The sequence below is a fragment of the Gobio gobio genome (assembly GCF_949357685.1).
Source record: "Gobio gobio genome assembly, chromosome: 12".
NCBI lineage: Eukaryota > Metazoa > Chordata > Actinopteri > Cypriniformes > Gobionidae > Gobio > Gobio gobio.
Window position 1 is genome coordinate 32612555 of NC_137105.1, and position 144179 is coordinate 32756733.

The 144179-nt window shown below is 39.9% G+C and overlaps 1 protein-coding gene across 1 annotated transcript; it reads right to left on the reverse strand.

The window, feature by feature from the left end:
* Positions 1-13161: 13161 nt before the first annotated feature.
* Positions 13162-89859, reverse strand: dlgap2b (discs, large homolog-associated protein 2b; the record flags this gene model as incomplete). The annotated part of the gene is made up of 5 exons (XM_079830458.1): positions 13162-13997; positions 20944-21163; positions 22614-22770; positions 46062-46276; positions 88783-89859. The coding sequence occupies 5 exons, from the start codon at positions 89857-89859 to the stop codon at positions 13162-13164; spliced, it is 2505 nt and encodes an 834-aa protein (XP_079686584.1).
* Between the last annotated feature and the right edge of the window lie 54320 nt (positions 89860-144179).

The window sequence follows — 144179 nt, forward strand, 5'->3', positions numbered from 1 at the left end:
GACAAAGACAATGAAATGTTATCATAACTTCCATTCTCAAAGTAATTGGAAGCATAGTTCCCTTTCAAGGGAACTCGTGCTGCGTCCAATGATGACACAATAGGGAATGCCTCTGCATGACTGCATCTGAAGGACGTGTGCAACTAGTCCAAACTTGACTGGTGCAGCATCACCACATGATGTGTTATGGTGTACCACAGAAGCTACAATGGGAAGCTGGCAACACAGCACCGTCAGCTTCTGCTCTTCAACAAGCGCTCTGAGTGAATTGTTTGTCTTATTTGGTGTTGTTTGTCCAATTAAGAACACGTTACGTTACGGAAGATGACACACACAGGGCCCTATCTTGCACCCAGCGCAATTGACTTTGTACACCGACGCATGTGTCATTCCTATTTTGCACCCGCGCAAAGCACGCTTTTCCCTCCACAGAAGCACGTCGCTAAACTAGTGAATGAACTTGCGCTACCTGGGCGGTTCAGCGCAAAAAAGGAGGCGTGTTCCGGCGCAAACAATCCCTGGTGCTATTTTGCTGTTCCATTAAACAATTGCGCCACTGACCAGAAAAAACCTAGTCTAAAGTCAGTGGCGCGTTGCGCGTTGTTCATTATGCTATTTTAAGGGCGCATGCTTGACCATAATGTATAGCGTGCACAACGCGCATACACTTTGCTCATGTAATCTACACAGATGCAACAGTTATTTTTGCAAATCATAAATTGTTACACTAAAAAAATATTAACACATGAGATGACGGAAATCATTGTGGTGTGCCACGAAGATGTGAAAAAAATAGGCATAAATCTAGCTTACAAATGATTCAGGCTAATTGTAATAATTAAGGATAAGACCTGTTTGCCCAATAGTGGCAAGACATATATGTATATAAGGACATCTGACAAATTGGTTTGTCTGTCAAGAACCAGGAAAAAAAATCGACTGAAAAACTGAAAAAACTGAAAGACTGAAAAAAAAAAGACTGTGAAATCACCTTTACCATAATGTACAACATTACAACTTCACTTCTCTGTCTTTCACTGCTCTTACAAGAACATCAGTCTCCTCGGCTGTGAACCGCTCCTGGCGTGCGCCTGGTAAATACGCCATAATAATAGCAATCCATAATGGAACTTGCGCACCTGCTTTTAAAGGGAATGTTGGATGACGCTCGGATTGGTTTATTCACGTTACGCCCAAACCACACCTATGAATAATGAAGCTACTTCAGACCAACCCATTTTAGATTTGCGCCGGGCGCAAGAGCCATTTATCCCGCCGGGAAAATAGCAACAGCGCCGAGACCCGCCCACAAAGTTACTTGCGCTTCGCGTTTTGACACTTGCGTTTCAGATCGTTAAAATAGGGCCCACAATCTGTGTGTGGTTTGCTTAGAAGCGTATCACACACAGTCAGCTCTTGAGGGAGCTGTGTTCATTCATGAATTCCTGACATGCATGCACTATCGGGAGTTCAACGTTCAGAATAGGGGTATATATTGTTCTTTGGCTGCATTCAATTTTGAGGGATTTAATAGTGAAATAGTCAACTGGCTTAGTGACGTTATATGTTGTTGTTAATATAATATATTCAGCCTTTCATCCAGAACATGTTCACTATTCTGGTTGTTCTTTGGCTGCATATAATTTTGAGGAATTAAAGGGTGAATAGGAAGTTCTTAAGATTCTTTTTTGGGGCGAAGAGTTCCAGTATCAGGTTTTTCTGTTCGGCCTAGCATCGTCCCCTCGCATTTTTATGAAGTGCGTGGATGCAGCTCTGGCTCTTCTCAGACTCCAGGGCATCTGTGCACTCCATTACATCGACGACTGGCAGATTCTAGCTCAGTAATCAGGAAAGGGCGGTTCGGCTTTGAGATGTCGTTCGTGCCTGCATAAAGTTACATGCAGATGCCTTCGTACCCCTTTCATATGGAATAAATTGTGGTTCCTGTCTCAGGGGAGCAGACATCCTGTCAAGGCAGGGGCTGAGGCCCAGGGGATGGTGACTCCATCCTGAGATGGTGGAGTTAATTTAGAGGAGTTAGCTAGGCGGAAGTGGATCTGTTTGTGTCGCAAGAGACGACCCACTGCCCGCTCTGGTTCTCCTTCACACATCCAGCTACTCTGGAACTGGATGCCATGTGCCGATGTGGCCGAGGCTATATCTGTACGATTCCCCTGATCGTTTTGCTTCTAGTTCTAGAGAAAGTTCACTGGACGGCCTACTCCTTGTATCCCCGTCCTGGCTGGCCCAAGTGTGGAAACTTTGGGTCCGGCCCCTGGGGGGAATCAGCTCCAGAATACTGGTCTATCAACCGAGGTTGTTGAGATCATCCTCAACTCTAGAACTCCCTACATGTGGAAACTATATACCCTAAAGTGGAGAGTCTTCACTTTATAGTGCAGAGAACGTCAGTTGGACCCAGTTAACTGCCCAGTGACTGGAGTGCTGAAGTTCCTTGAGGACTGCTTTTTTCCTTCCCCATCCATGTTTTAGGTTCCATGGAGGCATTTCCTACCTCCTACGCACCAATGAGCAAGGGATTTTGAGGAGACACCACTTATATTGTTTCCTTCATGGCGCTTTTCATCCTACTCATGTGTCGACAGACCAGTAGAAGCTACATTATTTTGCCCTGTTAGGGTTCTTGAGATGTATGTCCATAGGACTACTCAATGGTGGAAGCTATCTCCATGGCTTCAAGGTGCAAAGTATGCCTTCACCTCTGCAAATGAGAGCTCATTCCACCAGATGTATGGCAACTTCAAAAGCCTTGTTGTCAGGAGTCTCCTTCCAAGACGTTTGTGTTGCAGCAGGTTGGTCGTATCTGCACACATTTTTAAGGTTTTTCAGCCTGGACCTGTGGGGTCTCAGGTGCTTTCGTCCTGAGTTGTGCCTAAACAGTTTCACACCAGACCAGGCACTTGTCAGTATGGCACAGTGGGTATTTCGCACCCCATAGTGTCATCATCGGACGCAGGATGAGTTCCTGTGAAAGGAAACGTCTCAAGTTACAAATGTAATCTTTGTTCCCTGAGAGGGGAACGAGACGCATACTTCCTGCACACGTGCTTCAGACGCAGTCATCTAGAGCTATTCCCCATAGCGTTATCAGTGGATACAGCAACTCGTTCCCCTCTCAGGGAACAATGATTACATTCGTAATCGGAGACATTTTGTTGCAAAAGCCTGTCCCCTCATAAACTTCCCAAATTAGTTGTATTATCCAGGAAGCTATGTAGCTTAACTTAATTGACAGTTCTGAAATAAGCAAAAATAAATTGTACAGTCAGCATTCACAATTAAACCTACCTAAGCCAAGATGGATTTGATGTCTATATGAATTTAGCTCTTGCTGAACAAACAGCATGCAAGATCAGACACATTTCTCTGGTTACTTATGTAACCTGGTTCCCTTTGAGGGGAAAGAGACACTGGGTCAGATGTTGACGCTATGGGATCGTTCCAGCATGAGCCGATGTCTGAAGCACATGTGGAAATGTGTATATTTGCATATTGGCCAACAGCGTGGTAAGATGCAGGTCATCAGCATCACCAATACCATAACTAGACACCTGAAATGCACATCACCAGATTCAAATGACGCAGCATCTCGTTTCCCTCTCAGGGAACATTAATTCCCACATCACCATACCGAAAAACGCCTGAACAACCAGGTTGTGAAGTATGCGCAAGCACAAATCATTTGGTCTAAGAAATGGATTAAGCCAAAGGAGTCAACCCAAGGAGCCTGGGGTCAATCCAATTCAACAATAAATACCTATACATGTGTGTGGAAAGGGCAACCTGCCACAACACAATAATAAAAGGGTTTATTAACACGTAAGCTCCAAAGAGACGTACACTTCAGATGGAGTGGCCTCCATTAACCAAGGACAAAGACTTTCATGCATCCCACAGGTAAACTGAAATTGTAAAGACTGACAGGGCACAATCATCTCCAAGAACATAGTCCCCCCTAGTGCCTAGAGGTGAAGCATACTGCGCACTGCATATGCCTGAAAAAGAACTCAATTTGCAACTGATAAGGCCAGCAAATCTCTGATTCTTTTAAGTGAAGTTAACACAGAGCCACCTTGAGAGTCAGAATCTTTTCCGAGGCTGACTCCAAGAGCTCAAAAGGAGGCTCTGATAAGCCTTCCAGGACTCTGGAAAGATCCCGGGAAGGAACTCACAACCTATAGATAGGCCTCTGCTGTCTGACACCATGAAGAAAGTGAGATATTAGGGGACTTTGCTCCTCCCAGAATTCTACTAATTGCTTCTTTATCGCCTGAAACCTATCGATGACAGTCTTAACTGCATCGTAGAATAGGCCAGACGACAAAACCGGGGCATCCAGCAGAAAGCCTTTGTTTTCTCCTTGATGCCAGAGCGGTTGAGCCACAGATGTCTCTCAAAAGCAGCCATCAAACAGGCGATGGAGCATGCCGTCTGCTTTATGGCAAGGAGTGCAAGATCTGTGGCCTGGCTGTGTTCACTCACTCCAAGAGTCCAGATCTTTTAGCAGGTCAACCTAGTACATGCAGTGACGCACCAGCCTGACCTGCTGCCTCATAAGCCTTGTAATTATGTAATTTTACGGGGTATAGAGGGTAAAGTGGGCTTCTTTTGCAATGATGCTGAATCAGGGGAGAGATAGCTAGCGTCTCTTCAACCACATACCCATAATCCTTAAACCCGATGATGGTTTAATAATTCGACATTGCAGGGTTATAAATAGGAGCCAAATACAGGCTGCCCCAGTGTGATGATCTGGGAAGAATAGCAATGTCTCAGACTTACTTTTTACTTCTTTTTTCCCATCTGACCCTTCTTCTTTCCCATCATTCAAGATTGAGCTTATCCACCACATAGGTAACCACCTCAAACAGTTCCTTGAAAGCACAAGACTGCAATGGCTGACGAGGGATATCTTGGCCAGAGGCTGGTGATAGTAGGTCCTCATCTGGATCCAAAGAAATCGCCAGGCAACTTCTAAATCCAGAACAAGGTCCTAGAGTTTGATGAAGGTAAGGACAGTGCCTGTCAAGCTCATCAACCAGTTCCATCTGTGACACCCATTATTTGAGCCCCTGTGCCGCCTCAGCAGACGTGAGACCCAAACCACGAGAGACAGGTGCCTGACTCTCATTGCTGGAAAGGAGAGACAGGCATGAATGGAGCTTCCACATTGTGAAACTTTCCCAAAGAGGGCAATTGCTTCATCGAGAGCTGACCTGGCATCCTCTGCTCCCAAGCAGATTACAAATCATGTTTGCCATCCCTCATTAGGAAGTGAGGGTGTGGTGGAACACACTGCTTGTAATTCTTGGATGCCAATATGTTGGTTCATAACAAAGAAGCTGGTGACATATAGCGTCACCATAGTGTCCCATAGCATCAATGTCATAATGTAGTGTTGAGTTCCACTTGAAAGGGGACTATAGGTTAATGGCATAGAAGGTCAGGATATTAGCAAGTGACTTTAATGTATGTGGTTAAATAATTATTTCAATTAAAGGGTCAGAGAGGTGTATGCATTTGTAATAATCTTTTTTATTTGTTTTTTTAATTCTGCCTATTATGTTAATATGTTTACTTATAAAAGAAACATACTTTCAAAATGTTTTTCAACACATCTTTAAGCACAGCAGTGTAGCTATGATCCCACATGAAATTCTGATGTCAAATGACTGAAAACACCTGCACAATCCATGTCATGTCTGTTAATCATTTCCAATTTTATGTTTATCACTGAAAAAAAAAAAAAAAAAAAACACATAAGGCATGTATACATTGAGAAAAATCAAAAACAAATCAATATCACAGTTAGTTTGGAAAGAGAAGCACATATAACATATTTTGGAGCATTACATGACTATTTCATCTAAAAAATTAAATGTATGTCATTTACTCACCCCTAAATCATTCCAAAACCTTTGGTTTTCTTTCTTTCGTAGATCATGTAAGTCATACAGGTTATGAACGACATGAGGGTAAATAATGACATCATTTTAATTTTGGGCTGAAAATGAAGTCCCCCTGATCTCAATAATCATAGTTATTTTATTATTAGAATTCCAGTCCTATAAATAACAACGAAGTTTGAACAAATATGACATCTGTTAATAGAGGTCATTGTAGTTTTGGCAATAAATTATAAGCAAGCTACATTTAAACAAATCCTTTTTGGTTTTTGGTGATACCATTAAATCCCATTGTCCCAATAAATCATCATCATGGCATCTAAAGGCCTTTTTCCTTTATAACCGTACTGTACATAATTGTTCTTTACTTTCTGTATTGACAATGATAAAAATGTAGCTGCTACATTGAAACAGTATGAATTAGCATAAAAAAATGCAAATACTTATAACAACATTATCAACAGCAACAAAATAAGCAAAGGGTTACAATAAATGCCTGAGATTCATGCAAAGGTTTGACAAAAAAATATCTAAGGGCTTCATCTTCATGCCCTTTAAGTGCTGTTTAAAATGAAATAGACACATGCCAGTGACTCGTACAGAAAAACACAGGACTTGCATAGAATGAATGAAGGTCGTAAGATTGAGAGAACATCTGCAATATCATCAGCACCTTTAAACAAAAATCTTTTCGTTCCCTGAACACGTCTCTTAGTAAATCAAAAACAAAAATTAAAACTGGAACAATTCATCAGTCTATTGCACCTCATAGTTATAAACAGTATGGTACCTATTGTGGTTCAATTGTTTTATAGAACAAAGTATAAATATAACCAGTGCAATATAAACCAACAAATTATATCTGAATGTTGAATAACAGTTCATAGGTCCTTCTTACACCACAATAAATAAATAATGCATCATACAATTTCTTTTATAATTCAGTTGGCCCTTTTAGCTGTTCATTTGTTTCTTATGGCTAAACCATCGTTGGGTAAAGCTCATGTTGATATACAGCATATCATGGATTCCCACACCATGGACATTTGCAAAGTAATATAACGTTCTATTATGCTTCTAAAATCCATACATTTTTACATACATTCTCTGTGTCACTGTTTCAAATTGATTCTCTTATCTGAAAGAATAGGCAAAAAACTGACCCTCACATAGACTGCAACGTAATTACCACTTCACCCTATAAACAGTGCAGCACTTATGGGTTCTATTTAAGAATGCCGGCTTCTGCATTAGCACCACATGCATGCATCATGGTGTCCACGTGAACAGTGTCAGAGACTGATATGGAAGATAAATTGTTGAATAAAGTCGTTATTTTTTGCACACAAAAAGTATTCTCGTCGATTCATAACATTAAGTTTAAAGTCACATGGACTATTTTAACGATCTCTTTACTACCTTTCTGGACCTTGAAAGTGGTGATTGCGTTGCTGTCTATGGAGGGGTCAGAGAGCGCATATTTCATCAAAAATATCTTAATTTGTGTTCCGAAGATGTTCCGAAGATGAACGAAGGTCTTACGGGTTTTGAACGACATGAGGGTGAGTAATTAATGATAGAATTTTCACTTTTGGGCAAACTAACCCTTTAAGCCAATTAGAGCGGTTAAACTGTCACCTACCACAATAAATCAATATCTCCCTTGTGCAACAGGACACACATCAGCAAGACCCCATTAATAGATTAATGAGCTAAAAAAAAGCCTAGAAATTACATCACTAGTGATGACGGTGTCAGTACATTCAAACCATGCCACTCTGTGCTTTGCAAAGGAGCAAGGACATTGGACAGTGTCTTCAATGCCAAATAATTGGCTAGCTCAATGAGCAAAAAAATGAATAAAAATTGTGGCATAGAGCTAGTGGATTTAAGATGGTTTCATTGGATAGTTTTTTCATGATTTCTGGCTGTGGAAAAAAAAACCCTACATTTGTCATTTGAAAAGTTATAAATGCTAATGCGCAGACAAAATCGATTTTTAAAGTACTGTATAATTATTGTAATGTATGATAATTAGTGAATTTAATTATTTACTCAAGGTAAATGGAGATATCTATAGCAAATTATGCTGTGATTAATTTCTTGAATATTTCTGGAATTCTTATTTAAGAATGGCAACTTCTGTTACCACTCAAGGTAACATTAAACACTGGAAAATCGCAATTTTGTTGTAATATTTCAAATTAAGTATAAATATACTTTAAATATACTTAATTTTCAAAAGACAAATATTGCCTTAAACTTTGGCATGAAGATAGTTATTTTATAGTAAACAAAATAGTTTCATATAGCCTCTGTTATAAATAAAATACTTAAACCTAGTACATAAAAATATATTATATTAAGGAATGTTTATCTTATATTTTATTATATTTTATCTTAAACTTTTCTATGCTATAACTATATTTATAAATGGAGAATACATTTATAATTTTACAAATTTTGTCATGATTTTCACAAAAGTGTCACAGTGTCTTATTTACTTTATTATAGTGGCACATGGAGATTGAATGTCCTGCAAGTAAACCCCTAAATAAATAAATCTTATGTTATTTAAATCATTATTTTGCAAATACATAACTTTTTTGTGCATGTACATTTTGTGCATATAGAACTGGTTTTGCATGCTGTGTGTCCTGTGGAGAAAAATTCAGATGGTCCCTTGAACGGTAACTTAAATTGAAAAATCTTTAAAGGAGAATCACTATCCAGGGAAATGGACTATATGATTATGAGAGAAAAAACAGGAAGGGGAAATCTTTTTTTTCTTTTTTTCGCATTTTGTATTCTTGATTTAAGAAATAAATGAATTAAAATATAAATAAAGGTTTGAGTGAGCAAGGGAGTCAAGGTCACAGTTGCTGCATATTTATGAGAAAGACTGTATGAGAATTACAGAAGCAATCATCTTTTGAAGCTACATAGAAAGTACAAAACTACAGTAGTGCTGAGCGATAGTCAGTTTTCATTTCTATTATTCAGTGTAAGTTGTTGAACATAATTATATATTTTTCAGAAGATAGCAATTGTTGAATAAATACCTTAATTAAATAAAAAAAAACACTATGCCATGGGAAATTAAATATACTATGTTTAAGTAATTTAATACATTTTATCTTTATTATATTACATATGTATATTATATATTTTATTAAAAGAGTGCAGAGGACCAGCAGAATTAGTCTACAAGAATGATGTCCATTTAATAATAAAAAATATGCTGAAGTGTATTAATTATCAACCATTGTAAAATAATATAAATGGAATATATTTAAGAAAAGCACCTAACAAAGTGATTCTCGAAATGCCATTGCCTGATTTGATATTCAAATCTACACTAAATTTAGTGATTTTAAATGTGTACCTTGAATGCAATGTAAGTTGCTTTGGATAAAAGCGTCTGCCAAATGCATAAATGTAAATGTAAACAACTGTCAATAAAATCATATAAAATTAGTTAATAATTTTAGTTAGGACTTTTTAAAAGTGTATTCAGGAAACAAAATGTGTAAGAGCACATTTACAAGGCACAATAAAAGTGATTCTACAGTAATTGACACAGTTACATATACATTCTAAACATATCCTATAACAGGTTGAAATAATACCATGTTTTAGTGTTTGGAAAAATGTATGTTTTGAAACTACTGATACTTTGCACAGTTGTCACTATACATTTAGGACTGAGAGTAGAAGTCAAAAAGCAGCCATAGACAAATATGACATTTAGGGGGATAAACATCCTTGTATAGTTTCAATTAAATAAACTGCATCTCTTTTCATCCTTGATTAAAGCAACCTGATCTCACAGAATTCCGTGAAATGAACACGGGTCCCTTAACTCAAAATCCGTGACAGTTTCACGGAATCGCCGAAAATTCCGTGATGGGTCCACGGAAGTGATTCCAATGCAAGTCAATGACAGTAAAAAGCAGACATGATTTTATGAATATTTATAGGCTACTTTCATATTTTGGAGCAACTAACTCCACTCCTACCCTAAACCTACCCACTCTCAACAATATAAAAACACATAACAGGCAAATACAAGTACAGTCACAGGTATTTATTGCAAAAACTGACCAAAAACAGTATAAAAGTATTAACTCATGTTGCATTCCAAGTCTTTTGAAGTCACACGATGTCTTCATGTAAAGAACAGAGTTGATCTTAATGTTTAAATCGCTAAAATGATGATCCCGCCGCTCCGTGAACACACTCATTCATATCTGATTCAAATAATACACACGCGTCTTCAGCGTGACGCATTCTGTCACGAGACACACGAGAGCCAATGGCATTTTACAATCGAAGCCAACGTAATGACGCTATTGGTCACGAGACATACGACAGCCAATGCTGTCAAAGCTGACGTAACGTTTCTCCCGGCGGCAAATTTGAAATGTATTTTTGATCTTTGGCGGATGGACTCGACGCTGCTGATCGCTTTTGGGGATTTTCTTCACACAAATTAATCGTTTGGCCTCGGAACACTTGGAATATTTGTACTTTTGGAATAAATTGTGCCTGCAGACGTATCTGCCTGTTATATCCTGTTTTTTTATAATACACATATGGTTAGGTTTAGGGAAGGGATTGGGTTACGAGTTCGAAACGTGTCTAAATACTGTAAAAAAAAAATATTAAATAAATAAAATTATGCTGGCTGATTAAATCGAGAATCACACTCCATGTCATTATGGCAAAAATCATAGTTTCATGATGATAACCATGCCCAACGCGTCTGTATACTGTCATTGACTTATATAGGCATCACTTCCGTGGACCCATCACGGAATTTTCGGCGATTCCGTGAAACTGCCACGGATTTTGAGTTAAGGGACCCGTGTTCATTTCACGGAATTCTGTGAGATCAGGTTGGATTAAAGTATTGTAATAATAAAATACTTTAATAAAAAGATACCACTCAGCACTACTTTGCAAATAGCCCATAAATGCTTACTATATGTATTGGCTAGTAATTACACACTGTAGATGTAGAGTTACAATATGTTAAGGGCTTATGCTTAAATTAAAATACAATTTGAATTGTGACTTCTAATCCATCTATACATGAATTTCCTGGGAAATTGAGAACAAAGTAGATTTGCAAAATTAACTGAATGCCAATCCGTTAATACTAATGTTATTTAATGGTATATCTGTTATGTTTTTTTTTTGGTCTTCCTACATAATTTATTGTTGGAATGTATAGTTGTAATATGTGTTATTTTTTTTTATATTTGTTATAAGTGTTATATTTGTTTTTGTCCCCTTGGGGATAAAAAAAGTTTTATCATCATCATCATCATCATCATCATCATCATCTTTTCCATGTTTCAATGTTCCATTACGTACAGCTCAACATGATTGCTGTACATGGTTCGTCATTTTCCCTTGAAATGAAAAGCAAAGGGCTGTGTGACCTGGCACAAGAATATTGCAAGAATGGTTCACTTTGGAGTCCAATATAATGGGCTTCCAAGTTTTTTAGAATATAGAATGTTGATGTCAAATAAGTTAAAATATGTTGTTCTGCAGCAAAAATGACACAAAGTCATGGTTCAAACGTGAAGTTTGAAACGAAAAAATAATGCTAATAAGTTGTTACATACGAATATAAATGGCAATCCAATTTTTCAAGCGGTCCTGCTTTATAATCGGTGTCTTTAAGTACTATGCACTCTCTTCAATAGATCTATTGGTACAATGTACTTGTGTTTATGTTGCAAAACAATTTTGCGGCTATTGAGGTGTAATACATGTAAGGTTAGAGACAGGTTTACCCGTGTGGTTAGGTTAACAGTGGGTTAAGGGATAGGGGTAGTGTAGTTACAATGTAAATATGAATGTAATTACATGTAGGTATTTTGTTTAAATATAAGTACAACATAGAAACATGTATATACACATTAAGTCCATTGTATTGTGCATTGATTAATTTAAATTAGGGCTCTCACTAATGATTATTTTGTTAATCAAATAATCGGTCGATTATTTTGACGAGTAAATGTTACATTTTACGGCAGATCAAATCCTTGTTTAATTTAACATTTAATTCAAATGTTTACTTAATCTTTAATATTTGGCCACTGTAATTTCTTAACCAAAAATATGTAGACATCAAAACATGCAAACTCGTGAGGGTTTAAACTTTTATTTTGAAATCGCAATGAACAGTTGAAACATCTTGATATATTCTCCTGTGTTGCCGTGGGTTTATAAATAAAAAATCTGATAAAATGGCACCCATTGCATTCACAGATGAACGTTATAAGCAACTCAAACTCACATCATATGAAGAGATGGAGTTTGTATGCATATAAATGATAACAGTTCATGTGGAGCAGCATTTACTGTGAATGGAACTGCTCTGAGACTCACGTAAGTAATCTACACGCATGTAAATAAAGCAATATTAAACCCGTGAGGCATATATTCCTTTATGAAAATCACAATTCGCACTATGCTATGGTTTTTAAATGGTTTTAATACATCGTGCAGCATTCGTTGAATGCATCACTTCCGGTATTTTGCCGGTTACTCAACACAGGTATGTTGCAATCAAGGATTTTTTTAAATTGAGTACTCAAATTTAATCGAGGAATGGTGATATCGAGGATAGGTTCCATCATGCATACTGTAGTTTTTCTGTAACAACTTGTTAGCAACCATGCAGTGGTTTCAAAGTTCACATTAGAGGTATGACTGTGTGTAATTTATGTTGTAGAACAAAATGGACTTTTAGAATGGCAGTTTTCAATTTCTGAGTATAATAACATCTGTTATTATACTTACAAATTGAACACTAACCATTAACCAATTTGCAAGTATAATAACAGTTATTATACTCAGAAATTAAAAACTGCCATTCTAAAAGTCCGTCTGCATCCTTCAACTATATTCATAACCTCTTTTGGTCAGATTGAGTGGTGAGATCATTCACCACTGTCACACAAGAACTGTTTAGCCATGGACAAAACACTGACGGTGACAGTCAGACAAATCGAGACATTCTCTACAATGCAAATGACATTCATGAATCATTTCCGTTGTGATGTAAACAGATTTTATGATCTGGCACAGCAAATGGTTCCGTCTAGAATAGCTACACTATCCCTGTTTTGCCAAAACGGCACCTTCTCCTATCGGCATCTTTGCAAAGAGAAAAGCGTCAAGCTCTTCTCAATGCTTGGTCCAGTGATGAAAATGATTAGAATGATAGAGATAAGTAGGACATTGGTCCACTAGTGTATTTTCTGCACCAGAGTTCAAGGCTGGCACTTCTTTGACCGTCCGCTCGACTGCAGTTCTTCTTCTTCCTGCCAGTGTCTAATTTGGATCTTCCCAGCGGCTTGGTCAACGGTGGGCCGGTGGTGGGTCTATCAGGACTGGCAGGGCTGGTTGGGCTGTTGGTGGCCGTGGTTCCTTCAGGAGTTCCCTCAGTGATCTCAATGCGTGGAGGCTCCATTAGGTCAAAAATATTAAAGGCAGCCGGTTCGGGCTGACACATTACTGAAGCGTCTGCAGTGTTTTGTCTCACCAGACCATTAACACCAGTCTGGACGCCAACGGACACCCTCTCGCTCGACTGAGTGGAACTGGTGCCGGTGGCAGCCTCCCGGCACATCGTCCACATATTATAGCACTGGGTGAAATTAAAGAAGTTGCTGTTGAAAGTCTTGAGCTCTCCGCAGACATCCCTGCGCAGCTCCGCTAGCTCGTAGCGCATTGCCGATATCTCCTCTTTCCACTGCATGTTGAAGGCAGCCACCATGTTTGCAGACTCCTTGAAAGCCTGAATAGCCTGCGGGACGGGAGGATCTGGTGGGGGCTGGGATGGGGGCGGACATGGGACTCTGTAGGCATGCGAGGAGGTTGGAGGAACAGAGATAGCTGTGACCGTGGAACTGGTGCTGTGTTGACTACGTGTAGCATTTTCTCTTTCAAACCTCTCGATTTCTTGATAAGCTGAGGAGCTGGCGCCATCATCGTCCTCAATCAAATCCTCATTTAGCAATGAGGTGCCCTCCATTGCATCATACCCCTCTGGAAGACAAATTTGAATATAGAGATAGGAAAATTCAAAGGGATGAACAGCTGAGGAATTCGGCAAAGCCTCTCACTTTATCTAACGTCAACACTTGTTTGTGTCTCGTATTAGCAGTATGTGAGTAAAGGCCCTGTAGACACCATTCTCAACTGCATACTACATTGGTTCCTGGGAGTAAATTCAGGAACTTTTGCATGTATCAAATATGGAGAAAGACTGAAGAAAAACAACATTAGATTTTTATTTCATGCAAAAAATGTGTTTGTTTTCACAGGAAGCAAGTAAATATATCTGTTTGTGACTAGGTTTAATGCAGGGCTGTTGCAAGACCTTTTTTACTGGGAGTGATGTATACAGGGCCGTCCCAAGCATTTTGTAACGATTGCGTTCGGGGTGAGGGGGAATCTCCTCTGTCCATTCACCGCGGGGCATGGGGTTCAGTGCGGTTGCACCAACCTAAGGATGGCCCTCAATGTATATCAATATTGGAATCATTTTCTCTGATAATATTTCAGCAATCATTTCATGTGCTTTCTATCAGCTGTTTAGAATCAGAACTAGCGATGCCAGATTTGCAAATGCATTAACTTTTTGATCTAATCGGACAAACAGATTTGCAAAAAGGTCTGAAATGGTTCACAATTCAGTTTGATTAATTCGGAAAATTCACTCAAACACTGAAATGTTTGCAGTGGCTCCTCACACTGAAATAGAAATAGGACACGTGTCAAACTCCAATCCTGGAGGGCCACTGTCCTGCAGAGTGTAGCTCCAATAAGCTCCAAAACACTTGTATGGAAGTTTCTAGTAACCCGGATTCAGATTTTTCACTTGATTAGATGGTTCAGGTGTGTTTAACTAAAATTTTAATGTCCCCCAGAATATTTTGTTGTATGAATATCATACAAAAAGAAAAAAAAAACAGACCAATTTTTTTTTGTTCTAGCATTATGCATTCCTTTTTTATCAACACTTGAATATTGGTACGTTTCATTAAAAAAGCAGCATTTTGAGCAAAATGTTTTTGTCCAATACTACATCCAGATTGGATTCAGAACGATGATCAAAACATAGATGGAGTACATAGAGTCCATCAACTACCCCAAAGCTTGTACAGTACTATAGCTTGTCCTGAGTCGACATTTCATTCAGTAACATTAGGCAGTCTTGATTTATACGCAGTTTAATATTGGTGATTGTATTATTTTACATATGCATCTACTAATATATGATATCACATGTTTCTGCTTCTTATTTTCCTGTGTTTTGATCAGGCGATTCGAGGGCTGCTCCCTAATAGTCGGCTGTTGAAAATGTATTAGTCGGTTAGTGGGAGAAAAAAATCCCACAGGAAGTGGCGAATTCACGCAGGTTGTGACGGACAGATTGTTAACGGCAGGAAATCCAAACATTCGCCTATTGTTCATCTGCAAATATGGATTATCATTTGAAACATGTAAGTAGTAGCAACACAAATCTGCTCGTACTAATGTTAACCTAGGCCCAGATAAATGTGTGTTATTAGGCGCATATATGTGTTTGTGTGGAGAGCACGCTTACAGCATGATATACAGGCGACCACTCGCATTTAATTTAAAATACTCAGTCCTTTTTGGTCATACAGATAAGAGTAATGCAAACTTTAGAGGGTCTACTTTTATTTCTGTAAACTTACAATAACAACAAAACGTTGTGCTCTTGTAAAGTAATGAAAACCATCAGGATGCGCTTTCTGCCGTCTCTGTCTCAGTGAACTTGAGCATCACAAAAATGAACCTAACCGTGTATGAATCTTGTATGCTTGCCTCACAGACATGGGAAATATATCTATAGAAAGCTAGAACTTTAACTAGAAACTAGTACTTAAGTGGAAAACAAATATTCTCAGTGTAATCCTTATGAAACATGCATATAGGCGCATCCAATACTGGGGAGATGACGAATCAGCATTGTCGACTTAATGACACACTCATAATCATTACGTTTGCCGGTGTGCTGTGGCAAGCTTTATGCGTACGTTTGAGCGCTAATTAGGCTATGTATTATATAGACGCAATTAATTATGATTTATGGCTTCATAATAATAATATATAATAATATATTGCTTAAATGAACAACTACTTGTTGACTAGAATCCCCCCCCACGGCATAACAGTGAAAATACAGAAAGCCGTGAATTTCCGTCAATAGCAGGGAAGTGTTTTGTCACAAATGACAGAATTTTTTGTCAATGGTGGGGAAACAGTTAATTAGAGTTGGAGCTAAACTCAGCAGGAAAATTTGACACCCCTGGGATATTTTATTAGACTGGATGAGGTTGAAACATTGTAGGAAGCAAAACATCTATCTTTCAAATGTCGCCTATTGTTTGTCACCAACAAAGCAGGGTGGCTGTGCCCCAGTACTGATGAAAGGCAAGAAATGCCTGTGGTTTAATTTAAGTGTTCATTTGAAAAAAGAATTGAATGTAATTTATTGCAGTCAAGCACATTGTGTTGTCAGGGTCTTTTTTACTCACATACATTTAGCCTTCAGATGTGTGTTTACACTGCCTTCTCACTAGCATCATAGAACATCTCATCTGTTCAGCCTTTCCATCTCTTCACAGCATAACCATTAAAAAACAATCTTTCAATGCTATTAACCAGCTTTTATCCACTTAACAAATCACAGAGCATTGTGGCAAATGTGGGGGATTTTAGTGTTTTGTTTTGTGCAACAGAAAAGATGAAAAGGCAATAAAATGTCACGCAATCATTCAGGCAAGGAGATATGAACCCTATTGAATATGTTAAAAGCCCATCTATTGAGCTGATTGGACCATGTGGAGATTATAGGGGCGGGATTAAACAGAAACACAATGCAATAGTCGTTAGGTCTTTGTGAGGGCTGCACCAGGCAGAGGCTGCAATCCCACTGTCCATCACAGCTGAAATCTTCCACACCAGCTCTTAATTCCAACCGCATTTTGCTGGCCACGTTTGTTCTTCAAGGATGCCATGGTTGGTATAAACATGGAGAAAAATGTTAAAAGTGACCCAACCATTTAATAAACATTCTAAGAAAACCTTTCCTTCTATTGTCATTTAAAGCAGCAAAATGTAAATGTTAAAATAATTGCTTTTCCCATTCAGTCATTTACAGCAATTCAAGTTTTAGTTACAGCATCTGTGATATGATGTCGATTACCACAGAATTTCAACCCATCCCTCAGTTTGTAAAAACAAACAAAACATGCATTTGCAATTACAGTAATACACTTACAATGACTTTCTGAGGCAAAGCATTGCACCAGTACAAAAATATGACCACAAGATTTACTGTAAACATTATACATGCCAACATGAGACTACTGTGATAATTTTGTTAAAAAATATAATATTCACAGTCATGTTTTTTTTTTTTTTTTTTTTAAACCTTTTATAATGTCTTGCCCCACAGACTTTTATTGTAAGTGCATGTCTTACTGTAAAAACATATTTTGTTATAGTCAAAACAATTATGTGGTAATCAACAGCATAAAAAATAATAAAATAAATTATGATAAAATAATATAAATAAATAAATAAAAGTAAAATAAAATAGGTGTGAAATGCCTTTCATGGAAAAGCATTGCTACTTTGGCAACTGAACACTGGTTGTCCCTAATCTGACCTTTAGTTATGTGTATTTCAAAGGACTAGTCCTGATTTAGTTGAGAAGGCAGTGCAAAAACACACATATCCATTGAAAGATGTATGCGTGTTGACATTATAATACCTGTGACAGGCATACCTCCAGCTGCTCTTTTCCCCTGGATCTCCTTCCTGTGATTGCCAATGAGGGGCCATGCCACCCTCCCTCCCTTTCCACCATCACAGAACACCCAACACCTTACTCAATATTTCCCATTGATTTTAGCGGCAACTAAATTTAGCTTCATCTACTTGGTGAATCTATGGGGTATGCTTGATAACAATAATCTGATAGGTCAGTGCTTTTGAAGTGCTTTTTCTATTAACTATATAACCAGAGAGCATCAATACCAGAGCTTAAGCAATTATTTAAGCTTTTAAAAGTTTTTAAAAGGTAAGAAAGCATCTAATTTAGCTTCTAACACATACACAAAGTATGGTTCTTTTTGTAAAACCAAAGTAGCACAGGACTGCTGAAACAAGAAGTCCTCCAGAGTGAAACAGGCTGGATGAAATCCTTTTGAGAAAATGGTTTTGTCCTACTGCCGGTTGACGTGAGCTGACAGGGATTGCGTACAGAGCCATATGTGGTGAAAGCACTTCAGCAGAGTGAGACGGTGGGATTGGAGAGCTCTCCTTTCTCCTTAAGAGTCTTCGCTGTGTTGTTAGTATTTTTTGACAGAGTTTTTGACAGTATGAGGGTCCAATCAAATCAAACTCCAGTTTGAATAAACACAAAGAACCCCACATTAAATGAAAAAAAAAACAAAAACAACAAAGTTTCACTGGAGTGACCAAACAAATAAAAAAAAAAAATTAGCATTTGGGTTTTGAAATGTAATCAACCGAAAAAAAGGTATTTTAGAGTCACAATATTTGACATCAGTTTGTGGTATTTCAATAGGGTTCATAGCTTTACTCCATGTGCACACCAAACACAGCAGGGGTGTTGGGGAGGGTGTAGAGACAGGCATTCTGCTCGCACAAAGAAACTGTGACACATGATGCACACTTTCTGATGAGTATGTGTTGCACAAAACCTCCACACCTGCTCTGTCAGGACTTCTTGAACTCATTTAGGATGGGGAAAATTACTCATTAGTTATAGGATTAATGGTAAAACTGGATTAGGATAAAAGGATTTGTTTTCAGCTCCAGTTTTTGAATTCATAGAGAGATTATTAAAATATAATACTCTAGCTAATTCAATTAGCACATTAACAAACCACTAAAATTTCACCTCTGCGAAATATTACAATGAAACCTGTAATCCTTAAAAAAGTTTAATGAAACCTTAAATAGTTATAAGACATCTTTAATAATTAGATTTATTTTACAATAAATCAATATTTTCTATAAAATAAAGGATTTACTGCATGCTTAGTTTAGTATACAGAAATAATTATACCTAAATATAGCTGCAAACAACAACTAAGGGGCCAAGCACAAAAAATGCACGATAAGTCATGCCAGCATGGCTGGGAGCATCAGAACAACTGCAACAATGAGCAATTATTAAGTTAATGTTAGGTAAAATGGCTGAAAATTCATAAATACAGTCACTATAATATGATTTAATGGTTTATCACTTTTGACCTATATTGACACGAAATCCATAACATTTTGCCGGCGTGGTCTGAAGATGATACGATAATTTTTTTTGTGAAAATCGGACCAATAGTCTAGGAGGAGTTCGAAAAAATAAATTTTTAAAGAAAATCAAAATGGCGGACAGGAAGTTTGGCTGACTAAATTGGTATCTACTGTATATTCTCAGCATGACCAACGGAATCTATTAATACCAGTTTCATTACAATAGACTAATGTAATGAGAAGTTATTAACATTTTTGGAAATGTCATTATAACTTTTGCCCCAAAATTGACCGTCAGCATATCGGAACAATATGAAAATGTGTAAACAAATTATAAGCAAAAAGAGCAATTTTTTATAACTCCTGACCACTAGGTGGCACTGCGGCAAAACTGTTGTCATAACAGAAAGTCAGGGAAAAATTGCCTCACATACATTTTGGTGTGCTCTTTGTCGAATTTTTTTGCACGTTATTAGAGAGCGGCTCAAAGAATCAACTTGAACTCCATATATTTTTGTCGGCATGGCCTGAAGATGGTCTGGTTCAAATTTCGTGAAAATCTAGGTCTAGGAGGATTTTGAAAAAGTATGTTTTTCTGAAAATTCTAAATGGTGGAAAAAGTTTCATGATGTAATAGGGTGCAAAATGTCGTAAATGTTTCTAGCCCTTACAGTTCAAAAGCTATTAGCATAAATATGACTGCAACTTTGGACAGTTGGTGCAGCTAAAGCGATTGAGTTAGAGACTTCAAATATGCTGTGGTTAAAGTCTACACTGTCCTCTATCTGTGTGCTAAATTTCATAACTTTCCTGCAAGCAGTTCAACGGGATGCCATAGACTTTCAGAAGAAGAAGAAGAAGAACACCAACAATTACATTAGGTGACAGGCACCTTCTGTGCTTGGCCCCTAATAAACCGATTCAGTTTCATCTAAATATTATGTCTTTGAACACTAATTAGCATTTAGTTTATGAAAGAATGTGATATTTCTTTCTGGGAGAACCTTGACCCCTGCTTCTGAAGCATTGTGAATTTCTTTCCACTCACTAATGTAGATGTTTTATGCAACACATAATATCGCATGAAATTGTAGTTCACAGTCATTGCTTTGTGCGTTGAAGTTAACTAAACTGAACTGAAACATTTTTTTTTCAACTACTAATCCATTTGCAGAATACAGAAGACAGAAAATACAACCATTTGTAAAAATATATATATAAAGACTGTGAACATGTCTAAAGCCTGCCAGCCTCAACCTGGTGTGTTGCATGCTCTGGATAGCTGTGCTAGTTAAAAGCATGCAGAGTTGTGTCTTCAGGAGTGTGCAATGTCACATATTCAGCTGCCTAAGTCCCTCTGACCCCCCATCTAGCCTCTCAATATCACCGCACCCAACCAATCAGAAACCCAGAAAAGGACGCATGACTCGTGCAAAGGGAATTGCAGGCAACCGTCTTTCAACACTTGGGGAGTACAGACGCAGAAAAGCAAACATACACAACAGACAGGAGCCGACGGAAACAACATTCAAGTCAGTCATCTCTCAAGCACAAGGGAATCCCACTGTACATATGTAGGTATGCCAAAGTATGTAGTTCAGCATGTGCTGAATGTATGACGAGTATGTGCTCTAAGCCTTTTCTCTCTCAGGTGGGATTTGAGGCATACGGTTACCTGTTGTGGATCTGAGAGTTGAAGTGACAGTAGAAGATGTCATTGAAGGCAAGCAGTCATCATCTTGGGAATACCCAGCCTGAATTGCACGCAGGTAACTGTGGCTTCGAGTGCGGAAAGAGCCGGGCAGGTCCAAGGCCTCCACGGCCTGGGATTCTACTTCGCTAAAAACGGACTCGCAAACTGACTCAAACTGGCCATTGACCTCAGTCTCACTCACCTGAGAGACAAAAACAGGAATAGCAGTCCTTAATTTTTCCTCTTCCTTTCTCTTTCTCACTTTGATTCTTCCCCTTTGCACAGTAAATATGAAGGAGTGTTAGCAGGAGGAATATACCACTGGCAATTTCCGACCTTGAACGTCTCAGTAGAATTATGTCAGAAAGCAACAAGATAAGAGAAAACATTTCAGGCTGGAATATCATCTCATAATAGGTAAATAAAGAAAATCAGATTGTTTGATGAACTTTCAGTGGGAAAATGACACAAACAGGCAACAGCAGCAGACAGCAAGAAAGCTTAATGTGCAAATATTTTCATAAACCGAGCAAGAAGAAAAGAGGGCTAACTTTCCTAAATCAAACCAAATCAACATTAAGCTAAATTATATAAAGATTGTAAACGTCTATGTAACTGTTAAATTACTGCATGTAATTTGCCTTAGCACTACAACAGAAGTTTGAACACTTACTTTACACTGATTAAAAACATTTTTCTAAATATTTGAGAGTTAGCATGTTTCATAAAACATCTAAATTGTAACCTACTCCTTCGATAAAAGCCCATAAACAGCTACCTACCTAAAGCCCACATACACTAACACCACCACAGCTCAACAGACCTTGACTTCAGCTTTCTGGTAACCTGCTTTAACAATTGCTTATATTAATAGAATTTAGCACAGCTAAAATCACAATTTAAAACTTGCCTTATTGCCTCTCTAGCCAAACATTATAAAAATTATGTTCTAAAATAAATATCTCCAAAACCCTGTTAGGAAAATCAGGTCATATACACGATCTAAATCAAGCTGGGTATTGGAACATAGTTCCTCAGCTCAACCTATTCCCCACTAGATTAGTCAAGATGGTCCCCCATCTATAACCAGGGAGACCAAATACTGGGTCTATTGGCCCTGTCAAATGGTAATTTAGGGGGGCCAACCACCTAAGCCATTTAAATCCACTTGAGTTTTGTAACATAATTAATCAACTAAACACATTCCCAAATCACTTAGCAAAGGAAACCTACCAATTCTAATCAGGTTGACCAAGATTACGTACTAGATCATTCTCTGCAGGTGGTCTACCAACCCAACCAGGTAGACCACAGCTGAGTTCACAACTTCCAGTTCAGATGTTTAACCACCTAAACCACCTTGGACTTAATTTAGATCAGCTAATGACTAGTCAACCAGTCAACATCTTAAGCTGGTTTTAAGTGGAAAGTACTTAATCAATCATAGATAATATGACTTAAGATAATATAAAGTCTACAGGAAGTCTACTCTTCAGCTCGTCAGCTCAAGACACAATCTGAGAAAAGAGCAGGATATCTCAGACAAGAAGTACAGTTAAAGACCTCTGCTTGAAACCACTTACTGTAAGTAGATTGTCCTTGCTTGTACCTGTGTGTCAGTGCCGTGTGGTGTTGCAAGTGGTTGGACTCACCTGGCTGACACAGCTTGCCTGACTGAAGGTACTGACTGCACGCATGTAGCTCTGGTTTCTGGAGCGAAACTGTGGAGGGTTGAAGTTGGTTGCTGGGTCCAGAGACACACTGGGGTGAGGACGCATATCTCTCGCTGTTTGCAAGTGGTAGCCCGAGCTAAATGGAGGGAACAACCAAAAACTAATGTAGCCAAAGAGTAGCCTACTCAAAATTAGATTTAAGGGTCACTCTGGAATGGTGAACTTTCTGCAAATGTATCTTGATTTAAGATATCTTAAATGACTTAGTTAACAGTTGTACTCTTTACTGTCATGAACCCGAATGTGAGAAATTTAAAGTGTGCAAACTTGTAGGCTACAAATAAAAGAAGATAAACACAAAACTTAAGATGCAAGCAAATTATTTCACAAAAGGTGCTATAGAAATACAGTATAGTTTGGATTAGTGTTTGGATTCATCTTGATACATCAAAAATAACTCACTGATGTAATCAACCATCTAGTTTTTACTATTTTTATGAAACAATACAAATAGGTTATTGCTTGGACTTGAAATGATATGATGGCCTAACCCAGAAAACCTGTAATGAAAAAAGACTTGTAAGACAAGATACATTGAGGCCTCAGAACACATATTTTCGGTGCTTCTCCGTTCAGAACCACAGACAGCAACTATCTGTCAGTAGAAAATGCCAGACAACCATATGGACAGGAGAGAAAGTGTGGAGAGAGTGAAAGAGAAATCGGATGACACTTTTGAAGCTTCTAACACTTCCTCACTGCCAAGGCATCTCAAACATCAATAGCATTCCCTAGCATCCTCAATTCTCTAATCAGCAGCTAATGTGTGAATTCTCAACTACTTTCATAAGAACATGAAAAGAAAAATAAGCTTCATCTGAAATCCTTTATCCTTAAAAGTGAAATATGTAATTTCTGGGGCACTAGAATCACCAAACATGATTGTAAAAATAATGACTGTTTTCAAAAAAAGTTTTTACTTACTGCTATTGGTTGGACAAACAGATCCCGCTCCCAAATGAACCTCATTGATTGAGCCAGTCTTGCTATGTTGGCTGTTTAGGATGCTAGAACTAACTTTTCAGGGAAATCAGCTTTTAAATGGTTAACAAATGGTCAATGCAAATTAAAGGGTTAGTTCAGCCAAAAATGAAAAAGGAAAAATTTTGTCATTACTCACTCCTCACTACATTACTCATTACTCATGTTGTTCCAAACCCGAATGACTTGCGTCTTTTCATCTTCGGAATACAAATAAAGATATTTTTAAGGAAATCTGAGACCCTTCTGTCCCTCCATTAACAGTAACTATCACTTTCGATGCACGTTATTTGTACAAAATATTAATTTCCAATGCACTTCTCTTTAACTCTTAAAGTGGTAAATTATGTTTTCACGTAATTTTTTTTGTGGGCAAACGAACCCTTTAAACTAAAGCATAGGAGAAAGTGTTTTGGCATTCAAAAAAATTCTCACTTCACCTTTAAACATAATCCAAAAGACAATCGTATAATCTCCTCCTACCCTATATCGTGTCACCACACATCCCAGCCAAGACTTTTTACCTCTAATAATTTTTTTTTTAAAAACCTTCCAGGTAATGTATGCCTCTTTAATGAATTAACTCCTCCCAGCCAACATAATGCAACCCAATTATACTAAATTAACCAAAAATCAGCTTGCCACACAAGTTATCTCACATGAGATATTAGACAGAGAATTACTAAGAACTCATGAAGGAAATGGTCAGAAATTAAAACTCTGCTGCACGTGTATGAAAAGCACAACAATACATAATAAGCAGAGGTTTCGAAAATTACTTGTGCATTTAATAATCAAAATAACCTTTTAAATGTAGGCAAAACCATCAGAAATGCAGTCAATTAAATCCTGTGGGCGTATGTGTATTTTAATAACATTTATGGAAAGGAATGGAGATCATGGTACAGTGCGAGAATGTAATAAAACAGAAGCTGTAATAATCTGTAATAATAGACATTACTTCCCTAGTTGTTAGCAGTGGCGTAACTTTGCTTTGAAAAGTGGTGGGGACACCGGGACACCGCACAACTCGTTGTGCTATGTGTTTATTTAATACAGAGACGCATTTCTGCCACATAGGCCTATATTATTTTTTCACTCAATTAGCCTATGTAGTAATAACGAGATCTTATGTCATAAAAACGACATCATTTTCTCGTAATAACGAGATTGTATGTTGTTAAAACGACATTTTTTTTTTCCTAATAAGGACATGTGTTGTATAGTGATGTGTGTAGGCTATATATATGTCTGTATCCATATTGGAGAATTTATTTAGCCCATGCCTTTGTCACACTTGTCTGAAAAGCTCAGCGTAAAATATCTCATCCGCTGCCTGTATCGGTGGCAATGCCCATAGCACGAAATTGTTGTAGCCTAATTTATTGATTAATTTATTTATCAGAGCAGGTGGCCATGGACCGCTCATGTGGCGTAACTTTAACCTTGTAATGACGGACCCCGGTGCAGCCACAAATATCATAACTATCTATAAGTCCTACTGTAATTAAGACATTCTAGAAATGTATTAAAAAGAAAGACGCTTTCAGCCTTACTCAACGGCCGCGGAAACAGTGGGTTCAATGCATTCCCGGCGTTCTTATTTTGCTTCCGATGTATTAAATATAGGCTACAGGCAATTAGTTTATGAAACCTTGATAAAAATTAAAATACAATTCACTTTTCATCATCAACATTAAAACAATAATATAATAGGCTAATATTTAAACATAACTGTGAATCTAAATAGGCTACGTTTTGCATGTAGCCTACTCCACTCCAAACGCTTAAAAAAAGATTTTGTTTATTAAACAAAAAGTTTTTCATTTCAAATGTAATTTATAAATTCAGTTCATATTTCCAGCAAACGAAATTCCGAGCCAAAATAACAAAGTGGTAAAAAAAACTGCAACAATGAAAAATATTAAAGAATTCGCGGGTGCTTTCGTCGGCATGGAGTGGGGTCAGACATGATTTCTATTGAGTGTTGTTTTGCAGAAATCATTTCTTTAAAGTGAATTTCGTTTTCTATAAATTGTAGTTTTAATTTTGATCAAGGTTTCATAAATGAATGGCCTGTATATTTAATACATAAGAACCAAAATAAGAACTGGATTGACGTGCGTAACGAACCCACCGGCCTGTTTCTGCGACCTTTGAGTAAGGCTGAAAGCGTCTTTCTTTTTAATACATTTCTAGAATATATGTAGCTATTACAATATAGCATACAATATATTACTGTAGGCCTATTATAGAGTTATGATATTTGTGCACCGGTTATGCCACTGATGCTAACATGAGCGGTCCATGGCACCTGTTACCCGTAACGAAGTGGTAAAACTTTGAGTTACCATGCAATTTCAAACATTTTGCTCATCTCTGTAGCCTATGTGGCAGCTGGCAAAAGTTGATCATTCTTTACAGATGGCGCGGTATGTTTGGAAAGAAGACGAGTTCTTTATTAAACTCATAAAAAAAAACAATAGAATATAAAATGCCACAATTTATCAAGACCTTGAAGCAGATAAGAGAGAGAAACACCTCGTATGTGCCGCTCAAGTAAGGGGCTTTCCTTGCCATCAGTGCTTGAATAACACGCGCGTCTCCTTCCAGTAAAAATAATGGCGTGCGGTGGCTGGGATATACATAAACCTAAAAACATACGCGGCATAATTTTTGGAATGGCTTATCACGTGAGGAAAAAAAATGTTTTAGTCGCATAACATCAGTTAATGGAAACGCTGTCATTTCGCAATATTTTTTTATCGACTATTAAATATGGCAAAAGTTTTGCAAAAATCTGTAATGGAAAAAAAAGCTTCTGACCGTCGGAAAAATTTGTTAAATGAATGTATTACGATTTGTAGATCGTGCTTTTGCTTTAATACACACCTTCCGTAATCTATTTTTCAATTACTTTTAAAAAGTGGTGGGGACAATATCGAGCCTGGCAAAAAGTGGTGGGGACATGTCCCACCCGTAAATTACGCCTATGGTTGTTAGCTGATTAATTAGGCTGAATTTACTGAAATAGAGAAAGTAACATTATATTGTTGCTTTACTTTGATGAACCTAAACCATAAAAGAAAGAGCTACAACCAACAGACCTGGGTCTATTAAAGGTCAGTGGTTAATCATAGGGTTAGTATTGCCTGTGAACTATAAAGTTATTGAGATCTCTGTAACTGTTGCCTTTTAGCAAGATACCAGGGACCTCATTAATAAAGGCCTTCTGAAGCGAAGCGATGCGTTTGTGTACGAAAAATATCTATATTTAAAACTTTATAAAGTAAAATATCTAACTTCCGCAAGATCGGAAAAAAACTTAATTAGTCTGCAATTTCGTCAGACGTAAAACGTAAACATTTTGAACTGCGAGAGGCACTAAATTTTTTCCGTCATTTGAATACGGAAGGCAATCTGGTGGAAGCTAAATTGATTTACTTTATAAAGTTTTAAATATTGATATTTTTCTTACACAAACTCATCGCTTCGCTTCAGGAGGCCTTTATTAACCACCTGGAGCCGTGTGGAGCAGTTATATGATGGATGGATGCACTTTTATGGACTTTACACTTGGGATGACTTGAGGGTGAGTAAATCATGGGCTAATTTTCATTTTTTGGGTGAACTAACCCTTTACCTCCATTAATGAGAGTGGCATATTTGATCTAAATGTGTATATCATTACATGTAAAACAGAGTTTAAATCATTCTGTTTTCATCATTGCTTCACTCACTCCAGTAAAAGAGTGTGTACGCACGGTCAGACTGTCTGTACGTTGCATACATATGGCTATTTTTTTTTATAAATCCCGATATGTGCGTGAAAAATTGTGTACGCATATTTCTATGTTCATTTTGTGCGTACACAACTATTATACATCAGGCCCCAGGTTATTCTAGGACTGCCATTCCTCAACTATAGTACTATAGATATAAAAATGTGCTAAATGACACATAACTAATCTAATATACCCAAGCGTGGTGACAGTCAGATAATGGTGATTTAAGAGACCTTCTCTAATGAGCTTTCACATTAATATCAAGGTCAGGAGTAAACCAAAAGAAACAATCCCAATACATGGGGCTTTTTGTCTTTTTTTTTTTAGCTTGACATACTGATTCCCCTTAGTTGTATCAAATAAATAGACCAACAATTTATTTAAAACTAAAGAACGTTATATATGTTTTGAAAGACATGAGAGAGAATAAATGGGTGAAATATAAATTTTGGGTGAAATATTTGTTTAAAATAACCTGTTAACCAGCAAAACAGGACATTTTAGTTTATTCTAAAACTAATCAATTAAATATTGATTTTTTAAATATTTTTTTTTTATTAATGATACAATTGTGGGTAATGGGTAACTGAGAGCAACTATTTTGGGAAATACAGTGTTTGTTGGTGTCTCCGGATCTTGTGCCTCATGTTGTTTTAGTTTTTTTTCAGCGATGTCGCCTGGCACCTAAAAAGGTGCCCTTCTTATCATCAGAGTGACAGCAAATGAAAACGCCTGTCTCGACATTGTCTCACACAATCCTAATATCGCACAGAGCTGTAGGCTAGCATTGAGGAAGTTACCCCAAGAAGTAGCCAATTGCCAATAACTTCACTTTATTTACTTTTTATAAATAGTTCCCAATTTTACACATTTGTTTTCTGCCCATGTTGCTCTATCAAATGCTTTAACAAACTGGGCTGGGTAATGGGTAATGGCCTGGGCTGTTCAATGAGATTGAGAGATTTGTTTTTTTCAGCCAGGGCAAAACTTACAGTGCATAGTTCTATTCTTATATGTAAGTGTTAAATGAAGTCCAAGTAAAAGTAAAGACATTATTTTCATTATCCCAAAATACTGTCTGTCCATACAGCAAAGCAAACAAACCATAGCTAAGTAAATTAAGTAAATCAAAGAACAAATGAACAATTTTGATCAAAACAATTGGTCTCATTCACTAATAATTGCTTGATTATTCATATTAAATTAAAGGTCCCATGGCATTAAATGAGGTTTTTCAACATTAATATGAGTTCCCCTAGCCTGAATATTGTCCCCAAGTGGCTAGAAATTTAGATTGGTGTAAACCGAGTTCTGGCTGTCTTTCTCTGCCTTTGAGAAAATGACAGCCCAGACGTGCTGATCTTGAATTTTCCTGTTATGACGTCATAACAGGAACGGTTACGTCCCTTTCCTCCGCCCAGAGAATTTGGCACGCCCATGCGAGCGCCATATTTGTTTGTCCTCGAGAGATCATGGCTTGTGAACGAGTGAATGCTGGCAGTTTCTCAGTGTTTGGATGTACAAATGAAAACAGAAGTCTTTTTTCAGTTCCTTCTGATCTGTGATCAGTGATTTCTGATTTGTAGCTAATTATTCAAGTTCACACAGAACTTTATTATTTGTGCACACGCTGCGGCTTCTCTCTCTCCCGACAGAACAGTGTTTTCGTGTTTTCAATCTTGTGAGTCAGTGTTTTTGTACGTCCTCATCGCATCTATCTGTTCTAAAATGTGCATACAGTCGTGAGTTTCTGCTCAACATCTGCAGAGCCTCACCTTTAGAGATAAACTTCACGCACGCCGAGGCTCGGGCTGCACTGGCCGGTCAGCCTTCAACATCACCGACCTCCAGTACTGCATCTGGCCCACAGCAGAGGCACCAAATGTGGCGCGAGATTAAGCAGACGGTGGGGTAAGCGTGAGCGTATCCGGGCTAGCCAGCTATCCCCACAATAAACTGGATTACATTCGATTACTCCCCTGTTGTGTCTTTTTTTGCGCTGTGTACTCAATGCGCGTCACTGATGCTTTTCATATGATAGGAAAATATCTAAAAATAATGCTATAATCAACACTTACTCATAACTCGTTCATCTCCTGTATCTCCATACATTACATGTGTTACAAAGTTGGTAATAAGGAGGAAGGCGGGCTTGGCGTGACTGGGACTCGTGTTTATTCAGAACTCTCAGATACAAACAAAATAAACTCACACTGACAGCGCTCTCATAACTCAGTACAATATCACTATAGTTAGCAATCTCTCCGTCTCTGGTCCATTGATGTCCGGTTCGCGAACGAATCGTTCTGTTGAACAGGTTTTTTAGTGAACCGGTTCTTTTTAGTGAACCGAACCAGTTCACCAAATCGGACTGAATCGTTCTAAAGGTTCGCGTCTCGAGTCAGCACTGATCCATAATTTACTAAAGTTACTAACTTTCTGACATGAGTGACAGTAATAAACTAAGAAATAAACTAATAACCTAAAGTTAGCTAGTAACTACAACAGTTCACTGAACTGAGACGTGCTGAGAGAACTGATGAGAAGTGACATCCGTCTCTCTGGCAGGAGGCTTGTGCCTCGGCTCGTAGACCTTGTTAAACCACGCCCCCTCCGCTCATTTCAAATGCAAAGATGTCAGCCAATCACAACAGTGGGGGTTTTTACTGAAGCCTCACAGCAGACACGCCCCTTGAAACAGGGCAATCAGCCACATGGCAAACATCAGTATAGAAAAAAGGCCTTTTATTTCTAAATTATGGCATTTTATGATGTAAAAATCATACTAACAATATAAGTACACCTCAGAATACATTATAAAATAAAATAAAAAATCCATGCCATGGGACCTTTAATGAGAACTTTCAGGAAAAAAATCATCTAATTCACATGTAAGTACAGACATAAATATAGAGGTCAGTCAGGAAGCTCTAGATGGAACAGGCTAATGGGTTCTTAATGCAGTCTGCAAACAATGACATCATCAAACATGGCTCCAGTTGATTGGACTGATTCTGTAGCCAATGAGCTTGTTGCTTAACTTTTAAATAGTTAGGTTCTGTGTTTGCTGTAAGCTGTTATCGTGACAGTGGTTCAACTTTGCTTTTTTAACCGGACGAAAGAAAAAGCCCTGAAAAAAAACCCCAAAATAAACACCTTTCCCTTTATAATAAACACAATGAGTGCTATTGTTGTATTCTTTGATGTGCAACCTATACATATCTGTTAACATCTCAAAAAAATTTGTTTTAGGGTTTCATGGCCCTTTCAGACAAAAGAGTTGATGACACCTGTAATTCAGGCACCCTTTGGGCACTCCCCATGCGATGCCGTCTGCGAGTAATTATTGCCATTTGTTTACACATGCTTCAGACACCAGTCTGATGGTGTTCCCCATAGCATCAACTCCATGACGCAGTCTCTTATTCCCCTTCTCAGGGAACCGGGTTGCCAACACATTCTCACACCCAACTCGTCACATATTGACGCTTGGTCAGTACCCTTCGGCATCACTTTTTAACGCACATGTTACCACTCTACCGTCATTTTTCGATCCGCAAAGGTACTCCATTGATTGCAATGAGAAACCATTGGCGTCATACACAGACGCGTTGGGCATGGGAATGTTATCGTTATGATGAAATTATATACTGGGTTATGATTTTGCCATTATGACATTTTGGAGTGTGATTCTCAGTTTAATAAGCCAGCATAATTTCATTTACATTTATTTTAATTTGTATTTACACTATTTAGACACACGTTTGAACACTTAACCCAACCCCACCCCATCCCATCCCTAAACCTACCCATTTCTGTATTATGATATAAAACACAGGATATAACAGGCAGATATGACTGCAGGCACAATTTATTCAAAAAATAAATATTCCAAGTTTTCCAAGGCCAAATTATTGATTTGTGTGAAGAAAATCCCCAAATGCGATCAGCGTCTCCATCCACCGAAGATCATGCACACATTCAAAAATTGCCGCCCGCAGAAACATTACATCAGCTGTAATAGTGACCAATTGCATCATTACGTCAGCTTTTATTGTAAAATGTCATTGGCTTTGCCATGCTAAAGAGTCGGGTGCATCTTTTGAATGAGAAAGTGCGTACGTGCATTCACAGAGCGGCGGGATCCTTATTTCAGAGATTAAAACATTAAGGTCAACTCTGTTCTTTACATAAAGACATCGTATGACTTCAGAAGACATGGAATGCAACATGAGTTAATACTTTTATACGGTTTTTGGTCAGTTTTTTAAATAAATACCTGTGACTGTACTTGTATTTGCCAGTTACGTGTTTTATATTGTTGATAAGTGGGTAGGAGTGGGGTTAGGTGCCCCAAAATATAAAAGTAGCCTATAAATATTCATAAAATCATGTCTACTTTTACAAATGCAAAGAATTAAATGCGTCTTGATCAATGGAGTACCCTGCGCTTCAGAAAATGACGCTAAAGGGGTACCCTGTGCGTTAAAAAGTGATGCTGATGGGTCAATATGTCAAGCGTCAATATGGGGGTTGTGAGTTGGGAGTGAGAACGTGTTGAGGTTGCATATGCAACCTGAGACGCTTTGCACCATGGTGTAGCATAAATATACTTATATTTAACTTATATTTATATATTTTCGTCAGGTTTGAATATGCAAAAAAATAAAGAGTAGTCATTTACTTTGCCTCATTACAATAAAATCATAATCATCTGATTACAGTAAAGCATTATTTCATAACACATTAAACCAAACACTGCAGGCCTGTTTATTGTCACTGTTTATTAAACCAGGGAGACAATAGTGCTATTAGATTCCCTAAAATACAATCAACAAACTCTGATCATGATCATGTTGTCCTTGATATTCTTATGTGAATGACAACTTTTTTAGTTCTGTAATATTTTAGATGTTTTTAGCATGAAAATTCTATATTCTTTTGCAGACTACATAGAATTTTATACCAGCAATTTGCATTATAAGACATGGCCAGCCCCACACGGAATCTGCACGCACAGAAACTCCGCAGATTGTAGTGCCCATCATTTGAGAAGCATGCACAATCACGTGCGTGATTGTGAGGGGTAGTAGGCTGCGCTTATTGATGTAACATGTATTTTTGTGAAGAGGGTGATATTTGAAAATGTCTAAAATAAAATTGACCACGGAAGAGTTAAGGAAACGTCACTTGTCTGCAAAAATAACTTATTTATAGCTATTAAAAATAGTTAATTTATTTACTTCGGTAGATATTTATTTATTTTGCTCTATTGTTGAATGATATGAAATTGTTGTTTAATGATTTGTACAATACAATTGATAAAGTAATATTTTCTCTGTCTTTTACATTTACATTTATGCATTTAGCAGACGCTTTTATCCAAAGCGACTTACAAATGAGGAGTACAGGAAGCGATCCATCATGAGGAGGCAGCGAAACACAGAAAGTGCCTGAAGTACTAAGTTTTGGACATCGCACAGAGCATCACACACTAGGGCAGGGAAGAAGTAGAGGAAAATAGAAGGAAAATAAGGTATTTTAGTGGATGTACTATAATAAAGATCTAGCTAAGTTGTTCTATTTGGATTTGTATTGTAAACCTTGGCAAAAAAAAGTTAAGAAGTGAATATTTTATATTTTATTTTCAATGTTCTCAGTTCCAATATACTTAGATCTTTTTAACACATTTAAAACCACTCTGCATAATTCCGCAGATTTTTCAAAAAATTCAGTGCAGAAATCACAAAAAAAGTCCACAGATTCCATCCTGGACATGGCTCTTAGTGTCATGTCTGAGATTAATGTCAATAATGTCATGTCTGAGATAATTAATCACTGAGCTGTCTTAATTAAATGTACCTCTTGTTGTTTAGTGACATATTTTGCCCATAACATTTCATAGTGCACTATATAAATGCAGTCTCCCTGTGGCAATGGGGGTTAAGTGTCTTGCAGGAAGGGCACTATAGTGATAAATTATGATATAAGAAACTCTCTAGTTCCTGAAACACACCTGCATGGAGCAGAATCTACAATCCCAATACAAACATCCGCATCACTGCTCTTCCAGCAGTCATGCCTTTTCCATTTTTTTCTGTTTTGATTCCCAAAGAATGCTGTCGCTCTTGAATAATGAGATGGCATGAGTGAGTACTATCACTTTTCTAGTTTTAATGTGCACAGAATAGTGACTGATGTATATTTGAAAAGCAAGCTGTGAATGACAGCTGCTCAGGCTCAGTGAATCTCTCTGGAAAACCCAGACAAGATGTTGTTTGATGTTGGTTTTTCTTTTGGGTGGTTGCCAGGGAGTTGCTATGCAGTTGTTAAAGTATTCTGGTTTGCTAGAGTGCTCTGGCTGGTCCAGCCCCATTTTGAAAATCTCTGGCTACAGCTTTTGTATACACTATACAATCAAAAGTTTAGAATAATTAAGAATAATTAAAATGCTTTATTTATTTAATGTTAAAATGTTTTCCATGTTTAAAGTCTCTTATGCTCACCAAAACTGCATTTATTAAATTAAAAATACTGCAAAAACAGTAGTATTGTGAAATGTCATTGCAATTTAAAATAACTATTTTCCATCTGTCTATCGTTTGCCTGTGATGGCAAAGCTGAAGTCTTTTGTTATTTTATTTGGCACATGGAGGAAAAACATTTTGTCTCCCAGGCCTTCTTCAGTGTGTGAGGTAATCTAATATCTCCACCCACTATTTGTACAATTAATTCTTTATTGACATCACAATCATAATTATACACCAAACATAACAATGAAGAGTCCACCAATTCCAGCAGGACCTGACCAATTAAGACTAGCACATAATCTATTCCTAACTAATCTATTCCTTTTTCTGTTAGATTTATATATATATATATATATATATATATATATATATATATATATATATATATATATATATATATATATATATATATATATATATATATATATATATATATATATATATATATATATATATATGTGTATTAGGGCTGGGTATTGACACCAATTTCACAATTCGATTTGATTTCGATTCACAAGCTTTCGATCCGATTCGATTTTTGATTCTTTTTGATTCAATTCAATATCGATTATTTTGGATATGTATCAGGTATAATACATGGAAAATTTTCTCAAGGAAAACAAATTTCTGAACTAATGTTGTAAACTATGGGAGTCAGTTGATACTACATTAGCCTACTATAATATTGAAGGTAAAAATTAACAGATTTGTATACAAACACTTAAATGACACTATGTTTTTTTATATACAGTGAGGAAAATAAGTATTTGAACACCCTGCTATTTTGCAAGTTCTCCCACTTAGAAATCATGGAGGGGTCTGAAATTGTCATCGTAGGTGCATGTCCACTGTGAGAGACATAATCAAAAAAAATAAAATCCAGAAATCACAATGTATGATTTTTTAACTATTTATTTGTATGATACAGCTGCAAGTATTTGAACACCTGTCTATCAGCTAGAATTCTGACCCTCAAAGACCTGTTAGTCTGCCTTTAAAATGTCCACCTCCACTCCATTTATTATCCTAAATTAGATGCACCTGTTTGAGGTCGTTAGCTGCATAAAGACACCTGTCCACCCAATTCAATCAGTAAGAATCCAACTACTAACATGGCCAAGACCAAAGAGCTGTCCAAAGACACTAGAGACAAAATTGTACACCTCCACAAGCAGCTTGGTGAAAAAAGGTCCACTGTTGGAGCAATAATTAGAAAATGGAAGAAGCTAAAAATGACTGTCAATCTCCCTCGGACTGGGGCTCCATGCAAGATCTCACCTCGTGGGGTCTCAATGATCCTAAGAAAGGTGAGAAATCAGCCCAGAACTACACGGGAGGAGCTGGTCAATGACCTGAAAAGAGCTGGGACCACTGTTTCCAAGGTTACTGTTGGTAATACACTAAGACGTCATGGTTTGAAATCATGCATGGCACGGAAGGTTCCCCTGCTTAAACCAGCACATGTCCAGGCCCGTCTTAAGTTTGCCAATGACCATTTGGATGATCCAGAGGAGTCATGGGAGAAAGTCATGTGGTCAGATGAGACCAAAATAGAACTTTTTGGTCATAATTCCACTAAACGTGTTTGGAGGAAGAAGAATGATGAGTACCATCCCAAGAACACCATCCCTACTGTGAAGCATGGGGGTGGTAGCATCATGCTTTGGTGGTGTTTTTCTGCACATGGGACAGGGCGACTGCACTGTATTAAGGAGAGGATGACCGGGTCCATGTATTGCGAGATTTTGGGGAACAACCTCCTTCCCTCAGTTAGAGCATTGAAGATGGGTCGAGGCTGGGTCTTCCAACATGACAATGACCCGAACCACACAGCCAGGATAACCAAGGAGTGGCTCTGTAAGAAGCATATCAAGGTTCTGGCGTGGCCTAGCCTGTCTCCAGACCTAAACCCAATAGAGAATCTTTGGAGGGAGCTCAAACTCTGTGTTTCTCAGCGACAAGCCAGAAACCTGACTGATCTAGAGAAGATCTGTGTGGAGGAGTGGGCCAAAATCCCTCCTGCAGTGTGTGCAAACCTGGTGAAAAACTACAGGAAACATTTGACCTCTGTAATTGCAAACGAAGGCTACTGTACCAAATATTTTCTCAGGTGTTCAAATACTTATTTGCAGCTGTATCATACAAATAAATAGTAAAAAAATCATACATTGTGATTTCTGGATTTTTTTTTTTAGATTATGTCTCTCACAGTGGAGATGCAACTACGATGACAAAAGTGGGAGAACTTGCAAAATAGCAGGGTGTTCAAATACTTATTTTCCTTACTGTATATAATAATACAGTTAAAATATTAACTTTACAATTACATAATCATAATTCTACTCCAATTAGGTTTTTGAAATATAAACATTTAAATGGTGGCTGCATAAAAACTTGCCAGATTTATTCATACATACATGCATTAAATATTGAAGAACATTGACAATAAATATCCTATGTAATGTGGTACATATAATTAGCAAAATGCTCCTCTCTAGAGTTGGACACTGGATATGGTTTTTCTGAGGAAAATGTTACATGACATTGTTGACAAGCCGTTTTACTTAGGCTAAGTTACGTCTTTCTGCGGTTGAAACACTGATTGAGCGATTCTATGTGACAAGATACGGATTTGGGTAAGTTGTCCTGTATCTTTTAACACACTTTCAGAAGCTCATTCATGTTTATTTCACGCTGTTACTGGTATAAGGCGGAAGAGAAGATCCGTTTGCTCCGCACTGCCGGTTCTCTTGAGCTGAGCTGCGGCAGAGCGATCTCACTCCACAGCGCCAGAACGGTATATGTTTTTGAATTTCGTAAAAAAAAAAATAGACGTAATTTGAAATCTGAGACTTTGTTTCATATCAATAGTAATAAAGCACAAAGATTATAGATTATTGCGATTTATTGGATGGGAGGCAGGCGTGCTACAATGTTTATTTCATTCATAACTGAAAACAGGATGACTAATCGATTCTTGGGATTTAAGAATCGATGTTGTTTTGTAAAAGTGAGATTCGATTAACATCGAGAAATCTATATTTTTTACCCAGCCCTAATATATATATGCATATATATATATATATATATATATATATATATATATATATATATATATATATATATATATATATATATATATATATATATATATATATAACAGAAAAATGAATAGAATAGTTAAGAGCTAGTCTTAATTGGTCAGGTAAATATACCAATTATAAGGGTAAGATCCCTCTTTCAGACTTGCGGCAGCATGGCAACTTCTGCCCCTGTCTCTCCGTGGGTTATGAATACTGTAACAAGTGGTTACAGAATTCAGTTTGCTTCCTGTCCACCTCATTTCCAGAGTATTGTAGAAATGAAAGTGCACCTGAAGGAGACAAGTTATTTTTAGAACAAGAGCGGCGCTCTCTATTGTTGAAAGGGGCTATAGAGAATGTATCCCTCCCAGAAAGAGGTAGGGTTCTACAGTCTATTTTATAGTACCCAAAAAGGATAGGAGCTGTGTCCAAGTTTAGATCTACTAGGCCTGAACCACACTCTTAGGACATACAGGTTAAGCATGCTAACCGTCAAATTTCAAGGATTGGTTTGTGACTATAGATCTGAAAGACGCATATTTCCCATTTAAATTTTGCCAGAATTTTCTCAGGTTTGCTTTTGGGGGTTGAAGCATGCCAATATTAAGTACTCTTTGTCCGAGCTCTGTTCCCATGCATATTTACCAAGTGCATGGATGTTCCTCTGGCTCCTCTGCAATTCTGTGCATTTAACTATATTGACAGGTTAATAGTAGCCTAGTCGAAGGATCGAGATGTTGTGCTCACTGACACAACGTTTTTGGAATGGTTAAAGCCAGCATTACTCCACTGGGCCTACTGCACGGGACCATTCCAGTTCTGTCTCAAGAGCAGAGGTTTCCACCCTCTGTATCATTCTGCCAGAGTCGTAAAGGGCCACTGGCTACATGCTCTTCTGCTTTGGAAGACGCCAGTGTTCCTCAGCAGAGGCCTGACACTAAGGGTGTGTTGTCGTTGCAAGTCTCTCATTATGGATGCTTCTCTCATAGGTCGGGTGCAGTTCTTGATGGCCGACCAGTCCGTGACTTTTGGGGGGACCATCATTCCTCATGGAACATAAATTGTCTTGAGATGAGAGCAGTGTTTCTAGAGTTGAAACACTTCCATCCATTATTGAAGGGCTACCATGTGTTGGTCAACATGGACAACAGTACAGTAGTATCTTACATCAATCACCAGGGCAGACATTTCATGCATCCTTTTCAGGCAGGCACAGCAGACCCTGCTCTGGGCAGAAAACAAATCTCAGTTTACATTCCAAGGGCAAGCAAACTTGGGATTTTGTCAAAGCAGGGGCTGTGGCCCAGGGAATGGTGACTCCATTCAATGGAGTCCATCTGGCGGAGGTACAGCCAAGAGGAAGTGGACTGAGATGACCCACTGTGCCCTCTGGTTCGACCGCACACCTCCAGCTCCTCTGGGGCTGGATGCCATGGTACAGACATGGCAGAAGCAGTGTCTGCACACCTTTCCTCCAATAGCTTTGCTCCCAGAGGTTCTAGCTAGGGTTTGCCAGGACTGAGTCCACCTTCTCCTAGTGGATCCGTTATGGCCGGCCCTCCTCTCCTAGACAGAGAGATCTTCTTTCTCAACTGCAAGGAACAGACTACCACTTCAAGCAAGAAATCTGAAAACTTTGGGTCTGGCCCCTGAGGAGTACCAGCTCATTGATTCTGGACTCACAACCAAGGTTGTTGAGAAAATTTTGCGTTCTTCCACCAGAAAGCTGTATGCCTGGCGACTCTTTGCATCATGGTGAGAGCAGCACCACCTGAACCCAGTCAACTGCCCTGTTGGTTCAGTGCTGGAGTTCCTTCAAGAACATATTAAACGGGTTTGACCCCAGCTTTAGATAGCTTTTGTTGGGAGTCATCCTGAGGCCTATCTGCTGGTTGTGAGTTCCTTCCTGGGACCTAGCATTAGTCCTGGGAGCATTAGCAGAAGCCCAATTTGAGCTCTTGGAATCGGATTTTGGCAGGATGGTCCTCTCCACACACATTCATCAGCTTTTATAGTCTGGATACAGATTCAACCCCAAGGTCTCAAGTCCTTCAGGGTTGATCCTTCTCAGTCGGTGCTCAACAGCTGTCTGTGCAGTAACACAGCCTTGTGAGGCAGACATTGTCCAGTGGCATGGCGACATTGGTGTTAAAGTTCCCATAGCATCATGCCATGATGCGGTATTGAATTCTACTGTGTACTGCCAAACTACTTGTCTGGCATGCATATACAGTGTTTTTAGTCGTTTCGAGATAATAAACCTAGAGATGCAACAATGTATCAGCCGTTGATATTTATTGGCTGATTTTTGATCAAATTAAAACCATCTGCATATCCGCTATAGCATGAAAAAGGCTTATATAACAAACTGATGGTTTATTTATTAACTGCGTGAAGGCACTGAGTTGTATAATGTCTGTTGCATAATCCAACATTTTTCTCTGGGTAAAATAATTCAATACTTGCTAAAACTAAATTAAATCTGGGTGCCAAAATGAAAATACAGCAGGGCTCAACAATACGGACTGCCCGTTGCCAGCGTGAACAATGCTCAGGAAATCCTTTGCATGTGTGTTTAAGCCTTGCCAATTTAAATATTCAAGAAATAAATGCTTGTATAGCAGTATATTGGATCGGTGCAGATCTTAAAGTGACAACAGCCTAATATTCAGGTTGTGCTGTTGCCTGTGTTTTAATGTTAATCAAACAACAAAAGACAAGAAAATTGTTCACAGCTCTTGACAAAACTTTTGTTAAATGGATCCAATCCATGTTCAATAGAAATTATTTTATGATGCAGCAATAAATTAGCTAGCATACCTTAATGCATGCAACTTTGCTGATTTAAAACATGATCAAAGCAATAATCTATTTTAATGACAAAAGTTCAAATACGAAAGCAAGGGACAAAATAGCGGTATAGGAATCGTCCAATAGTTGTTTGATAAAAATGCTATCTGAGCATCCCTGAATAAACTACTTATCTTAGTCACCTCAACATCCAAAATATTTATTTTGTTTTGTAAAAATGTATGTATATTTTATTTTTTGTCCATTGTAAATCAAATCGAAGGAATTCTAGAGTTTATAACCGTCAGATGTATGTAGATCTCTTTCAGAACCTGACTAGAGTTTAGATTCTCTGCCCGAGCCTGATTTCTCCGCCACTATCCTCGGGCCGGGCCCTTGATCAAGCATTTGTGTTTTTTTTTTTATCATTACTTTATTAGCCTAATTGGGTGGGCAGAAAGCTATGACATAATCAGAAATAATATATATATATATATATATATATATATATATATATATATATATATATATATATATATATATATATATATATATATATATATATATATATATATATATATATATATATATATTTTTTTTTTTTTTTTTTTTTTTTTTTAGCAAAGTAAGAACTAATATCCTACTACAACTAAGAAACAAATGTGTACAAAGTTGCACAAGTCAGGATTAGTCTAAAAATGCATGTTAAACTCACAGTACATGCAGTGATGAAGCACAGCATTCTGAACAGAAACCCTCTGAGAAGCCAGTCATGAGCTGCTCGCATGAACAGTGCAATTTGCTTAACTATTTATTTTTGTTTTGAATTGTTTCGTTTAAAAGTAGACATTTCAATCTTTCTATACATATATTTCTCATGTCTCTGAGGCAAGTAGCCTGCTGAGTTTCGGTTTATTTATGAGAGCAATGCAAGTGATCGCTTCGGCGCCTCCATGTCACGGTTATTGTCTGCTATAGCCTATTTGCTTCTTATTCATTAAATCCAGGCAATTGGCTGATGAAACATTGATTAAAATTAAGTAAAAAAATTATAAAATTTATACAAAACAAAATTCACTTTAAAGGTCCCATGGCATGAAATTTTCGTTTTTTGATGTTTTTCAACATTAATATAAGTTCCCCTAGCCTGAATATTGTCCCCAAGTGGCTAGAAATTTTGATCGCTGTAAACAGAGTTCTGTCTTTCTCTGCCTTTGAGAAAATGACAGCCCAGATGAGCTGATCTTGAATTTTCCTGTTATGACGTCATAATAGCAACGGCTACCTCCCTTTCCTCCGCCCAGAGAATTTGGCACACCCATGCGAGCGCCATATTTGTTTGTCCTCGAGAGATCATGGCTTGTGAATGAATGAATGCTGGCAGTTTCTCAGTGTTTGGATGTACAGATGAAAACAGAAGTCTTTTTTCAGTTCCTTCTGATCTGTGATCAATGATTTCTGATGTGTAGCTAATTATTCAAGTTAACACAGAACTTTATTATTCGTGCACACGCTGTGGCTTCTCTCTCTCCCACAGCGGAGGCGCCATACACGGCACGAGATTAAGCAGAAGGGGGGTAAGCGTCAGCGTATCCGGGCTAGGCTACCCAGCTATCCCCACAATAAACTGGATTACATTCGATTACAGAGCTGTTGTGTCTTTGTTTGCGCTGTGTACTCAATGCGCAATACACTGCCACTTTTCATATGATAGGAAAACATCTAAAAATAATGCTATAATCAACACTTACTCATAATTGGTTCATCTTGACAGCTGTAATGGTACATTACATGTGTTACGAAGTTGGTAGAATAAGGAGGAAGACGGGCTCGGCGTGACTGGGACTCGTGTTTATTCAGAACTCTCAGATACAAACACAATAAACTCGCACTGACAGCGCTCTCACAACTCAGTAGTTACAACATAACTTTGTTAGCAATCACTCAGTCTCTGGTCCGTGATGTCCGGTTCGCGAACGAATCATTCTTTTGAACCAGTTCTTTTTAGTGAACCGGTCGAACCAGTTCACCAAATCGGACTGAATTGTTCTAAATGGTTCGCGTCTCGAGTCAGCGCTGATCAATAATTTACTAAAGTTACTAACTTTCTGACATGAGTGACAGTCCCTCCGACTAGAAATAAACTAATAACCTGAAGTATATGCTAGTAACTACAACAGTTCACTGAACTGAGACGAGCTGAAGAGAACTGATGAGAAGTGAACTCCGGTCCATCCGTCTCTCTGGCAGGCTCGTACCTCGTAGACATTGTTAAACCACGCCCCCTTCGCTACAAGATCTGATACTCATTTCAAATGCAAAGATGTCAGCCAATCACAATAGTGGGTGTTTTTACTGAAGTCTCACAGCAGACAAGCCCCTTGAAACATGGCATTCAGCCAGAGGGCAAACATCAGTATAGAATAAATGCTATTTCTAAATTATGACATTTTATGATGTAAAAATTATACTAACAATATAAGTACACCTCAGAATACATTATAAAATAAAATAAAAAATCCATGCCATGGGACCTTTAAAGAAAGGCTTTCTAAAAAACAACTTAATGAAGTGGTTAAAATCATTTCTGACCCACTCACATCTTTGCACTTTTCATAATCAATATAGCTTAGATGAAATTAAAAAATAACATTATAATATTTAAACATAAATATGAAACAAAATACATTGTTTAAAGGTCCCATGGCATGGCATTTTTCTATTATTTTATAATGTTTCCTGAGGTGTACTTACTACTACTATACTATTAGTATGATTTTTACAAAAAAAAATGTCATAATTTAGAAAACAAAGGCATTTTTTTCTATACTGTTATTACCCCTCTGGCTTGAATGCTCTGTTTCAAGGGGCATATCGGCTGTGAGACTTCAGTGAAAACGCCCACTGTTGTGATTGGCTGACATCTTTTCATTTGAAATGAGTGTTAGATTATGTTGCAGAGGGGGCGTGGTTTATCGAGGCACTGCACGCATTGCATGCATGAGCATGAGAGAGAGACACTGACGGCACTCGTGAACCACGGAGAGCTGGAGGAGTTGTTGAGAGCGCTGTGCTGTTCGCGCGAGCTTATTTGTATCTTAGAGTTCTGGATAAACAGTCCCAGTCACGTCGACTCTGTCTTCTTCCACTTTATTCTACAAACTTTGTAAAACATGTAATGTACCATTACAGCCGTCGAGATGAACGAATCGTCAAAGTGGGGATTATAGCATTATTTTATGATCTATTCCTATCACATGAAAGGGTGCAGTGATGTAGACAGACAGTATGTTGATCGCGTGAATGCAGTGATCTCCTCATTGCAACGCATTTTCTCTCACAAAATGCTTTCACCACAACTAACAGCAAAGACGACATCGACAGGAATACAGTAAGAGCTTTGTGCAGCATAACAGTGTCATTCCTTATAACGGCAGTTTGGACAAGTGTGCAGATACACTCGTGACATGTGATTGACAGATCCGAACATCATAAAGAGTGTTCTTTGATCGCTCTCTGTAGTTTAATCACTTAAAAAAATGAACACTTAACTAACAGAAACAATCGTTTTAGTCACTGGCTTGATTCACTGATGCATTACGCTTAGGGCATCAAGACGGCGATCATTAAACTATCTAGATAGAAAGTCTGAGTGAACTTGAATGACTAGCTACACATCAGAAATCACTGATCACAGATCAGGCATTAATGAACACTGTTACTCACTGTTTGTCGCGGTGCTGTCGAATCCATATCGACTGATAAACTGAATCCATTTTCTCCGAATGCTCTGGGCGGGCAAAGCAGAGGAAGGGGAGGTAACCTTTCCTGGCATGACCTCATAACAGGAAAATTCCAGATCAGCTCATCTGAGCTCTCATTTTCTCAAAGGCAGAGAAAGACAGCCAGAACTCGGTTTACACCCATCAAAATTTCTAGCCACTTGGGGACCATATACAGGCTAAGGGAAATCATATTAATGTTAAAAAACCTCATAAAATGAAATTTTCATGCCATGGGACCTTTAATGCAAACAAAAATAGTGGGCTACAGTACAAATAAATGTCATGTCTGAGCGGGATTTGAGCAAACGTCATTTTACCGTTGAGTGGTTCATGAGTGGAGCGTGCTGGCATAGAGCGGATAATTAAGATGAGCGTAACACCGGTCCAATTTGCTCATTACAGGCTCGTTCTCGTCAGAACACCCACGTATTAAAAAATGGTCAGGTTTAAATCAGGCTCGGGCTCATAATTACAGTTAATGTGTTGGGCCGGGCCGGGCTCGGACACAACGTGCACAGGCTTGGGTAGGGTCAGGCTTGATTTTTTTGGGCCCGATCTAAGCTCTGAACCTGACCATACCATAAAACAACCATCAATATATTGTGCCCTAAACGTAATATGTGAACAAAAAACAGGGGGAGATACTCCCCTTTCACATCTTGAAAAAGACGTGCCACGTATAGCTCTTTTAGAGAGGAGTTTTTACTCTGCAGAACTGCAGAAGCGCCCAGGGAGAACACACACGCTGTGCTGGATCACTGCACAGATCAAACAGGAATGCGGAACGCGCCATAACACCAATAGTCTGGAGAGACGCTCGTCTTGAAGAGGAGGAAAGCTCAGGAAAGCAAGTGAACACTCGGCTCCGAAGCAGAAACATAATGTGAGATTGCACGCACAGTTCCTTATATACCCACGAGGTGGGGTGGAGTTGCGCTATTCCGCAGACCCATGGAATTGTCATGCCATTGGCTCGTTTTGTAGATCTCAAAGGCGTTTGGCTTCCAAGGCGAAACCCCCATTCCGTCAGAAACTGACGTAACTCATAGTGTACTGACTGAAAGGAAACTGTTTATGTTCATACAATGAAAGTCAATGGGGTATAAAAAAAATGTCATTGTATGGACAAAAAAGAAACCCAGACATTTTTCAAAATAATTTTTTTTTTTTTTCATAAAAGAAAGTCATACAGGGTTGGGACAACACGAGATTGGGTAAATGATGACAAAATATGACTTAAAGGGGTGATGAACTGAGAAATCAACTTTCCCTTGAGTTTTTGATATATAAAAGGTCATGGTAATATAAGAATATCCTGTAAGTTTCAGAGCTGAAAACTTCCTTGTTAGTCTAAGAAAAGCTTTTATTGACACCAGGCCCAGAAAAGCTCTCAGAATATGCGGATTTCTTACGTAATAGGACCTAGACGCCGCATCTACAGATAAATATGCTTCTGTAGCCCCGCCCACCAACTCGTGAGCTAAGGATTGTCCCTGCATAAGCTTCCTTCTGAATACACACTTAGGTGAGTAGGCTAAAACATGTTTTTTTATATGTGCTAGTTTTGCATAACATTACAGATCGTTTGAAATCTATTGATTACATACCTTAGCACGCTGTCACAGGGTGGAGAAGGTGTTATTGAATTGGTTCACTCGCGATCAGACTTGTAACGTCTGGCTCTTATGGGCCAGGCGTGAGTGTGTGTGTGTGTGTGTGTGTGATTTAATCATTGTGTTTGTTTGATTTTTTGCGAGTCCTCCGAGGATTTCCCCCACATGATTCCTGGGACTGACGGTAGCTGAAGCTCATTAAATATATAAATATTATCCAATCCTAGCCATGGGCGTTTACTTCCAAGTGTTCAGTGCGGCACGCCCATCAAATCCGAGTGTTTTTCAAAGAGGCTCAAAACCAGGGTAGGAAATAGCCTATTACTTATTCATTATGATGTTTTTGAACGTAAAAACCAGACAAACGTCATAAGTTGACCTCAGACAACAGTATAAAAAAATTTAAAAAGCCAGTTCATGACACCTTCAAAACTATAATTTCTCTTGTACGCTCTAAAATATAATTTTATACACCCCTATAGCCAGGCCACATAAGCTATGTTGACTACACTGAATTTGGTCTAATGCAAATAAGACAATAAGAACATACAGTACACAGTTCCTCTGCACATTAATAATGTTCTGTACTGAACCCATCAGACATCACAATATTTACACTTAAAAACTATAGAAAACCAGCTAATTCTAGTGCTTCTGCAAACACACCTTGGAGAGATCAAGCTTCTAAAACCGAGAAGAAGAAAAAAGATAGATAAGGCAGGAGGATACACAGGCAGGCAGGCAGTCTGTGGACAACGCAACGTTGAAAATGAAAACAATAAAGGTCTAATCAGACTTACCTTTGGGTGTCTATGTGTGGCCTCTGCAAGGCTGATTTGAGGACAAGGGCATCGGACCGCACAGTCTTCTGAGGTGACGTCTTGGGGCTGGTATCAGACTCACCACTATCATCATCACCCATGGCTTTGACGTAACTACTGCTCCGCATCCGGCGACATGGAATCTCCTCCTCCTTCTCAATCCCTGGATAACCCCCCCACTCATCCTGAGGCACCTGCAGATAAACAAACACACACCATCAAAGCCTATACTCGCACACAGAGCGAGAGGATACCGCACCTTTCATCACACATCATGTCAAGCTGTTTGTTAATCCCACCAGCTGCAGGTAACTTTCAGCCAGTACATCCATCATAATTAATTCCAGGAACTCCCAGTTTATTATTGGCAAGTATACAAATGCAAATAAATAAATAAATCACCTTTTTATAATGTATGCATTTGAAATGAATGAATTTATTTTAAAATGTTTGTTAAATATAACAATAAACTGATTTTAAAATTGTAAGTAATTGGCAAATTGATTAAGAAAAAAAGTTTAAAAGTTGCTTTTAAAACAAACTAATGTTACATTTTATTGTTACATTTAATACATTTTTAAACATGAATAAAAAAAAGATGTTTAAAATGTGTCTATACTCTGATTAGCTAAAACATGACCAGTCACAGGTGAAGCGAATATCCTAACATCTCCTAACAAGGCCACATGCACTTCTTTTCACAAGGGTATTTAAATACAGCATTCATAAACAAAACTTTGCCAGTGTTTAGTTTATGTCACTTATGTGTGAAATTCAAATGGCTATTTTTCAATTAAAGGCAGGGTAGGCAACTTCAGAGAGGCTAGCAATAGCAAACTAGCTTTGAAAAGCATGAGATCATCCTCCTTCAGAGTGTCTTCAAAGCCACACCTCCTCCAAAACACATGAACGCACACTAGAGCAGAGTCTGCAAAGCGTCATGAGAGATGGAGTTAAATTACTTCTGTCTCAAAGCACATAACATTACAATAATGAACGTAAACAACTCTTACTTGAACCATCAGTCTGCTGCCACAGAAACGCATCGATACAGGTTGACAGGCAAGTAAAACATCCTATTATTGTTATTCAGACTGAAGGCAATGAGACAGAAGATATGTAGCTGTCAAGCTGGGTTGTAGGAAGAGCAGGAGGATGAAGATCGAAACTAGGGCTGCAGCTATCGATTATTTTAGTAATCGAGTATTCTACCAATTATTCCATCGAGTAATCGGATAAGAAGTATTTTTTCTTTATTAAAGAGCAATACTTAATATACAAGAGATAATAAGACAGGAATCTTAAAATGAACAACTAACTTTCATTTTTAGAAAAATTGTTTAGAAAAAAGTGTCATTGCTGAAATTGCATACATTAATATCTGTGAAAACTACACCAGTTTAGTGCATTCAATTGCCATATTATATTCAAAATACAAATATATAAATAAAAAAATCATACATAAAAATATAAAATCAATTTCAAAATAATAGTAATATAAATAATAATAATGTCTAAACATTGCATTTATGTTGTGCAACTTAACTTTCAAGTGTCAGCTTCAGCTCAGGCATGACATAAGCCTTTCCTGTCTTCTGAAGGATTTGTGGCTTTTGTAAGAAGCAAAAAATATTGGACAGGAAGGAAACTTGGAATAAGAACAAGAGTAGACATGGGCATACTAGAGATGCGTGGATCAGCTCTAACATCACCGAATCCGCTGTTAAAAACAAACCATCCACCCGCAACCTATGATTTTCTCTGATTTAGATATCCTCACCTGATCGTCACATACAGTTTTTCAAATTCTCACTGTTAAGAGCGATGCTATCGTAACATATTAGCTACACGAAATTATATTAAATAACTTAAACCTGGGTCGACAACCTATACAGCACATGAAGGAGTAACCGCTGGAACGTGAGCAAAAGCGTGAGATGTGTTTGTATTTAATTCAGATAAAGTAGCTACATCACACATACAGGTCTACATTTTGAGCTACTCATTCATCATAGTAACACAGCTTGTTTTATTAAGTTAGGAGCTATAAATAATTAAAGTGTGAGATTTAAATTACGTAAATCAAATGAAAGCACGCAGCTCTGAGAGCAGGAGCGCTAAGCATCACGCGCACACAACAGTTACAGCTTATTACTATTTGTTGCGCTTAGCTTTGAGAAAATTTTAATGGTGTATTTCGGAGGTATCAAGTATATATAAATTCTCATTAAACATTTCACATACACATCACAATGACGGTTATGCATGTGCAAACTCCATTCATGCTGTTCATGTGTTAAAAGTATCTCTTCAGCTGTAACGCGAACTGCCGCAAATGAAGCTTAAATGTTCAGCGTCGCATCCTTAAGCTGCTCAACACACAGTTGTCTTGCGAGACTAAATTATATTAGCAGTGCAGATGCTGCTCTTTCTCGCATTGCGGTCTCTGATCTTGAAATGAGCAGAAAACGAAAGTTAAAGACTGACACATTCATTACGTTTTACAGTGAAATAAGAGTTCTGTCTTTATTCAAATCAACACATTAATGATTTATCTCTCATCCGCCATTACTTTACCCACCTGACCTGTGGATATAACCGCAATCCGCGCATACTCCGAGTCCTTACATAAAAAATGTCTTACTGCAACATGACCGTGTTAAATGGACTACCTGATGCTTTTTTGAATTTTTGAAAGTTACTCGAGGAATCGTTTCAGCCCTAATCGAAACATTTCCTGATCCTGTTCCCACTCTCTCTCACACTGTTATTTACTGTGTTTAAATACTGTGTTTTTCTCTTACCTTTTCTCTAAATAAAAGTGTCTAAAGGTAAAAAACGCAAACAGCCACTGTAGCTCACGGCTCTTCCCTAACATAAAATTTGTTACATTTCCCTAACATAAAATGTGATATAAAGCAGAAAACCTGTAGGCTATAGCAAAATGACTGTAGTCAAGCTTATTGGCAGTAAATCTGCAGTGAGAAAAAATGGGTCAGCTAGCCTAAAGACCTCTTAACCTTAAAAAAAAATATTGCATCTGAACACTGCATTTGTTAACACCTCCACTTTTGTTTTCAAGGGATTGTGTTAGAAATTTGTGTAGGATGTAGCCATAGTAACCACACATGAATAAACATTAACACAGAACGCTATGTTACAGTGCAGCTAAGACTTCAGATAAGAAATAGAGATTGTTTATACCGAAGGCAATCAGAGCATTTTTTCAAGGAAAACAACAGCGAGAACTCCATAAAATGCCATTCAATAAGGAATATACGGAGGAAAGAATATGTTTATGAAACCTTTGAGAATAACTGATTTTCTCCATTGATTTCTCATAAAATCTGATCTTCATCTACAGTTATAGACCAACATAATCTACCTAAACTAATAACACACAAACAGTTGTACATAAATCCTGGTTTCCAACAAATCTGGTCTTCTCAAGAAAGAGACGTTAGTGTGAATCATGCCTCAATCCCAATAGTTTAAAAACTCATTAACCCTTAAATGCATGACTGTTTCGCCAAACATTCTTACATATTCGGGTCTTTAGCGACCCGGATCTATATCTAACATGGATAGATCTATACCTGTCACGATAATATATAACACTCCTGATATTAGAGCAACAATTACAGAAGAATAAAATAAAACATATTTTGTTACCTTTTGGAGCTTGTAAGGGTTCAGTTTGAGCAGATGTTTTATACCATCACCACTGTCCTTGTCAGAGCTCATTTCCCAGTACATTCTGCATCTGGATCATATTCGCGATCTCACGCATATTCTCAAAACTCATTTTCAACGTCTTGAAAATAAATATTTTTATCACTGACAGCTTCGTTCACCGGATCCATCAAGTAACAGTGACACTAATATTTGATTGTGAGCCATTTCAAGTTTTGCAGATTATAATTATTATGGTTTCGTTTTCAATCTGCAGTAAGTATGAGTGAAACGTCACTTCATCATTGTGTATCAGACAATGATGCACAATGCATCCCCATTTGCTCCCATTGGCAGACATTTGAGTTTAAAATCTCAGAACACAAATAAAGAATTAGTTCAGACAAAAGACAAGACGCCAGAGACGTAAGATGGCGATATGACGAGATAGACGACCAGAAGATCGTGGCAGATCGAAATCAGAGAAATGGGTTAATATTTTCATTCAAGCCATCTCAATACTCTCATCTCACTTTCCTTTCTTTTACTAAGTTCTAAGTTAAGTTTTGCCACTTCAGCTTCAAAAACCTTGATCTTCCACGAGACTTTCCTTCCATCCGCCAACACGCCACGTCGATCAAAGACACAAATCAAAGAACCTGGGAAACCCCTCCAGCCAGGACCGAAAAGGGAATCCCCATTCAAAGATGATAGGAGACACAAACGCAAGTAACCTCCAGATTCTAACTGAACTGGTGCATTGATATCAAATTTAATAACCCCGCCTAAGAAACGATAGGAGGGTTAAATTAATGATTGATTAATTGTTCAGGTCATGTGTTATAAATGCATATATTTTGCTAGAAACTTGGGATTTCATAATTTCACTCTCTTAAAACTCATTCTTTCCTCACTTTCCTTCTTTCTGCAACTCGTGTGAATTTGTGTGTGCATGTGAGTGTGTTAGATATTAGCTTTAACCCCCTCGAGTCGACCGACGCGATCAACTCGCTTTTTTTCTTATAAGTGCCAAAGAGTCTCAAATAACTCTGTCGTTTTTTATCATTCAGGTAAGTGTTATACATCACTATAATCTGTTAAGTTAAACATTTTTGTGTACAGTCACAATAAAAACCTATTTTTTATGCTTTTTTCAAAATAAAGAAAACGAACATGATGCGTGATTTGCAGCCTCTCTGTCAAAGACGTTCATTTAGATAGTCTTCAGAAAAAGAACTCTAGCTTAGTGAATACTTGTCTCACAAACATGAGACATACTGTATGTCTAAAGAAACGTTGAAATGTCAGGTTTTAAATAATGTAAATCAAATCGAAAACAAATTTTCTGTGTTTATGTAATCTGTTTGAAAATCTGTTCGAGTGTCTCATTATCCGCTAATGTGACCACGCCCACAGAGCGCGCATTCTTTAGAGATTCAAATACTACAAGATCCATGCGTCAACGCCCACACATCAACTCAAATAAACACATCAAGTGTAGTGCTATACTTCAGCTACATCGTTTTGAGACGCGTTGAGGAATAATCCTGGAATTATTTACCTCATGAAAAGCTGTTAATTTCTAAGAGCAACGGATTCAGCCGCTGATTGTCAGGTAGGCTAAGTTTATTCTGTTAGCATCTGTGAATATTAAACACAAAAAGACTGTTTAAATATGAATCCTGCTGTAACATAAAATGTCATAGACACAAGACTGTTTAGACAAGATTTATTTGGCCTGTTTTGGACAGATTATGAAGTATTTATTGATTGTGAAAAGTGAACAGCACAAATAATAAAGGATGCATAATTTGATGCGCAATACATCAGAAGATATGGAGTTTGTCAGAAATTATTCAAAAATGCAAAAATGCTCTTCTTAGTATTTTTGTCTTGTTTCTAGTTTAATATCTAAAAATTCTTAAATCAAGATGTATTTACTAGATAAGTAAAATGACATAAGATATTTTTTTTTGTATTGTTGAAAATCAAATCAAAAGAAGTGAGTTTTTGCTTAAAACAAGCAAAATTATATGCCAATGGGGTAAGAAAAATAATCTTGTTTCTGATTGAAATCTTGTTTCTCGTTTCTGTCCCAAACAGAAATAAGATTATTTTTCTTACCCCATTGGCAGATAATTTAGCTTGTTTTAAGCAAAAACTCACTTCATTTAGATTTTTTCCCCCAGAAAATTGTACTTATCAAATTAATCTTGATTTAAGAATTTTTTTATATTTGGACTGGAAACAAGAAAAAATACCAAATAAGAAGAGCATTTTTTTTGCAGTGAAGTCAAATCTTTGTAACATTTAAAATATAATAGGCCTTTGTTGACTACATTCTAAATAAACTACAATAAAATGTATTTCCTTTGTCCTGTTGCTCTCTCAGTCACATACCTGAAGCTCATTCATTATGCAGCTCATTATGTGGCTCATTATGGGTTCTTTGTTCTCTCAGGTGTGATACTTTATTATTCATGATCATTCACATCTACGCTCTACATATTCACATATGGCCTTTGTAAAGAAAAAGTGTCTTACAAAATGTAAATCAATATATTGTGTTATGTGAATAAGTAGGCTCAATGATTCTCCAGAGGGTTAAGTGTTAGAGTAATCAATAAAGTTTTGTTTGTATTTAAAGATAAGGGTTCTTGTATTAAATAGACTCTCACTATTGTTTGGATATTTACATCCGCTGCAGAGTTGATAGTTACTGGACGCTGGACGAGTCATTTGCTCGGTCGTGAAATAAGTGACTCTTTCAAAATTACTTATTAATTAATTAATTAATTAATTAATTAGTTAATTAATTAATTAATTAATTTGAGCTAAATAGACCTGTTTCCCTTACACAGAGTCCTACATTGCGGACTTGTGAAACATCATCAGTCGCTGTCCAAATTTGACTGAATTGTTGTAACATATCCTATGCCTGCCGTTTCCATCTACCCACCACCAGAGGTCACCATTAAGACTTTTTCACTGCACACAGTTACATGTTACCCTGGACTACATTTCCCAGGTTTCATTGCTCCTAATTAGTTCCACACCTGTATTCAATCACAAGGACTATAAAACACTGATGCACAAGCTCACTGGTTGCAGAGTATTGTTAGCACATGTTGCTGTTTAGCTGATAGCTTCTTTACGGAGCCAACCGTGTTCTTAGTCTGTTCTAGTCTTACTCTGTGTTTTGATCCTAGCCTGGTTTCCTGTGTTCTGCCTGCTCTCTGCCTGCCCTGGACTCTTGCTCGCCTTTGATTATCTCTATTTGTCTTGCCCTGTTTGGATACTGTTTGCCTCTCGCCTGGACCTTAGCCTGGAAGTCAGATTATCCTCTTGCCTTGTCCCCTGGATGAAGTTATCTGGTTGATGACCCTTGCCTGTCCCTGGAATGCTCTTTGTCTTGTCCATATCATGCCTGTTTGCCTTGGTTTGAGCCCTGTCTGTTATTGACACATCTTTAATAAAAGCTTTGCATATGGATCCGCACGCCTCTCATCTCAGTCCCTCCGTAACAGAATACTCTGCCACCCGAGGATCCAGCGACTTCTCTAAAGAACACTGGTCAGGTATGAACCTTGCAAGACAGTTATTGGCCCTAGAACAGGGTATGCGACCGCTAGAGGTATATATTCAGGAGTATTTGGATTTAGCATATTTTTCTGATCTGCCTGATTGTGTTCTCATTGACTTCTTCTGTGAAGGCATAAATCCACCCTTAAAGTCTCGATTAATCCATGAGGGTCCTCGTACATCGCTCAGTCATTTTCTGGATTATGCTCTACTGATAACTGGCTCTTTTTTCACTGTGGGGGTCGCAGAGTCTCGTGTCGTCTCAGCAGACCTTCCAGAGTCTCGTGTCGTCTCAGCAGACCTTCCAGAGTCTCGTGTCGTCTCAGCAGACCTTCCAGAGTCTCGTGTCGTCTCAGCAGACCTTCCAGAGTCTCGTGTCGTCTCAGCAGACCTTCCAGAGTCTCGTGTCGTCTCAGCAGACCTTCCAGAGTCTCGTGTCGTCTCAGCAGACCTTCCAGAGTCTCGTGTCGTCTCAGCAGACCTTCCAGAGTCTCGTGTCGTCTCAGCAGACCTTCCAGAGTCTCGTGTCGTCTCAGCAGACCTTCCAGAGTCTCGTGTCGTCTCAGCAGACCTTCCAGAGTCTCGTGTCGTCTCAGCAGACCTTCCAGAGTCTCGTGTCGTCTCAGCAGACCTTCCAGAGTCTCGTGTCGTCTCAGCAGACCTTCCAGAGTCTCGTGTCGTCTCAGCAGACCTTCCAGAGTCTCGTGTCGTCTCAGCAGACCTTCCAGAGTCTCGTGTCGTCTCAGCAGACCTTCCAGAGTCTCGTGTCGTCTCAGCAGACCTTCCAGAGTCTCGTGTCGTCTCAGCAGACCTTCCAGAGTCTCGTGTCGTCTCAGCAGACCTTCCAGAGTCTCGTGTCGTCTCCGCAGACCTTCCAGAGCCTCCTCACGGCAGGTCTGCCACCTCAGAACCCTCATCTGATCTGTCAGGGGAAACCGTTATGCGTCAAAGGTTGGCATCCAGCGTGGAGGATCCACCGCTGGCATCAGTACGCACCGCTGGGATCCCCGAACCGATTCATTCTAGCCCTCCTGCTCCTGAACTTATTCCCCTGTCGGCAGCGCTCCCCATGATTGGGATCGCTTTATGGTGTATCTGGGCTTCGTATACCACTGCTGAATATCCAGAGGTGGCGGCAGATGCTGCAGAATCTTATGAGATGGTATTCGCTTCAGCTCCTGGCGCAGTGGTGACGTATAGCAATGAATTCTCGTCTTGTTTTGAATTGGCAACGGAGGCCGTTTGTGAAATTTTGTCCTGTATCGACCCACCCGCAGAGGCTGTCTCTGAACTTTCATTCTGTTGTGAACCAGCTCTGGAGGCCGACTATGAACTCTTGTCATGTCCTAGACCAGCCATGGAGACCATTTCTGAACCCTTGTTGTCCTGTCCTGAAACCGCTTCAGAGGCTGTTTATGAACTGTCAACCTGTCTTGACCCGGCCACAAAGGCCATCTATGAACTGTCATCCTGTTCTGAACCAGCCAAGCAGACAGTCAATGAATTATTGTACCTTCATGAACTGACTACAGAGGTCCTAAATGAACCGTTTTTCTGTCCTGCTAGTTCTGTCACAACCCTAGAAATGGTACAGGAGTTTCCTGTCGGTTCCAGTAGCTTTGTCATAACCGAAGATTCCACAAATGTCTTATCTGACTATCCTGTTCCTACCCATGAGTCTAATTATGAACTGTCTACCCATCCAGTTCTCTCAAATGTGTCTGATTTTGAACTATCTGTCTTGCCAGTTTCAGTCAATGTTTTTAGTTTTGAGCAGTCTAGTTATTCAGTTCCTATCAACACACTCCATTTCGAAATATCTGCCTATAATGAATCTGTCTCTGAATTTTCTGCAAGTCCAATTTCCTTCAATGATCCAATGTGTGATTTGTCAGCCGGTCTAGTTTCAATCAATGCTTGTGATTCTGAATTGTTTCCCCATTCTGTTTTCCCCATCAAGTCTGATTTTGAACCACCTATCTGCCTAGTTTCCATTCATAAACCCGATTTTGAACTCTCCGTTCATCCAGTCACTCCCAAAGAGATTCTGATTGAACTCATTGCATTTCCTGTCTCGGTCCTTGGGGCCGTGGATACATTGTCTGTGTTTTATGTCTCAGTTTTCCTTAGGTTTCAGTCTTTACCATGGGTCCCTTATCCATCTGGGCCACCGTGGTGGTTCACTTGCATACTCTGGTGGTCTTCAACCCAGCTTGTTCTGCTATGGTCACCTGTCCAGCCCGCTTCGTCCTGGCCCTGGTCGTCTGTCCAGCCCGCTTCGTCCTGGCCCTGGTCGTCTGTCCAGCCCGCTTTGTCCTGGCCCTGGTCGTCTGTCCAGCCCGCTTCGTCCTGGCCCTGGTTGTCTGTCCAGCATGCTTCGTCCTGGCCCTGGTCGTCTGTCCAGCCCGCTTCATCCTGGTCCTGGTCGTCTGTCCAGCCCGCTTCGTCCTGGCCCTGGTCGTCTGTCCAGCCTGCTTCGTCCTGGCCGCTTGCTCAATCTACTCCGCCTTGGCTTCCTGATCTGACTCTGTCTTCAGTCTTACTCCCACCACATGGTCCTGGCCCTCCGTCCCTTCTCCTGTTCTGTTTCGCGTCTGGAAGCCGCTCCTTGGAGGGGGGCTCTGTAACATATCCTATGCCTGCCGTTTCCATCTACCCACCACCAGAGGTCACCATTAAGACTTTTTCACTGCACACAGTTACATGTTACCCTGGACTACATTTCCCAGGTTTCATTGCTCCTAATTAGTTCCACACCTGTATTCAATCACAAGGACTATAAAACACTGATGCACAAGCTCACTGGTTGCAGAGTATTGTTAGCACATGTTGCTGTTTAGCTGATAGCTTCTTTACGGAGCCAACCGTGTTCTTAGTCTGTTCTAGTCTTACTCTGTGTTTTGATCCTAGCCTGGTTTCCTGTGTTCTGCCTGCTCTCTGCCTGCCCTGGACTCTTGCTCGCCTTTGATTATCTCTATTTGTCTTGCCCTGTTTGGATACTGTTTGCCTCTCGCCTGGACCTTAGCCTGGAAGTCAGATTATCCTCTTGCCTTGTCCCCTGGATGAAGTTATCTGGTTGATGACCCTTGCCTGTCCCTGGAATGCTCTTTGTCTTGTCCATATCATGCCTGTTTGCCTTGGTTTGAGCCCTGTCTGTTATTGACACATCTTTAATAAAAGCTTTGCATATGGATCCGCACGCCTCTCATCTCAGTCCCTCCGTAACAATTGTTTGCTTTATTTCTGTTACTTCTTATACTTTTATAATGGCTATTATTGATCATTTAACAAAAAGAGACTAGGTTGTGGTTTATGTCATATTTAATTGAATTACAGTGAAGATAGTCATATGCACACTTATTACCTGAACCCCATAATAATGTAAATAATGTTATTATTATAATTTTTAAAAGAGGCAGGGTTGTGTTTTATATTTTGCTTTGTTATGTTATGTTATAAATATACATGCAGTGAAGATAATCAAAAAGGTATGCGTTGCCTGAACCACATTTGTGTGGCTATTATGTTTAAGATTTTTTTTTTAATGAAAATGAAAAGAGGCAGATTGGTGTTTTATGACATTTCGTTTTATTGTAGCCTAAAATATACGCTACAGCGATAACCATAGTCAGAGCAAGCTGAGTGATGCTATCAAGAACGCTGCTGTTCCGTTTGCAGAATTACCGGACTTGTGTCCTCCCGTCCTCCGGAGTTCGTTCTCCAGAGTCGAACTTGGTAAGTCTGAACTACCAAGGACACAAGTCCAAACTTCGCGTACTTGGTTTTGAGAAATGACCAATGTCTTTTAAACAGCTACAGAAATGATTGGTTTAGGTTTTGCTGCTAAAGGAAGATTTACAAGTTAATAAATTCAAGGTTTAATTTACTTTCTCCACCATGCACAGCAAATTACTATGCTACATTTTACTAAAAAAATGTGAAGATGAAATTATTTTTGTTAATAGTTTAGTCAGATTGTGTTTATCTATAAATATGAGTTAAATAAATATCAGACAACATTTTATGAGTAATTAGTGCAGAAACCCAGATATTTTCAAACAGTTCACAAACTTATTCTTGCTACTGTACATGCATGTAATGTGTGCCGCCTAAAATGTACTAAATTCTCTAGAAACATGACAACAAAAACAGGTTAAAAACCATGTATCCGAATGGTGGTCCAAAGAAAAATACTGCAATCTACAGTCAAACCAAAAATTATTCAGACACCAGATGTAATTTTTTACTAGTGGGTGCAGGACACTATAGTTCATTTATATAAGTGAGAATAGCAAAATAAAGTAAACTGTGAAATATTATACCCAAAAAAAATCTTCATACCAGTAAAATTGATAAAAATTTGGGACCGAAATGATTCAAACACTTTGATCAAGTGTTTTTTCTTTAATTGCTAAGTCTTTACACCACAGATTGAACAAAAGTAAGCATTGCTTGGTAATTGGTTGACCCAAATTGGTATTATCTAATTGTGTACTTAATTTAACAGCGGACAGCTTTACATACCTTTTTATCAAAGTCATCTGACATTATCAAGATGAATTTGTTTTGACACAGTTTAACTCTGAGTTCTTGTCATATTTTATTACCATTTTCTACTAAAGCGAATAAACTGTGAAGGTGAAGGTGTCTGAATACATTTTGGTTTGACTGTAGATACTACAGTAAGGGGAAATCAAATACAAAATATTTATGTAAACATATACTGTATCCAAGTAAATATTTATATGAACTGGTAGAGACATCTTGCAGTTAAGACATCAAACGCATCAGTCATTAAATGATGCATTATACTTTGTTTGTATTGTTGAGTAACAATGTAGATGTCAACATATTGCACAAGATAAGAGAAGGTGACACACTATAACAGAAAGACATGATGAGCAGTGAGCACTAAGTTAATGTGAATATTAGATCAATAAAAAAAGAGTTCTTATGAATTATAAAACATATAGTTCTGGTCCTGGCTTCTGATTGGTCAATACCGGTTTCTAACCATGCTAAAACAAACAATAGCCCATGTTCACCTCTCATGATGGATCATAAATGTATTGCATAGCAATGTTTAGTTATTGTTATTGTTAATGTGTTGTTATTTACAGTTTACAATTATTATTATAAAATAATCAAATATTGCTTTCAGTATGTTAGTCAACACATACATGTGTGCTTCTTTAAAACACAACTTTCATTTCATTAATGTTATATATCTGCAAGTAGTTTTATGGTAATCATCAACATTATGCCACAAAGAGTTTAACTTGTACTGAGCAAAGAATATTCCTTTAAGAGTGGATAATCCAGGTTAATCAGCCAATTAACATGGAAGCACTAGCTCCTTTCATGTGACATCGTTGCGGTTTTAGTGTTCACATTCATGCCAACTCCAAAATTATTATCTCACTTTATCTGCTGGTGGAGTTATTGGAAAATTACTAAATTGCTTTAGCTTTTAGGCAATAAATACAAGAGACTACTCATAATAATAATAATAATAATAATAATAATAATAATAATAATAATAATAATATTAATAATAATAATTTTGTTACATTTTGTGAAAAAGAAGTTATAGTGTACTTCAAATCAAGTTTATTTCTAAAAAAAAAATTCTCCATTTGGTCCTCCTTTTCTTGAAAAAAACAACAACAAATAAATAACAAACTAAAAACTAATATCTGTGTCACAATTCACCAGAGAGAGTCCCCTGATTAGCACCAGAGAGCACTCCACCAAATTTCCCATAATCCTTTGCCCAGACTCATCATCACTTATTTTTTACACCTGTGTCTAATTTTGCTCATTACCTCTGTCTATAGCTGTGTCCCAAAGTGAAGGGTGCGCACTTCGAAGGCTGTGCACTTCGAAGGCCAGGCCAGGCCACGTCTTCGAAGTGCACGAAGGGCGAACCGATGGACAGGGTTGCCAGGTCTGCACAACAAAACCCCTCCAATTGCTAATCAAAAGTAGCGGAATCACGGCCAAAATGTGGCAAAATATGCCAAAACGCCAAAAGCTAGTGCCAAAAGCTAGTGCTTCCATGTTAAATATTGCTAAAGTAAAGACAACTTAAACCTGTGGACTATCGGCTACAAACAACCCACACCAAAAATAAATGAAGCCCCATTCCAGACTTGGCAACACTGAACCGAGTGTCGTTGAATGGGCTATAGCAGGTATGTGACAACTGACAGCGGACGTTCCCGAGGAAATTTTAAAAAGAGAAATGGAGCAGAAGAGTTATTTTTGTTGTGGCTTTTATGAGTTTTATTGGATTTTGACATGCTTCAAAGCCTGTGACGATGGGAGACCGCACCAGCATGTAAATCGGTAGCCTATGGTTAAATATTTAATCGTTAAGTTGCAACTATTGTTTATTATGTTAAATGTAACTGTTACAATATATTTTAAACATTTATATATTTAAGTCCAAGTCTTTATTTAAGTACTTATTTTTATTCAACTCACATCATCTAAGATGCATTGTACTTTTTATGACATGGCAGCCGTCGACCGATTAAGCCCCGCAAACCTGCGGACAGTGGAATTATGCAATCATACCAGATGAAGATGATGTCCCTCTGGCAGAGGCCTTAGGGTCTCTATTGTGCATTATTCCCCATCCCGGTCCAGCTCCACCAGCGTCTCCCGCTCAGCTCAATTATACAAATTAGGGATGCACCGAATATTCGGCCACCGAAAATTTTCGGCCGAAAATGGCCCAAAAGGGCATTTTCGGTTTTCGTCCGAAAGACTTTTATCACCGAAACAATATGGCTGAAAGGTTGTGATGACGCAAACAGAAACCGCGACCTGCACGTGCTTGTCTGAAGGAAGCAACATGTCTGCGGTGTGGATGTATTTCAGTATATCTGAGAAACACCCACGTCTGCTCCATGCACAAGCACTGAGAGCGAGAGCCGTTCAGTGCAGCAGCTCATGTTCTCGATAAGAAAAGGACCAGACTTCACTGTGAAACCAAACGGTTTCCGAATGCAATCTTTAACAGTGGGCATGTTTTAAGCGCGGAACACACTTCAATCCGAGTTCCTACACCAACATCGATCAACATGTATCACGAAATTCAAATGATAAATGCCGTTTTGACGCTCTTTAATGTGGCATCACTGATCACATCCCAGTTCAAGCGGTGGCGCGCGCGCGCGTGAACGCGATCATCTGTGAGCGCGATCGATCATCTCTTCCTTAAGAATAAACATGAATGAACACCTGAGGGTGTGTTGAGGATACAACTTACTGTCATGTATATATGTGGTGTAATCGCTAAATCAGTGTTTCAACGGTGAAAAGACGTCAATATAACTGCTTGTAAACTAAACAATGTCATGCCTAATGTTAGCATCACATTTACCTCAGGCAGTCATTCAGTGTCCACAGAATTTTATTCACTAGAGTAAATCAACTCTTTCACTAAATATATGACCTATATTAGCCGTTATATTCATTATATTCTACTTAACCTGTTAATGATATCTTGATTATTTCATGTGTGTTTAAATAAACCTGTCATGAAAATGACAGACACTGTGTATAAATGATTATATTTCAACAACGAATTGGATAAAAAAAACTATTTTATAATTAGATTTAGAAGTTATTGCAAATACTGCCTTATGTGAAGTTTACATATGTTACATATGTTGAAGCGTATGTTGAGTGTTGATTATTATCTTAAAAATAAATAGCAACTGAAATTAGGCTAATAGTTTGGGCTCTGTTGTTAACCTTTAATATTAATGTGCAAGTAAGGGAGCTATATAGTTTACAGCAATATCTTCAATAAACTTTTAGTTATCATTTAATTCATTTAAGGACAGATACTTTTTTTTTCAGTAAACCAATAAAAATAAATAAAAAAACATTTTGTAAAACTGCTGTACCGAACCCGTACCGAACCGTCAGCTTTGTGTACCGTTACACCCCTATTCTACAGTTAACATATGGGCTATGGCAGTCTTTGTTTTGATACACTATTATGTTGAAGGCCTACAGAGAAAATAGTTGTATCTTTAAGCAGTTGCACTTGTTCTGAATGCACTTTCTTGTAGTAGTCCTACAGAGAAAAAATTTAAATGCACTAGACCTAAATGCACTTTGTTTTTATGAGAGAATACCTTTCTGTAGGCCTGTATATTATTATTTAATGTAGACATGAGTGGGGTCATTTTAGTTTGAATTTTATTTTATACTGTGCATTGTTGCAATGTGCTAAATAAATATTGGCATAATTTGTAATTGATTTATTCTTTGAAACTTTAATATTAATTTATGCAATTGCAATGCCTTGATTTTAGTAAAGTTAGTACACAGTCATAGCCATAAATGCAATTGTACTAATAATTGGCATAATTTCTTTCGGTGCTTCGGTTTTCGGCCTTGGTTTACTCTTTTTCGGTTTACGGTTTCGGCAAAGAATTTTCATTTCGGTGCATCCCTAATACAAATGTTTTCTTCTGTTTTAGCTGTTAGTTTAAATTTCTGTTGTTTCTGATGTTAAACTTAAGTTATATTGTAGGCCTATGAATAGTTGTAAAAAGTAGCCTACTTTAAGTAATGTATAGACCAATTAATTTTCATTTACACATTTTAATTTACATGACAAGAAAATATATGTATGAACATATATGAATTTGTTTAATGTACAAATTATAACTTGCATTACAAAAATAAACAATGTACAGAACAACCACTTCTCTTTAAAATACTCATTAAAATACTCAAAATGATGTAACTGTCACAAACATGCCAGGCTCCACCTTCACCCAATCCCAGCGCACTCTCTCTCCTGAGTATTAATCACGCAGACCTGCACCCCATCAGCCCGACAATCAACTCCAGCACAAAAGACATATTCTCAGACCCAGTCTTCGTCTGGTCTTGTTTGCATCAAGACTAACCTCTAGTGATGTGTCGTTCATGAACGATTCGTTCATTTTGAACAAATCTTTAATATGACTCGGGACTACCGAGTTGTCTCAGAGAGTGATTCGTTCATTTTGTGTTGACCGCGCATGCGCATTACGCTGAATCTGTACTGGAAAGAACAAAAATTATTAGTTCATCTTTCGAGTCTCGAGTCTCGAGTTCGGGTTTGAGTCTTTCATTCTTCCTGTCAGTCCCATAGAGTCTATGCTGTCAGTAACGGAAACAGAAAAGATTAGTTCTTACGAGTCTTTCGGGTTTGACGTTTGAGTCATTCGTTCTTTTCCCACGTGACTTGTCACTGTATTTGAACACTAGTTCACAACCTTTTTACTAACAAGCACGTAGTTATTTTTTTATTTTATTTTTATATATATAATTCTCAGTTAATATCAGACATAAACAAATATGGGAAATATATTGACTATTCAAGTCTAACATCACAAATTCAAATCAATTATTCTCTATTGAGTTATATTATTTTTTTTGTCCTTGTGTTATTAATGAATAAAAATCAGTTTAAAAATTACCTAAACCCTTGTAACATAGCTTATAGGCCTATAACACCTATACAAAAACATATTACACACACACACACACACACACACACACACACACACACACACACACACACACACACACACACACACACACACACACACACACATATATATATATAATGTGTGTGTGTGTGTGTGTGTGTGTGTTTGTGCTATATGATTCAAAATGAGTAATAGTCTAATTGACTTGAATTTGTGATGTTAGACTTGAATAGTCAATATATTTCCCATATTTGTTTATGTCTGATATTAACTGAGAATTATATATATATAAAAATAAAATAAAATAAAAAAATAACTACGTGCTTGTTAGTAAAAAGGTTGTGAACTAGTGTTCAATACAGTGACAAGTCACGTGGGAAAAGAACGAATGACTCAAACGTCAAACCCGAAAGACTCGTAAGAACTAATCCTTTCTGTTTCCGTTACTGACAGCATAGACTCTATGGGACTGACAGGAAGAACGAAAGACTCAAACCTGAACTCGAAAGAACAAATCTTTTCTGTTTCCGCTACTGACAGCATAGACTCTATGGGACTGACAGGAAGAACGAAAGACTCAAACCCGAACTCGAGACTCGAGACTCAAAAGATGAACTAATCATTCTGTTCCCGGACCTGTGTCACATGGCCCGGCCCAGCCCAGATCAGAGTCAGACACAGACGAGTCGACAACTAACGTCTCGAGGAGTTCGAAGACACGAGAGGCGGAGAACAAACGTGATAAATATGAAGTTGCAAAAGAAAGAATGTCTCGGATCAGGAGGTGAGGTGAACTAACAGAGTTAGACTGCAATAGCCTGACCCAACAACTAATCAATTAATTAAACGTTTCAGTTTCTTATCATTTGGCTTTGGTTGCACCCTATAGTTTATTTTTATTTAGTTTTACAAATGTAATCAACATTTTCATAAGTACTAGATGGGTTGGGCTATTTAACATGTCATTTTAATTATATTTTTCTGAAATGAACGAAATGACTCGACTCGAAAAAAGATTAGTTCATTTCAGCCGTTATTTCCTCCATCCCTCCGTCGACCAGAGTCCATCAGCCCTCCAGAACCAGCCCACGAATCCATGCAGCTTGAAAGCTCGCATTTGACCCACGCTGAACGGCAGAGGCGGCTGGCCCAGAGTCTGTGTTTATATTGTGGCTCCTCCAAGCACTTCATCTCCAAGTGCCCAATTCATCCTCCTCGTCCCATGGTGAGTGCAGTACTTCCTTCGATTACTAAAATGAAGCTACTCACTACTATTGTGAACCTAACTGCTGTCACGCTTCCAGTTAGTGCCCTTCTCGACTCTGGGTCAGCCGGCAACTTCATCTCTGGCGCCCTCTGCTGTCAGCTCAAGCTCAAGTCTACAGCCACGCCGTCTATCTACCAAATCCACTTGGTAACGAGCAGACCCCTCAGCTGGAGACAAGTGCGTTTCTGTGCCGGCCCTATACAGTTTCAAGTGGGAGTCCTAAACGTGGAACAACAACATTTGCTGGTTCTGAAGGAATCCACCGCTGATGTGATCCTAGGGCACCCATGGTTGGAGCAGCACAACCCAATATCTCCTGGAGGACCGGTGAGATCCTGAAGTGGGGCGACAGCTGCTTCCCGAACTGTTTCTCTGCTCTCCCAGCTCCTCCCAAGAAGGACGGAGGCTTGCGGCCTTGTATTGACTACCGAGCCCTCAACAGAATCACTGTCAAGTTCCGTTACCCCCTTCCTCTCATCCCCGCTGCGCTAGAACATCTCCATGGTGGCACTGTCTTCTCCAAGTTGGACCTCCGCAGCGCTTACAAGCTCATCCGGATACGTGATGGCGGCAGTGGCTCAGTGGTTCATGTAGGTTGTCTACAAACTGGAAAGTTGGTGGTTCGATCCCCGGTTCCACCTGACCAAGTGCCGAGGTGTCCATGAACAAGACACCCAGCTGCTCCCGACAAGCTGGATGGCGCCTTACATGGCTGACACCGCCGTCGGTGTGTGAATGAGTGTATGAATGGGTGAATACGAGGCAAATGTAAAGCGCTTTGGATGGCCGTAGGTCTGTTAAAAGCGCTTTATAAATGCAGTCCATTTACCTTTTACGTGAGGGGGACGAGTGGAAGATGGCCTTCGTGACTCCTACTGGACACTACGAGTACCTCGTCATGCCATATGGACTAGCCAACGCCCCCTCCGTATTCCAGGACTTAATCCATGAGGTACTCCGGGAGTTCCTCCACAATTCAGTTCCTGTCTTACTCCTGGAGTATGGCCGACCATCGCCACCACGTTGCGGAGGTCCTGAAACGCCTCCCAGAGTTCCAGTTATTCCTGAAGGTAGAGAAATGTTCCTTCAACCAACCCTCAGCGCAGTTCCTTGGCTATAACATAGATAGCAGTGGCATCCAGATGGACGGGGGCAGGTGGAAGCAATCCGTAACTGGCCCACACCCACAACCATCAAGGAACTCCAAAGATTTCTCGGATTCGCCAACTTCTACCGCCGTTTCATCCAGAACTACAGCACCATCTCCAGTCCACTTACTCACCTCCTCCACAACAATACCAAGTTTCTGTCCTGGACACCTGCTACCACCCAAGCCTTCGAGACCCTCAAAAAAGCCTTCACCACTGCTCCCCCTCCTTGTTCATCCTGATCCTGAGAAGCCCTTCGTCGCCGAGGTTGATGCTTTGACCACAGGAGTGGGAGTGGTCCTGTCCCAGCAGCAGGGAAATCCTAGTAGACTCCATCCATGCGCCTTCTTCTCCCACAAACTCAACCCGGCAAAAGTTAATTACGACATCTACAACAGGGAACTGTTAGCCATCAATATGGCTCTTGAGGAGTGGAGGCATTGGTTGGAGGGAGCCCAACATCCATTCCTGGTTTTGACGGACCACAAGAATCTAGACACCAAGCGACTAAACCCACGACAGGCACGATGGGCATTGTTCTTTATCCGCTTCCACTTCACCATATCCTAACATCCTGGTTCGAAGAATATTAAGGCGGATGCCTTATCCCGTCTCCATAGTCCTGAAGAGAAGGCAGAAGAGAACACATTCTGCCTAAGAACCTTTTCGTAAGCCCCATCACCTGGTCTGAGGAAACTCTGCCCTCCTCCAATGTCTCTACCAACGCTCCACCGGGTTGCCCACCAGGTCTGCTCTACATCACCCGGACATAGCGCACTCCTCTCATACACACTTCCCCCATATCACTGGGCACTGGCCACCCTGGGGTCAATGAGACCGTCACGCTGCTAAAAGAGCGCTTCTGGTGGCCGAATATGGCAGCGGACGTTAGAAGGTATGAGAGAGGTTGCAAGGAATGCGCCATCTCGAAGAGCCCTCAACATCATCCCTCTGGTAAGCTCCATCCTCTGCCCGTTCCCAACATACCCTGGTCACACCTAGGAGTCGACTTCATTACTGACCTACCTGCTTCCGATAACTGTACCTGCATTCTAGTGATCATTGACAGATTGCCGCCTGATTCCCTTGGAAGGACTTCACACCGCCATGCAAACTGCCGAGCTAATGTTCAACCATATTTTCAGAGTTTATGGGATTCCCGAAGACATCGTGTCAGATAGAGGGTCACAATTCATCTCCAAGGTATGGAAGGGCTTCTTCTCACTCCTAGGTGTGACCGTCAGCCTCTCCTCAGGGTAGCATCCGCAGTCTAACATGCAGACAGAGAGGAAGATACAGGAGATCGGTCGCTTCCTCCGTACCTTCTGTCACGGCCACCAGGACTCTTGAAACCAGTTCATGGGTTGGTACGCACAGAATTCCCTGCGGCAACCTACCACCGGACTCACTCCCTTCCAGTGCGTGCTCAGTTACCAACCCCCATTGGTCCTCTGGTCTGGGGAACTGTTGGATGTGCCTGCTGTCGACTACTGTTTCTGAGAGAGCGAGAAACACTCTCATCCTATAAGACGGTACTACTTACCAGGTTCACGATATCTTGGACTCCCGGCGCCGTGGTGGTCTATTGGAGTACCTCGTGGACTGGGAGGGCTACGGTCCCGAGGAATGCTCATGGGTACCCAGAATCTATATACTCGACCCTAACCTGCTCGACCATTTCCACGCCACTCATCCGGACGTCGGGGTTCTCGGCCCTCAGGAGCGGGCCGTGGAGGGGGGGGGGGGGGTTATGTCACAAACACGCCAGGCTCCACCCTTCACCCAATCACAGTGCACTCCCTCTCCTGAGTATTAATCACGCACACCTGCACCCCATCAGCACGACAATCAACTCCAGCACAAAAGACACATTCTCACACCCAGTCTTCGTCAGGTCTCGTTTGCATCAAGGCTAACCTCTATGCTTACCTCTAGGACACCCAAAGCTACTTACCTGTCTCCTGTGTTATCTCCAAGTCACCCTCATTGTTCCGAGTCTCCTGTGATTACTCCCGAGTCTCCTCCGCTCCTGTGTGTCTCCATCTGCAAGTATAAGGACATTGTCATTCAGCTATCCATCTCAGTATCCTGGCATTACCACGTTCACTTACCTGCACTGCCGATCTACTCATCTGGTTGTTCAAATAAACCGTTACCTGCATCCTTGTCTCTGTCCCTTCTGTGTTGTAACCGTAACCTTTTGGACATTTTTGACAGAAAATAATTACAAATGTAAAATAAAATAAAAATGTTTTGGAAAATATACATTTCATTTAAAAATTGAAAATAGCATTTTTGTGCATTTTTCATAACAATGAACAAATAATTATATAACTTTTTAGTTCACTTTCTAAAACATTTTTTCACTGCCAAATGTCATTTTTAAAAAGAGACCAAACTTAATCCGAGCTCCAAAGCATTCAAGATTTATGACAGTTTAAAAGGGGTCCTATTATGCCCTGTTTTGGTCTGTACAAGAATATGCTTTCATGCTTGATTGTTCAAAAAACACATTATTTTTCACATATTTTACATTACTATGTACAGTGATTGGTTAGCTGGCCCAGTGTGTTGTGGCATGCCCCTTACTGTGGCATGCCCCTTACAAGCTCTAGATGTAAATATAAAGGATGCCGTCAATTTCTAACCAATTCAAGCCTGATTCAAGGCTTCTTAAGAACGTTAACAAACAAGAGGATCGGCCAGAACAGATTTCATGCACGGACTCTGCAAGCACAGATTTCACAGGACTTTTCAGAGTGGTATGTTTGTTTGTTTTTGTATTTCCTTATACATTTTAGATACCATATTATACACCATTTAATCATATTTGTCTGAAAACTATGGTAATACAAATAGTAATGGATCACAAAACTATGGTTAATTTTTCTAAGGGCCGGTAAACAGCCTTACAAAAGCGAGAGCTTACAAAAGCTACAGGAAACACTATATCAACACTAATGCAGGTGAGTGGAGGCAAAGGTTTGGAACTGTTAATAAACAATGCAACTTGAAATAATAAGACATACTTACAAGTTGTTATCCACAAACAACAGATTGTCCCAACAAACTGGGAACTGCTCCATTTCAGATGAAGCTTTTGTGCGTAGCCTTCATTGTGGTTCTGGAAGCTGTTCTCCGTAAATTGTGCAGCCACAGATAAATGTTGGGGTTATGTTCAGGAACAGTATTTAAAATACATTTTAACCACTCTAAGTTTGTCAGCCTTAGGAAGGTCAAACAAATGAGTTTTGGAAACGGGGTGTTGTCTCTTTGACAGTGACAACACTGTCTTCTCTAATGCAGCTTAAGCAGGCCTTGCACCTTTTTTTAATGTATTCTTGTGGACGGGGATTATTTAAATGAATAACATTATGACTTCACAAAGCCCGGAAAACACGTGTTGTAGTCCAAATGAGTCATTCATTGTAGTTCTTGGAAAGTGAATACAAATTAATTATCTCCCTTTGGAGTGGACTTTTGAGCTTTATAACCTAAAAGATCTTTTTTATGCTCAAACAGCAACATTACACACTAACTAAAGTTGAAAAAGTGAAAAAGAAAAAGCATAATAGGACCCATTTAAGTTGGAAATTTCTAATTAATTTTAGTTCATTAATTTTCATTAAAATATTTTTTTTTATTTTTTGAGACCCAGAGGGTTAATAACCTTTTTATATCTAATTTTACAAATATACTGACATGAAAACCTAACACTTTAAACCCAAAAGGACTATAGCAACTGTTAAAATTATTACTTAAACACTTATACAAAAGTTTTGACAGAATTATTAATGTAAGCACTTTCACTCCGCTGCTGCATGGGAACCTCCATTTTTTGTGGTTAAAGACGAGGGCCCTATCAAAGGTTTGCAGGAACGAGTCAATGTATTTATTTATTTGTCATAATTAACATAATGCTACAAATGCAGTTGACTGATATTAGCTTTTTATCAAAACTAGGATATTCCTATAAAATGACATTCAGTGGCAGTTTAATGTTATCTGTGTCTTGACTGGATTCTGAACCACATCACTATGATAAAATCAAAGACAATGTCTAGACAGTGTCATGAGGAAAGCAACAATTCATCTGCTCAGCAGAGCATAACAGACAACTGGTTCCCCAATTGTGATTTAAAATATCTATTTTCATAAGCCTATGCTTCATTTCACTTTTCAACATTTATATCATACTTTTTATACTCAGTTTTTGTTATATCATATTTTTTTCTTTAATAATATTAGTCGTAAATAATAATAATAATAACGTCTTGGTTACGTATGTAACCCTCGATCCCTGAAGGAGGGAACGGAGACGTCACGTTGAGAAGTGAACCGATGAATTGGGATCTCGCTTGAGAGACCAATTCACTTTGAGTGTAAATAAATGAGCCAATGCACGTTGGCATGCAAGATTTGCATCTGATGCTCCGCCCCACAGTGTGGGTATAAATAAGGAAGCGCATGCATCGCATATTTGATTTTCGCTGAGGAGCCGAGCCAGAGACTCGGCCGCCCAGCGGTGGTACAGCAACTGCTACGACGGGACGTCTTCGTTCCCTCCTTCAGGAAACAGGGTTACGTACGTAACCTAGACGTTCTCTTTCAGTTGGTCACTCTTGACGTAACGCCGGGAAAGTGAACCGACGAATTGGGATCCCTACCAACACGCCATTGTTGCTGGCCCTTCCAAAGCCCTGTATAAGCCTCCTAATCCCCCCCCCGCACTTGTTTGGGGTGGAAGATGAGACAGGGCGTATGCAGAAAGATCACTCAATCACTGCTGTTCCTCATGACCCACTCAGCGAGACTGTTGGGCTGTCCCATCACTGGGAAAGCGTGCCCTTTCTAGCGGAAAAGGAACACTGCGGAAGCCACATCCTGTCTGTAGGGAGGTATCATGTGAAAGTTACACATATGGACTGGCCGATTAGGGCAGTACAACATATGTAATGTCTCTGGGGTGGCTTCAGCCTAGTTAGGGAGGAGACAACACCGGCAGAGATGGCAGAGTGGACTCTGCCAAGGGAAAGAAAAAGGCTAGCCGATAGGGTAGCCTTACCATGAAAGAATACACATATGGGATCACCGCAGGGATCACAATATATGGACACCCAGCCTAGCACAGGTTCCACCAATGCATACAAGTGTTAGGCCTGGCGTCGGATGCTCCACCACATCTGACTGCTGAGGGTGATGGAGGAACTCAACAGGGTTTGCAAACCGGGGAACTTACTGGACAAAATAAGCGCAATGGCGCAACAAGTCGACACTGAACGCGTTCCTAGTCTAATGGCCACTTGGGGCGAGTACATGGGAGGATACACTCCTGATAGAGTGAGCTCTCAAACCGGAGGATTTAACCTTCTCGCCCCTATCAGGAACTTGATGACCAGGTCTTGCTTTCCTATGGATTTACCTTCAACTGCATTGTGATGTGCGGCAATCACGGGGTGGAGGGAGACAGCCTTCGCTCCAACCCGTGCTGCAGGAAGGAAAGCACAGTCCTGATCGGGCATCTTCAGGGATCTTCCAGTTGGGAAGAACACAATTCAAAGAAAAGGTTGTCTGCTTGTCTGCTGATGTGAATGGCACGAAGCAACCTCAGATGCTTCTGACCTCAAAGGAGGAGATGGGGGGCAAGTTGCAACATGTGGCGGGAGCGTAGACCACCCTGGTGGTTGATGTACACAACAGTTGCAGTACAGTCCGTACGAACCAGTATGTGCTTGCCATGTAGCGGTCCTTTGAGGCAGCCCAGCGCAAGATGTACTGCTAGCAACTCGAGGCAGTTGATGTGCCAATACAGTTGGGGCCCGTCCAAATACCCGAAACTGTATACCTGTATGTGTCCCCCCAGCCGGTGGCAGAGGCATCCGTGCAGACCACAACATGCCTGGACACTTGTTCTAGGGGAACTCCTGCCTGTAGAAACAAAGGGTCCGACCACGGGCTGAAGGTTTGGCAACAGTGCAGGATAATGGAAACCCGGTACGTGCTGCTCTGCCACACCAATCTCGGGAACTTGGGAGAGTTTGCTCTTGTCCCAGTTGACCTGAAGACCCAACAGGCTGAGGTGACTGAGAACTATGTCCCTGTGTTCGAACAACTGTTCTCGCTAGTGGGCCAGTATGAGCCAGTCATCGAGATAGTTGAGAATGTGAACGCCGTGTTCTCTCAGGGGAAAAATGGCTGCCTGCCATCTTCATAAAGACACAAGGCGAAGGAAAGGACTTTATACTGATGCGGCCGCCCCTCAAGTGCAAAGCCAGGGACGGTCTGTGTCAAGGGAGAATTGAGAGTATGCGTCCTTCAGGTCGATTGCTGCAAACCAATCTCTGGGACGGATACATTCGTTAGCATTTTGAACGGGTTATTGTGAAGGGCTCTAATCAAGACTTGCAGGGCCAAGATTGGTCGTAACCCACCGCCTTTCTTGGGTACAATGAAGTACGGGCTGTAGAACCCCATCTTCGTATTGGCTGGAGGGACTAGGTTGATCGCGTCCTTCACCAGTAGGACTTTGATCTATGTCCGTAAGAGCATCGCTGGCTCGCACAGAGGTGAACTGGGGGTGCGCCTGGCAAACTGAATCACATAGCCGAGTCTGTTGATGCGGAGGAAACAAAAGATTCTTCACCCTGCCCTCCCCCGTGGGAGGTAGTGGTGCGGTCACCATCTCCCAAAGAGCTGCTCCCTCAATCTCTGGGTCACCCATCTGTTCTTCCTTTTACCGCCGGATTTGGCAGGGGCCCAGACAGGCAGCCGGGACAGGATATGTTGGATTGCCTCCGTCTGGTTCTGTGCAGCCGAGAACTTCTGGGGCCAGCATGCTCCTCCAGAAGTTCCACGGGTTGTGGTGCAATAGAGGAGTGAGGGTCCCAAGGACGTGGTCTCATCGGGGAAGCCTTAACTGTGATCCTCAGATTACCCATGCTATTAGCCGAAGTAGATCTATTCTGGTGGCCACTAGAACCGGAACTAGATCGGGGAATAGGCGAAGGGATTCCACCTCGTGTGAGGTATTCGAGTCTCGATCTCAACACCAAGATGATCATGTTCCTGCAATAAGAACATGACGCATCCATGAACGGAGCCGCAGCATGCTTAACAGCCAGACACGAGAGGCAACGATGGTGACCGTCAACCTACACCACATGGGCGGAATGTCAACTTGAAAAAGACGCAGTGTCACACCTGTGTAAGCTCTTTTAGGGAAAATTCTCTCTCTGGTGCTGAAGCACACAGGGGAAATGGCCACGGCACACAAGCAGAAAAATAATGCAGCCTGATGTGTGCACACACTCTTATAAGGTGAAGACTCACCAAAGCTGTGAAAAGAGCTTTTGAAAAGCTCTTTGTAGGGCTTGCGGCCACCGCTGAAAGCGCAGTCACACTAACACCAACTCGAGAGGCTCCTTCCCAGAAAGAAATGCAGACTCATTGATCACCGTCTGTGAATTGCAGAGCAGAACACATGAACCGCTTGGCTCCGAAGCAAAGGCAAATATGCGATGCATCCTCTTCCTTATTTATACCCGCACTGGCAGAGCGTCAGATGCAAATCTCACATGCCAATGTGCATTGGCTCAATTAGTTACAATCGAAGTGGAGTGTACTCAAGCGAGATCCCAATTCGTCTAGAAGCGACGTCGAGAGTGACAGACTGAAAGGGAATCATAATTTCAATATTACCATTTCCCACCCTTTCTCCTACCGGTTTTTGGACGATATCTACTTGATGATCTATGTGACGTTCAGAGTTATTTTTGCAGTTTAGTTCTAATATACTATAGGGATGAATTTCTGAAAGTTGCAGTATATTATTATAGTTATCATAATACATCAAGCTCTTTCATTTCAAAAGATAAAAGATCAGTTACATAATTACTTCTGTTGTTTTTTAAATATGGTTAAAGTGCGTATATGTACTGGCATGTATGGTCAATTAAAATATACTTTAATGTAATGTCTATTGAAACTTAATTGTCATGTATTTAATATTTAAAATATTTAGTGTAATATTGAAGTTGCAATTTAGTACATTTAACATATATTACCTTTAACCCCTAGGAGTCTGAGCTCTTTTGGGGCCCTAAAGAAGTTTTGACATGCTCTTGACATTTTTTTTCAGTTGCTTATAAACATATTAATGGCAAAAGTGTAATTACACTGTATTCAGCACAAACTGGGCTACCATAATATCTAAGCAACATGGTAAGTACATGCTTGTATTTTTGAGAGAATAATGTTTATGCATGGTTTAAAACATTTTTTTTTTCTAAAATTAAGGCCTCAAAACACACAATAGATATGTGTTCACAAGACTTTTGACTAATGGGTGTTGTTGCCTAGAGTTTTTCTTCAAACTGATGTGAGAATCATTGAGCCTACACATTCACATAAAACAATACACTGATTTAAAATTTGTTGGAGACACTTTTTCTTTACAAAGCCAGTATGCAAGGAGACGTGAACGAACCATGAATAATGCTGGGTATCACACCTGAAAGACAAAATACATGCATAATGGGCCGCATAATGAGCTGCATAATGAATGAGCTTCAGGTGTGTGACTGAGAGCAACAGGAGCAAAGGAAATATATTTTTTGTAGTTTATTTAGAATGTAGTCAACAAAGGCCCATTATATTTAAAATTATCAAAAGATTTGACTACACTGCAAAAAAAAGATTCCAGTCCAAATATTTAAAATTCTTAAATCGAGATTCATTTACTAGATAAGTACAATTTTCTGGGGGAAAAAATCAAAATGAAGTGAGTTTTTGCTTAAAACAAGCTAAATTATCTGCCTTAACAATTTATATGATTTATTAAACCATAATTTATGATTTATTAAACCAATTTATTAAAACAATTTATGAGATTAAAACCATTTTTTTACTCCAAACTTACTTTATATCACAAGTCAAATGTTTTAAATAACCTTCTGTGATCTCATTTGGCTTCGGATAAAAATATCAGACAGAAAATATATCATTTTACAATATTCTGCATAATTATAAAAGCTATGTCGAATAGCATTACATTATGAATATAATCTATTATGAAAACACCCAACATGGTATAAAGAACACAGATAAACCATATATTGTTCGCGATTGTGCGTTTATTGTCTTCAAACGTGTCTATCTGCATGTTATAGCGATCTCAGGAAGCTTTGTTTATGTCAGGGAGAATGTCACATGGTATATACTGTATCTTCTTCATCTATGCCATATATGGACTACATGTGCACGGAGCGCCCTCCTGCTGCCAGTATGAACTGAAAACACAACACATCAGAGTATCCAGCGCTCATAATGATAACATCTGCGCATTTTGGGTAAAGATTGAATAAATAATACTTCTCTGTATAGAAATTTGACACAGACATATGAGAATCTATCAATATTTCTCCTCATATGCACACTTTTGAACTAAAAGCCCTGAGGGGATGTTGTTTTGTCGCGAGTCTTCATGACGAGCATAGAGGAGTTTTTTTATGAATGAGAGCAGCTGACGCTTATATTACAATCAAAAGGTACCAACGCCGGTTTTCATATTCATAACTCCTGACACATATAAACATATTACGGTCACTATAAGACTTTGAGAATAGAAGAGAGGTAAAAAATGGAAGCTTGAGTCTTAGATCTTTTTAATGATGTATAGTTTGTCAAGGTAATTACTTACATCTGACAGTAATTTTGAGATAATTTAAACAAAGAAAGCTTCAGTGTGTCCTTGCGCAGGTTTTTGCGTTTAATATTCACAGATGCTAACAGAATAAACTTACTTAAAAAACAGCCTACCTTACACTCAGAGACGGAATCCGTTGCTCTCAGAAATGAACAGCTTTTCATGAGGTTATCCAAGGATTATTCAACGCTTCTCAAAACGATGTAGCTGAAGTGTAGCGTTGCACTTGATGTGTTTATTTGAGTTGATATGGGCGTCGACTCTGGATTGCCTCAGTATTTGAATCTCAATAGAACGCGCGCTCAGTGGGTGTGGTGGCATTAGCGTATAATGAGACGCTCGGGAGCGACTGACATCTCATTACATCTCATAATCTGACAACAGGTTACATAAAAACAGAATATTTGTTTTCGGTTTGGTTTACATTATTTAAAACCTGACATTTCAACGTTTCTTTAGACATTTGTCTCATGTTTCTGTGATAAGTTTTCACTAAGCTACAGGTCATTTTCTGAAGACTATCTGAAGGAACGTCTTTGACAGAGAGGCTGCAGATCGCGCATCATGTTTGTTTTCTTTATTTTGCAAAAAACACAACATTTTGTTTTTATTGTGACTGTACACAAAAAAAATTTGAAACTTAAAGGTCCCATGGCATGGCATTGTTCTATTATTTTATAATGTTTCCTGAGGTGTACTTATATTGTTAGTATGATTTTTACATCAAAAAATGTCATAATTTAGAAATAAAAGACATTTTTTCTATACTGTTATTACCCCTCTGGCTTGAATGCTCTGTTTCAAGGGGCATGTCTGCTGTGAGACTTCAGTGAAAACGCCCACTGTTGTGATTGGCTGACATCTTTGCATTTTAAATGAGTGTTAGATTATGTTGCAGAGGGGGCGTGGTTTAGCGAGGCACTGCAGGCACTGCATGCATGAGAGGGAGAGACTGACTGGGCACTCGTGAACCACGGAGAGCTGGAGGAAGTTTTATTGTAACAGACTTCATTGTAATATATCTTACAATTTGTTTTTGTGTACATTTTTGACATTTCTGTGCGTTTAAATAGGTTTTAGGTCTGTATTATCTGTGTAAATAAGTAGGGACTTTTATTTTGACGGGTGTTGCAGTCTACGGAGCGATATGAAAAAAGAGGGAGCGCTCGTGAGAGCTTGCGGTTCATCATTCAGTGGGTTTAAGCAGATTTAATGTTTACAGTTTGTTTAGCACCCCCCGAAAAGACAATAGGTGTGTATGTGCTTGTTTACTGTCATTTTTAATGAGTAGGTTTGTGTATTTCGCTGTATTGTTTGTTATTGATAATGCTATGGAGAGAGAGTGTGTACGAGGTGTTTATGCGCACTTCTTTGTTTTTTGTTCAGCTTTTACAATGATTTTTGGAGATAAACGGTTTCAATAAACTCCTGAAACATCAGTAAAGTCGTCATTCGGACGGGGTCCGCTACATTTATTGTAACGTACTGAGTTGTTGAGAGCGCTGTGCTGTTAGCGCAAGCTTATTTGTATCTGAGAGTTCTGAATAAACAGTCCCAGTCACGTCGACTCTCTGTCTTCCACCTTTGTAACACATGTAATGTACCATTACAGCCGTCGAGATGAACGAATCATCAAAGTGTGGATTATTATTTTATGATCTATTCCTATCACATGAAAAGCTGCAGTGATGAGCATTGAGTACACAGGCAGTCTGTTGATCGCGTGAATGCAGTGATCTCATTGCAACGCGTTTTCTCTCACAAAATGTTTTCACCACAACTAGCAGCAAACATTACATGGACATGAATACAGTAAGAGCTTTGTGCAGCATAACAGCGTCATTTATTATAATGGCAGTTTGGGCAAGTGTGCAGATACACTCGCGACGTGTGATTGACAGCTCTGGACATTATAAAGAGTGTTCTTTGATCGCTTTCTGTAGTTTAATCACTTAAAAAACGGATTTGTTTCATGCTACTAACAGAAACGATCGTTTTAGTCACTGGCTTGATTCACTGATGCACTACGCTTAGGGCATCAAGACGGCGATCATGAAACGATCTAGAAAGAAAGTGTGAGGGAACTTGAATGACTAGCTACACATCAGAAATCAGTGATCACAGATCAGGCATTAATGAACACTGTTACTCACTGTTTGTCGCTGTGCTGTCGAATCCATATCGTAAAGTCTGTTTGTAAAGCCTGTGCTGACATAAACTGAATCCATTTTCTCAGAGTGCTCTGGGTGGGCAAAGCAGAGGAAGGAGGAGGTAACCTTTACTGGTTTGACGTCTGTAGTAAAGGTTGTTTGTACGGGAAGAAGGAGGCGGGAACCGGCGAACAATCAAAACATTTAATCAAAATAAAATGGCGGCGACAGCCCCTCACGGTCGACTGCCGCCTACATACAAACAAACACAAAATGAAAATAAAAAGCTGCAGCCCCTCACGGACGACTGCAGCGAACACAAAATAAAACATAACACAAAATCCAGGCCTGGTCCTCTCTCGTCCCTCACTGTCGTCACTCCTCCTTTATACTCCCTCACTCCTCCGCAAGGGCCGAGATCGCTGCGGCTCGCAGCTGGCGCTCATCCTCTCTGATGAGCGCCGCCTCGTCCCGCCCTCACGGTCCCTCGGCCTCGCTGCTCGCCACATACCCCCAACGCCCTTCGCAGGCCGGGGGGCACTCCCGAGTCTGCGCTCTACTGGGGGGGGGGGGGGCGATCACGGTGGCCGCGGGATCTGGGGGTAAGAACAGCGAGGTGAGAGAACGGAGCGGGGAGCATGAGGAGCGACAGAGACGAGAGAGTGGAGAGAGGAGGAAAAAAAAAAAAAAAAAATTCTGGTCCGGTTCCCAGACACACTGCCGCTCGGTCCTCAGCCAGCCGAGAGGCTCTTCCTCGCGGTGCCATGCGGTGGTACTGGACGGCCGGTGGACGGCTCGACACTCCTCCGCCCCCTGGCGGCCGGCGGTGGCTCCTCCTTCTGAGGGCGGCCGGAAGCGAGTCCCCGTCCCGCGCTCCCTGCTCCTCCCCAACCTGGCGGACGGCAGCGCTCCGGCTCCTCCCCAATATGGCGGACGGCAGCAGGCTTCGGCTCCGGGCAAGCGCTGGGGACTCCTTCGCCCCCTCGCGGACGGCAGCCACCCCACCTCGACCCAGGGGCACGGCAGCGAGCTCTCCGTCCCACCGACCTTCATCCGCTCCAGCACCACCGCTTCGGGCAGCCGCTCGCGGACTTCTCTCCTCTGCGCTGCCCGAACTCCGCGGCACCGCGATCCCCCTCAGCTGCGAGGGCTCTTCGACAGCGTGTCCCTCCTTCCTCCCGGGTTTCGGCACCACTGTAGTAAAGGTTGTTTGTACGGGAAGAAGGAGGCGGGAACCGGCGAACAATCAAAACATTTAATCAAAATAAAATGGCGGCGACAGCCCCTCACGGTCGACTGCCGCCTACATACAAACAAACACAAAATGAAAATAAAAAGCTGCAGCCCCTCACGGACGACTGCAGCGAACACAAAATAAAACATAACACAAAATCCAGGCCTGGTCCTCTCTCGTCCCTCACTGTCATCGCTCCTCCTTTATACTCCCTCACTCCTCCGCAAGGGCCGAGATCGCTGCGGCTCGCAGCTGGCGCTCATCCTCTCTGATGAGCGCCGCCTCGTCCCGCCCTCACGGTCCCTCGGCCTCGCTGCTCGCCACAACGTCATAACAGGAAAATTCAAGATCAGCTCGTCTGAGCTTTCATTTTCTCAAAGGCAGAGCAGGACAGCCAGAACTCGGTTTACACCCATCAAAACTTATAGCCACTTGGGGACCATATACAGGCTAGGAGAAATCATATTAATGTTAAAAAACCTCATAAAATGAAATTTTCATGCCATGGGACCTTTAACAGATTATAATGATATAACACTTGCCTGAATGATAAAAAACGACAGTTATTTGAGTCTCTTTGACAACGATAAGAAAAAAAGCAAGTCGATCGCTCGAAGGGTTTAAATGTAATATTAAATGACAATCTATTAGATAACATTCTAACTGTTTAAAGTAAAACCTATAATTACACATTATTACAAAGTGCTCTTTTAAAAAGTGTGTTAAGGAACATAGTCATGAGAGTATACTCTTTAAGTACACTTAAAGGGATAGTTCACCCAAAAATGAAAATTCTGTCGTCATGTACTCACTCTCAAGTTGTTCCAAACCTGTATGAATTTCTTTCTTCTGCTGAACACAAAATAATATATATATATATATATATATATATATATATATATATATATATATATTTTTTTTTTTTTTTTTTTTTAACTAGGAGTGCAAAACTTACAACATAGGGTGAACAAAAAAACAACAATAAAACTGCAGTAATAATAACAGCAATGACAAATAATAATTGCAATAGTAGAAGTATTTAAATAGTAATAGCATGTATAATAATAATGATCATAATATTTTGTGATGATTTTAGAAGATATTTTGAAGAATATGGGTAACCAAACAATTGATGGGCCCCATTGATTTCCATAGTATGGAAAACAAATACTATGGAAGTCTATTGGGCTCATCAACTACTTGGTTACCCATATTCTTTAAAATATCTACTTTTGTGGTTTGTAACAACTTGAGGGTGAGTAAATGATGACAGATTTTTTGGGTGAACTATCCTTTAATTTAATTAATATTATATTAAGTGCAAGTAATTTTTTTTAAAAACATACTTTTAAGATTTCATGTAGACGACAAGCGCACATTTAATACAATTAAGCACCCCCCCCCCCCCCACGTGGGATGTTCTCTTTATGATTCACAATTAAGATTGACACAATTCTCTCTACAAAACCTTCTAGTAGGGCGTTATTTTATTCTACCACAAGGAGGCACTACAGATAACACACTCATATACTGTAAGTGACCGTTCATTATGCACTGACAGTGAGGAAGTGCAGATAGAGATATAACTCCACTCAAGAGCAGGATTAGAGGAATCAAAATGAGATAAAACCATCAGATGGTGAAACGAGGCCTGCAGAATACTTTTAGACGTTTCCACTCAATGTGAGATTGCATGCTATCATTGCAAATTCAGATTGAGTTCAGTCCTTTCGCGACATTTCGCTTACTCTATTTGCTGGGAGATAGAAATGTCTCCAGGGGTTAGAGTTGATAAGGAAGTTAAGAAAATAAAGTTTCAAAGGAATGAGCGGCACTTCACAGAGCTGTGCTAACATTGCTAACATTTAGCCGAAGACCCTTGAACTCTTCCTTCCCAGATTTCCTAGGTAAATCAGCTTCACAAAAAAGACCATGCTAAATTTTGATGGTGAACAACACGATTGCGCAGCTCCACTAACTAGTCCAGTAGCATACCAGCACGGAAATTAATCTGGTCTTTTCAGTAGGGCTGAGAAGAAGATCTCACATGTGACTCATTGAGTTTCAGAACAGATCCCAATTATGTCCCAAGTTGTGCTCAGATTTGCCAAGATACCAAAATATTAAAATCAATTCAATCAAAAAGTAGGCTTAATGCTTCCAAGACCAAATTACACTATGGGCCTAAATAAATCTTATTTTTTGAATTGCATATACAATCATCCATTTAGATTGCACATTTTTAACATAAACTTAACATGATTCATATTTGAGTCAGTTATACATAATAAACATGTAAGATGTATGTAATAGTACAAAATCTAATGTGTTTTTGTCACAGGGTGTTTTGGTGTTAGTTCATGTTTCATGTTTTTAGTTCATGTTTACTGTCATGTTTCTAAGTTTGTCTTGTTCTGTCAGCTTCCTGGTTTTGTCATGTGTTTCATTGTCATGTGACTCCCATGCCCTCACGTGATCTTGTGTCTTGTCCTGTCATTGGTTCATTGTTTAATCACTGTTCACAGGTGTCACTTGTCTTGTCATTAGTGTGTGTATTTAAGCCCTCATGTTTGCCATGTGTCTTTGTCGAGTATTACTATGTGTAACCGCTGTTGGTGAGTGTCTGTCATGTTTTTTAGTCAAGTCTGTTTCAGTTCAAGTCATGTCACATCAAGTCAAAGTCACCATTGGATTCTGTGTTTCACCTTGTAAATAAACTGCACTTGGGTTCTCAACTTGCCTCCAGTGGATTCGTTACAGAATACTCGACCTTCAACCATGAACCCAGCAGTTTCTCTGCTACGTCTACGCCAAGACCAGCGTCCCATTGAGGACTATGTTGTGGACTTTTGTGGACTATGCCATGAGGTAGATTTTAATGATGTGGCCCTCAAGGACATTTTTAGATTTGGGCTTAATGAACCCATCCGATCACAGATGCCAGGGGGGAAGATCCATTTTACCCTGGCCAATATATAGACCAGGCCCTTTTGTTGGGCGGCTCGGCCTTTACTGTGGGAACAGTGGATGAGGAGCTCCACTGTCCCACAGTACTCTCCACCCCAGCCCACGCCCACGTCCAGGTCCAGGCTCCAGCCCACGTCCAGGTCCAGGCTCCAGCCCACGTCCAGGTCCAGGCTCCAGCCCACGTCCACGTCCAGGCTCCAGCCCACGTACACGTCCAGGCTCCAGCCCACGTCCACGTCCAGGCTCCAGCCCACGGCCACGTCCAGGTCCAGGCTCCAGCCCACGGCCACGTCCAGGTCCAGGCTCCAGCCCACGGCCACGTCCAGGCTCCAGCCCACGAGCCCGCTCCAGCCCACGAGCCCGCTCCAGCCCACGAGCCCGCTGTCCCGCCCAAGAAGATTTTGGGGGGGGGCAAGGGGTACATGGTGGCCACGAAGGCCACGCCTCTGTGGCCCCCTGAACCGCCATTACCGCCATGGCCTGTCGAACTGCCGTTACCGCCATGGCCTATCGAACTGCCGTTGCCGCCATGGCCATCCACGGCTCCTGAGGGTCCAGGTCCTCCCACGCCTGAGGGTCCAGGTCCTCCCACGCCTGAGGGTCCAGGTCCTCCCACGCCTGAGGGTCCAGGTCCGCCCACGCCACAGGGTTCAGGTCCGCCCACGCCACAGGGTTCAGGTCCGCCCACGCTCCCAGGCCCGTCCAGGTCATGTCTGGGTCCGGTGCCCCTGCACGGGCCTGGCCCACCATCCCTCCCCCAAGACCGCCCCCCAAGACTTTTTGTTGAGACTCTCTGTGGTTAGGCCATTGGTGTTGTGGTATTGTTTGGGCGTCAGGGGCCGCCCATAGAGGGGGGGATCTGTCACAGGGTGTTTTGGTGTTAGTTCATGTTTCATGTTTTTAGTTCATGTTTACTGTCATGTTTCTAAGTTTGTCTTGTTCTGTCAGCTTCCTGGTTTTGTCATGTGTTTCATTGTCATGTGACTCCCATGCCCTCACGTGATCTTGTGTCTTGTCCTGTCATTGGTTCATTGTTTAATCACTGTTCACAGGTGTCACTTGTCTTGTCATTAGTGTGTGTATTTAAGCCCTCATGTTTTCCATGTGTCTTTGTCAAGTATTACTATGTGTAACCGCTGTTGGTGAGTGTCTGTCATGTTTTTTAGTCAAGTCTGTTTCAGTTCAAGTCATGTCACATCAAGTCAAAGTCACCATTGGATTCTGTGTTTCACCTTGTAAATAAACTGCACTTGGGTTCTCAACTTGCCTCCAGTGGATTTGTTACAGTTTTAAATATACAATAACTAAGTTTAAATATAAATCCAATTCATTTCGATCTTATACATTTTTTAAACTAATATAACTGAATATTGCTGGTTCAAAGAATGAACCATGTTCATACTTTTTATCTGAATAAATGTAATTGTTTTCACAGTGAACAGATTTATGCTGATTCGAATAAATGCATTTTGAAAATTTAATTTATACAAATAGCTAATATGTCCTGATTTTTCACAAGTACAAAACTATTGTTCCTTACCAATTTCATTTATGCCTGACTGACAAATATGCATCATATTATGTTTATTTGTTTGTTTATGTTAATACTGTGTATTCCAAATGGACTGGAATTGTATATGCAGTTCAAACACTTTTTATAGTATATAGTATGCCTATGTATGCCTATATAGTATAGTATCCACATTTATTTATTTAATAGCATTATACATTAACTATCTACCAAAAAATGCCTAATTTGTTTATTCATATTTCTCCTTAAACCAATGGGAAAGGGGAATTTATAAGAAAAAAAAGAAAAGCCGGCTTCCCTGGACATTTACTACTGTTGTGCACTTTAAACCACTACCACATCTGGCTGGTTCAACACACTGGAACACAGCTGTATTACAATGATATCAAATTTAAAGTTTATGGTTATTCCTGAATGGTTAATTAGTGAGTGTATCTAGTTTAATGTCACTTGAAACTCACCCAGGCTGTCATCTCTCTTGAGCACTGACAGTTTCTAATAAGGTCGACAAAAGGAGAGTTTCCTATGCAAACATGACAATGCTGTAGAACAGTGTGTGCCGACGATTTGTACAAAGTAGTCCTCAGCTCCTCTACTGGTACTTATGCCATAATTAACCTTCAAGGAGGAAGATGTCAGTTAGATGTCAGGAACTTATTAGTTGAATAACAGTGTGTAGCAGTCAGCATGACCTGTCTGCCCCATGCCATAAATCAGAATGAATATTCTGGCAGTATGCAACAAAACACAATGTGTGAAATGCTATATCCGCAATGCAATGTGCTTGAATTGATCTTACATTCCAGTGTGACAACTGATTTCATTCAGATCTATTTTGACATATACGTTAAAATCATTAGGAAATTAGCAATGGACCAATATGGATTTTTAATAGGCGATGTCCATAGAGCAGGGTGGCCAATTTAAAGCTGATACATGTCATCGCACACTATTTAAAAAAATAAACCTGTAAAATAAAAAGAATGACACTTTGATGGCAAATTCTTTGTGTAATCTTATAGTATTTTTCTCAAAATGTTAAAAACATTCTGGCGTTCTCTGCACTGTAAAAGTCCAGGCGCTGCCAATATAAAAGTCCTGTGTCCAACACTTATCAGCAAAACAGAAAAACTAATTTCCAATGTCATTAATTAAAAAATGCCAAATATCTGAATACATCAGCCTTGCCAATATGTTAGTTGACCATTGAAAGTGCAGTAAGCAATTTCTGAGTGAATATTTGCTATATCTGTTCTGTGTGTGTGCTGAAAAAAAAACCCCTGTTGCGATCAGACAAGAGCTAAAACTTTTCAGTGCTGGAGTGCCGTTAGAGAGCGGGAAGGCCTGAAAACGGATGCTGAGATTGCTTTGAGTAACATTGGTTTTTGCTATGTTTCACACAACCAAGATACAGTATGTTGTTATATGCTGTCATTGTTGTTGAATCACAGCTGATTAATCCATTCTTGCGCAAACTGTCTGATGTGCCATCTGTTAGTCATTGCCTGTGTTGTATATCGTGTTTGTTATTTTGAGGGTGGAGAAATTAAGGGATGGGTGTGTTTCTTTTGGTTAGGGGTGTGTTTGTTTAACTGTCGATTTCAAATATTAACAGTGTTTTTTTAGAAATTGCTTACTGCACATTTAACCCTTAAATGCATACCTCGGGTCCTTAGCGACCCGGGACGTCATTCACTACCCTCCTCCTCATTCATTTTTTGAAGTTAGATATTCAACCTTCTTAGTATTCCTCAATCAATGCATTATAAACAATATATAAAGAAAAAAAATATCAAATTATAAAACAATACCTGTTTATCTATTAATTTTTTGTAAAAATGTTATAGGTTCGCTAACGGCTCGAAGTCTGTAAGAGTGTACGTATATTTTTTTCTGCACAACAATAATTGAATCTTTAATGACGGAATAAGTTCAATTCACCTTTATTCTACAAGGTGGCAATGTCTGATACACAATGATGAAGTGACGTTTCACTCATACTTACCGTAGACTGAAAATGAAACAATAATATGTATGATCTGCAAAATTTGAAATGGCTCAGCGATTTACTGCAGAGCAAGTACTGAACGCAATCAAATATTAGTGTCCAGTGTTTCCCCTACAATGTATTCACAGCGGTGCAGCGCCACTGCAAAATCTTCACATGATCAGTAATATCACATTCACTTACACACTGTAATTGTAAAAGAGAGAGAGAGATTGACGATGGCCAGAGCACTAAACAAAAATATAGTCTGCTTACACTTACACAATATCACAGGGCTGTGATATTAATCTTATTTTAAATCGTATTTTATTTTCGCTTCCAAGTATTATAAAAAGAAGATATGAGGTAAAACTATTAGCACAACTTCCTTCCCTTCATAGCGCGCGGTCATTTCTCCCCAACAAACATGCATTTAACGTCAGATTCAGCACAATCTGTGATTGTTGTCAAATGCACTCTCCACTTTGGCTAAATTGCAGAACGTGTTTGATTAAATTAAAAGCACAATAATCCGCGCAATAGACGCTGTTTCCAAGTTCAAGGCGGGTGTATGTGTGTGTGTGTGTGTGTGTGTACGCACGCTGCGAAACAGACCGACTTGCACATATGCTTCGTTTGCGCGACTAAACCATCAAATACACAACAAAATAGCCTATATCTCAAAATGACAGGCTTGGAGAGTATTCACTTAAACACAGTTTAGCTTAAATGGGCGTAAATAGTTGGGAGAAATTAAAGAGAGAATTATATTAGATCTGCGTCTTAAAGGGGCAGCATCTAATAAACCTGGTAACGATTGAGCCAATAATGTGAATCAAACAACAAAAGGCAAAGAGAAAATTACTTGCAGCTCTTGTATGATATGTGATGCTCTTAATTTTTTTTTTTACCTTTTTATTAATCATATATAATTTGATTAATAAAAAGGTAAAAAAAAAAAAAAACATCATGTAATAGTATTTCATAATATTTTTTTTTCTCGGTATTTTTGATTAAATAAATGCAGGCTTGATAAGCATGAGACTTTTTGCAAAAATATAAAATAGTATCCAAACACTTTTTTTAATTTTAATTTTTACATATTGCCCCTTTCTTACATTTGAGCCCTTGCCCCTTAGGAACTTTTTGCACGTCCCTGCAGGTAATTGAAGTAAAATAGGCTATAAGCTAGTCACCTTTTAAACTAATAAAAAGCTTAATTTTGATTTTAATGTTCAAAATGTCTATTTCTATCCACAAAACTATGAAATGGTTTAAGTTTTTTTTTTTTATTTATTCCGGAGGTGCATGCCCCCGGACGCGCGGCTTGGTAACAACCACCGGCACGTAACAGCACCGCTGCTGTAAAAAAATCCAGGGGAAACACTGGTGTCATTGTCACTTTATGGTGGATCTGGTGAAGAAGCTGTCAGCGATCAAGATACTGATTTTGAAGATGTTGAAAATGATAGTTTTGAGAATATGTTTGAGATCGTGAACATGAGCCAGATGCTGAATGTTCTGGGAAATGAGCTCTGATGAGGATAATGATGATGGTATTAAACATCTTCTCAAACTGAATCCTTCCAAGCTCCAAAAGGTAACAAAATATATTTTATTTTATTCTTCTGTAATTGTTACACTAATTTCAGGAGTTTTATATTATCACGACAGGGAGATCCATCCATGTTAGATATAGATACGGGTCACTAAAGAAAATGTCACCCGAAGAATATGTAAGAATAAGAATGATTGGCGAAACAGTCATGCATTTAAGGGTTAAATTAAGTCACCAAATATATTTGATCAAACTGCCAAAGGTTAAGACATCTTCTCATTTAATTGAATTACCCATACAATAATTTTTTTGTGAAAAAATAATCCCTGCTTAAAGGTATAGTTCATGGATATTTGCTGTTAATTTACTCACCCTCAGGCCATCCAAGATGTAGGTGAGTTTTTGTCTTCTTCAGTAGAACGGTACAGAAGGTTTTTAGCTAAAACCATGGTCCTTGGTGATTTGAGATTTTAAAAAAAACGGCATAATGTGTAAGGAAGTTCGCGCTTCAGACTCTCATGAAAAAGACCTCAATGTATTGTCAGGAGCAACAGGTATTATTTTGTTTTGCATTTACATGTTTTGTTTTTACCCTCAAAGTGAAGGTAGCCATTTACTTGCATTATATGAATCACCAAGGACCATGTTTTCAGCTAAAAATCACCTGTTCTACTGAGGAAAAGAAAGTAAATGAACAGCTAATGTTCTTGTTTGGGGGTTTTCCGTTTAATACTTACTGTACACTTACTATTTTTAAATAACACTATGTAGTATACAGTGTAAACTGTACTGTATATAAGTTAATAAGTTATATGTTCATGTGTTTCTTCATTTAAAGTCTACTTTTATTACAGGAACAATCCACCTGGAGCAACCTGTTATAATGTCTCTTTGCTCAAGGAAAATCATGACCATCATGACAGGAAATCTCTGTAATTCTCAATGAATCACCCCTTCTTGGGTTTAAACTAATGACAAAACAGTCTGTGTGTTAGTGGTCAGCACTGCTCTAGCCGTAACAGACCTCACAACTCAAAGGGCAATATAGTTACTTTCAAACGCATGTGCCATTAAACAAACTAATTTGCTCTGCAAGATACTCATCAGACTGTTGCTATAACAGTGATTCACCTAATAGAGAAAAGTGACTGTAAAAGAAGTAATTTATGCTAATTACCACTTATACTGTAGCCCCCCTTGCGACAATGCTAAAGTGCAACGAAAATGCATGAAATCAGGGGTTTTCAACTCTGGACCTCGAGGTCCACTTTCCTGCAGAGTCCACTTTCAAACATACGCGAACAAGCTATTCAAGGTCTTCAGGATTAGTAGAAAATTATAGGCTGGTGAGTTTGAGCAAGGTTAGAGCCAAACTCTGTCGGAAAGTGGATCTCGAGGGCCAGAGTTAAGACCCACTGCACTAAATGGTATTTGAGTAGTGATAAGAGCCTGCATTCAAATACTTGCATAGGCAAACATAAGACGAACATTAGCCCTACAGTAAGTGAGAAAATAAAGACAGTGTCTCCGTGGGGCTGAGCAGGTAGGAGTGGCACAGATCAGACACATGCATAGAGTATGTTTTGGGCTTAAGCAAGGAACAGACTGCACGATTTTAGCAATCCTATACAATCATTACAAATCACACTGTGCGACATGGATCTATTAAACCTGAGTACAACATGCATGTAGACTGTACGATGATGACACCTATTGACTAGTAGGCTATGATCAAGTTTCTATAGAAAAATAAAAAGTCATCAACGTGCGCTAGTGGTAAACAAAAAGACCATGATGATTTACACTTTGGCAGTTGTAGTTTTTATGTGTGCTGAAAAAAAGATGATGCGGCGAAAGAAGAGGGGAAAAGAGCTTGGGTTAAGCAGTTTTAAGTTTTTGCGCCATGTCGCGTTGATTTCATGTCAAATTTGTATTGGCTAATCAGTAGACGTACTGTAGGTCGTAGCAGCAAACACACACAATTGTCGTATGCTATCTTTGGTCGCAAGACCATGACAACGGTTGTCTTTGAACCTCTCTCATTGTACAACATAGGACCACCCATTAGGCGCCATGATCACAGAAATCGATTGTTTCCCGATGGTAATCTTTCGTCAGCCAGCCCAGAGTGAAATCTCATTGGTCCAAAATCCTGTTCCACATAATAGTTAATTTGAACATCCGATACATTTTGATTTGCTTTGCGTTGTGTTGTGTTGTCTTTGACTATGCTTTCAGTCTAGACAGCCAAATTACTTTTCCCAGGTAATGTGTCACGTCACTCCACATTACGATAATTTTAAATGAGATTATATCACAAAATCATTACTGGCTAAATTCTGAACAGCAGTTGAGACACCATCATGACATCTTCTCAAGGATGAAAGCCACGACTTACCTGTAGGTAGTGTGAAGACCGGAATGATGGTTTAAAGTCCTGATGCATCATGGGCTTCTCCAGGTTAAGGGAGGACTTTCGATAGGCCTCTTTGGCCTGGCTGACGGTAAGCGTTGACCAGGAACTCCTCTTCATGAACTTTCCCTCGGGTGCCATGGATTCGCAGGCCGAACACTTGACGTCATTGTTGCTTTTGGAGGTTTTGAGTGAGTGGTCTCCAAAGTGAGTGTGCATGGATTCTGGGAAACTGTGACCGACGTGTTCATAATGATGGCGGCTCAAAGCACTGGCCGTGCGGTAGGTGCTGTCGCTGTCTAGGTTGTCATCCGAGCTCCACCAGCCCCCCGTCCCCGACCGGTGCCGGCGCTCCTTGCTTTTACTGCGCTTGCTGCCGTGTTTAGATGAGTGATGATTGCCGTGGTGATGGTGATGGCTTCCTCCACCTCCACTGTCACCTTTAGTGCCATTCATCTTGGATGATCCCTCCAGTGAGTGGGACTTGGTGAAGAGCTTCTGGACAGAGTGCACCAGGTGTCGGATTCGACCAGGGCTCTCACTGCGCTGTTCCCCTCCAGTGCCGGCAGATGTGCGTTGGTACTGCAACGTATGGAAGCCATCACGATGAAGCGGAAGCTGCTTTTCAAACTGGTCCAGCAGGTTTGCGGGGATGCGGTTGCTCTTGCTGTTGCCGTGGTGAGAGGCAGATGTTGCAGCAGCGGCGGCAGCAGATGTGGCTGAGGTGGTGATGGCTGCACAGTCTTCCCGGGCAGCTGGGTCGTAGTACTGTGAACTGTAGTGCATTCTGGGAAAGGTGCTGCTGGAAACGTGGTCGGCAGGGGCAGTGGAAGGTAGCACCATGGGTGACATGATCATGCAATCGGAGTGAATGGAGCTGCGGGGGGAAAGACGGTGATGGAAGTCCATGACGCAGGTCTCCGTGGGGCTGAGCAGGTACGAGTGGCGCAGATCGGACACATGCATGCCGTGCAGGTCATGGAGATGCTCGCACTCCGCCAGTCCACACGGGGCCAGTGTGGGAATCTGGTGCGGCACACGACCACCTGATAAGCCCTTCATGTTCCTGGGTGGAGAGAGGCTACTATCCTCATTGAAATCTCTGGATGGCGACCAGGGGGAACACTGCTGGTCTAGAATAAAGAGAAGGACATTCAAGGTTAAAGCAATTTTACTAGATTGCTGAATTCAATCAGACATTCAAATATCTGTCATGGCACACTCTCAGAAAGAAATGTCACCCAAGCACATTTATCCTGAATAACAAAAACATTGCTTTTGTTTTGGAGTAAAAAAAGTAATTCCATTACTTTACCCAAGGCTAAGCATTTGTGAACAAAATCTCATTTACTTGTAAAACATATAAAATGTCTGCTGTGAAACACAAAGTTTTATTTATTTTTTCCAGAATAACTGCGTTGAAGCTCCAAAAGTGACAAAAGCAGAATAAAAAAAATCATAAAAGTAGTCTCATGCATTATCCTTCTTCTGAATATAGAGTCATGCAGTTGCTTTGAAAGTGGAGACTTTTTTTAAAAACACTGATATCAAATGCCATCGTTTCTTGTGCGTCTACATTTATCTGCCCATTATTTTTATTACTGCTACAGGGCAAAATTATTTCATATAAATAAAACAAACACAATATATTAATGCAATATATAAATATAACTTGACAATCACTTGTTGCCATCTCCTGAAGTAACATTGTAACCTTTAGAAATGGTTACTGAAAAATCCGCACTAATAATACACAGACTGACATGCAAACACAGTGATACAAACAGTGAAATGTATATCAGCATTGTATATCAGTACTCTCAGTATGCTCCTCGACCAATCAGAGGATTAGAACTGTTGTATGATGTTATTATTCTAAAGCAATTGTAACCTGTGATAGCTATAGAGACGTGCACGTCGAAGGAGTATTCAAAATGATCTTTACTCTAAATCACAAACTAAAACACAGGGATTGTTGGAGATAATAGAAAACACAACCACTAAACACTGAAACTAAGGGTATATATAGCAGGGAGATAATAAGCTGGAATATAAACTGGTGTGACTATAATTAAGAACCATAGGAACCATAGGAACAAATGACAGCAAATATAAGCAAAGGAACAGAGGGAACAGAATGAAAACAAAACCAACAAAGTATACATGTTACAGCCATATTATGTAATTCAATTGATTACTTTGTTTTATTTGTTTTTATCAATTGTCCTAAAATAAAACCTATTATAGTTGGATCCACTTTCAATGTTTAGAGAAATTCTGCTAACGTGATTGCCTAGTCCTCCGGGGTGAGAATACGTTGTGGTGGTCAGGGTTAAAATGGACTTTTCCTTAGATTGCTTTAAGTTTTTAAAGTCTACCCTTGTGAAAAAGTGCAATTTACCATACTAAAAACAGTACTTATTAGGCAAATACTGTAATATACTTTAAAAGAATATATTTAAGTTCAAACTGATTGTAATGTTTTCTGACACTTAATTGCATGTTATTTACAATTAAATGAAAAGGAATTATAGTTTAAATTGGTATTAAATGCAATTACCGTAGCTTGAACTTGAGTGCTTTTTGACCCACACTTAAGTACATCTTTATGTATGATAATTTCTACTGAAACTTGTATGTCAGGTATTTATATATATACACACACACAGTGGCAAGAAAAAGTATGTGAACCACTTGCAGAATCTGTGAAAATATGAATTATTTTTTTATTTAGTACAGTCCTGAATAAGATATTTTACATAAAAAATGTTTACATATAGTCCACAAGACAAAAAAAGAACTGAATTTATTCAAATAACTCTGTTCAAAAGTTTATGAACCATTCATTCTCAATACTTTTGAGATCCATCTTTTCACACTGAGGACAATTGAGGGACTCAAACACAACAACTAAAAAACATTCACTGATGCTCCAGAAGGAAACACGATACATTAAGAGCTGGGGGGTGAAAACTTATTGAATTTGAAGATCAAGGTAAATTGTACTCAATTTGTCTTCTGGGAAACATGCAAGCATCTTCTGTTGCTTCTGAAGGGCAGTAATAAAAAAATAAAAAAGATATTTAAACAAAATAAGAAACATTTGGACACAAAATTTTTCACCCCCAGCTCATCCAGAGCATCAGTGAATGTTTCAACCTTTTTTTAGTAGTTGTGTTTGAGTCCCTCAATTGTCCTCAGTGTGAAAAGATGGATCTTAAAAGCGTACAGTCACTGCTGGAGAGGGATCAAATATGCAAAAGATGCTGGAAAATAAAATAAAATAAAATAGATATATAACACATCAAAATACTGTAAGTGTATTTTAAAACATGACAGCGATTATATTTAAACACAATGATTTAATTTGACAATACTTTTGTGTGTACTTAAGTGTGTTAATAAAGTCATAATAGTGTACACTCTTTTAGTAATTAATATTAAAGGGTTAGTTCACCCAAAAATGAAAATTCTGTCATTAATTACTTACCCTCATGTCGTTCGACACCCATAAGACCTCCGTTGATCTTTGGAACACAAATGAAGATATTTTAGTTGAAATCTGATGGCTCTGAAAGGCCTCCATTGGCACAATGCACAGTTCACTCTCAAGACCCTTAAAAGGTACTAAAGACGTCGTTACAAAGTCCATCTCACTACAGTGGTTCTACAATAACTTTATGAATTGGCGAGAATAGTTTTTGTGCGCAAAAAAACCCTAAATAACGACTTATATAGTGATGACGATTTCAAAACACGGCATCATGAAGCTTCGAAGCGTTATGAATCAGTGAGTCGAATCATGATTCGGATCGCGTGTCAAACCGCCAAACTGCTGAAATTTGGCGATCCAAACTGCTGATTCGACTCACTGATTCATAACGCTTCGAAGCTTCATGATGCCGTGTTTTGAAATCATCATCACTATATAAGTCGTTATTTAGGGTTTTTTTGCGCACAAAAACTATTCTCGACGATTCATAAAGTTATTGTAGAACCACTGTAGTGAGATGGACTTTGTAACGACGTCTTTAGTACCTTTTAAGGGTCTTGAGAGTGAACCGTGCATTGTGCCAATGGAGGCCTTTCAGAGCCATCAGATTTCAACTAAAATATCTTCATTTGTGTTCCGAAGATCGAACGACATGAGGGTAAGTAAATAATGACAGAATTTTCATTTTTGGGGGAACTAACCCTAACTAATATTATATTATCTGCAAGAACAGTTTTTATACATAGGGCAAAGCTAATTTATTTATACACAATGGTAAAAGTGCTTTAAACAGAAAAGGAATTAAAATAATCATAAAATAATCACAGCATATGTATAAGAAATAAAAAGTAACCTGAATCACTAAGTTTAAGGTACCCCTATCTGGAGTGGAAGAAATGGAGAGTCAGGTTCACGAATATAAAATATGTTTATTTTTAAATAAAAATGTTTTATTAGCATATTGTTGTCTACACTTCAGGGTAGTCTGGCTTTGGCTAGTTAAAATGGTCTATTTAGCGCTTACTGGTAAATGCTATAACTATATATTTTTGCAAGCAATACATACACTGAAAATATTTTGTTTGTTATTTCATAAAAGCGTCGGCCTTCTCGTCACAGCTCAGACTCTAGTGAAGGGTTTATGTACTTTCTTGTGATGCCATCACCCAATTTCCCTGCAGATCCAGAATGATTAGTCTCATGTATCCATAACTGAGTGCCAATGAGCGAAGATTCAAAGATTTCAGATCTCCAAAAATGTATGTCTGGGATGCACCACTGGCTTTGAAATGAATGGGAATGCAAATGGTTAATTGTCTCCATGTATAATACACTCCCTTACTTTATACTACCATGAAACCATATCCAAAAGAATCACAATGGTAGGATGTCCAAACCCCCAATATTATTTTACTTTCTATCAGATAAACTCCCTCGTTCTGACTAAAGAGATCCTGCAGGAAACTTCTCTCTCTCTTTGCTCTTTGCATTCAATCATATTTTTTACGTTTTGATTGTGAGTTAAACTAATGTTGATAGAAAGGGAATCTTCTTTCACTTCTTTCAAAATAATGAAGATCACAAGAGAGAAAAGGGTTTGCATATTTATGATGTAATATTTGGAAAACCTGATTGCCTGATATGCCTGAATTAAATTTAACAAACAAACAACACTGAAAAGCGATGCATTGAACTCCCAAGAAGATGTTGTGGTGGGTGGTATGTTTTTGGAGTCTTCTGAAGCCATATGATACCTTTGTGTGAGGAACCAATACCATCAGTAAACCATGATGCTCAAAACAATTAATTTGTTTGATAAACTTAAACTAAACAACTTAGTTCAATCAAATGATCTTTTATGAGTATTTAGAGGAGGAATCCTTTTATTTTTAATATTTAAAAATGTTTGTGTGCTGCTGTGCATCTCTGTGTGTGTAAGAAGCATAGTGTACGCGCATTGTGCACCTGGCTATAGGTGCATATTACTAACGCGCCCTTTAAATAACACACACACAAAAAAACTTAACTAATGACTTTCGACCAAGTTTTTTTTTTATTGGGGGGGGGGGGTGACGCAGTTGTTTTCACTTGCCTCAATATAGCAACGCTCCAACAATGCGCCTGAACAGATGGGTGCGAATGCTATTTAAAGGGGTGGTAAACCACGATTTCACTATTCTTACTTTAGCTAGCGTGTAATGTTGCTGCTTGAGCATAAACAACATCTGCAAAGTTACAACGTTCAAAGTTTAAAGCAAAGGGAGATATTTGCTTTTAAAGAAATCCATTTCTAAGGACTACAGCAAACGGCCAGTAGGCGACTACAGACATTCCTCCAGGGTCGGTGACATCACCAGCCTCAATATTTACATAAACCCCTCCTCCGTGAATATTAAATAAGGGGGGGGGGGGTGAGGCCATTTTGTATCGCTGTTGTTGTGGTATAGTGGTAGGCTACAGGCAGGAGTGGTGTTGCTGCAATGCCGACGAAACACTGTTATTTTCATCCGGATTGCAGGTCTGGGGATGGGCGTTTAACATACAGCATGCTATATGCACGTGTGTTTGAGACAGAGGGGAACAGGTCTCAGATATATACTGCCCATCATAAAGCACGAGACAGACAGGGTCGGAGGAGAAGACTGGAAAATGTGACAATGGACAATATTCGCCCGTTGCAATTCATAAGCGGTTCAGCGAGAACCGCTTATGAATTGCCAGTGTGAATCATGCATGACGGACGCGCCTCCCGCTGCACATTTCACGGAGGAAAACATCCACAATTTTCGCGAGTTCAATGCCGGATTTGCACAACGTCAACTGCGCGAGACAAACACTGCAGTGTGTGGATGCACGACGCGTGCGCTGCACATTTCACGGAGGAAAACATCCACAATCTTTGCGAGTTCAATGCAGTATTTGCACCACGGCTTGTCCTGAAAGCTGGATTTACAAACAGAAGCTGTTTACGGGCCACAACCTATAGGTCTGATTTATTTTTCATCGATGTGTTTTCCTGTAATAGGTTAATTGTACGTTGTAGCAAGGAAGTAAACAGATGACAACGCTGTTCTGCAAACCAGTTTGTTAAATGCTCATTCATACTTGACGTTATCCGATGAACACCTAACGTTACAAACACCTAACGTTAAAATCTCAACAGCGAACCTGGCATTAGTGTAAATGATTCTTTGATTAGAGCTTTTATGTATTATTTATCTACAGGCATGCTAAACATGGTTCTGTGTGTGATTTGGCTCCTAGTAAAGCCAGTGTTTAGTGTTCGTTTTGGGTTAATAGTTCTTGCCACAGATATTTGGCTATAATCGTTCTAAAAATAGTGCCATTCAGTAGAAATCACTATAGATCCGCAGTCTTTACTCTTGAGGACTGAACAGGTTCTGCTCGATCATCTTCACTAAAATGTTCTGGGTCTGATTCGGGCTTAGATTGGTATGGTTTTATTGACGGCATTGTTTCTAATACTGACCAAAGCACAGTCTACCGGTAAAGGTAAGGGGCGTGGCGTTTCCGATAAACGTGCACTGCGGTTAGCGAATCACAACACACTGGGCCAGCTAACCAATCTGAGCCCATCGCATATTTTTGAGGGACTGGCTTCATAGAACCCGGAAACCATCACACCGTTTTACAAGGAGGTACAGAGCAGTGTAGAATAAAGGTCAAATATATGAAAAATAATGACATTTTTTTTTAAAACAAAGCATGAACACATGTTACAGTGCATCCCACAAACACAATCAAGCCTTCAAAAGAATGTGTTTTACCACCCCTTTAAACAATGTGGGCGCTGGATATGAAAATTATAACTGCGTCGGGCTGAAACTAGCAAAAAACACTGGTGTCGCATTGCGGCAGGTGTATGATAGGGGCCCTTAGTGTTATATATTTTTTTGCGCATGATTAATGTTAAATGGGTGATTTAGTAGTGTTTAATATCAAAAGAGTTTCTGTAATGTGTTTTTTTTTTTTGGGGGGGGGGGTTGGGGGGTTACCATCATGGTGACGAGTGGAGCATGAGCTTAATCTGAGAACAGATATATGTTAATATTGCCGTACTCATTCTGCAATTTTTATGCAATGCTAATACTATCAAAGCGTTGTGTTACTAATTAGCAAGTTAACATTTACTAAACTAGCTAGTTAAAGCTAGCCAAGTTTCCACTAGTAAAAATATTTAAGTTGAGATTACATGATAATTTTAAGTTAAATGTATGAATTATCTTACTCAAATATTACAAATTAAGAGTAATTAAAATGTATAAAAAGTATAAAGAGTATAAAATAAAAGTCTGCCAGTTCTGCTTACTTAAACTTTGCATTTCTTAACTTCATTTTGATGTAACTGATTACCTAAACATTTTTGCCAACTTATTCGGGTTTACAGTGACAGGGTGCACTGAAAATGTATACTTTGGACTAACTTAAAAAAATATGGTAACACTTTATTTTAAGGTGACGTAGTTACACATTACTACATGTGCTTACTATAGTAATAACTCGCTGTACTTACTAAGTAACTAACCCTAACCGTAACTCTATAGTAAGTACATGTGGTTAATTAATATTACTCAGTATCTATTTGAGTAAGTACAATGTAACTATGTCACCTTAAAATAAAGGGTAACAAAAAAGTAATTGTGTCATTGTTACATATGTTACATGTAGTTATTATAGTAATAATAACTATAAATGATGTATAATTAAATGCAATTTATCCTAATCCTAATTTGGCAACACTTTATTTTACAGTGTCCTTGTTACACATATTACATGTACTTACCATAGTAATAACAGTAAATTATGCATAATTACATGCAACTAACCCGCAACCAAATCCTAATACTACCATAACCCTATAGTAAGTACAATATTAATCAATATTACTCAGTACTTAAATGTATAATTACAATTTTATACTAAAAATACTAATACTATTTAAAACATTTCTTTGTGGAGTGTTATTTGCTTTTAGAGAAACTGAACAAAACAAGTTTAAACCGGAAATGCTGATTTTCTGATTAAACCAGTAACAAAATGCACTCTAAGTAAATGACATGGTCGTTTCAGTTTGTTCAGTGTAAGAGAAATACAAACAGCCAGTCTAATGAAGCGTCATCCAAACCTTTTGTTCCCACTATATGGGATAACAGCTAATACCAGTAAATGACAAATTAAAGATTAATTAAAAAAGAAGATACCGATGTGTCAGAGGAGAAATCAGAGCAGGAAACACCTTTAGCGCTAAATCTCCTCTTACATAATGCCCAGGGACCATAATCCATTGCAGTATATCAAAGAGAATGAGATATAACACAGAGTTGTCATGGTAACCATTGCTGAGGACTCTGACCATGAAAAGCAGATTTTAGACTTTGTTACACAGGGATGACAGTAATTCACAGCAGGACCGCTGTTCACAGCCTTTACTGTATTTCAATGAAGAAGCATTTATTTCATTATTCAAGTTTATAAATATGTATATTTCAAATCTGAATACTAGCCATCTGTGTGATGAAGAGCTCACAAGGCCAATGAGTTTAGGATACAGTAAATGGATCATGATGGAAAACTATTATTGAGCTTCCAAGTCAAAGCCCACAAGTTTAAGGAAAAATTATCCCAGTGAGGTTTAAATATGCAACCTTCCCAACATTTCCCATTTCTCTTTTTTTACAACACATTGCTACAGAAAAAGAACATGTGGTTGCTGTGGCAACTAAATGAGTCAAAGAAAGATAAGCATGTATTCCCACATGTAGCATCTTGCCTGACACACAATTACACATAATGACACATTCAGGGTCACTACCTGAGAAATGAAGGATATCTGGATTCGAGTGATCCTAGAAAAAAAGATATGTGTCACTGATGTCGTTGAACGTGGCATTTGAGGATTTCATTACAGAGACACTAATACAGGCTGTTATGTAATCTACAGTCTTCTAGGTACAGTTATTTTTTTATATGAATCCTCGCTGTATATATATATATATATATATATATATATAAGTAAATTGTAATAAATGGTTAAGTACATAGTAATAAATGGTTAAGTACATAGTTGTTAAAGGGATAGTTCACCCAAAAATTACCCAATGATTTGTGTATATCAGGGCTCCAGACTAACTTTTTTCACTAGGAGCACAGTGGCCCCCAACTGAAAATTTTAGGGGCACAACCAGAAATTTTAGGGGCGCACACCGTAAATCAACATGCTAACCAAATCTACTAATGTCCACTGTATTACTAATAGGGATGGGTATCGTTAAGGTTTTAACGGTATTACTACTCTTACCGATACTGCTTATCGATCCGGTACTTTAACAGTATTCTTACCTGTTCTTTTTATTATACTTTATTTATTTATTTTTATAAAAAATAAAAAAACATAATTAAGAACATAATTAACATGGCTTTATAATCTGAAAAGTAAAATATCTATAGCAAAAGAAACAGCAAAGTTTGAACAAAAATATAAGACATCTATGTGTAAATGGACCAGTGTGCAGGCATTCGGAAGGTCTGCTAACATTAATATTAGGCTACAGTAAAGAACAAACCTACAAAGAAATCTAATAAAGTAATGAAATGTAAAATAACACTGCATAGTTTTCACTGTATAAATTGATAGATTAATGCTTATAAAAGCTAAAGTTATTCATTCAAGAGATGTGAATATTTTCTATTTGCCTTTTGTTCGAGTCGAATTAATGGCTCAATCGTCAGCAGGTTTATTAGACGCTGCCCCTTTAAGAGCGATCAATGTTGAACTAATAATATCATTCTCCTATTTCTCCAAACTATTTACGCCCATTTAAGATATAAACTGTTAAAATGACTACTCTCCAATCCGGTCATTTTGACACCGGCTATTTGTTGTTTATGGTTTAGACGCGCACACGAAGCCTAAAATATTAAGTGCAAGTCGGTCCATTTCGCAGCACACACACATAAGCCGCGTTGAAGTTGGAAACAGCGTCTCTTGCGCGGATTATTGTGCATTTAATAGCTCTTTATTATCAAACACATCCCGCAGTTTAGCAACAGTAGAGACTGCAGTTTACAACAATCACTGAATCTGACGTTTAGATTAGGTTTAGGGAGAAATGACAGCACATGACTGTGAAGGGAAGGATGAGCTCGACGGCTATAGGAATAGTTTTACCTCATACCATCTTTTTATAATTCTTGTAAGCCAAAATCGAAAATAAAATTAGATTAATATCACAGCACATCCCTAAAGTTTAAGCAGACTAAACTTCTGTGTAGTTCTCTTGGCCATCGTCACTCATTAAGCTGACTGTGGTGTTGTGTTCGCTGTAGCTCCACGTGAGAGAGCTCGCTTTCTCTCTCTCTTCTGGATTGCGAATGGCAAAAATGCATCACGGACAAATGGTTTAATATTATCTCATATAGAAACTGCTGGCAAAAATAGAATTTGCCAGACATAACGTCTATCAATTATAATTAGTAAGTGTATTTTCTTAATTTCTCCAGTACCGACAGCAGGCAAATTTACTGGTCGCACGTGTGCGACTGGATGTAAAATTCAGTCGCACACTCTCAAATTTTAGTCGCAAAATGCGACCATTTAGTCGCACTCTGGAGCCCTGTATATGACATTCTTCTTTCAGACGAATACAATCAGAGTTATATTAAAATATGTCCTGGCTCTTCCAAGCATTATAATGGCAGTGAATGGCAGCCCAAAATTTGAAGACCAAAAAAGTCCATCCATCCATTATAAAAGTAATCCACATGGCTCTGGGGTGTTAATATAGGACTTTTGAAGTAAATTTATGGGTTTTTGTAAGAAAAATATACATATTTAACATGTTATAAATTACAATATTTAGCTTCTGGTGGACCGCCTTCCTTCCTCTTAACTTACTTGATATTATATAAAAATATTGAGTTATAATCAATAAAGTGCCTTAGCTAAAACAGAGCATATTCCTCTGGCATACTCTTTTATATTACTTCCTTAAATTGTAACATAATCATATTAATTTTATAAAAATTACAGAGTTAAAAAATACTGCAAAACCAGAATGACCCAGGAGGACACTACAATTCACCCAAACACCCTGCAGATGAGACAGAAAATGAATTACATTTACTTAAAGGAAAGCTGCACTTGTATCTTCTCCAGTGCCAGTTGCATAACTCAGCATTATGAAGTCTTTCCACCTCTACATCAAATCTCCAGTGAAACAAAAGATCACTAACAGAGAGCAGAGCAACAGACATCAATCCAAAAATATTGTCAGAGGGAGGGGTTCGCCTTCCTGTAAGGGGTAACTGAGGTCCTTCGAAATAATATGCTATTAGTGTAAATACTGGGGTTGCACCATGCTATTAGCAAAAAGCTAATGGAGTAAGAGCAGGAGAGCTTGGCCCAGTAACTAACACTCGAATAAGACAGACGAGAGGTTTCAGGCACTAAGCTCCTCTTCAGTGAAGTGACGGTAATCGAACCCAACACCTAAAAGAGAAAAGTCAGCTGGCTTTCTCTTACATTCAGACAAATCAACGTCTGAGAGAGAATTAAGTTTACAGTTAGTTCTTTGTGTTTGGTCCCAATAAACTGTTACATAAAGCTGAAGGAAGCGAACGCCAGAGAAAAGAGTTGCGCTGGGTGCCTGAGCAAGAGCTCACCTTTGATTCAGTCTCCCACTCACGCCCACCGCTGCCCTCGCACACACAGGACGGTGGCGCTCTGATGGCAGGACCCATCGGCCCCTGCTAGCGAATGCCTCACCCAATAAACAGCTCCTCACTTCATGACAGAGGGAGAGGAGAGAAAAGAAAAAGGTCAAAATGAAAATCACAAAAATGACGGGATGATGAAAACTGATCTAAGATCATCAGGTTATAAAGGGGGTTAACTGTCAGTAAAGAATATATTTTATATTATGCAAATCCAATCTGAACAACACCTGTTTTTGGGTTGTACCAACCTAAAAAATGGTTTTAGAAAAAAGATTTTAGAAAAATTGCTCAACTGTCCAAATGGATGGCCATTATCCAACAGGAACTGAACACTTTCCACTATATTACTCAAATATAATGCTGTTTCAACAACAATTTAACATAATAAACTTCAAGAGCTATAGATGTACAGAAGGGACAAAACTGACACTTGTCGGGTGCCAAATGTAAGTAAAGAGTTATTAGCCATCTGGCTTTAACATAATACATGGATCATATTGCAATAGTGATACTCTGAAAGAATCTGTCACTTTATTTTCATGGTCCACTTTTGACATTCTGCTAACTATATGTAGCTTTGCATCATGTCAACTAACTCTCCTTAGAGTATTAGTAGATTACAGACTGTTAGATTAGGGTTAGAATAAATTGGCATGTAGTTGCAAAGGTACTCATTGTCAGTAATGTCTGTTGGGGAGCATCAAAATAAAGTGTGAGTAGATATTAAGCAGATAGTCTACTAATACTTTAATGACTGTTAGTTGACATGTAAGTGCAATGTTACTTAGAATGTCTGAAGTGGACCATCGAAATAAAGTTACCAGGTCTTCTAACAATTTTTTACCTCAAATGATGCCTAGCTTATACAATTGTGACACAAATGACGTATAAGTAAAGTTAGTTAAAATGATAGAAATTATAAAACATAGCCCGTGTATATTTAACTTTGTTTAACTCAGAGCAAGATAAATATGCAAAAAAGACTTTCAGATAAAGACTGATTTAATTTCATTTAATTTTGCGAAATTTAATTAATGTATTAATAAATATCTGACGGTGGTGGTAGTAATGTTTATTTAAAATATACATATTTATTTAAAGAGAAAATCAAAAGAAATTGTACATTTGTGGTCAGAACATTCTAGTGATTATCTCCAAACAATTTCAAAGTGAAAATGTTGATACCTTTCTAACTAATGGCAGAAAAAAAATCTTTTTTTTCCTCAAAAATATGTGATAAGTGAAATATATTTTTGATGCAAGAGAAAGAGTGACTGATATAAAGAGATAATAAATATAAAGAAGAAAGTAAATTGACTATTCAACTTCCTCATCAAGGTATAGCTGAAAATGCCATTAAATCACCATGGAAACTACTGCATAGTTTCATAAAGCGAAATGTAGAACAGCTGCTTAAATACTCACAATAATGAGAGACAAAAGGAGCGAATGCCTTATCTCTGATGCAGAGAAAACCCTGTTGATTCAGCATGTGATATAAATATAGTATAACAGATTAATACTAGATTTAAGTCATCTGGGAATTTAGGGTACTTTAGTGGCCACTGCCACTAGACCAAATTAACCTTTGAATATGTGGAAATTTTAATGGTAGATTAGTAAACAAAACTAAGGAACACATTATTTTAAGAGAAACCTGAGAGTAATATAATGTTAACTGATTATCTTTTCTTGCAGTGTTCTGTCAGTCCATCAGAATACGGAGTATTTAAGGGATATTGTTTCTATGGGAACTATAAGATCTCTTTTTTTTTTTTCTTCTCCAAAACTGACACCCAGTTTCTCTTTGAGGAGGTTGAGAACAATATCTGAGGATCACATGGGAACTTAATACAATAAAAAAAAAAACATATATATACACAAATATTACATAACATTTTGGAGGATTTAAGCAATCTTTACCTTTTTGATTTTTTATAAAAAAAAATATAATAAAAAAAAAATGAAAAGGTTGAGTGAGTCATTTCTGCATCACTATAGCGATATAGATTTACCTGCACAGCTCTTTACTAACTGGCCTCCGTTACACTCATCCCCATAAACCTTGCTCCTATCCGGGTCACGGCACCAATGTAACTGGTCTTAACGCAGCCTCTAGCATTAGTTGCTAGTGTGCCTCTTGAGGCCCGGAGATTGAGGTTTACCTTCACAGCTCTTTGCTAACTGACCTCCGTTACACTCCTATAACCTCCATAAACTTCACTCCTATCCGGGTCATGACACCAATGTAATTGGTCCTACTCGCACACACTCGAAGTGCGATTCAAACCAGCGTCACCAGCATGGGATGCGGGCATGATAACTAGCAGTCCTTCATTACACTTAAACAAACAGAGCAATGATTGATAGCACCATAGTGTCGACACCTTCGAACGCTCAACCTCCTGTACAATGGTTTCACTTTATACTGCCATATACAGTAATGTACAGGATAATTTTTGTTGAGTTATATTCAGTTCAGTTACTGAACTGGACTTTAAAGGGGTCATATCATATTTGAGATGGTGAAAAAAAATCCTGTACAACTAGTACTTTCTTCCACCAGTTGTACAGGATCATTTTCACCATCTCAAATATGATATGATCCCTTTAAAGTCCAGTTGACTATAATAAACTTAAAAATTAAAGTGCTAAAAAAGGTGTAGATTTTGTTCCATGTACATTGGAAAAGGTGCACATGGGCTTTAAGGCCTAAGTCTAATTCTCTATCTGAGAATTTCTCTCATGCTGGATGAAGTTCAAGCAGGAAAGTTCCTGTAGTATAATAACACTCCGATCCCTGCAGAACTTTATGTTTTGTTCACACATACTGTATGACACACAATGTGTGAGAAAAGACTCTCTATTATCCTTTGTAAAGGCCCTTTCACACCGGACGCGTCACGGAAAAGCAAAGCGGAAAAACAAATATTTTGTGTGTGAATAGTTTGCGTCAAAACCATTCACATAAGCCGTGACAAGAATTTGCGACGTCTGTGACGTTTCAGAGCTCCAACATTCCAAAACATTTGTGGCGACAGCTGAGAAAACACGGACACCTCATAATTTAGTGAAGACGAGCTTTTCACTTTATTTAAAAGACAGAAAAGAAGGTTTTGGGTGCACCCAGTCTTAAAGAACAGAGAGTCTGAAGGGGAGTATGCTAATCTTGTACAAGAGCTAAAACTTTATCATGACCGGTTCCGCACTTACTTTCAAATGTCCGTGGGACAATTTGAGGAACTCCTCCAGAGACAGTAGCACACATTCACTTTCCATAGTCACGGATAGGGCTGCACCGCACGACATGAGGAAAAGCTGCGATGTGCGATAACATTGTTTAATATTGCGATGACGATATGACTTGCGATAAATATTAAAATGTGAATGTTAGCTATTTTGTTCCCATGTCTTAGTGCTTTAATAGGTCGTGTTCAGTATTGGGCAGTAACGGAATACATTTACCGGCATCACGTATTCAGAATACATATTATGAGTAACTGTATTCCGTTTCAACTACAATTTAAATAGTTGATATTTAGAATACAGTTACATTGTTGAAATCAATGGATTACATTTACGATACTTCTCTGATTCATTAGTTTATTTACTTTCTAAATAAATTAAGGCAACTCAATGCATTTCTCAGAAGCCCCAATATGAAAACGAAAAAATGCACGGTTTGCGTGATCAGTCACAATGGAGTCAGAAGAGGAGCAGCAGGAGCTAGAGGTAGAGATGGAGCCAGAGCAACAGAGCCAGGGCAAGAAAGCGTTTCTATCTTGGAAATTCAAACAGCATTTCATATTAAAGAAAGAGAAGGGAGAACGAAATATAACACGGCAGTGCAACTGTGCAGTGGCCCGGTGGTTGGGGGTGGCGGCTACACATGCACGCACGCCTATATATATATTTTATATAGCCTATATTATATATATACAAATTCGTTAAATATATATTATTTGTTTATATTTTTTATTTGCAAAATGTAGGCTATTTAATTGAGATTGAGGTGTATATATATATATATATATATATATAGCCTATATACCTCAATTAAATAGCCTACATTTTGAAAATAAAAAATATAAACAAGGCTCAAACTTTATTTTAGTAGGCCTACTTCCGTCAGTGAAACAACATACTACAGCCTGTAAAACATTTAAATAAATATCTGTAAATAATGGAAATATAAATAATATAAGTTAAATATTAGTTAAAGAACAAATTTGTTTATATTTCCCCATAGACGTGCGTCATGCCTCTTAGCGCTGAAACGGATGACACGAGCAGGAAAGAAGCATCGTTTTCTAATATCTTCATGTTTTCTCCTGATGTTCCAAAACTGATACTTGTAGTAGCTAAAATGTGAAGAACGAAATTATCTTCCGCAGGGTCAAGAACTTAGGCTTTGTTTGATTATGCGCTGTGAGAGAAAGCTAAACTAAAAATCTCCGGAGTATATGAAATACGCTATACACATAAACTTGACCAAGTCTAATAGCAAGCACAAACTGTGTTAAATAGATTTTGAAGTAAAATGTATCTGTCCTACTCCGTTTTCTACTTTACCACTGTAAATTATGCGAATATAGCCTACTCCTAAATAAATCAAACAAGGAAGAAACGTTTAATCCCCTGTGAGAGACGTAAATGAGGATTTGGGAAAATAAATAAGAGATTCCATGTCCAGTAGAATAAAATGTAGTAGCCTAAGCCTATTGTTAAATTCGTGGAAAATCGTGTGACCAGATCGCAAAACGCAAGCAAACTTAAATTTGGCTCACCTCACAAAGCCTTCCTCTCTCGTTCGGCATGAATCCATTGGCTATGTTTCCACGGCTGTGATGTAGGCTAACATTTAATTGCGAACCTATTATTTATTTCTTAAATAAAGCTTTGTGCTTCCCTCGTGTCATAATATTCACGTAAAACAGCATTCACAAACAAAAATAAAGTGATTGACCGACCACCGCCGGTGCTACCTGCTTAGTTGACGTGTACCTTTGTACCTGATTTACCAGCCCAAGAGCCGTTGGCCCCGTTTGACGTTAGCTAAATATTTTATAATATATATTTAGTAATCAGGATTTGATGGCCACATTCCTACACTTATAAACTGCAATTCAATGTGGAAGTAATCCAAGTATTCAGAATACGTTACTCAGATTGCCGCATGTGATAAACTGTTTTCCCTTATTCATCGTGCCGCGCAAGTTCATATCGTGATTATGATAAATTCGATGTATCATTCAGCCCTAGTCACGGACACAATTAGGTTTAGAAAAAATCAACGAGTTTTAACTCAAAAGGTGATGTTATCGTTGTCTGTAGCCTACAGTGGGCAAACGCAGCTGCATCTGTACAGCTGTAAACACAACAACAGTTGTAATCTCGTGAGAAATGCGATACCTGGCAAACGTTTATGTTAATTAAAAAGCTAATGACATTAACTGGACATTTCGTGAACTTTGTTTCCTTGTTTGTGATTGGTTTAAGCCTTTTCTGTCGCTGCGAGAGTTTTAAAAAATCAACATCGAAACAAAAAAAATAAATATCGTTTTTACGGTGCAGCACATTCGCGTTCGGTGAGGAAGCACTCATTACACAAACAGCTGATCAAAAAATAAAAGCATTGCGCAAATTATTTGCGCGTCAAATTCGCTTCCAGTGTGAAAGGACCTTTAGGGGTCATTCTATGAAACAGGTGCCTTTTCCACTTTGATAGGGTGATTTTATATTTTTTTTAAGTACAATTTTGTAAGATTTTAATATCTAGTTCAGTCATGAAACTCACAGACTGAAAGGTCTTGTACATGCAATCTGCAAGCAATTACATCATTACCACATAGGATCTGATTGGCCTCTACTGATCCTGCAGCCAATGATATTGCTTGCTCAACTAGTCCTGCAGCATGTTATCATTAGTTCCTCAGAAATCCCCCACCTCCCCCAGCTCCACTTGCCTAGAGCTGCTACAGGATTCACGTATTTCTATTTATGCAGCAGCAGTAGGGCTGGGCGATATGGCCAAAAAATTATCTCGATAAAAAAAATTCATATCAGTCAATCAGGGTTTTTCCTACATTGAAAATTTTTTGGCGGCTGCCAAAACAAATTTTTGTCCCGCCAAAGCTTTATTTGATGAGTTATTGTGATTTATGAATGATGTAGAATAGATGCTGCGCTTGTAACTGAGTGACAGAGAGACGATCAGAGCTCCTCCCTCGCTCGCACTCTCTCTGTCTTCAAAATAAGCATTCTTAGCTTTCTAATATTTCACATATTACGTTAATCAAAATCAAAAGGTCGGAAGACCGAATCCATGTTGCACGTGGCGCTATCAGACGATGTTTTCCTTTCATTACCGCTGGGTGTGAAATGCGCTCAAAAAACATTGACTGATTCTCTGACCAGCTGACATAAACCATACTTTCAATAAACGGGAAACAAATCGTGTCCAGTTATGAAGTGTTTTCTGTGTGTTGACAAATCTTTTGCGATGTTCTAACAGACGGGATTCACACACAACGCCTCTGCTAATGTCCGATTCGCAACCTAATGACTCCTTTGAACCGAATCATTTTAACGACTGGTTAGAACAACTCATCTGTCCAACACTGAACTCACGAATCAGTTTAAATTTACTCAGAACACCTGAAATGAGAACACAAGTGTGCTTACACAATTTAGCAAGAGTGGGTGTAAGAGTTAGTTTTAATTATCCACAGTCTTTCAGCTTATTTATGTTCATAATGTGTAGTAAAATAAATAGCCTATAAATCACTTAGTTTAGACTGGAGTGAGGTGAACCCAGAACAAAGTTGTTGTTAGCTAGCTGATAATTTTATGAAATTGTATATGGCAGAAAATTAGGCTATTTGTTCATTTTTTAAATACTACTTTTTAATATTGATATGATTATATACCAAAACAATTATCAGTAAATAGTGTAAAAATGAGGAACAAAAACAAACATCAAGGTATCCCACATGAAAAAATACAATAGTATATTATAGTATATTATAGTAAAATTACTATAGTGTTTTTGAACCATACTATAGTAAAGATACAACAGTAAATTGTAGTATATTGTAGTATATTATAGTATTTACTACACTTTTTTTATTTACTGTAGTATATTTACTATAGTACAGTTCAAAAACACTATAGTATTTACTAGAGTAATTTTACTATAATATACTATAGTATTTTTTCATGTGGGATCAAAATAAGATAAGCAAAAGTTACAAACTTTCTTTGAATTTATTTAAAATGTATTGTCAGTATTGCGCTTGCAGATCACGTGGGTAGGGTACTTTTTTACTGTGCGTGCGTGTGTGTGTGTGTGTGTATGGGTGACCATGTCTGTCAGCCACCACCGAAGACCATTTTTGACCCAGGAAAAACCCTGTCAATATCGAAAATTTTATTCCAATAAGTGTCAAATATTTATTTCTTTCAAATTTAAAGGCATATTTTTGCTCCTAAGTGAAAGTTGTAGAAACCTGTTTGTTAATTGTGGTTTTAAACTCTTTATTGTCAGAATATGACAAACACTTTATGTTTCTGAATTCCTTACACTTTCCAGTCATTTTTCCTTAACAAAATAAATATCTTAATAGAAAAAAATTATGTCTTAGTTTCGGCATGTTCTAATAGGTGAAATTGTTTCTAATCATGAAACAGGTTTGTCTTGCCTGACTTTGGCATATATCTTCTGCACAGTTTGCAATGTAGGCTGCAATATTAATAATATTATATGGTTTGTTTTATAAATGCACATTTGACAGTGAGTTGTCAGTAGTAGTAGCTTGAGTTAGGAGGATGCAGATGTAAATTTATGTTCATTAACAAAAACATGGACATCTGTAAAAAATTGAAACAACCTCATTTTTATGTGGTAAAATAAACATTTTCTGAGTTTTATTCAAATTAACCATTGGTCTTCCATAGTGGCATACATTTAGCTCATGACAACCACAGTTAAAAACACGCATATTGCTCTTCACTACCATGGTAAAATGTATCTATTTGGTTTCTATGGTATTTGTATGAAAAACAGTAGCCTAAAAACATTTAATGCACAAATTCTACAGCTAAATAAAAATACTGTAATAATATTCATTTACTGCTTTAAAGGGGTGGTAAAACACATTCTTTTGAAGGCTTGATTGTGTTTGTGGGGTGCACTGTAACATGTGTTCATGCTTCGTTTTTAAAAAAATTGCATTATTTTTCATATATTTTACCTTTATTCTACACTGCTCTGTCCTTTCTTGTAAAACGGTCTGATGCTTTCCGGGTTCTATGAAGCCAGTCCCTCAAAAATACGCAATGGGCTCAGATTGGTTAGCTGGCCCAGTGTGTTGTGATTCGCTAACCGCAGTGCACGTTTATCGGAAACGCCACGCCCCTTACCTTTACCGGTAGACTGTGCTTTGGTCAGTATTAGAAACAATGGCGTCAATAAAACCATACCAATCTGAGCCCGAATCAGACCCAGAACATTTTAGTGAAGATTGGGTGTTTTCTACATGAATTTTATCGCGACTCGGTATGATATTGTTTATCGGCCCAGCCCTAAGCAGCAGCATATCTTACATGCTCACAGCAGCATGTTTGTGTATCTAATGGCAGTAGTAAGTAGGGGTTGCACAGACTAGTCGACTGGTTGACTTTAATGCTCTGCCATGACGCTTTAAGCTTGACGTTGACTAGTCGCTGACCATCATGGCCTATAGAGAGCACAACAGGATAAGAAATCCACTTTTACTCTCCATTTCCAAACAGTTAAAGTGACAAATAAATGCATATTCCGAGAGCACTCATCGTGATGTTTGATTATACCATCTGGATGCTCAAAATTAGTTATTGTACTTATTGTACACGTAATTTAATAACACGCACACATACAGAAAGTAGCTCTCACATGACATGCAGATCGCAGACGCACAAACCTTCAGTAGCCCAGATATGTAATGTCAACACTGTTCTGTGATTTATCAATAAAATAGCTTAGAAACTGAAAAGTTCTAGTATATATTTCTTAAAATAGGCAGATTCAGATTCAGTTTCTTAGAAACTAAAAGTAAAAACTTCACTAGGTAATAGAGAGAGGCTGCCAGGTATAATGAATTTACATGCTAATGCATTCACATAAATGTAATCTTTATTGTGTTACTTTATTTGTATCCGACTTAGAACGAGCAGAAATCTGTGAGAAATATGAAGACCCAAAGACAAAACAACAGATAAAAATAAATAAGCTGTTATGTAGGAGCAATAGCTTTGTGGGCAGCGCTGTGTCATATGCCATAGCTGTGCACAAGGCAATCCGCATTTGAGTCTCAGCTCGAGGTTCAAGCTGATTTGTTCATTAATGGCGTCATCAGCAACTAGTCGACGTCAACTCAATTGAAAAAAATTTGAAGTCGTTCAACCCCTAGTAGCAAGCCCATACTTGCTCTGCAGCAACATCATGTGTAGCAGATCTAGTCCACCAAAACCAAATAAATTAACACTGCCATATTCATTAACATGCCAAAACTACTCAGATAGGTTGTCATGACTGAAATGTGTTTAATATGCCATCTGAAGTTAAATGAATACCTTTTATTTATTTATTATGTATTTTGGGATAATTATGCCTTCAAAAAGTAAAAGGAATGATATATATTGGAACATACTGGAAATAAAACTGAAAAATAATCTATATAGTTTATAAAGTGTCTTTTAACAACTACACATATAATTTATTCTGCACTGTAATCCAAGTCGCAACTCGCAACCACTATTTCTATGTAGCTTACAGCACATTTTTACATTCGTACACAATGGCCGGTTTTGTCTTCCACGATTACAACAACATAGTCTTGAGGTCTGTGGCTAAAGAGATTCAGATGAATGACATGATGACAATGAAATTAAACCAAGGGGTAAGATTCAATGCTTGGGTGCATTTCCCAAAAGCATCGTTAGCCAACTATGGTCGCAAGTTCCGTCGTTATCAACATAGTTCAACCAGTCGGTGTTTCCCGAAACTTTGCTCAAGATAAGGATTTATTAAGTCCACATGTCATGCAAACAAGAAACTATGCTTCTAACCACAGGTCGAGCGCTGTCGTTGCAACCACACAAGTTTGCGACAGTGTTTGCGAACGTTCGTTCGAACGACAGCGCTCAACCTGTGGATAGAAGCATAGTTTCTTGTTTGCATGACATGTGGACTTAATAAATCCTTATCTTGAGCAAAATAAGCAAGCTGACATTCAGTACAACCTATATATTTTATTTAGAATACATACAAATGTCATTAATGTCTTTTAGTTTGTCAAGAGATTTAACCCCTTACCTGTCACCCCCCTTTTTGAGAATACACATGACATTGCACTATCCAAACTTAAAGGGCTGTAATTCAAGAATGCTTTGGAATATAGACCTAAGTTTGGTCTTGTTTTAAAGCAGACACTCGGCAGATTATTGCTGAAGTGAACACAATTCAAAATATGAAAGTATGAAAAAGTTATGGAAATTGAAATTTACTGTAAATAAAAAATACTGTACTAAATATTTTTATTTTCTATAAAATATATATTTTACAAAAATGTTTTAATCTAAAATTACTATAAAATCAAAGCCATATGTCTAACCAAGTTGTGTTCCAAATTTAAAGTTGATATCACAAAAATTGAAGTTCCCATGAGATTTTGTTTAGGCGCTGTACCACAAATAGCCACCGGGTGTCACACATATTCCATTGATTGTTTTTTTGATGCATTTTTCTGTAAATTTCTGTCCAAATATCCCTTCCATCACAAAATGGTCCCCAAATATGGAACCCTGAGACTCAGACCTTTCCGACGATATGTGTTTTGTCAAGATTAGAAAAGATTTTTATTATAAAGTAGTTAAAATAAATGTTGTAATATAAAACATGACGACGCCAACTAGGGGAGGAGCCCACAAGAAGAATTTAAAGTACCGTTTCCATGGTAACGCAATGTCCAATTTCAAAACGGTTTTCACAGGATGAATTTTGAGTTCGTAAGCTTTCGAATGATACCTAATTTATGATAATTACTCAAATATATGATACAAAAAAAAGCTGATCAAAAAAAGAGTGCCAGGTGTCCCGCCAGCGGGACGGTGACAGGGAAGAGGTTAAAGCACCATTTTTGAAGAGTGCGCATGTCCGGACATGCTCTAGTACGTAAAAAGAGCCTATTTGAATCTGGAAATAAAGCAAAATTACTGAGAAAAATTTGAATTATTCCTCAGGTGCCATGTCCATAATGTATAGCAAAAAATCTAGCATGAATTTGATCTCAAAATAATTAATTAAAAGCATTTATTACTCCACCACCTGCGTGACATCATTAACCAACGTGGTTAAATGACAGATTTGCGACAATACGGTTTCGGGAAACAGTTGTGACTAGCTAGTTGATTTCTTCAACGATGCATCGTACAATGGTAGTTAAGCAGTGAGTTACGTCGTTGTACAGGAAACGCACTCCTGGCCGTCTTTCACATTCAACAAATAAATCATTAAGACGGTGATACTCCAATATAGATATAGGCAGATTCAGTCGATTAGCTCCTTTCACATCTGTATGAATGGGTTAAACTGGTGGAAATGAATAGACTAATTACAGAGAAAACAGCTCACTCGCTCGCTCACTCACTTATAAAATATACACCTTGAATGCACTGTATGTGGCTTTAAAGCATCTGCCAAATGCATAAATGACATCAAATGATTGTTTAGCAAACCCTCCGCTCATTTAAAGGTGCACTTCCTTTAATGATAACAACTGCAGATTTTCTGAGTAAATTGTAACCCCAAAAAATAACAACATAATCCATATGTCGTTAGAGTTGCCTCCTTTCTTCTTTCTTGTACTGACTAATACAGTGTTGGTCAAATTGGGTCTATTTAACTCTCCTTTGAGTGACTAAGAGCTGTTTTAACATACCCCATTGTAATAACACAAATAATTTACCAAGCAGTGTTGGGACTGACAGTCTTTTTTTAATGTTTGGTGGTTTAGACTACGACATGCACTCAGCTATTTAACGAATGTGTGCCTTATTTCCCCTGAGTTCATTTGAAACAGATAAGATCTTGTGGCGGCAACATTGCAAAGAGACACTTCCACTCTAATGGCCCAGAGTGTTTCTCTCTTCTCTCTTCTGTCTCCCGCAGGGCAATGATTGTCTGATGGTTTGAAACTGACATTTCTTATCAAGCAACACATGGATTTGGTGGGAAATGAGACTCCACCCCTGAGATATGAAAGGAGCTTAATGCAGTTCATTAGAATGTTCCATCATGTTCAGTTCCACCTTTGAGACCAAAACCGCTCGCAACAGTTGAATGGTTTCCAGAGACTGTCATTCCAACAAGAGCAACAAACAGGCTTGAGTTCAAATGACACTACCGGACGTTTTAAGCACAGAAACAATGACAATGATGAATTTTATGACCATTCACACTGATACATTTTTAGTGCACAGGTATAGAGCAACAACAGCTGTGCTGAAAGTTGAATTATTATTATTTTAAGTATGACTAATATTATACAAAAATAATTTTTATTTATATAGATAGAGCCTTTCTAAAAACTCAAGGTCAGCTTACAAATACATTATTAATAATACTGCTACTGCTACTATTACTACTACTACTACTAATACAACTAATAATAATAATACTTATTATTTATATTCATGGTCACCATTGGGGAAAAACTAACTAAGATGGCAATGCCGATAACAAGATTTACCAGCAGCATGACAGTAGCTCAGTGGTTTTCAAAATAGTGCAGCTTTTCCAGTAACAAGTTCATTAGTGTTCCCTTACAAGTGAACTCGCGCTGCGTCATCGCTGTGGGAACGCCTCTGCGTGATTGTCATGAAGCATGTATGAAATCAATTCAATGGAGTGATGGAACATCATAGGCGGGTATAACGTCATCGACCAGGAAACTATAAAGCACACCTGTACCAAAAATGTTAGGTTCTTCAGCAAGCGCTCTGTGTGAATCATTGTCTGTCAAACCTTGGTATTTTAGGCAGGAGTTTTCACCACACACAAAAAAAAGACAAAGAGTGACACTATGGCGAGCGACCTGCCCTCGTTTCATTACGGGTGGGGATACATACTCTATGTGTGTTGTTTGCATGGGAGTGCAGCACACTCAGGCAGCTGGTTGTGAGCACTGTGAGCGTCTGCCTATGAGAACAGTGCGCTCCCCCGCGAAGGGCGCATCGGCTCGCATTCCCCGCGGCTCGGGTCCCGCTTCTGCCTAGGCAGAGTGGCAGCTTCAGTCGTGGGGATCGCAAATGGATCTGACTTAGAAATGAGTGCTGTCTTATCTCTGCCTTCACCTGTTAGATCCAGTGCCTCTATCCAGGTTTCAGAAGCCCGTGCTGCGGTTTCTTCCGCCCTGGTTGAGGCACCAGTACTGCAATCATCCAGTTCAAAGAAATTGAATGTTGTAAGTATCGTGGCAGGAGAAATGGAAGATTTGCCATTTTATTCTCCTGCCAGTGAGGAGCTTATGGAGGTGTTGAGTCATGCGGTGGCTGAGCTGAGTTTAGATTGGCCACAAGAAAGACCAATCAAAGTTCATTCATTTCCCTCCCACCAAAGAGACGGCCAGATCAGTGGGCCGTTATGTGGCAGCACTGTTGGCCACAGAGAGGCATTTATGGCTAAACCTCACAGATAAAAACGAGAAGGATAAGAGCTTTCTGTTGGACGCCCCGCTTTCTCCTGATGGCCTATTCGGTGACACTGTCAGTACGGTCACCGATAGGTTTTTAGGATGCTAAGAAGCAGGCGTGGCGCTCCAACAGTTCCTTCACTGAAAAACCCTGGTCTCAGCTGCTGCTGGGCAGTAGCAGCAGAAGCCAAGTACGAGCTTCTCGCACAGGGTTCAACAGAAGCGGGGCGACATTCTCAGGTGCAGCCTTCAAAGGGTAAGACGGATCTGAGGACCGTCATTATTTCTAAGAAGGCTGCGCTGAAAAAAATCCTGATACCAGAGGTGTCAGGATTTTGAGGGTAGTTCCCTCCGAAGGCAGGCAGTGTCCACCTCATTATATGGTAACCATCTCCCTTCAGTGCCCTCAAGGGGTACTACCATCAACCCCGCCGGGATGCCGGGGGGTGGAGGGCACTCGCGATTCATCCAAGGATGGCTTGCACGTCTGAGGAGGGTTGAAAGTTCATCTATCACCGCCTTGCATTGTGTCGATTCTCTCAGCAGTGAAATGGGTGAAGCTAGACCAGTCACTCACTGTCAAACGGTTTCAGAGACTGTTAGGTCTGATGGCAGCAGCGTCCAACGTGATATATTGTGGCCTGCTGTACATGAGACTTGCAGTGGTGGCTCAAAACCAAGGGATTTTCCCCAAGAGGAAATCCTTTTTGCATGATCAAGGTCACACGGCGATGTCTTTGTGTCTTGATTATGTGGAAGGAGCCTTGGTTTCTGTCCCTAGGGCCTGTGTTGGGAGCTCCATGTCATTGCGTCATACTAACGACAGGATGCTTCCCTCAAAGGTTGGGGGGCTATCATGAGTGGTCGCTCGGATCGAGGTCTGTGGCAGGACAATCATCTATCCTGGCACATAAATTGCTTGGAGATGATGCCAGTGTTTCTGGCTCTGAATCACTTCCTTCCAGACCTCAGGGGCCATCATGTGCTTGTTTGGACAGATAACACATTGGTGGGGGGTACATAAACCATCAGGGGGGTCTGAGATTCTGCCCGTTATACAAGCTGGCTCGCCAGAACCTTCTGTGGGCCCAAGGAAAACTGCATTATATCAGAGCAGTCTATCTCCCAGGGCATATGAATGTGGAATCAGACATCTTGTCGAGGCAGGGGCCGAGGCCAAGGGAATGGAGACTCCACACCGAGGTGGTGGAGCTCCTGTGGAAGAACTTCGGCAGAGCAGAGGTGGATCTGTTCGCATCATCAGAAACATCTCACTGTCGTATGTGGTTCTACCTAACTCATCCAGCTCCTCTAGGACTGGACACCATGGTAGATGAGTGGCCGAGGCTGCCCCTGTATGCTTTTCCCCCAATTGCTCTGCCTCCAGGAGTTCTAGAGAGAGTTTGCCGGGACGGGGCCCGTCTGTTGCTAGTAGCCCCGTATTGGCCAGCCCGAGTATGGTTCTCGGACATAGTGTCTCTCCTCGACAGCTCTCCGCTGGAGATTCCGATCAGGAGGGACCTGCTCTCTCAGACGAAGGGGTCAATCCTACACCCTCGCCCCGAGATGTGGAAACTGTAGGGCTCTAGTGTCAGGGTTCTGTCACTTCGGTCTAGTTTACTCTTGGTTTGTGAAAGAGCCCTGATGCTCCTGTATTGTTTGTCTTGCCTTGTGTGAGCACGCAGCTTTGAGCATGCTCGAGCTGCGTGCTCTTCTGTCCTTGTGTTTTGTGTGCGGGGTGTGGTGTTCAGATCCCAGCATTTCGGTCTAGTGTGGGTTTTAGTTTTGTGTTGGGATTCGGACATTCATGCTCTGCGTGTTTGTTCTGTCACGAGCGCACGGAATGAGCATTCGCTCATTCTCGTGTGCTCTGTCTTGTCGTGTGAGCGTGCGCTCTTCTGTCCGTGTGTGTTTGTGTAGCACGCGGTTCGTGTTTACATCAGCCGCGTGCTTTCATGTTATGTTTTGTCTTGTGTTGTGTAGCATGTGGCTGGTGTTTTTCACTGGTTGCGTGCTTTCATGTTGTCATGTTTTGTGTGAACATGCAGCTGATGAGTTTTCATTAGCTGCATGTTCATGTCACGTTTGGTGTGAGCACATGTCTTGTCAAGTGTTTCTTTGTGCCATGTGCTCATGTCTATTGTCTAACCCCGCCCACCTTGTTTCCTGATTATTGGTTCATTTGCCCCACCTATCTTCCCTTGTTACCCTCTTTTGTTTGTTCCCTATTTAATCTCCTTGTGTTTGCAGTCCTGGGCGGAATCATCGTTGAATGTACCTTGTGTTTCCCTGCTCCCTACGTCAAGCCAAAGTCAAGTCAAGTCAAGTCTTGTTTTTCTCCCTCTGGGTAGTTTGTTTTGTCTTGTTTTATTTAGTTATTATCATTAAAAAGCCCATTATTTCTGCATCTCTGAGTCCTCGCCTCATCTCATCTACAAATCCTGACATCTAGAGCTCCCTCCATGAGGAATCTTTATGCCCTGAAGTGGAAACTATTCACTTCATGGTGCGGGAATCACCAGTGGGACCCGGTTAACTGCCCGGTGGATATCGGCCTGGGATTTGGCCGTCATATTATGCCTGGGATTTGGCCGTCATATTATGAGGCCTTTCGGAGACTCCCTTTGAGCATATCGAAGAAGTTCCTGAGAAGTTTCTCACTCTAAAGACTATCTTTCTGCTGTCTATTATGTCTCTAAAGAGAAAAAGGACACATTCAAGCCCTATAGGTGGCACCCTCGTGCTTGGAGTTTGCTCCCGGCATGGTTAAGGCCTTCCTACACCCTAGGCCCTACATTCCTAAGGTTCCTACTAATACTGTAAGACCAGTTATTCTGCAGGCCTTTTTTCCTCCTCCCTTTTCCGGACATCAGACCAGGAAAAGCTCAATCTGCTCTGCCCTGTGCAGGTGTTAGATGCTTATGTCCACAGAGCTGCCCTGTGGAGGAAAGCTGAACAATTGTTTGTGTGTTTCGGGTCACCGAAGCAGAAGATAAGCAAGTGGGTGTACCTTTGGCTGTACGGGCCCACTCTACTAGAAGTATGGCTGCTTCTAAAGCTTTATTTTCAGGCGTTTCCCTACAAGAAGTGTGTGATGCGGAAGGCTGGTCCTCGCCACATACTTTTGTGAGGTTCTACCGGGGGCACAGGTGCTCGCTTCTTAGTGCACAATGTTCACACAGACGGGCATCTGGCACCAATGGCGACATGGGTATTGCATTCCCACAGCGATGACGCAGCGTGAGTTCCCTTGAAAGGGAGCATCTCGGTTACGTCGCCCTGCCATATTTCCTGCATACCCGTGATCGTCTTGCTTCAGTCTTTTCAGAAGCTAACATTGTTTGGTGCAGGTGTGCTTTATAGTTTCCTGGTCGATGACGTCTACCGCCTATGACGTTCCATCACTCCATTGGACTGATTCCATACGTCCTTCATGACGCAGTCATGCAGAGGTGTTCCCACTGCGATGACGCAGCGTCTTGTTCCCCCTTCAGGGGGAAACTAAGTTTATATGCGTAACCGAGATGATATCGCATCACAAATGACTTGGCTATTTTTTTTTTGTTACACGGTATTTTAACTGTAGCGTTACAGTTAAACAGCTAAACTGGGGTAATACTGTAATAAAACACACTTCTAGAAAGTCCTCTCTCATATTTAAGTACTTTGGAGTACAATAAAAACTATTATTTTACGATTAACAAATCAATTAAAAGTTTCTCCCTGCACTGCATATTTTTAATAGTGGTATACAAATAAAATTATTAATAAACATTTTTTTTACAAAGTGTAGGCCCATGCTAAGGATACACAAAGGCCATGAACTCTGCCTACAGGGAAGCTGCAGTCAACTATCATTAGAGAATAATAATACTACATATAGTCTAATCTCCATTAATTTGTGTAGCTCATGTTTTGAGAACGAAGCATTGAGGGCAGCTTTTCTTTCTTTTCTTTTTTTAACAAACATTCTCAAATTTCATGGGACTGATATTCATGAACATAATAGGCAACTGGCACGGGTAAGCGATAACAATAATGATGGTTTATGTTACCAATACCACTGAATGGTAAGACAATCCACATCACTATATACTCTAGAGTGGACACAGCTACAACATCTGTGAGTCATTTCAAAGCTTATTGACTGACCTTGAGAAACTCACCATGCATCAAACACACACACACACACACACACACACACACACACACACACACACACACACACACACACACACACACACACACACACACACACACACACACACACACACACACACACACACACATTTTATGGGAACTTTCCATAGATATGATTTTTATACTGTACAATCTGTAATTTTCTATTCCCTAACCCTACCACTACCCCTAAACACAACCATCACAGAAAACTTTCTGCATGTTTACATTTTCAAAAAACATAATTCTGTCTGATTTTTAAGCTGTTTTCCTCATGAGGACCAAAAATGATTTCGGATATTGTCATCTTTGTGAGGAAATTGTCTCTATAGCGCAGGGTAAAACTGAACCACTCACCCACCAACACACACACACACACACACACACACACACACACACACACATACACACACGCACGCACACAATACACCTTATCCCATTATCTGTTTTCTTTTGGTCACCTTCATTGAACTGGAAGTGACACACTTCATTTGCAGCAAAATTACAAGATTCTGAAAATCATTGAATTAGCAGGGATGACGATAATGGCCGTGTAACCGTAGTTACGGAATCTGTAATCCAGTAAAGCCCTCACTCTCTCCTTTTTTTTAAAGCTTATTTTAGTCCATCTGTTGTAATATTAAAAATGCCATTGTTGTTGTATGTTGAAGAACCAAATCAGTGACTGAGGAAATCTGTACAATCTGAGGGAATCTGGACAAGATGTTTCTGGTATAAACGGTCTCAGAATTCAGCCTCAGCTATTAGCAATTACTGTACATCAGCAAAGTGTCTGTATAAGCCAAGATGAATGCATATGATCTCCTTGACTATATGGCATTACGTTTCTCATGTAATCAGAACTTTTAGTCCATGTCTTACCAAGTGAAGTTATTAAATGTAACTTCGGCAGGAGTACGCCCATCTAATCTTCTAATTAATACCAAGGTATAGAAATCTGCCTCTAACCACTTCCCGTTGTTAGGTCTTTCGGCATTTGGCCCACCCAAAACCTGCATTATAACTGTTCCCCTCCGGCGACGAACTCTCAAATCTGCCAGAAACACCAAATTCCTTTTCCCTGGACAAGTTGGATACTCTTCCCTTACCATTTCATCCGTTGATCGCTCAGGCCACCGAACTCACCGCTCCACAAGCCAGCTCTATAAACCTGGCTCAAGAAGACCTCTTTCTCCATCTCCTTCTAGATCATCTTGGGGCTCACCTGCTCCTTTTCCTTCATCTTCATCAGCTTCAAGCCCTTCTGTCCCTCCATTTGAGAAATGGTCCGTCAACGCACTTTGGCAAGCCCTATCCAACGCTAGCATCCATTTCTTGCAAAGAAATTCAAAAGCGCAACTTTACCAAAACGTTCAACCTCCTCTCTACCCTACAGAAGCGTTGAAGCAAACGGCACCAAATCCATATGGTTCATCTCCAACCTGCCTCAGTTTTTAGCCGCTGCCACTGCTTCCTTGTCCACCGCTCATTCCAGTCTGCAGTCTATCACGGCCGCACACAATAGTTCCATGGCTGCTCGTAACTGTTCCGTGGCCACTTTGACTGTCATCTTTCCTCCTCCCACAAGTGTGACACTCATTGCTTCCTCTGCCCACAATTCTAATATTTCTCTCCCTCCTGCTTTCCAGTCTCAATCAAATCCATCCAGCCATGGAATAAACCAAAATGTAAGGCTTCTTTTGCAACTGGCCCCCCTTCCCCCTTCTTCCATTCCTTTCTCCTGCACTATTGGAGCTGATCAATGCATGGGGTTGCCTCCGCAAATGGTCTATTCCCTGGCCCTAATCCATCCAGCTACCGCTTCCTCAGCAGCTCCTAGCCTCCCAAAATATACACTCTCAACCGCATCTGCTCTTCCAGTTCCTTCTAATGCAGTCGCAATGGATCCACAACCCGCCTCTACTCATCTACGCTCACAGATTCTAACAGGTGCTTGATCTCTCTTCTCCCCTCTGTTTCAATAATTGAACCCCATTTGTACCCTTGACTGTGGTCCCATAACTATCAACCTTAAAAATTCAAATCCCAAATCCAATCATATACTTATTATGGATGAATTTTGCATTGCGTTTGGAAGATACACAGAAATCATTTGTTCTGTCTTCCCCTCAAGACACAAAGAACTGAATGACTTTTTATCTATCATAGCTGAACTGTCTCACTCCTAAGGCGGTACTCATTTCTTCACCTATTACAGGCTATTTTCAGCCAAATGCACAGCCCAGTGGAATCAATGTGCTTACTGGGAAGCTCTTGACCTAGAGCTTTACAATAAGGTTTTCCTGGGTGCTGAAGTGTGTCTTGCCTTTTGTGTAATTCCACAACACACGAGCCTTCCTCGTGTCCCCTTTTCTATCCCGCCCCTTCAAGCAATCCGCACTTCTCAATTCGTCAATTCTACATCTTATGTACCACAATCTTAGCGGCATTCAATTGTTCTTTAAATTAATCTACAGCCATCCATATCCTGCTATAACAAAGCCTCAGATCACACTCCTAATGAAAGGAATCCAAAATAAAACAACCCCACTCGCCCTTATTCCAGGCAACCTCTAATCATCGATCTCTTAGCTAAATGGTAATTTGCCCTCCGATACAGAAAGAACTCTGGATGCCATGTTTACTCAGGTTTTTTACCTTTTGTCAGGTTACTCAGAGTTTCTGAAATCACAACCAATTCCAAATTCAACCCAGCCATCCACCAAACCTTCTCTAACCTCCAAGTACTGGACAATGACACTATCCATTTCCTCATCCAACGTAGCAAAACTGATCAATCAAAAATGGCCATTTCATCCATATTTTCAATCTACCGACCCCCATACAGCCATATCAATCTCTTTCCATCTTTCTTGTACACAGGAAGGTTCAGATCTCCTCCCTGCTCCACCCCCTATTCCTTGGCGAAAAAAAATCTTCCAATCACTAGACATTGGTTCCATAAAAAAAACTTAAATACATCCTTATCCACTTTGGTATCCAAGATGTACTCATCTCACTCCTTTCGCATTGGAGCAACTACCAGTTTCAGTCTACCAGTTACCAGTAAGCTAGTTACAATCATCTCAAGATAGCTGCCCCACGAAACCCAATCCATACAATGCCCTGCCTAATTTGATGCTGCCATTTCAGTACTCTGCCATGTTTCTGTTTTTTTTTTTTGGGGGGGGGGGGGGTAATCAGAGCTCAAGTAGAATAACCTCTCTGAGCCCCTCTATAGGAGATAGCAAGCCAAACCTGTTTACCACTTATGCTAAGATTATATGGGCATACGAACTTGTGAAGGGAAGTTAATAAACGTAATTTCGGGAGGAGTACAGCCATCTAATCTTCTAATTAATACCAAGGTATAAAAAATGGCCTCTTACCACTTCTTGCTAGTTCTTTCAGCTTCCCTCCTCCTCCTTTAGTATATTTTTGCCTATGTCATATTTGTATATTTGTATATAGTATATTTTTGCCTATGTCAGGTTTGTTTTGCTATCCATATGCGCATGCGCGGGTTGTGAGCGCGTTGTTTGTGTTTGAGCTCCGTCAAATTGATTCATAAATCCTTGATTTTCTTCTTAATACTCGCTTACAAACGAATACTTTCTATTATTTACAGCGTGTGAACATATCTCCGATACGATTCTCTATAAAAAACAATCGGATTGCTTTGATATCGCTACTTATATCCGAACTTCCGCTACTAGCCGTAGCCCGCTAGCCTTGCACGCGTGGTAACTTGTTTACACCGGTAGCCCGCTAGCCTTGCACGCGTGGTAACTTGTTTAACGTTACACCCGGTAAACACTGATAGCTACAATTCGCCATCGTAGCACTTCTGCTACAATGGCGAATAACTCGGATGTGTGTCTAATGTTACCTTTGAGTGCAGGTGAGGACACGTTCGAGCTGCATTCGGTGCAGTTGGAGTTGGAGTCGTTGGCGAGTCAGATTCGCGGCCTTCTAGACAGACAAGCTGTGCTGAGAGAGCGGCGAACGGCGCTTGAAACATCACGCGCCGATGCGCACAAGTCAGTGGATACTAACATTTTGACTCCGACCTCGTCTACTCCGCGTGTTTCTCTGCACAGGACCCAAGCACCCAGGACCCGATCATCATCCCTGGTTTCGTTCACTCCGGCACCGACACAGCGCCATGGACCCTGGGTGTTTCCACAGCGGAAGACGCGAGCCAGGACCAGAGCGAGGACCTCTCCGCCCCTCCCGGTCTTCGACATCTCCACCCGGAACCGCTTCTCCCCTCTTCGCGAGACGGAACGCGACGCTGTGGTCATCGGTACTTCCATCGTCCGGCATGTCCACGCTACCTCAGGTAAAGGCAAGGTTATCACTCACTGCTTTCCTGGTGCTCGAGTTCTCGATGTCGCTGCGCAGGTTCCCGAGATCCTGAACGGTGACGAGCGCATCGGAGCTGTCGTGCTGCACGCGGGGACGAACGACACCAGGCTGCGACAGACGGAGGTTCTGAAGAGGGACTACAGGAGCCTGATCGAGACGGTGCGCAGAACATCGCCTGAAGCAGCGATCATCGTGTCCGGACCGCTTCCCACGTACCGACTAGGACATGAAAAGTTCAGTAGATTATTTGCTCTAAATGAATGGTTAATGTCATGGTGTAATGAACAGAAGCTGCTCTTTGTAAATAATTGGAATCTGTTTTGGGAGCGACCTAGGCTCTTCCGTCCTGATGGCCTTCACCCCAGCAGAATCGGAGCGGCTCTTCTGTCGGACAACATCTCCAGAGCGCTGCACACCGCCATCATATGACTAGTAAGTCAAAGTCCAAATAACAGTATTTGCTGTCCTAACTTAATTGACATAAGTACCAATGTAGAACATTATATAGAAACTGTGTCTGAACATAACTGTGTAGAACATTATATAGAAACTGTGTCCATTCCTCGTTTAGTGAGGTCAAACATTACATCTACTGTAAGATCTAGGAAAAATCTAATTGTGATTAAACCAGAAAATCTCAATATTAGTGAACAAAACCAATTTTGTACTAACTTAATTGACATAAGTACCAATGTAGAACATTATATAGAAACTGTGTCTATTCCTCGTTTAGTGAGGTCAAACATTAAATCTACTGTAGGATCTAGGAAAAATCTAATTGTGATTAAACCAGAAAATCTCAATATTAGTGAACAAAAACAATTTCTAAAACTAGGTCTTCTAAACATTAGATCGCTCACACCTAAGGCGGTTATTGTAAATGAAATGGTCACAGATAATAGTTTCGATGTACTTTGCCTTACTGAAACCTGGCTTAAGCCAAATGATTATTTCGGTCTTAATGAGTCTACTCCACCAGGATACTGTTATAAGCATGAGCCCCGTCTGATTGGTCGTGGCGGCGGTGTTGCAACAATATATAGAGATATTCTTAATGTTACCCAGAAAACAGGTCACAGGTTTAATTCATTTGAAGTACTAGTGCTAAATGTTACGCTCTTAAATGTAAGAAAGAAATCCGTATTATCTCTAGCCTTAGCTACTGTATATAGACCTCCAGGGCCCTATGCTGATTTCCTAAAAGAGTTTGCAGACTTTCTCTCAGATCTATTGGTCAACGTCGATAAAGCATTAATTGTTGGAGATTTTAACATACACGTAGATAACACAAATGACGCGTTAGGGGCTGCATTTACAGATCTATTAAACTCCTTTGGGGTCAAGCAAAACGTCACTGGTCCCACTCATCGTCTTAATCACACACTAGATTTAATTATATCACATGGAACCAACCCAACCGATATAGATATTATACCACAAAGTGATGATGTCACTGACCATTACATGGTAACTTGCATACTGCGTACTGCTGAAATCTGTCATGTTGCGCCACGTTATCGACCAGGCAGAACAATCCTTCCAACCACTATAGATAGATTCTCAAATACCTTACCTGATCTGGCTCAGCTGCTAAGTGAACCCAAACAAACAGATGAACTAGAGGAAATGGCTAGCAGTATGAGCACCATTTTATCTAGCACATTAGAAATTGTTGCACCAATTAGATTAAAAAAGGTTAGAGAGAAAACTAAAGCACCATGGTACAACAGTGCTACACATGTTATCAAGAGAGAAACTCGTAACTTAGAGCGTAAATGGAAACATACTAATTTAGAGGTCTTTAGAATCGCATGGAAAGAAAGTATGTCACGTTATAAAAAGGCCCTAAAAGCAGCCAGGGCTGAGCATCTCCGCAAACTAATAGAAAATAACCAAAATAACCCAAGGTTTTTATTTAACACTGTGGCTAGACTAACAAATAAACAAGCATCGCCTGAACAAAATATTCCGTTACAGTTTAGTAGTAATGATTTTATGAACTTCTTCGCTGACAAAATAGAAAGCATCAGAAACAAAATTGTAAATGTACAATCATTAATGATGTCTTATGATTCAACCGCAATTATCGCCCCTCAAGAACTACTACACCGCTTTACAACTATAGGACAGGAAGAGCTAAATAAACTTATCATTGCATCTAAACCAACAACATGTTTATTAGATCCAATACCCACTAAACTACTGAAAGAGTTGTTACCTGTAGTGGAAGAGCCTCTTCTCAATATTATTAACTCGTCTTTATCTTTAGGTCATGTTCCAAGAATATTCAAGTTGGCAGTCATAAAGCCTCTCATTAAGAAGCCACAATTAGATCATAATAACCTGGCAAATTACAGACCAATATCAAATCTTCCATTCATGTCTAAAATACTAGAAAAAGTTGTGTCCGCTCAATTGTGCTCTTTCTTGCAAGAAAATGATATCTATGAAAAATTTCAATCAGGATTCAGGCAGCATCATAGCACAGAAACTGCACTCGTTAAAATCACAAATGATTTACTTCTAGCTTCTGACCAAGGCTGTATCTCAATACTAGTTCTACTCGATCTTAGTGCTGCGTTCGATACTATAGATCATAAAATACTCTTAGATCGACTTCAAAATTACACTGGTGTTCAGGGACAGGCATTAAACTGGTTTAGATCGTATTTATCAGACCGCTACCATTTTGTCTGTCTAAATGGGGAAAAATCAAAGATAACATCAGTAGACTATGGGGTGCCGCAAGGATCCGTGCTAGGCCCTCTGCTATTCTCAATATATATGCTGCCACTTGGTAATATTCTAAGAAAACATGTAATTAATTTCCACTGTTATGCTGATGACACTCAATTATATATTTCATCACGACCAGATGAAAACGCTAAATTATCTAAACTGACAGCGTGTGTTGATGATATTAAACACTGGATGACGTGTAATTTTCTGCTATTAAATTCAGATAAAACGGAGGTATTACTTATTGGTCCAAAAAATTGCCCACAAAACCTCTCACAATACAACTTTAACTTGGAAGGATGTCCTGTCGCTTTATCCACTACAGTAAAAGACCTGGGTGTTATATTAGACCGCAACTTATCTTTCGAAAGTCATATTTCATATGTTACAAAAACGGCATTTTTCCACCTTAGAAACATTGCCAAGCTACGTAACATGCTATCTATTTCTGATGCAGAAAAGTTAGTTCATGCATTCATGACCTCGAGATTAGATTACTGTAATGCTTTATTAGCTGGTTGTCCTGCATCATCGATAAACAAACTACAGTTAGTCCAAAACGCAGCTGCTAGAGTGCTTACTAGGTCAAGAAAATATGATCATATAACACCAATTTTATCATCCCTACACTGGTTACCTATTAAGTTCCGTATCAATTACAAAGTATTGCTACTGACCTATAAAGCCCTAAATGGGTTAGCTCCAGTGTATTTAACTGATCTTTTATCGCCCTACAATCCATCGCGCTCTTTAAGATCACTAAACTCGAGGCTTCTGGTCATTCCTAGGATATCTAAGTCCACTAAAGGAGGGAGGGCTTTTTCACATTTAGCTCCTAAACTCTGGAATAGTCTTCCGGATATTGTTCGAGGTTCAGACACGCTGTCCCAGTTTAAAACTAGATTAAAGACGCATCTCTTTAGCCAAGCATTCACATTATAATTAAGTTTTATACTACAGTTAAATCGCACCAACAGCATTAATATTCTGAACAGCAGCTATGCTAATTATTTCCCATCTGCTTTTCTGTTGTTATCTCGGGACACTAGTCCCGAGGTAACTAGTTCATCAGCTCCAGTTTGTATCCAGCCTCTCATGGAGACTTCAGATGCCCCTGTGATGAGACGACTCGACGCCTGTGAAGAGACGACTCAACGCCAGCGTTGTTATGGCCTAAAATAATACATGATTGATTAACTTATCCTAACATTTTTTCTTTAACATTCTCTTTTCTAACATTTTTCAATGTACATTTATGAAATGCACTTTCTGTGAAGCTGCTTTGAAACAATGTGTATTGTGAAAAGCGCTATACAAATAAATTTGAATTGAATTGAATATAGGGGAGCAATTGGACCTCGGTTGAATAACCTCTCTGAGCCCCTCTATAGCAAGCATAACCTATTTACCACTTATGCTACGATTATATGATCAAACAAACTCGCTTTAGCACATAAACACACTACAATCTTTCTCCGAAAAATGGACCAGAAATATTTTGGAAAAAGAGTAGGGGTGTAACCATGGCATCCTGGCCAAATTTGCCCATTGGCCTCTGTCCATCATGGTCTCCTAATCATCCCCATAAACTGATTGGCTTTATCACTCTGTCTACTCTCCACCAATAAGCTGGTGTGTGGTGGGCGTTCTGGCACAATATGGCTACCGTTGCATCATCCAGGTGGAAGATGCCCATTGGTGGTGGTTGAGGAGATTACCCCCTTCTATATTTAAAGCGCTTTGAGTACCCAGAAAAGTGCTATATAAATGTAACAAATTATTATTATTTCACGCAAATTAATATATATTTTTTGTCCAACAAAATGCACTCTAGAAAGTTGTATTGCCTGCTTCTGGCTAAAACTATCAATCTGAAATCCATGGTCTGTGGTTTTAACTACTAAAGTCTGTAAGATAACAGAAATAAGGAAAAATGTCTCTGAAATGTGTCCTGTTTCAATATAAAATATGCAGAGGAAAACTATTTAAAGCTACACTATGTAACTTTTCCGTCCACTAGAGGTCGCCTGTTCAAAACAAAGGCGTAGTTTGATGACGCCACGTTTGAGCGCAGAATATTGGGACATGTGGTCTTCACCTCACAGCCGGTGGAAAACAGTCAGGATAGGACTCGGGCAGAAATCATGTTCATGGATGCGATTATTAACATTACTGTAGTGAAGCAGAGCAGGACCGAGTGTTGTGGAGCTGAGCAAGGCCGAAGGAGCGATTGAAGAGCGGGACTGTTATTATGGCATAGTCGCTGGCGGGATTTTTCTTATGACACGGTTGCAGGCGCCACTTCCTCTTTTCCAGTCATGAGTTTGAGGTAACGCAACTCTGTTTATCGTATTAGATATATCTGAGTGTGTTGAAAAGGAAGTTATGACGTTCGCTCGGCGGCTGCTATGACACTTGTTCACACTGCAGTGAGAGTAAAGCGTTTCACTGAATAAAACCGGAAACCGATGGTGACGCAGATATGACGCAATCGACAGGCGACTCCCTCACACGCATAGCTCACACGTCCCGGCTCCTTGGTTAAAATAGCAATTTTCTCACGATTTACAAATAGTTGAAAACATTTGGGATATTCTAAGTTCTCAACTGAACAAAATATATAACACTGGCCTAGTGGTTTCTGGATATTTTACTGCAAAAATCCTACATAGTTCACCTTTAATGGGATCTTTATCTAATTAGGTATTTCAAGATTGAAGTAGGGCTGAAACGATTCATCGAGTTACTCGATTAACTCGATTACAAAAATTCCTCGAGGCAAAAATTCTGCCTCAAAGCCTCGTTAAATACCTATGCACTATACGCGCAGGGATCTGATTCACACGGACCGTTGTTCAATGTTCAGAAAGCACACCATAGCACGTGATACATTTTGAATTTAGTTGGCGCGATGGCGGAGAGTAAAGATGTCCATAAATGGCAGAGAATGTCTAAAGTTTGGGATCATTACATTACAGAAGAAGAGAACAAGGTGCAATGTGTCTACTGCAAAGTTGACCTGGCATTCCACAGCAGTACGACTTCAATGGTAACGTAGCCTAAGCCTATACATGTCACAACTGGTCTGACTGGGGCTTCACTCTTCCTCACGCACACACACACACACACACACACACGTCTGGTTCACTATCTTTGTGGAGATTTTCCATAGACGTAATGGTTTTTATACCGTACATAGGCCTCCTGTACATTCTATCCCCCTACACTGCCCCTGCCCCTAAACCTACCCATCACAGGAGACATTCTGCATTTTTACATTTTCAAAAAAACATCATTTAGTATGTTTATGAATCCATTTACATTGTGTAGGTGATCTCAGGTTTTACTATCCTTGTGGGGACATTTGGTCCCCTCAATGTAATATAAACAAACACACACACACACACACACACACACACACAAAAGGTTACCATAGCAAATAGGCTCAGCCCAGAAAATTATATATTATTTGTTAGTAGCCTAATGGTAAATGCTGCAGGTGTAGAAATCTACATAAAACAGATATTTACTTTGATGTATAGCATGAAACCTGTTGTGCATATTAATAAATTAAATTGCTTTTCCTCTTCATTTTCGTTATGCATTATTTGTTTTGGTTGTTTAAAAACACACACACACACACATTTTTTATCCGAATAATCGATTAATCGATCGATTAAGTGCTAGATTAATCGATTACAAAAATAATCGATAGCTGCAGCCCTAGATTGAAGTCATGTACTGTGACTGGTTATTCCTAAACTCAAAAATTATAATTTTGCTCTACACCAGGGGTGTCCAGTCCTGCTTCTGGAGGTCCACTAACCTGCAAAGTTCAGCTCCAACCCCAATTAAACACACCTGAACCAGCTAATCAAGCTCTTACTAGGCATACTATAAACTTCCAGGCAGGTGTGTTGAGGCAAGTTGGAGCTAAACTCTGCAGGACAGTGGCTCTCCAGGACTGAGTTTGGACACCCCTGCTCTAAAAGGACAGTCATCACAAAACTGTTATAAAAACAACATATTTGATAAGATATTACATGCTGTGTTGCAAGAGCTCTAAGTAATGTGAATAAAATTATGTTGCAAATGACCTCTTCCTGTGAGTCATTAAAATAACTACCATATTTTCAGTTTAAAAACCCCACAGCTGAGGGATCATTATTTGGGCTGTGGATCTTAAGGACACCTGTGAAAATGAGGCATAAAACAATTAGAGATTAACTACAAATGCATAAATTTTAAGAAAGAGTACAAAACAGCAACCAAGTGCCGAGATGTCCCATTGGGTGCTGTTTGTTCAATTATCCGGAAGTGGAAGTTAAATCAAGGTACACAGATAGTGCCTTGGAAAGACTTTCACTCAAAACTCTCAATGGGAATATAAAAGAGAAGTCAGTGATCACTTTGAAGGAGTTACAGAGGAGAGTTTTTGAGAATGGATAAAAGATTGCAACTGAACAACATGCAAAGCTAGTACATAAACATCCCAAAAGACCTAAAGCTGGCATAACTGAAATAGAAAGCTTCCGCATTTACCAAAATTAGGATTTTGAATATGAAAACATTTATTTATTTATTTGAGCTGCAATGTCGTATATGTACAGTAAATGACGTGTGCATGCATTTATTTTGTGAATTTAAATAAAATTTGGTTAAAAGAAGGGGTGTGCACGAATAGTTGAATATTCGATCTGTAATTATTATTCTAAAAATAAAAATACTATTCAAATTTTCCTACATATTTTGCTTTGCTGGCCTTTGCTGGCTTTGCTGGTAAATACAACCCTAAGCAAGCAAACTAAAAGTTATAACGGTTATAACTAAATTGTATCTAAAGCCTTATTGTTATTAGACAGAGGAGCCAACTTTCACGCGAGCATGTGGATATTATTTTTTTTTCTCAACATGAACATGTGAAACAATATAAACATGATAACCATATGCTGACTCAAGTGTATATGTACATTCTGCACAATAACTGCCGCAGTCTGCTTTATTAGTGTATAGGGCATTTACTCTGCTTCAGCTTAAATACTTTTATTCTGTAGATTTTTTTGTTTACACACATTGTGCGGTACGGTCCCACATATGGGATTTTTTTTTTCTGTGCCCCTGAGAGCACGGTACCACATATGGGATTTAGAATGTTCAGTGACGTCACATAACTGCCAAATTCAAACTGCGCTTTTGCACTTTGGCTGGCACTGAGTCAGAGACGGACACGCTCAGCGCTTGTCATATATCACAGTTATGCAGTGTTTTCAACCACATAATGTTTATTTTAGATTTCAGACATTTAAATACACATAAGTACTAGTAAAACAATACATTTAGATTTTGTAAAATACACACTGGTGTCAGCAATAACAATCCATTCAAATATAATTTATAGAGGTGTTTTATTGATTTCAGATACACATAGGTTAAGTAACTATAAAGTTTACTCTATTCTTCTCCCAGTTCACCGGTCACTTACATACATGTATCTTGGGAGAAAATGATGAATTCACGTTATGTAAATCCGACTGACAGGACTCAGAACTGCAGTGCGAACAAACATGCTGGCGCCCATCTCACATTATAGATCAAGATCAAGATCATTTATAAAGGTTTTTAAACTCACTTACACATGACATGCTAAGCAAGTTTGTGAATATTTTGGATAAAAAAAGGAAAAATGAAATAAAAGCAAGTCATAAAATGCTATTTTGGCTGCGGTGAGTCATGTGAGCATGACATGTCACCATGGAAACAGTTAGGTGAAATGTTCTAAAATAATGGTCGCCTTAAAAAAATTCACTCAGGGGGGCAGCTAGAATATTTTAAACTCACACTTGAAAGGGTTAATGTTTTCAACTAAAAGAAAATCTCAAGATATAATGTAAGCTTGTTGTGTAGCCTATATTTTCTGGTCATTAGCTTGTTCAGAAACGGTGATACATAATTTTTTTTTTTTACTTCATTTAAAGGGGATGTCTAATTCTATTTCATGCATTCCGACTTATGTTAAAGAGTTACTGTTAATGTTAAAGAGTTGGATTATCATGCTAAACATGGCCAAAGTTTAAAAAAAATTGTTGGACGTATGACGGAGTATTTCTGTGCCAAATACACTCCTTCAGGATTCATTTAAGTTTCTGAATTTTTCTTTGAGTATGGCCCTGAATGACATCATAAAGGGCGGAATGAGAGCAAGAGCACGGCCATCAACGAGCTTCGTTCGGGTTACGGAAGCCGTCTGCAGCGCTGTCATTTTGCTTTTAGACCACAAAATCAACAATGTCACTAAAGAAGTGTGTTTTTGGTTGTGAGGGAAAGATAACCTTGTTCAGCTTCCCAAAAAAGCCAGTGTTAAGGGAACAGTGGATGCAGTTTGTATTTCCGGAGCAGCATCAGAGTTGTGCAAGTGTGTTTGTTTGTTCCCGGTCATGAGTCAAAACCACAGTCGGTGAGTGAAACTGCATTGAATGTCTGTGTTTATTGGCAATTGGTGCACAAGTGCATAGAATGTAAACAACATAAATGTATAGTGAATAAAAAAGTTATCCACGGATAATGCGATATTGTGTGTGTGTGTGCTTGTGACTCTTTAGCTCCGCCACTACACGCCTCCACGGGCTCGGCTATTTTCAGAAAGAATCGGTACAGCATATCTGTCTTTTATAAATCTGATAAAACTAAAGACTCTTTGGAGATATGAAGGCTGCAATACTACTCTATAGGTTCTAAAGATTAACATGAGATTGGCAGAAACTGTGTGCTATATACCGTTTAAATAAACAAATATCCTAAATATTCGAATACTAAATTTCAAAAAAATGCCCATCCCGAGTTAAAAGTGCAGTAAGCGATTTCTGAGAAACACTGTTGATTTTTTAAATCAAATCAAACAAGCACACCCCTCACTTCACTGCTCCACCCCCAAATGCCCAAACATGTAATGAATAAGTAGATGTCCCTTTATAATAGCCAAAACTAAGCTAAATAATGCTTCACATTAAGTGAGCATGCGGAACGGATGACAAGATGAACAAAAAATTAACATATAGTACACAAAAGAATATACAAGCAAGAATTGGTTATTAGTCATCGGCAGCACACCAGTTCCAGATGAACAACAACACTCAAAACTGTCCTGTTACTAACATTACAACAACAGCATATCTTAACCCTCTTGTGTCTATGACATTTTATGTTGCAGGATTCATATTTAAATGGTCTTTTTGCGTTTAATATTCACAGACACTAACAGAATAAACTTACCTCACAATCAGCGGCTGAATCTGTTGCTCTTAGAAATAAACAGCTTTTCATGAGGTAAATTATTCCAGGATTATTCCACAACACGTCTCAAAACGATGTAAAGCACATGCAGGATGTGTTTATTTGAGTTGATGTGGGCGTTGACTCTGCTCTCATGGATCGCCTCAGTATTTGAATCTCAAAAGAATGCTCGCTCCGTGGGCGTGGCGCATTAGCGGCGAATGAGTGACATCTCTCTCTTTTCAAAAAGATTACATAAACAGAGAATATTTGTTTTCGCTTTGATTTACATTACTTAAAACTGACATTTCAACGTTTCTTTAGACATATGTCTCATGTTTGGATGATAAGTATTTCACTAAGTTACCATTCATTTTCTGAAAACTATCTGAATGAACGTCATTGAGAGAGAGGCTGCAGATCGCGGATCATGTTTGTTTTCTTTATTTTGCAAAAAGCACAACATTTTCTTTTTTATTGTGACTGTACACAAATAAAAAAGTAAAAACTTAACAGATTATAATGATGTATAACACTTGCCTGAAGGATACAAAATCGACTGATAAGGAAAAAAGCTTTAAAAAAGAGTTGATCGCGCAGCGCGACAGCCGACTCGAGGGGGTTAATTACTTGTGTATGGAGCAGAAACAATGCAACATTGGCTTCCGTTTTCAGGCCTCCCTGCTTTCCAGCACTGGAAAGCTTATCTAATATTAACACAGGTCCTAAAGCTCTTGCCTGATCATAACCAGTGATATTCCTCTTTTGTAAGGTCTCTCAGCTATCTCTCTTTCTAAAGTCTTTTTTCAAATCTCCCTCTTGCTCACTCTCTCTCCTCCCCCATCATGAGAGGACACGCCCCCTACTGCTGATTGGCTACAAGTGTGTTGTGCTGCTCTGTCCGATCCACTTTCAACAGTGTCTCTCAGAAATAGCTTACTGCACTAAGTTAAAAATGTCAACTTGATTCATTCTTTTAGCATGAATATGTTAGTCTTGTTATTTATAAGCTAGTGTGCTCCAAAACAATGATAACTCATTTAGAAGATACAAGCATTCAAAACGTACAGTATCTCACTTCTGCCAATATAGATCTACAATTTTGATGACATCACTTTGCACTTCAGCTATCAAATGTCCAATCAAATGTCCTTTAGAATCTGAAGCGTCCCTGAAGCTGCGGCTAAAATCGGTCATTTGTTCACACATTTACTATTTTCTACATGGCATGGTGAATGGCACACAGTGCACTATATAGATGATAGTGGAGTTGGTGGTCTAGTGGGTTAAACCCCAGCAGTTACCACCAGTGTGTCCACTTTGCTCCATGTTGCTCCAGGGGGATTGTCCCTGTAATAAGGGCACTGTAAGTCGCTTTGGATAAAAGCGTCTGCCAAATGCATAAATGTAAATGTAAATGATAGGGAACAATTCAGACAGTGTAAATATGCTTTCAGTTGAGGTGAATGAAGTCTGGTTTCACGTTAGTTTCACGTGCACTGTCGCAGCGCACACACTGCTCTGGTCCAGAGGCACGATGGCAAAGAGCGGATTATATATGTGAGTCGGCACAGACCACAAAACCTATCGGACCCATTTGAATTCTGCACAAAATGCTGTATTTCAAAGCGATATGGAGGAGATTATGATGAGAAACTGTTAGAGATAAGGAAAAAACTGCGGCTTTATTGAGCTGAAAGGCTCTAGTCAAGCTGTGATATAAACAAAATGCTATTGGCTGTTTTAAAAATGGGGAAAAGCTGATAAGTCCTGCCTTGTCTTCCTGTTACAGGGGAAATTACGTCAATGTATTGAATAATGCTGAGCGTTTCAAGGCACTTCAGTGGACCTTTAAATCATGTGTAGGAAACTATTTTATACTTTTCACTTGATGGTTTTCACATGACATTTTTAAGACAATAAATGTAAACTTTTCTTGTACATTGTCCAAAAAAAATTCAAAACCAGATGAAAAAAACATGAATACAAAGAGTACATTTACAAGGACTTGGCACATGTTTTAAACTAGATTTTTTAAAATGTCCCTATTCCCTTTGTGGACACTTTTATGTCACTGACACTTTGAAAAAAAAAAAACCTTTGCATTTAAGTGTTTGTAAAGCAATAAAATGAATTTGAGAAAGGCCTGACACCTTTGCAAGGACGTATGCATGGATGTGTGTTCATTTTCTTTCATCCTCTTACAGATCAAATCAAATTCTGTTTACTTGCCGAATGTTCCCCATCAAGGGTCAAAGAACACAACACAATCAGCAAATGTGAAATCCTGTGAGGCATAGACATGCACAGCATGGAGCCGGCCGTGACTGTGGATAGTCAATGGGTGTGTTGTGAAGCACATATCGATTGCAGCGACTCTGATAGCGATTTATCTCGATTAGTGAGACGCCCCAGGAGCAGCACAGCATCAAGCATCAACAATGAGACACAACCCATTTTTAATTGATCAGGCTCATCATACTCGGGTTGAATATAACAGTCTAACAGGATTGAGCCAAGCTGAATCGCAGCATGTGCTCACATTCAATCATTACCACCAACACTCGGCTTCTGTACGACTGTACAAGAGATTTCTCAAGGGGCTGTGTTTTGGAATGACGCCAGGGTGCTATCAGTTTGATCTAATTAGAGAAGCTTTTAATCATAGAGCCACAGGAGCTGAATGTTTTCTGAGGTACCATTCAGCAAGCTTAAAGAGCTTCAGAGAAGCATTCTGTTGGCATCAATAACCACAGAATAAGTAATAGTTATACTCTGTAAAAAAAAGTTTTGGTAACCACAGTTGATGGTAGCCATTGACTTTCATAATATTTTTTCCTACTATGGCTGTTTTATCAACATTCTTTGAAATATCTTCTTCTCATAGACGTTTGGAACAACTTGAGGGAGAGTAAATTATGACAAAATTTTCATTTTTGGGTGAACTAACCCTTTAAACTAGGTCACATTGAAATTAACATTAGCCTACAGGAAACACTCAAATATGAACAAAGTAACAGTAAACCACTGAACGTGCCAGGAACCACCCCTCACGCATACAACTTACATGAATGTGGTTAACCAGACTGTAAAAAAACATATTTTTGTGCACCTCAAACTGTATATAACAGTTTACTGTATATTTAAATGTCTTTGCTCGTCATTTTCAGGACATGAACAAAAATAACCAATAAGCTGGACATAAATAAAAATAACAGTTAGTTGCACATACACTTGTGTTATAATACTTCTAATTATCAATTGAAAATGTTTGTTAAAATGGGATTGACCTTCTGATCTAGTTTTTTTGTTGTATATATAAATATTAAGCAACCTATGAAATATACATGCTTTTCCCCCTATATTACTACAGTACATATATAGACTTGGTAAAACCTTGAAATATTACAGTTCTATTTCTAACATTCGTTCAGTATCTCACTATGGGGAATCTCTCAGGCGTGACCGATCACAGAAGCACCAATGACACCACCTCTGCCAACCATGGCAGACCAATCACTGCAGTGATCAGGGAGTCCCAAATCCCTGTATATAAACTGCAGCTACCTGCTGTTTCGTCCTTCTCGCTCTCTTCCCCGTGGAAGATTTTCAGAAGCTGATCTTGGAAATTACAGTTACAGACGGAGCCGCAAGGTAACGTCCCAAATGCAATACACCACCACACCACACACCAAAAAGAAGGGAAAAGAGAGCTCTCTACTCGCAGCACAGCTCTGTACTAGTTGTCACATTGTGGTGGACATACCGTACAAAGAAGGGTGCAGGCTCCATTATGACCACTGCGAAAGAGCTGGAGGGCCCAGGAGGAAAAGGTCATCCTCCATATTCGTGTACTTGTGGAATGTGGATTTCTGCAAAAGGATTCACACAGGCTCTGCATCTCCTGTTTGGGCATTAAACGTGCTCAGGCAGCACTATCCAACCCAGAGAAAGGAGACTCCTACTAGCAATAGCTGGGAAGTCAGACCCATGCCTCTGCTCAACCCAGAAAGGAACCTATGGATTGATGTTGTGGGGAGATATGATGGAGAGTGTGTCACCCATCCTTCCCCCGCTGTTTGAAGATCCGTTAGCGGGAGAGGAAGATAACGAGGTGTTGTCGACCATCCTCGAGGATGTGGATGATGGCGATGAGGATGCTATTCTTCCCCAAAATCAGTCCTGTCTGCCGAGTGCACAGGATGAGAGTTCACCTCCCCTGTATATATGGACACGGATCTACCCAAGGTCTGTCGCAGGGCCATGGCTAGATTGTCGATCAACTGGCCATCCCAACTGGCAGGAAAATGGGATGGAAAAAGATCTGTATGATGGAAGGAGACTTCTGTCACGTCCCACTCCAGCAAGTATTTTTCCCACCGAGTACCTGTCATTGGATTTCGAGGCTGGATTTACAGAAAATTAAGGATTTAGAGATGGCAGATCTTCTGCACCTGGGGGCGGCAGGGCAGCGCTTCAACTGGAGCTGCGCAGCCAGGGAAAAGAGAGCACTTTGCCACCTCTGTTTTTCAAAAAAGTTATAACTCCACTATAAATCCACATTGGCCGTTCGTGCTTTGCGTTACATCACTCCTTACAGCCTATCACTTTACTAGAGTTATTAGAGGAGGTGGCTCATCAGCTGGACTCCGGATCTGGGAGGAGATATGCGCCATCACAGATTTAAACCTGCGCACATCCCGCGGAGCAGTTCAAAGTTGCGGACAGAGTTTGGGCTTAGCGGTCGTGGGAGAGAGATCGCTGTGGTTGGGTTTGTCAGGATGTTCTGACAAAGAGAAAGTGGAGTTTTTGGATGCCCCTATCGATCCAAAGGCCATGTTCGTGACAGCTATGCGTCAGCAATTAGACTTCTGAAAAATGGAGAGGCATTCGAGGTCTGTCAAAAAACTGGCAGCTTGGCTTTATTGGACTATCAGCCTTCCCGTTCCGCTCTACCACAACAGCCGGGAAACACGGCCCAAGTAATCTTCATGATGTGGCAGAGATTCGTCCGGGCTGCCCCATTGTTCTTCTCTCTGGTCGGCGACGATGCACCATGGGGTGTGGATGCTCTACCCCATGAGTGGCCAGACGTGTTACTTTACGCGTTCCCTCCGTTAAGCCTGATCGAGCAGACATTACAGAGGGTTCACGAATAGACATGTAATGATCCTGATCATGCCATACTGGCTGGGGAGACTGTGGGTTGCAGAGATTGTGCAACTTCTCTACGACCAGCCATTGCCATTACCAGCACGCAGAGATCTCCTCTCACAAGCACGGGGGATATATTCCACCCCACCCCTCAGAAACTGTCTCTCTGGGTGGCCAGTGAGAGGTTGAATCTGAATGCAGCCGGGTTACCTCCGAAAGTGATTGAGACGATTTAGAATGTGTGGGCTGCCTCAACATATTCTTTATATAATCTCAAATGGAGGGTATTAGAGGGATGGTGCGCAGATAGGTGTCATGACCCTGGGCTGATCTGTCTGTTCTTTCCTGTCTCTGTTGTGTGTTTGTGTTTTGGGAGCACATGGGTTCTATTTGACAGTTCATCATGTGCTTGCTGTCATTGTAGTGTCTTGTCCCGCACCCTTGTTATTCCATTCATTACCTCGTTAGTGTTTCACTCTTTCCACCTGTTTGGTATCAATTTAGATCACCCTATTTAATCATCTCTTTTGCATTGTCCTGTGCCAGTTTGTTGTTTGTTCTCTGTGCAGGCAGTTGCTCTTTTTGGATTATTTTCTGTTCCTGTCCGGATTGTTGACAGCTTTTTTTATACAATTTGTTCCTCTGATCCTGTCTGGACTATTGACAACCTTTTGGGTTTTAAACTGTTGTTTGGTGCCTGCAGACTGAGTCCGTGGCCTGATCTGACAGAACAAACTGGCCAATTATGGATTCAGCGTGCACATACCGACTCCGATCAGCAGTCACTCAGCAAGGTTTCCTCTTGGGCCAGCTTGCCTCCCAGCTAACGACCACATCTCAGGAGGTTGAGTTCTTAGGTTCCCAGTTGGCTGACCTGAGTGTCCAGTTCCAGGAGCTTCGCAGAGAGACAGCTAGCAGAGCAGATGTCACTGCCAACCTCTCTCCTTTCCGCCAGGAGCCAGAGCCTCATGCTAACAACCCGCTGCCCTATGATGGTAACCCTAACTCTTGTAGAGCATTCCTGTCTCAATGCTCTCTGGTTTTTGCCCTGCAGCCCCGTCGGTATGCCGTGGAACACACCAAGGTTGCATATGTCCTTACCCTGCTGACTGGAGGGGCTCGTAACTGGGGTACATCAGTGTGGGAGGCCCAAGCCCCTTTTGCGTGTCCTTTGAGGAGTTCCGTCAGGAGATGAGGCAGCGGCTGAGTTGGCACGGCTACGTCAAGGAGGCCGTTCAGTGACAGAGTTTGCTATCAAGTTCAAGACAGTAGCAGCCTCATGTGATTGGAACGAGGGGTCATGCAGAGCTATGTTTCGTGCAGGACTTAATGAGGAGATCCAAGATGAGATTGCCACCCATGAGCTCCCAGGCGGCTTCGATGCTCTTGTTGACTTGGCTCTCTGTGTGGAGGGTCGTCTTCGTCTCCGGCACCAGCATCTGGCTGGCCGCTCCCCCTGGAGGGTGGGAGACCTTACTAGTGACACCACTCTGGTTTTGCCCTCGCCAACATCAGCTGATCCTGAACCCATGCAATTGGGGCATCTGCGTCTCACTCCTCAGCAGAAACAGGAACATTTTACCCGGGGCCTCTGCTTGTACTGTGGAAAGGCTGGGCACTTCGCCATCAAGTGCCCATTAAAAGGCAGGGCCCATCATTAGCTAGGGGGATTCTGGTGGGCGATTCCCTTATTTCCTCCTCCCTGTCCCACACCCTTCTACCTGTTACGGTCCAATTCTGAGGGTCGATTCACTCCTGCTCTGCGCTGGTGGACTCTGGGGCTGGTGGCAACTTCCTGGACCTCGGTATGGCAGATCTGTGTGGTATTCCTGCCATTCCTCTCCCCAAACCCATCTCTGTTCGTTCCCTTGATGATTCTCCTATCACCACCATCACCCACGTCACACCCCCTGTAAGTCTTGTTGTCTCTGGCAATCACCGTGAGATCACCGAGCTGTACATTCTGCATTCCCCGAGTGCCCCAGTGGTTCTGGGACACCAGTGGCTGGTGCAGCACGGCCCTCACGTGGATTGGGCCAGAGGTTCTGTCTTGTCATGGAACCAGTCTTGTCTTGCGTCTTGTATGGGTGCTGCCTCTTCTCCTGGCTCTGTGTTTCCTGTTTTGCAGGTGGAGGTGGCTGATCTGTCTGGGGTCCCGGTGAGATACCATGATCTTTGTCAGGTCTTCAGCAAGTCCCGAGCCATGTCCTTACCTCCCCACCGGCCTTATGATTGTGCCATCGAGCTCCTCCCAGGCACTTTTCCGCCAAAGTGTCGCCTGTATTCCCTGTCTGGTCCAGAAAGAGAGGCTACGGACAAGTATATTCGTGAATCTCTAGATGCCGGTCTCATCCGCCCCTCCTCGTCTCCGGCTGGTGCAGGTTTCTTCTTCGTCAAGAAGAGGGATGGCTCCCTGTGTACTTGTATTGATTATAGAGGTTTGAATGACATTACTGTTAAGAATCTAGGTATCCCCTGCCTTTAATGTCATCTGCCTTTGAACTTCTGCAGGGAGCCAAGCTCTTCAGTAAGCTGGATCTTCGCAATGCTTATCATCTGGTCCGGATACGAGAGGGGGATGAGTGGAAGACAGCATTCAACACACCCTCGGGACACTTTGAGTACCGGGTCCTCCCTTTTGGCCTGATCAATGCCCCAGCTGTCTTCCAGGCCCTGGTCAACGATGTGCTGAGGGACATGGTTAACCAATTTGTCTTTGTGTACCTTGACGACATTCACATTTTTTCTCCTTCGATTCAGGTACACACCCAGCATGTTCGTCAGGTCCTACAACAGCTCTTGGAGAACCAGTTATATGTGAAAGCGGAGAAGTGTATTTTCCACAGGAGTCAGTTTCGTTCCTGGGCTACATCATTTCGGCGGATGGGATCAAAGCAGACCCCACTAAGGTAAGGGCCGTAGCTGACTCCAGACTCACGCAAGGCGCTGCAGCGGTTCCTGGGATTCGCCAACTTCTATCATCATATCTTCCATTGCGTTTCATCCGGAACTTTAGTCAGGTTGCTGCACCCTTGACGGCTCTCACCTCCACCAAGGTACCGTTTAGATGGAATTCGAAAGCACAGGGATCCTTTGATGTTCTTAAGTCCTGGTTCATCTCAGCTCCTGTTCTTTCTTTTCCAGATCCTGAACGGCAGTTTATTGTGGAGGTAGATGCCTCTGAGGTTGGGGTAGTCGCGGTCCTGTCTCAGCTGTCCCCTAGAGATGGGAGGGTACATCCCTGTTCCTACTTCTCTCACCGCCTGAGCCCAGGAGAACAGAATTATGACATAGGGAATCGGGAAGTGTTGGCGGTCAGGCTGGCTCTGGTCGAATGGCGTCACTGGTTGGAGGGGTCGACGCAGCCCTTCCTGGACGGACCATAAGAACTTGGAGTATGTCCGTTCAGCCAAGAGGTTGAGCTCTCGCCAGGCCCGCTGGGCACTCTTCTTTGGCCGATTCAACTTCACTCTCTCGTATCGGCCAGGCTCTAAGAATGTCAAACCTGATGCTCTCTCTCGTCTTTTCGGAGATCCTGAGGGGGGGGGGGCACCAGCCGACACCATCGTCCCCAAGGAGATGGTGGTAGGGTCACTTTCCTGGAGTGTTGAGAGACGTGTGGAGGAGGCCATACGAGTGAGAGAAGTTCCAAGGGGGTGTCCGGAGGGTAGGCTATTTGCGCCGACTGTGTTGCGCCCTGAAGTCCTCCAGTGGGGACATTCGTCCAAGCTAGTCTGTCATCCAGGAGTTCGGAAATCGCTAGCTGCCAACCGCCAGCGATTCTGGTGGCCCTCCATGGCCCAGGATGTCAGACAGTTTGTGTTGGCCTGCTCGGTTTGAGCCCAGAACAAGAGTTCTAACCAGCCACCTGTTGGTCTGCTTCACCCTCTGCCCATCCCCTCCCACACCTGGTCACACATAGCCCTTGACTTCATCTCTGGTCTTCCGCCATCAAGGGGTAGCACTGTAGTCTTGACAGTGGTGGACCGCTTTTCCAAGGCAGCCCATTTCATTCCCTTTCCCAAATTGCCCTCAGCCGTGGAGACTGCTCAAGTAGTGGTTGATCATGTCTTCCGGATTCATGGTCTTCCGGTAGACGTGGTTTCTGATAGGGGGCCACAAAGAGTTCTGTCGGCAGATCGGGGCCTCTACGAGTCTGTCGTCAGGTTTTCACCCGCAGACCAATGGGCAGTCCGAGCGGGCAAACCAGGATCTGGAACAAGCGCTCCGCTGCCTGACATCCCAGAATCCGAGCTCTTGGAGTCAACAGTTATCCTGGATTGAGTACGCCCACAACTCCTTGCCGATGGCCGCCACAGGTATGTCCCCTTTCCAATGTTCCATTGGGTTTCAACCGCCATTGTTTCCTTCACAGGAGACCAATGCTGCGGTTCCGTCTGCCTTAGCCTTCGTCCGCCGGTGTCGTCGCACCTGGAGGAGGGCTGAGGAGGCCTTGGCCCGGGCTTCCAGACGAACCAAGGCGGCGGCCGACCGTCACCGGACTCCTGCTCCCCGCTACGTGTGTGGTCAGAGGGTATGGCTCTCTACCAAGGACCTACCTCTCCGGGTGGCCTCCCGCAAGTTAGCCCCCAGGTTCATTGGGCCATACCAGATCACCAAGGTGTTGAGTCCGGTGGCGGTAAGGCTCAAGTTACCTCCTACACTTGGTCGGGTACACCCAGTCTTTCATGTTTCTCGGGTCAAGGCTGTGTTTCATTCTCACCTTAACCCATTTGTTTGCAGTCTTCACTGTCAGAAGGTTGCTGGATGTCAGACGTCGAGGTCGGGGATTTCAGTATTTTGTGGACTGGGAGGGATACAGTCCGGAGGAGAGGAGTTGGATTTCTCCTTTTCCCTGCCTGTTTTCTCCAGGCAGTTTCCCTCTGCATTCAGCCCTGGCCTCGCCCTCTATCGCTGTTCGCGGATCACGGATGTGCCGACTGAGCGCCGCCAGCCTCCAACTCAACTGCGCCTCCTGCTGCCCTACTCTGCCTGGTTCAGGCTTGTCAGTCATTGTGATCTGACAGAAAGCTCAATCTCTGACTTATTTTTTGTTGCCTTTTTGGATTCTTTTCTGTTCCTGTCCGGATTGTTGATAGCTGTTTTTTATACAATTTGTTCCTCTTATCCTGTCTGGACTATTGACAACCTTTTGGGGTTACATTTTTGTTTTCAATAAACTGTTGTTTGGTGCCTGCAGACTGAGTCCGTGGCCTGATATGACAATAGGAACATCATCCCTTTCTTGTTTTCGGTTTCGGACATATTATTTTTCCTACAGGACCTTCTGGATAAAGGCAGAGCCTTTTCTACAGTTAAGGCTTATCTGTCCATTATCTCGGCATGTCATATTTGTCTTGACTACTATTGGCCAACACACTCTCGTCTGTCAAATTATGAGAGGTGCACAAAGGCTATACCCAGTATCGAAGCCGCTGGTCCCGCCTTGGGATTTGTCCGTGGTCCTGAATGCACTCTCTAGAGCCCCTTTTGAGCCCATTGATAGCATTGCCTTGAAGCTGCTCGCTTTAAAGACAGCTCTGTTTCTTGCGCTCACTACAGCAAAAAGGGTGAGCGAACTACATGCTTTATCAGTTCACTCCTCATGTATGATGTTCACGCCGGGTGGTCAAAAAGTAACTTTTAGAACTAACCCAGCGTTTGTGCCTAAAGTGTGTGATCACGCTGGTGTAGTTGACCGCTGGAATCAGTGC